A 122900-nucleotide genomic window follows, 5' to 3' on the forward strand; every position below is an offset into this window, starting at 1 on the left:
ATATCTTTACTGCAAAATTTTTTCTTGAATCCTGCTTTTCATTTCCATTTTCCACATTCACTGCTGCTACTTTGGTCTAAATTCTCACCTGTAAAGTACTATAATTCTCAAACAAGCATAAGCTCAACAAATGTTAGTTGAAAAAAATGAGTAAGTGAATAACCTGTCTAAATCCAGACAGACAATTGTTAGGATAAATGAGATACTTTATGGAAAGCATACTTAGCACAATGATCAGCACCTAGTAGGCGCTTAGTAGATATGAGTAATTATATGTAGGAAACACTTGAAAGCATGGACTATGAACCCAGGCTGCTTGAGTTCAAATCCCAGTTCCATTTCTTTTGTATATGACCTATGTCTCCATTTTCTCATTTGTAAAATGTGGATGATTGTAATAAGGGTGTTTTGAGGATTGAATGATTTAATTTACATAAAGCTTTTAGTGAGCGCGCGTGCGCGCGCGCACACACACACACACACACAGCTTTTAGAACAGTGTCCAGCCTATGATAAAGCCCAATATGTTAGTTGTTACTATTTTTATTTTTATTAATTTCCTGCCTTTTGTCTTTCACAGGTCAACATGTTGGGCTTTATTAAAGGAAACATGCATTATATGTTGCCTCATGTATGGTACCCTAAAATTACATAGAAGAAAAATCATCACCTCATTTTCTCCTAGTTAAAAATCATATCTATCTGCTATGAAATTCATAAATGTTGACTCGCAGTCTTTTGTAGCATTTTATTATGTCTCTTTAGGGAAACCCACAATCCTGGTTGGCCTGGGACTGAGGGGCTCTGAGGATGGGGGACTTTTTAGTAGGGTGAACTAGGGCAGTTGGCCATGATGGTCTTTGTTTCGAATTGAGTTCCTTTTCTGCAGATCAGCTTCCAAACATGATTCCCCAGGTATATATCAGAAGTGAAAACAAAATGCATAAATCAAGGCGACAGATCTGAATGTAAGGTTGGGAATATGACCGGGAAGCCCTCACATGCCATCTTCTCTTCTTATTCATCCAAATGTGCACAGCCTGGGCATTTCCAGGACATGAAGGTCCCTTCTTACTGGAGAGAAGGATGTATTCTGATTTCTGGCTTTGTTCTTAAACATTGCAGCTGTCTTCAGCTTAGGCCCTGTAAAGAGGATCAAACCAAAATCCTGTTCTCATCCCCCAAGCCTTCTCCTCTCCAGAAGGACTTAGAGGCCAGGAGGCCCTGGTGGAAGCTGACCAGATCTGAGCACAGCCATTGCACTAACTCCTGGTTTGCAGAGAAGTAAAAGGGGCTGTTACTCTCCACACGTTTTTTTTTTTTCTGGCCAAAAGTATCACCTTTGTTTGATGTGTTGCTATTTTGCTCTTATTCATTCACTCCTTTACTCTGTCAAACACATATGTGTTAGATACCAACTATAAAAAAGTACTAATACATATACCTATAGCCACTCTTTTCTTAGATTATTTTCACATATAGGCCATTAGGGAGTATTGAGTAGAGTTCCCTGTTCTATACAGTAGATCCTTATTAATTATCTATTTTATATATCAGTTCAGCTCAGTCACTTAGTCGTGTCTGACTCTTTGTGACCCCATGAATTGCAGCACACCAGGCCTCCCTGTCCATCACCAACTCCCAGAGTTCACTCAAACTCACATCCATCGAGTCAGTGATGCCATCCAGCCATCTCATCCTCTGTCGTCCCCTTCTCCTCCTGCCCCCAATCCCTCCCAGCATCAGTCTTTTCCAGTGAGGTGGCCAAAGTACTGGAATTTCAGCTTTAGCATCAGTCCTTCCAAAGAATACCCAGGACTGATCTTCTTTAGAATGGACTGGTTGGATCTCCTTGCAGTCCAAGGGACTCTCAGGAGTCTTCTCCAACACCACAGTTCAAAAGCATCAGTTCTTTGGTGCTCAGCTTTCTTCACAGTCCAACTCTCACATCCATACATGACCACTGGAAAAACCATAGCCTTGACTAGACGAACCTTTGTTGGCAAAGTAATGTCTCTGCTTTTGAATATTTTATATATAGTAGTGTGTATATGTCAATTCCAATATGTATGCATATAGCAGATTTACCTTGGTGTACACCTGAAGCCAACACAACATTGTAAATCAATCACACTCCAGTAAAATGTAAAGAAAAGATGTTTTGGGAAGACTATGGAAGAGGCAGTTTTAATGTGGATGTTGAATGCAGAGATATAGAGGAAAATAATATAATGGGAAAGACTAGAGATCTCTTTAAGAAAATTAGAGATACCAAGGGAGTATATCATGCAAAGATAGACACAAGAAAGAACGGAAATGGTATGGACCTAACAGAAGCAGAGGATATTAAGAATAGGTGGCAAGAATACATAGAAGACCTATACAGATAAGATATTAATGACCTGGATAACCGTGATGATATGATCACTCACCTAGAGGCAGACATACTGGAGTGTAAAGTCAAATGGGCCTTAGGAATCATCACTATGAACAAAGATAGTGGAGGTGATGGAATTCCAGCTGAGCTATTTCGAATCCTAAAAGATGATGCTGTTAAAGTGCTGCACTCAATATGCCAGCAAATTGGGAAAACTCAGCAGTGGCCACAGGACTGGAAAAGATCAGTTTTCATTCCAATCACAAAGAAAGGCAATCCCAAAGAAATTTCAAATTACCACACAATTGCATTCATTTCACATGCTGGCAAGGTCATGCTCAAAATCCTCCAAGCTAGGCTTCAATAGTACATGAATCAAGAACTTCCAGATGTACAAGCTGATTTATAAAAGGCAAAGGAACCAGAGATCAAATTGCCAAAAACATCCGTTGGATCTTAGAAAAAGCAAGAAAATTGCAGAAAAACAACTACTTCTGCTTCATTGGCTATACCAAAGCCTTTGACTGTGTGGATCACAACAAACTGGAAAATTCTTCAAGAGATGGGAATACCAGACCATCTTACCTGCCTCCTGAGAAATCCGTATGCAGGTCGAGAATCAACAAAACTGGACAGGGAACAACAGACTGGTTCAACATTGGGAAAGGAGTGTGTCTAAGTTGTATATTATCACCATGTTTATTTAACTTCTCTGCAGAGTACATCATGTGAAATGCCAGGCTGGATGAAGCACAAGCTGGAATGAAGATTGCTGGGAGAAACAGCAATAGCCTCAGGTATGCAGATAACACCACCCTTATGGCAGAAAAAGAAGAGGAACTGAAGAGCCTCTTGATGAAAGTGAAAGAGGAGAGTGAAAAGGCTGGCTTGAAGCTCAACATTCAAAAAACTAAGATCATGCCATCCAATCCCATCACTTCATGGCATATAAATGGGGAAATAATGGAAACAGTGAAAGATTTTATTTTCTAGGGCTCCAAAATCACTGCTGAGGGTGACCACAGCCATAAAAATCAAAAGACGCTTGCCCCTTGAAAGAAAATCTATGACAAACCTAGGCAGTGTGTTAAAAAGTGGAGACATCACTTTGCCAACAAAGGTCTGTATAGTCAAAGTGAAAGTGAAAGTCCCTCAGTCATGTCTGACTCTTTGTGACCCCATGGACTATTCAGTCCATGGAATTTTCTAGGCCAGAATACTGGAGTGGGTAGCCTTTCCCTTCTCCAGGGGATCTTCCCAACCCAACTCAGGTCTCCCGCATTTCAGGCAGATTCTTTACCAGCTGAGGCACAAGGGAAGCCCTACCTGTGGTCAAAGCTATGGCTTTACCAGTAGTCTTATATGCATGTGAGTTGGACCATAAAAAAGGCTGAGTGCTGAAGAATTGATGCTTTTTAACTATGGTGTTGGAGAAGACTCTTGTGAGTCCCTTGGACTGCAAGGAGATCAAACCAGTCAATTCTAAAGAAAATCAACTCAGTGCTCATTGGAAGGACTGATATTGAAGCTCCAATACTTTGGCCACCTAACGTGAAGAACCAACTCAGTGGAAAAGACCCTGATGCTGGGAAGGATAGAAGGCAGAAGGAGAAGGGGATAACTGAGGAAGAGTTGGTTGAATGGCATCACCGACTCAATGGAGATGAGTTTGACCTAGCTCCGATAGTGAAGGACAAGGATGCCTGGCATGCTGCAGTCCATGGAAACACAGAGTTGAACTCAACAGAGCAACTGAATAACAAAAAAATTTTAAGATATACTAATGATGGGTGCCAACAGTAAGATGTGTGATGAAGTTACAGCCTTCACCCATGTGAATTTCTTCTCATTCATCCTCACCAAGGCCTCATTGCAAGATGGGAACCATTTGCAGGAATCACAAGATGTGGGTTGTATGTGTTAGAGATTATGGGATCCATGCAGGCTGCAGTATTGGGAAAATGTGTTCCTGGCTCTTGAACCCATCATATTTACTTTGTGGCCTCTACCCTGCTGAAAATAGCAAGGAGTTAAAGACTAAGAAGTGGACCTTAGGAAGTCAGAAACCTATTTTAAACAGCTCAAGTTCCCCTTTAAGAGGGGAAGATAACAACTGTGAACTCCAGCTGTGTCCCCATTAAATTGTGAATGGCTTTTCCCTGCTCCACTCCTTAGGCCCTTCCTCCTATGTCTTTAAACTTCAGTCTGTCTCTTCCTCTATTGGCACCAGATGTATCTTCATAAAGAATAAATTCATATTATCTCCCACCCAAGCCGGTTGGTTCTGAGGTCTGTAAGAGCAGCTCCAAATCCTTGGCTCGCTCTTCTAGGTCTTGCAGTCTGGCCCCCAGCTACTCTCCAGCCCCTTCTCCTCACACTTCCTCGGTGACCTCTGCTTCAGTCATCCGGCACTCACCACCATTTCTCCAGACCACCATGCCTTTTGGATTAGTCTTCATGAGCTGCTGTAATAAAATACCATAGGCTTGGAAGTCCAAGATCAAGGTGCAAGTATTCATTTCTTGGTGAGAGCTCTCTTCCTGGATTGCAGGTGTCTGCCTCCTCCTTGTATCTCTGATATCTCTTCCTCTTCTTAGAAGGGCACTAATTCCATGGTGGGGGAGGGGGGCTCTGCCCTCATGATCACAACTAAGCCTGTAAGAGACTGCCTCCTCTTGGAAACCTTCTTTGGCTCCCCTCTGGGTGCTTTTGTCTAGGCCTAAAGAAGTTGGCACTTTGTATGAGAACGCAGTCACATGTCATCTCTCCCGGAGTCTTGAGGGACTGGGCTTCGGGTGTCTTCTTTGAAGTCACTGTGTCTGGTACAGGTGCAGTGTAGTCTATTGAGTGACTGAATAACAGCAGCAACGAAGTCACAGCTACTGCAAGCACAAATCAACATTTACCCTTGATTGAAGTGTTTATTCTGTGCTGAGATGCTCTCCTAAATGCTCCACAGGCCTCATCAATCTTCATTCTCATCTCAGTCCTTTCAGGAAAGTGAATTTACTATCCCCGTTTTGCAAGGAATATAAGTGTTAATTTGGTCAAGAACTGGAGTTCTTTACTCTGTCTAGGCAGCAAGAGCTTATGAGGCTCAGGCATATCATCAACTGGATGTTTTTATTTAAAGCTTTAAAATACTTACGTATAACCTTTATCAATCTATTCTAACGTGTTGGAAACTCTCATGCATTAAGAATGAATATGCTGACCACAAGTTCAGTGTAACCCCTAAGGCAACCTCCAAAAAAAAACTATTACATAACATTTTCTTAACCCGATGTCCTTTCTTGTTTGTATCAAAGTTGTAAAACTTTCACCAGATTCTCAGCTAGGTTGTTTAACAGAGCCACTCGGTCTTACCCAGTAAGTATGACCCAGGCTGAAGTGCCATTCAAAGCTCTGTCTCCTACTTGTTTCCCAGGCAATTTCCATGCTCGCTTTAGCAGGCACTGCTTTGTGGCGCATGCGTGCTTTGGTGTACCATTTGAAACGCGAAAATCTCTTTAGTGAAAAATTAAGCCAGCCCAGAAAATCAGGCTCTGAGGAAACTTCTATTGGAGGGACAGATTAGATGATGGTTGCATCTTTCTAGATAACTATAATGATAATAAAAAGAACTATAGTTTCTCAAGTAAAAAGTTGCTCAGTCATGTCCGACTCTTTGCGACCCTAATAAAAAGAACTATAGTTTCTCAAGTAAAGTAAAGTAAAGCTGCTCAGTCGTGTCCGACTCTTTGCGACCCTATGGACTGTAGCCTATCAGGCTCCTCTGTCGATGGGATTTTCCAGGCAAGAGTACTGGAATGGGTTGTCATTTCCTTCTCCAGGGGATCTTCCCAACCCAGGGATCGAACCCGGGTCTCCAGCATTGCAGACAGACGCTTTATTGTCTGAGCCACCAGGGAAGCCCCAATAGTTTCTCAAGACCCTCCTATATTTCAGCATAGTCTATAAGGTTGGTGGACCTTCCACATCTTACAGAGGAAGAAACTGAGAATCAGAAAGTTGTGTAACTTGCTTAATGAGAGGGCAGAGGACTCAGGAGCTGAACCAAGGTTAGTCTGAGATCCCAGGTGAGCTACAAAGTGGGGCAGTACGCCGTCTGCAGGCGTCCGACGTTTTAATCTGGTTTGTAAAATCATCAGCTCACGCTCCCCTAATGTGACCTAGTGCTCATTCCTGGCCTCCGTATTTCTAGCGGGGGTTTCACATCCTGTGTTACCAGGGTCGACCTGTCCCAGAAGTCTTCTCACTCTTCTGTAGGGTTGGAGATTCCTTTGGACATTTTCCCTGAGCAGAAGAAGGGTGCAGCCAGGGTAATGCCGTAGTGGGTGACAGCTGGCATAGTACTGAATAGCTTGATAGCAGGAACACTGACTGCCTTGCTTAGTGGGACATATTTAAACCTGTCCCTGACCTTTCCCCAGGCTCTCTGCCTCCATCTTATCTTGTTTCTACTTCCGGTGTGAAGGGTCTAGACCAATTTAATGATGAATAATGATAAAAGGCAAGAAATGTTCTTATTAGGTCGACTTTTTATCTTGAAAATGGGAATTATGTGGGCAGGTAAAAACTCCAGGTGAATCCCATGTAAAGACCCAGGTGGCCTTTCTTGCTCTTTCACACACAGAGAATCTTGGTGGAGATTGCAGCTTTACAAAGCTGGAGCGATTTGAAAATACATAATTCTCTAGGCTGTAAAATTTACTCCACTAGACTCAATCTAATCTCTTGAGCCAAAGATCAAACTCTTTGCCAGATGTGGTTTTCCATTGTCATTTCAGCCTTCAGGTGGGAAAGCAATTGTTTATAGGTTTTAATATTGAGAAGCCATGTCTCTATAAGCCAAAAGGAGGTGCAGGTCAGAGCAATTAACTGGGCAGTTCAGTCTGCAAACTTGGAACTTCACTGCCCGGAGTAGTCTAGACAAAGCTACGTTGATCCTGGTTTTAATTTTGTAGTTTATCAGTGTCCAGAAATTTGCTTTATTTCAGAGATTTATTTAACTACTTGCTTTTTGAAACTGGCCTTGAATTAGTGCTTCCTTCACTTCTTTTTCTCTCTCTTTGGTATGTTCGCCACAGCTGGAACCAGGGGCTGGAGAGTGTTGAAATGAGATGCCAGAGCCATCCATTGCAGGCTTCCAGGATGGCTCTGGCCGTGGGAGTCCAGTGACCCTGGGAGGCTGAGATGGACTCAGTTCTTCTGACTTCATGTGGCTGGAGGAGCCCCAACTCTGGAATTTTATCGTGATCTTTCATGCTAGGGGTTCAGCCAGCCCATGGGAAACTGGACTTGGGCGGGGCCACCTGGCAACAAATCCAAACTGAAATAGGAGTCTGCTCTTTAAGGCCGACTGTGAAAATGTACGTGGGCCCACAGCCCAGCCCAGATGCCTAAAGGACATTGGGAAGGGAGGAAGCGGGATCAAAAAAACTTTTAGCCGCACACTGAAAACACCGCTTATTCAACTGGCATTTCTTTATGCACTAAGCCTGGAATATGGGAAGGGCCACTGAATGTCTTTTCAGGCCCATGAACAATGACAGGGGCACAGTATTCCAGGAGCCTGTTGTAAAAGATGTTGTAGATTTTTTTTTCTTGACAGTCCTAACTACTTTTATTTTTTTCAAACTTTTTCTCATATTGGAGTATAGCCAATTAACAATGCTGTCATAGTTTCAGGCGGACAGCAAAGGGACTCAGCCATATACATATACACGTATCCATTCTCCCCCAAAGTGCCCTCCCATCCAGGCTGCCACATAACATTGAGCAGAGTTCCCTGAGTTATATTCATTTTTCAAAAAAGGAATGGTGACCCTTTGATGAGGCAAAGTAGCTAGCATTGAGTACTCTTGTGGGATATATTGTAAGAGACATGGGTTCAATCTCTGGGTGAGGAAGATCCCCTGGAAGAGGCATGGTAACCCACTCCAGTATTCTTGCTTAGAGAATCCCACGGACAGAGAAGCCTGGTGGGCTACAGTCCATAGGGTTGCAAAGAGTCCGATACAATGGTAACAACTTACCATATGCACACATGGGATATATTGGTCATTGATTATTTACCTTTTCTAATAGCTCAGGCACTCCTGGAAGTGAGGCCCCTTAAGCCCAAGTGAAGGCTGAAACTAGAAAGGAATCATTGGGATCATCCATTGCAGCGGTCCTTAACATGATCCCACACTGGAATCACGTGAGGATATTGTAAACCTACTGGAGTCTGGGTCCCATTTCAGACCAATGAAATCAGAATGTCTAGGGGAACCCTTCCTGACATAGGTATGTTTTAACACCTCCGTAAGCATTCTGCTGTGCAGCTGAGGTTGAGAAACACCAAGCTAGATGAATTTTACATATGAACTCGAGGCTCAGGGAGATGGAATATCTTGCCCGAATCATGTAGCTAGTTATTGTCAAAACCAGATTTTTATCTAACCCTCTTATGTCACATTAAGTTGCTTCTCTTTATTGTGGTTTCATGATAAATTAAAAGCACACTTCAAAATGTAAGTTTCTAAAGTAACTTTAAGAAATGGATTTCCCTTTAAGGCAAACAACCATTGACTCACCAGTGCACTCCTGCTTTGCTATGTGATGATCCCTTGACAGATGTGACTGTTCATTGTATTTGGGGCCAGTGAGTCAAATATTGGCTCCTTGACTGCTTCTCCATTGCAGGCTCAGCACTCTGGCACTCTGTTTCTTCTCTGGAACTCTTGCAACTCCTTTGATTCCCTTTGTTAATAGAAAACACTCTCCATGAACCTCTAGCTGGTGATACGGATATACCAAGGAAACATTTTTCCACAGAACTCACTTCATTTGGGGACCATGTGTTCAGAAGAGCTAATATTTCTGGCTAAGGCACCATTAGCACATGTGCCACTGCTATTCTATGAGACATCTGGTTACCAACTAAATGACTGAATTGGATGTCAGCAGCCAGCCCTGGAAACGTACTAATTTTTGTCCAGCCCACCATATTTGCCCATTGAAATGAAAATTCATAACCAGGCTTACCAATGATACCATTTAATTTCATTTTATAGCTAAGACTTCAAGGTGTTCTGGTCTCTACACAAAACATTTGAATTTCTTCTTGTGTCAAAAAATGGAAAAACTGATGATGTAAATTTCAAGGCATTTAGAGAAATTGCCTTATGTAGACTAACAGTCTTCAATCCTGGCTACATCAGACTCATGTGGGGCTTTAAAAATATAACATTGTTTGGGCCCCACCCCTGAAATAGTTAGTCTGCGGTGGGACCAAAGCATGAACATTTTCAAATGCTCCTCAGCTGAGTCTCATGTACATCTTGGGTTGAGAACCACTGTACCTGGTTATTAAAGAGGGCTCTGAGCTCTGAATTTTCATTCTGGCCTTAGTGCTATAGGAATCACATCTCATTTTATTTATTCAACAAATTTACGTTCAAGAGGGAAAGTAATTTTGCACTACTTTCCATAAGTATCTTTTTCTCCAAAAATCCTTATACTTTTTTTTCACCTTTGCAGCCTCCTTATGGCTAAAGCAGAGATTGATCACCCCTGGGAAGGAGAAGGTAGGTGCTGCCAAGAATGGTGGTTTGCAAACCGAGATGTCCTTTAGAACCTCCTGGGAAGCTTTAAAAAATTGCCAGTGCCTGGCCACTCCAGACTAATTAAATCAGAGTTTGGGGGAATGGGCCCAGGGAATACTATAAACGTACCCCAGGCATAGTAGTTTTTTGTTACACAAAGTTGAGACCTATGGCTCTAGTAAGAAATGGATGACATGTCAACATGAAATGAGGTTCTTGTTTCTTAAGATCTTGCATATTTTATTTTATTTTTTTAATTTTATTTTATTTTTAAACTTTACAATATTGTATTAGTTTTGCCAAATATCGAAATGAATCCGCCACAGGTATACCCGTGCTCCCCATCCTGAACCCTCCTCCCACCTCCCTCCCCCCTCCCCATACCCTCCCTCTAGGTCGTCCCAGTGCACCAGCCCCAAGCACCCAGTATCGTGCATCGAACCTGGACTGGCGACTCGTTTCATACATGATATTATACACGTTTCAATGCTATTCTCCCAAATCTCCCCACCCTCTCCCTCTCCCACAGAGTCCATAAGACTGATCTATACATCAGTGTCTCTTTTGCTGTCTCGTACACAGGGTTATTGTTACCATCTTTCTAAATTCCATATATGCATTAGTATACTGTATTGGTGTTTTTCTTTCTGGCTTACTTCACTCTGTATAATAGGTTGCAGTTTCATCCATCTCATTAGAACTGATTCAAATGTATTCTTTTTAATGGCTGAGTAATACTCCATTGTGTATATGTACCACAGCTTTCTTATCCATTCATCTTCTGATGCACATCTAGGTTGCTTCCATGTCCTGGCTATTATAAACAGTGCTGCGATGAACAATGGGGTACACGTGTCTCTTTCCCTTCTGGTTTCCTCAGTGTGTATGCCCAGCAGTGGGATTGCTGGATCATAAGGCAGTTCTATTTCCAGTTTTTTAAGGAATCTCCACACTGTTCTCCATAGTGGCTGTACTAGTTTGCATTCCCACCAACAGTGTAAGAGAGTTCCCTTTTCTCCACACCCTCTCCAGCATTTATTGCTTGTAGACTAATGGATCACAGCCATTCTGACTGGCATGAAATGGTACCTCATAGTGGTTTTGATTTGCATTTCTCTGATAATGAGTGATGTTGAGCATCTTTTCATGTGTTTGTTAGCCATCTGCATGTCTTCTTTGGAGAAATGTCTATTTAGTTCTTTGGCCCACTTTTTGATTGGGTCATTTATTTTTCTGGAGTTGAGCTGTAGGAGTTGCTTGTATATTTTTGAGATTAGTTGTTTGTCCGTTGCTTCATTTGCTATTATTTTCTCCCATTCTGAAGGCTGCCTTTTCACCTTGCTAATAGTTTCCTTTGTTGTGCAGAAGCTTTTAAGTTTAATTAGGTCCCATTTGTTTATTTTTGCTTTTATTTCCAATATTCTGGGAGGTGGGTCATAGAGGATCCTGCTGTGATGTATGTCGGAGAGTGTTTTGCCTATGTTCTCCTCTAGGAGTTTTATAGTTTCTGGTCTTACGTTTAGATCTTTAATCCATTTTGAGTTTATTTTTGTGTATGGTGTTAGAAAGTGTTCTAGTTTCATTCTTTTACAAGTGGTTGACCAGTTTTCCCAGCACCACTTGTTAAAGTGATTGTCTTTAATCCATGGATCTTGCATATTTTAATGCAAGCTTTTGAAATTCAAGGGAAAGTGTCTACTTATCTATAATTGGAAGTAATGGAGGTTAGTTTTATTATTGACAATATGATTTATGATTTAACAAATAAATATTTATTGAGCAGTTACTCTGTGTAAGGAAACTGTGATTATAACCCACCACCCAAAACAGTGGAAACAGTGGCTGACTTTATTTTTCTGGGCTCCAAAATCACTGCAGATGGTGACTGCAGCCATGAAATTAAAAGACGCTTACTCCTTGGAAGGAAAGTTATGACCAACCTAGATAGCATATTCAAAAGCAGAGACCTTTGCCAACAAGGGTCCGTCTAGTCAAGGCTCTGGTTTTTCCTGTGGTCATGTATGGATGTGAGAGTTGGACTGTGAAGAAGGCTGAGTGCTGAAGAATTGATGCTTTGAACTGTGGTGTTGGAGAAGACTCTTGAGAGTCCCTTGGACTGCAAGGAGATCCAACCAGTCCATCCTAAAGGAGATCAGTTCTGGGTGTTCATTGAAAGGACTGATGTTGAAGCTGAAACTCCAATACTTTGGCCGCCTGATGTGAAGAGCTGACTCTTTTGGAAAGACCCTGATGCTGGGAAAGATTGAGGGCAGGAGGAGAAGGGGACGACAGAGGATGAGATTGGACAGCATCACTGACTCAATGGACATGGGTTTGGGTGGACTCTGGGAGCTGGTGATGGACAGGGAGGCCTGATGGGCTGCAGTTCATGGGGTTGAAAAGAGTCGGACACGACTGAGCAACTGAACTGAACTGAACCCCCCAGGAACTTTTTGTTACTTTGAATCAGAAAGGAGTTGAGGGTGGACTATGTGTCTGGGTCCCAGAAGGAGAGAGATGACACATTCAACTGGATAACTGAGTAGGATTTAATAAAGGGAATGTTTATCATGTTATGGGCAGGGTTTGTGCATGTGTGCCTTTTAAGTCGCTTCAGTTATGTCCAACTCTCTGCAACCCTATGGGCTGTAGCCCACCAGGCTCCTCTGTCCATGGGATTCTCCAGGCAGGAATACTGGAGTGGGTTGCCATACCCTCCTTGAGGGGATCTTCCCGACCCAGGGATCAAACCTGCGTCTCTTACGTGTCTCCTGCGTTAGCGGGCAGGTTCTTTACACTCGTGCCACCTGGGAAGCCCATGGGCACGGTTTAGGGAAAGCAGCCAGGAAAGGCATAGACTCCTCGGGCTGGCTGCTAGCAGTGGAAGCCGTCATCCTCCCAGGGCTGCAGGGGTTGGTCAGACTAGCTGTACCTAGAGGGCTGCCTGGCAAAGGAGTAAACTTTTCAAGAAGGAAACTGCAAGTCTCGTAGAGACCCTTTCCATATGAGATAATTCTAGCTGAATTCCTGTCTCATGGGGCCAAGAGTTCTAAGTAATACAGAAACTGTTACTGGGAGTAAGGAGACACACAGCATTTTGAGACTGGATCCATGGAGTGGAGAGTGATGAGGTGCCCCTACTTCTGCCTGGGAAAGCTGGCAGCATAACAGCGAGTGCCTCAGTCTCTTGGGACTCAGCCTATAAGGCTCACCAGGGCTGGAGCTTCTAGAAACAACATAGAAGATGTCAAAACATCTCCATTCATCCATATATACATTTATTCATTTTGTTAAATCAACAAATACTAAGTGGCTATCAAGTGCCAGGTACTGTTCCAGGGTATTAGAGACTGACTGCTTGCAACGGGGTCTAGATCAGCCACGAAGAAGCAGCAAAGGATCCACGTTTGAGTCAGCTGGCCCCAAACACAGTAGCCATTCACACCTGCCGGGGGGTCAAAGAGAGGAGCATCAGTGCATCTGTGATTAGATAAGCGCTTTGAGTCCATTTCATAAAGATACTTTGTAAACTTACATTTTGAATACTGCTTTTCATTTATGGTAAAGCCACAATAAAGAGAAGCAGCTTCGTGTGGGAAAACGACACTGAATAAGAATCTGGCTTTGACATGAACTAGGCACAGAGCTTCCCAGGTGGCACTAGTGGTAAAGAACCCGTCTACCAATGCAGGAGACATAAGAGATGTGGGTTTGATTCCTGGGTCGGGAAGATCCCCTGGAAGAGGGCATGGCAACCCACACTAGTATTTTTGCCTGGAGGATCCTATGGACAGAGGAGCCTGGTGGGCAATGGTTGAAAAGAGTTAGATACAACTGAAGTGACTTAGCATGCACAGCCGCAGAGCCCCTAATGTTATTTTAGAAATTTCTGTTATTTTAAATTAATTTTTATTGGAGTATAATTGCTTTATAATGTTGCATTAGTTTTTGCAGTACTAAATCAGCAGATTTAGTGACTCAGCACACATCCCCTCTTCCTTGGATTTCCTTCCCATTTAGGTCACCATAGAGCCCTGAGTAGAGTTCCCTGTGCTTTACAGCAGGTTCTCATTAATTATCTACTTTATACATATATGTATCAATCCCAATGTATACGTGTTAATCCCAATCTTTCAATTCATCTCACTCCCTCCTCCTCCCTTGGTATCCATCTGTTTGTTCTCCACATCTGTGCCTCTGTAGAAATTTCAGTTTTTATTTCCCTAGGTGTAGAGATGTGACTTGGGCACTGTTGGAAGAAAGATGCCACTGAAGAAATTCAGGAGAAGGAAAGAGGCCTTTCCTAGCAGCCAGGGATGGTCTCCAGAATAAGGAGATCTTCATTCATTCACATATCCTTTTATTGTATGCCCATCTTGTGCAGACACAGGTGGCAGGGGTCCCCAAATAATGACTGAATCCTTGCCTTCACAGAGACCGGGGTGTCATGGAGATTCAAGTGAGCTCAGACAGGTAACTAAACAGTGATACCATCTACCTGGAGGTTGTGGAGTTATTCTTTTGGAATCCCTTGAATGTGGTTCAGTTATTTTAAAGAAAAGGCATTGACCACCTGCCAAGTTCTAGCCTGAGTGTTTGTGACTGTGTGCTCTTTGTGCATTTGTGCACATCCGTGCATGCCTGCACACACATTCTTCATATAGAAAGAATTCTCTCCCGAGATTAAAGGGGGAGGAAGGAGGAGAGCTGATAGCTTTCCCTAATGTTTCCTAGTGAAACATAAGCAAAAATCAAAGACAGCTCACAGTCTGTAAGGGAAGGAAAATTCATCAGGTCTAAACTATCTACTCTCTTCTGGCTTAAAGCTAAGTGATGCCAACAAGATGTAAGGTTTCAGGATGAGTCCTAGAGTCCACTGAGATGAATTAAACTTCATGACTTCTTGGAACATGGGCCTGTTTTCATGCGAGTCCCCCTGCATCGTTTGAGGGAACCTGGCAACAAATGGGTTTAGCATCTGGGGTTTCTTGTTAGATTGACCTCGCTTTACTAACATCCAGGACTTTTGCTGAAATCTTTGAAGGCCAAAAGCTAATGGAAAGCCCAGGAGGAGGCAAGTGTTTTCTACATTCGGAAGCCTAAGAGGTTAATATGCTCCTCTCTTTCTCTGTCATAACTTACATGCTTTTAGTCCTGACTTTTGCTAAGTGACCTTTAGCTGAGATGTCAGGGTCTGTCGTTCTTATATTTGGCAGCCATGGAAATTCATTCTGAACAGAGCAACAGTTACAGGTGCAAGGGGCAGGTTAGTTGGCTAAAGCTAGTTTTTATAAGGTGAGAACAGTATCATGGGGAGTAGATGCCCCAGCAGTAACTGTCTTCTTATTCAGTCTCATTGGGAACCAGAGACTGACTGAGCTGGGTCCCAGAGGGAGGAACAGGGGAGAGGGACTGAGGTGGTTGCTGACTTTTGTTTAGGGCCATTGCAGAGTTGCTTTTTGAGGAGATATTTGAAAGACATTGGGAAGGAGTAGGGACAGACCCCTTTACAACCTGGGGGTTTGCTATTAGGTCATTTTCTATATACACATGGGTATCTCATAACTGTGGGTGGATACCCCCTAAATATCGCAAGCTTTCTTTCTGAGTGTACCCAGGGTGACTCTGGGGTGTTACAGTGGCCCCACAGGCAATGGGAGATGAACAGTGACCACCCCTTCCAAGGTCCTCCTAGCATCTCTGACCCTCCTGGTGTCAAGCTTATGACTTTGTTCTGCTTCTGATATATATCCTGAACTTCAGGTGACCTATATTTAGATTATGTAAAAAAGTTAAAAAGCAAAGGCCTTTTTGCACTGAGGTCAGAGTTTGGTCCTGCTTGATAACACTGCTTTGATCTCTGGGACCCTGCCTGTCAAGATCTATGGTGTCTGTCAACTAACTTTGTCCTGCACTTGACCTTTTGCTTGCCCGGACCTGTGGTTACCGCCAAGATTCTGATTCCTCAAGCATGTCACCTCTGGCAAAAAAAAAAAAAAAAAAAATCCCTAAATTCTGAGATTCGATGTCCCAGATTTTTCTCTGGCCACTTACAAAGGTGTTTAAAAAGAAGGCCTTAAAAACACACACACACAACCAGAAGGCAAAGAAGTGCATTTGAGAGGAAATTTCAAACAAATTATAGGATCATTGATGCAGGACTCAGTAATAGCAGTTTGTTTGGCCAGAGTCTTACAGAAGGCACTGGAATCACAACCAAATTCTAGTTGAGGAGGGTGAAACAGAGAGATTATTTGCTGCAGCTCCCTGTTTTGGGGCAGATAACCCTCCAGTGATCAAAGCCAGATGCTTGTCTCCTGTCCTCTTGAGAATTTCTGAGTGTGCTTTCCTTTCCTTTGATTTGCTCATTTTTATATTTTATCACACTGGCAGCAAAAAAAGTCCTTCCTCATGTCCAGCTGGAATCTTTGCTACTTAATTTAAAAGCCTATTTTCCATTCCCTGTCCATTCCAGTTATTTTTAATGGATCCTTTCCAGATGTGCACATGGTTTTCACAATGTGGTAAAAACCAACTTGGACACAAGACTCTCCTAAGGGTCTGACTCTCCCCGGGGTGTTGGAGCCACTGAACTAGGAATCAGGGAAACCCTAGTCCCCTGCCTGCCAAGAACCCATGGTTTGACCTTGGACAAGTCATTTTCCCTGACTAGACAAACTGTTTCTCATTTCTAAAGTGAGGGGATCAGACCACACAATCTCTAAAATTTCTTCCAGCTCTGGACAATTGTGTTCAATAATTTTGCTGAAAAACACCATGTCTCAAGCAATGAATCTGTGCTTAGCATGTAATAGATACACAATAAATATTTGTCAAACAGTATTAAATCATAGGGATTTCCACTGAAGGTTTCTCTTAGCAGTCAGTAAACCTTTTAATCACCTGGATGTCCTGTCTCTCTGTGGAAGGATCTGTCTCTCTTGTAAAAGTAAGAACCGGAGCAGATGTCTTCATAAAGTATTTCAAGGGCCTGGCATAGGAACAGTCAGGATTCTCAGGCTCCATAGACAACCAGGCCCAACCTGTTTCTAGTCACTTCTTTGCTGTCACAGCCAATCTATTAAGATGCCTCTGTGATTCCAGAAAGAAAGCAAGTGCCCATGAGGAAGAGGTGATACATGTATCCAATTATAAATATATCCCATTAAAAATAGATATCAACAAGGAGCCTCAGCCAGAGTTGTGCTCAGTAAGCTGAGCTGGGATGGAGGGTAGAAAGTAGTGTATTATCTGGAAAGCAACCATTCTTTCTTAGATGATTCCTTAGTAATATCTTTGGGGTTGCATAAGGCTCTTAATTTGGAAAAGGCGATGGCACCCCACTCCAGTACTCTTGCCTAGAAAATCCCATGGACAGAGGAGCCTGGTAGGCTGCAGTCCATGGGGTCGCTAAGAGTCGGACACGACTGATCGACTTCACTTTCACTTTTCACTTTCATGCACTGGAGAAGGAAATGTCAACCCACTCCAGTGTTCTTGCCTGGAGAATCTCAGGGATGGGGGAGCCTGGTGGGCTGCTGTCTCTGGGGTCGCACAGAGTCAGACACGACTGAAGCAACTTAGCAGCAGCAGCAGGAGCAAAACTCTTAATTAGCTACTACATAATGTACAGTGGTCAGGGAAGTATTCAGGTTGAAAAGTTCAGTAAAAATAGAATTAAAAGACTTAATAAATATTTTTCTTCTCTAAGTCATAGGACTTATACAGAAACCCAAGTGAAGGGTTAGGAGTGACTGTTTCTGGGAGGACCAGGCTGCCTTTTGAAAGAGAGAATGGGGTGCAATCCCTAACATTGTTGGTCTTTAAAAGCTCTAAGGGAGCCCTTTGTGTGTGGGACAGAGGGAACTCTGGACCTGACATCAGAAACATTGGACCTTGGCTTCTCACCTGGGCCCAGCATGTCCCAACTGGGTGACCTTGGGGAAACCAATGAACTTCTGAGGCTCAGGTTTGCATTAACATTTAAGTGAGGCAGGGCTTTCCAGGTGGCTCAGTGGTAAAGAATCCACTTGCCAATGCAGAAGACATGGGTTTGATCCCTGATCTGGGAAGATCCCACATGCTGTGGAGCAACTAAATCCATATACTGCCACTGTTGAGCCCACGTGCCACAACTACTGAACTCTGCACGCCGTCCAGCCCACATTCTGCAAGAGAAGTCGCTGCAATGAGAAGTTTGCCTACCATAACTAGAGTAGCCCCTGTCTCCACCACTAGAGAAAAGCAACAAAGACCTAGCATGGTCAACAATCAACAAATAAAATTATTAAAGAAATAATTAAGTGAGGTAATAGATGAGAAAGCGTCTTATATGTGGGAAAAACTCCAAGGTCTGTTTCTTGTAATGGCATCTGTGGTCAGAGCTGACAGCAACAAAGCAGTAGGGACTCAGGGCAGCTACAGCTGAGAACCTCCTGTGCTGTGCTTAGTCGCTCAGTCACATCTGACTCTTTGCAACTCAGTAGACTGTAGCCCACCAGACTTCTTGTCCATGGGGGTTTTCCAGGCAATAATACTGGAGTGGGTTGCCATGCCCTCCTTCAGGGAATCTTCCCAATCCAGGGATCGAACCCAGGTCTCCTGCATTGCAGGTGGATTCTTTACCATCTGAGCCACCAGGAAAGCCCAACAATACTGAAGTGGGTAGCCTATCCCTTCTCCAGGGCATTTCCCCAACCCAGGAATCAAACTGGGATCTCCTGCATTGCAGGTGGATTCTTTATCAACTGAGCTACTAAGTCATCTCATTTGGACCCTGTGATGAGTGTCTTTCCTCTCTGTATTAGTTTGTTGGGGCTGCCGTGACAAAACATCACAGATTGAGTGGCCCAAACAGCAGAAACCTATTTTCTCATGGTTCTGGAGGCTCAAAGCCCAAGATCACAGTGCTGGCAGGGTAGGTCTGAGGCCTCTCCACTTGACTTGCACATGGCTCCCCTCTTGCTGCTGCTTCTCCTGGCCATCTCCCTATGCACATGTACCCTGGTGTGTCCTAATCTCTTCCTCTTAGAAGGACATGGTCAGATTGGATTAACTAAGTCATTTCCTTAAAGACCCCATCTCCACAGTCACTCTCTGGGGTATTGGGGTTAGGACTTCAACCTAGACAGAGTTCAGTCCACGACTCCCAGAAACTCACTGAGCCTGCAGGAGGAGTGCACATCACAGGGCCATGCGGGGCTTTGCAGTCTAGCTCTGCAATGAGGTTTTATGCTTAAGATCAATCTTCCCTCCTCTTCTCCCTCCCTCCCTTCTTATTGGAAGGAAAACTCAAGCTAGCACCTCTGTTCTGAAAAGTGAATACTTCTCCTTTGCAGAGATTCTTCATCTGTGGTTGCTCAGGTTCATAAGCAAGGACACCAAAGTCCCTGGTTCTTGGGTGAGTCCCTGGGGATTTGGTTGGGGATAGGGGAAGTCTTAAAACTACCCCATGAAGTGGCCTCTTTAGCACAAAAGGCCATGCTGTCAGCTGGCCTGTGTGAGTCCATGAGACAATGCTAGAGCCACACCCCTGGGAGTGCAGGGGGCTCCCTTCCTCTGTGCATTCTCTCTTCTTCCCTTGGTGCTCCTTCTACATTATGAGTCATTCCATACTCAGTACACCCGGCCAGTTGTTTGGAGCACAAAAAATAACCACAGCCAGAGGCATCTTGGTCCAAAACTCTCCTCTCCTTTCTCTCTCTTTCTTGCACTCTTTCTCCATTTTATTGCTCATTCCCCAAGTAATCTCCCCCAACACTCCATATTCTCAATCTTATCCCTTCCAAGGCTTAGTTTGGGAATCTGGTTTGAAGACAATGAGTCTTTATCAGTGAATGTCTGACCTATCAAAAAATGAGTATTTACCAAACTAACAGTTATATCAAAGTGCTTAAGCCTAATCACATTCCTCTTTCTTGTAATTCTTGCCTAGATTATTAACTTCTCATGAATGGGGACCATATTGTACTGTCCATAACCCTTAGTACAATTCTTTACACATAGGAATACTCCAAATACTTTGGAAGAAAGCAATAAACATTTTAAGCCTAATATTATCCTCTAAGAGGTTTAGGCCTACAGCATCTTTAAAGAAAATTGTTAAGCTCCTCAGTGGGCTTTCTAAACCATGAGTGGGGTGTTAGCTACTTCAGTGATGCAATTTAAATGACTGAACTTAGCCAAAGGTGTTGTTTATTTAAAAAAACAGACAACCAAACAGTAATTATAACTTCTTTTGATACAAACATATAAAACAGACCATCATAAAGAGTAGTTTTCATAGATGTGAATGCCTAGGTAAAAATGCAATAGCTTATTGACAAGATATAATTTTGCTGTGTTTTTGCATAAGAAAATTTCCCTCCTCTTTTGGCTTCAAAGTTAGAAATTCTTTCTTATGTGCTTGCTCTGATTTTAAAGTCTGTGAAGTTTTGTTGAAGTTAATACCTTCAAACCTTCCTAAACAAATGGTGCAGTGGTCTCTGATCCTTGTCCTAATCTTACTTGTTCTTTTTCCTCCCTTTCTTTGCCATCAGAGGAAGAAGAGAGTAATGACAAGATCAGATGTATAACAGTCTCCCATATCTGACCTTTTCTATGCTTCTCCTACTAGTAGAAATAAGAAAAATTGGGCATAAGTCCTAAATGTGTACTCATTCATTCATCCATTCATTCAACAAATATTAAACACCTACTATGTGCCAGACATTTTCCCAGGTGCAGGAACTACAGAGATGTTGTTGTTCAGTTGCTCAGTTGTGTCTGACTCTTGTGACCCAATGGACTGCAGCACACTAGGTTTCCTTGTCCTTCACAATCTCCCGGAGCTTGCTCAGACTCATGTCCATTGAGTCAGTGATGCCATCCAACCATCTTGTCCTCTGTCACCCCCTTCTCCTCCTGCCTTCTGTCTTTCCCAGAATCAGAGTCTTTTCCAATGATTTGGGTCTTCACATCAGGTGGCCCAAGTGTTGGAGCTTCAGTCTTTAAAATGAATATTCAGGGTTGATTTCCTTTAGGATTGACTGGTTTGATCTCCTTGCAGTCCAAGGGACTCTCAAGAGTCTTCTCCAACACCACAGTTAGAAAGCATCAATTCTTCAGTGCTCAGCCATTTTTATGGTCCAACTTTCATATCCACACATGATTACTGGAAAAACCATAGCTTTGACTATATGGACCTTTGTCAGCAGAGTAATGTCTCCGCTTTTTAATAGCTGTCTAAGTTTGTCATAGCTTTTCTTCCAAGGAGCAAGTGTCTTTTAATTTCATGGCTGTAGTCACCCTCAGCAGTGATTTTGGAGCCCCCCAAAATAAAGTCTCTCACTGTTTCCACTGTTTCCCCATCTATTTGCCATGAAGTGATGGGATTGGATGCCATGATCTTAGTCTTTTGAATGTTGAGTTTTAAACCAGCTTTTTGGCTCTCCTCTTTCACCTTCATCAAGAGGCTCTTAGCTCCTCTTCTTGTTCTGCCATAAGGGTGGTGTCATCTGCATTTCTGAGGTTATTGATATTTCTCCCCGCCATCTTGATTCCAGCTTGTGATTCATCCAGCCCAAATTTTGCATGATGTACTCTGCATAGAAGTTAAATAAACAGGGTAGCAATAAACAGCCTTGATGCATTCCATTCCCAGTTTTGAGCCAGTCTGTTTTCCATGTCTGGTTCTAACTGTTGCTTCTTGACCTGCATACAGGTTTCTCAGAAGACAGGTAAGGTGGTCTGGTATTCCTATCTCTTTAAGAAGTTTCCACAGTTTGTTGTGATCCACACAGTCAAAGGCTTTAGTGTAGTCAGTGAAGCAGAACTAGATGTTTTTCTGGAATTCTCTTGCTTTTTCTGTGCTTCAACAGATGTTGGCAGTTTGATCTCTGGTTCTTCTGACTTTTCTAAATCCAGTTTGTACATCTGGAAGTTCTTGGCTCATGTATTGTTGAATTCTAGCTTGGAGGATTTTGAGCATGACCTTGCTAGCATGTGAAATGAGTGCATTGTGTGGTAGTTTGAACATTGTTTGGCATTGCCATTCTTCGTGATTGGAATGAAAACTGACCTTTTCTGGTCCTGTGGCCACTGCTGAGTTTTCCAAATTTGCTGGCATATTGAGTGCAGCACTTTAACAGCATCATCTTTGAGGATTTGAAATAGCTCAGCCGGAATTCCATCACCTCCACTAGCTTTGTAGTGACGCTTCCTAAGGCCCACTTGACTTTGCATTCCAAGATGTCTGGCTCTAGGTGTGTGATCACACCATGGTGGTTATCCAGGTCATTAATATCTTTTTTATATAGATCCTCTGTGTATTCTAGATAAGGAAATGGCAATCCACTCCACTCTTCTTGCCTGAAGAATCCCATGGACAGAGGAGCATGGAAGGCTACAGTCCATGGGGTCACAAAGAGTCAGACACAACTGAGTGACTCACAACAACAACAACAAAATCTGTGTATTCTTGCCACCTCTTCTTAATATCTTCTGCTTCTGTTAGGTCCATACCATATCTGTCCTTTATTGTGCCCATCTTTGTATGAAATATTCCCTTGGTATCTTTAATTTTCTCGAAGAGATTGCTCGTCTTTCCCATTCGATTGTTTTCCTCTATTTCTTTGAATTGATTGCTGAAGAAGGCTTTTTTATCTCCCCTTGCTATTCTTTGGAACTCTGCATTCAGATGGGTATATCTTTCCTTTTCTCCTTTGCCTCTTCCTTCTCTTCTTTTCTGATTTATTTGTAAGGCCTCCTTAGACAACCATTTTGCCTTTCTTTTTCTTGGGGATGGTTTTGATCACTGCCTCCTGTACACTGTTAGGAACCTCTGTCCATAGTTGTTCAGGCACTCTGTCTATCAGATCTAATCCCTGAATCTATTTCTCACTTCTACTGTATAATTGTAAGGGATTTGATTTAGGTCATACCTGAGTTGCCTAGTGGTTTTGCCTACTTTCCTCAGTATAAGTCTGAATTTTGCAATAAGAAGTTCATGATGTGAGCCACAGTCAACTCTCAGTCTTGTTTTTGCTGACTATATAGAGCTTCTCCATCTTTGGCTGCAAAAAATATAATCAATCTGATTTCAGTATTGACCATTTGGTGATGGCCATGTGTAGAGTCATCTCTTGTGTTGTTGGAAGATGGTGTTTGCTATGACCCTCTCGGCAAAACTCTGTTAGAATCTGCCCTGCTTCATTCTGTACTCCAAGCCCAAACTTGCCTCTTATTTCGGGTATCTCTTGATTTCCTACTTTTGCATTCCAGTCCCCTATGATGAAAAGGACATCTTTTTTGGTGTTAGTTCTAGAAGGTCTTATAGGTCTTCATAGAACCATTCAACTTCAGCTTCTTCAGCATGACTGGTTTGCCTTGGAAACAAACCAAGATCATTCTGTCATTTTTGAGATTGCTCCCAAGTACTGTATTTTGGACTCTTTTGTTGACTATGAGGGCTACTCCATTTCTTCTAAGGTATTATTGCCCACAGTAGTAGATATAATGGTCGTCTGAATTACAGAGATGAGAAAGTCACAATCCCATTCTACAAGAAGCTCACAGTCTATTAGGGACTAGAAATACAACCACATTGTTCCTGTATACTGAGATATTAGAAATAAGTATAAAGGACTGTGAGAGAACTGAGGAGAGGTCTATTTCTTATCATGAAGAGAAGGAAGGTTAGAGACATGGGCACTAGTCCTTTAAGGGTTAAGGGAGGAGTGGCGAACATCATCTTGAACTATGGGATCCAAAATGGTAGCCACCAGCCTCATGTGGCTATTTACATTAATTAAAATAAAATGAAAAACTAAGTTTATTAGTTATGCCACATTTTAAGTCCTCAGAAGCCAGCTATGGCTAGTGGCTACTACCCTGAACAGTGCAGATACAGGATATTTCCATCACTGCAGAAAGAGGGGAAAAAGTGCATGTCAAAATGACACAGGAGCCAACCTGAAAGAGCTCCAATGGCTAGATCTAGAAAAACTTAAGCAAAAAAAAAAAAAAAAAGATAAAATAAAACAATAGTAACTTTGTGGAGAAATCTTGCAGACACCAAGTGAGGAGAGTTAACATCATTAGTGATGGGTATCGCATGCCTTTGGTATGATAATGAGAAGGCACCACTCCTCTGTAGTATTATTTCCAATTCCCCAAATCCCAGTCTAGGCATGAAAACCCATCAGACAGACCCACAATAGAGGATATTCTATGAAGTATCTGACCAGTACTCCTTGAAAGTGTCAAGGTCACAAAGAATAATGAAAGACTGAGAAACTGTCAGAGATGGGTGGGACTAAGGGGGCATGATGACTAAATACAGTGTGATATCCTGGGTTGGATCCTGGGCTAGAAAGGAATCATAAATGGAAAAGCTGGTAAAATCCCAATAAAATTGAAGTGTGATAATAGTGTTGTATCAATACTAATTTCTTGGTTTTGATAAATGCACTAGGTTATATAAGATGTTAATATTGGGAGAGGCCAAGTGAAGGGTATACAGGAACTCTCTGTTCTACTATTGTGATAATAGTCTAAATAATAATAATAAGTCTAATAATAATAAGAAAGTCTAAAATTATTCAGATTAAAAATGTATGGAAAAATAAAGATAGCTTGGTGAAAGTGTGTGGTGTTAAGTGAGTGAAGTTGCTCAGTCGTGTCTGACTCTTTGCGACCCCATGGAGTGTAGCCTACCAAGCTCCTCTGTCCATTGAATTTTCCAGGCAATAGTACTAGAGTGGATTGCCATTTCCTTCTCCAGAAGATCTTCCCGACTGAGGGATCGAACCCAGGTCTCCTGCATTGTAGACAGACGCTTTACCATCTGAGCCACCAGGGAAGTTACGTCCCCCAAATTAAGGCCCAGTATTATGTGTTACCTTGACATCAGGTGAAACTGGTAGAGTCTTAAATGGCCTAACTGCAAGTTCCCCTCCCCACTCTGCTCCCACAGATAAGGTCTCATAACCAAACCACCCTCCTTATCCAATAAACAAGGTACACTTCCTGCTTCCCCCTGAGTTCCCAAGTGCAACTCCCGTGTGGTCCTTTGTGGTATGTGGTGTCCTTCCTTCCAGGACTGTGCGTGTATGTGATTAATAAGCTGTCTGCCCAGTATCAGTTGTCATATGTTCAGTCATCCCTGTAACCCAGGGTGGACTCCCCGCCTTACCAACGGGGCAAATAAGAGGAGATTATAACAAGATGTCTAACCTCTCACCCTGTATCCAGGTGTGCTGCAGGGTTCTGTCTCCTCAGAGCTGCCCTCTGGATTGGGGTTTATCTCCTCCTCTTGCTCAGGATTTGGGGACCTGGGCGGGGAAAGGACAATGGGATGATAATCAGAGATGAGGAGGAAGGATACAGTGATGAGGAGACAAAAGAAGAGAAGCCAGGGAAAGTCAAAGAAAGAGACAACATACTTCTAAGATTCCACCCAAGGCTGGGGTATGCCCCAGGAACTTTAGGACAAAAGTGACCACCTGGACTTGCAATGGGCATTGAGTTGAGTGTCACAAGCTTGGAACCTGCTTCCCATCCCACCATCCAGCTGTATGGCCTTGGACAAGTTCTCCAACTTCTCTGACTCTAGATATTCTTAACCATAAATGAGACTAGTAGTACTTGAGTGTCTAATACCTGGTGGCTTAGTGGTAAGGAATCCCTCTGCCAATGCAGGAGACTTGGGTTTGATCCCTATGTTAAGAAGGTCCCCTGGAAAAGGAAACGGCAACCCACTCCAGTATTCTTACCTGGGAAATCCCATGGACAGAGGAGCCTGGCATACTGCAGTCCATGGGGTTGAAAGAGTTGGATACGACTTAGTGACTAAACAAACTGTATGAGAGTCAAATGTAATATTCTATGTAAGAGTGTATAAAAAGTGTGAAATCATATACATTTTATAGGAATAAGGATGGAAAGATATGGCTTCTGCTCTCAAGAAAGTTGTGACCCAGCAGGAAGTTGCAGTACATGCAGTGGTAACAGCGGTTCCCATGCTCATAGTTTCCATGGAGGAGATGTAAACAAAATGCTAGCGCGGGGACAATTCGACTGGAGAGTTGGAGAGATTCCATGGAAGAGGTATGATTTGCCCTTGGCCTTGAAACACAAGTCGTCAGAAAATATTACATGCAGTGATGGCGATGGGTTTGGAACACTAGTATTTAGTGTCTACACTTCGTAGTTCTATGACTGTGGGCACGTTTAAAGCGTTCTCAGCCTTAGTTGCCTTGTCTTCAAAACGGGGATAATATCTACAGCTGTGATAGAATCAAATGGAGAATATAAGGGAAAGTGCTCCACAGAGTGCCCATCATGTAGTGGCTACTCAATCAGTGTTGGCGGAGTCTGAAGCAGTAATTGTCTTAAGGCTGGGACCTGGTTTTGCTGGGCAGCAGTTGGATCCAAGGAGTACATAGGAACCTGACCAGCCCTTGGTGATTTACAAGGCACCAATAGCCTCAGTTTGAAAATGCTTCCCTGAGGCTGCTTTTTGTGTGTGAGCCTTGCAGCCTTCAGTCATATTGTAGACAGAATGGGACATGGGGCAGGGCCTAGGCAGCTGGGTACCCAGTGACTGTAGCAGGAGGCTGCTGGGTAGCCCCTCCTCCTGGGTCATCTACTCCAGGGGCTGGGTAATGAGAGTGGCACTGTTTCTGTGGCCTGGCAGGCATTGACAAGGATACCCCAGCTGGCTTGGGTGGCTTGCTACCTCAACATCTCCACCTGGACATGTAACAAACCTCTAAACTCGGTACATTCAAACCTGAGCTCTTGAACTCCACACCCACCAGCTCCACCTTCAGGCTATGGCATCTCCATTCTTCCAGTTGCTCAAGCCCAAATCTTGCAAGTTGCCTTGACTCCTCTCTTCTTCTCTCAGCTCCTATTCTGCCATCCAACTTCTCAGAAGATCCTATTGCCTCTACCTTTAGAATGCAGCCAGTATCAACCACTTGTTACCACCTCCACTACTGACCCTAGTTGGGGAATTCCGCTTTTCACCTGAATTACTGCCATAGCCTCTCTGGTCTCTCAGCTTCTGCTCCTGCCACTCCCTCCCACCCCATACAGTCTGTCCCCAGTAGGGCATAATGCTAAAAGTTAGATCATTTCAGTCTTCACTTACAATTCTTCAAATGCCCCCATTTCTCTCAGAGTAAAGTTCAGGGTCCCTCAAATGTCCTACAAGACTGTTTGTGAGCCCAGGACCGGGCTTCTGTTTCCTCTCTGACTTCGTCTCCTCTTACCCTTCTTGCCCTCTGCTCCAGCCACTTGGGCCTCCCCCTGTTCCCTAGAGCCTTTCCTCTGGCTGGAAAGCGTTTCCTCCAGATAGCACTATGTTAACTCCCTCATTCCTTCAAATCTTTGCTCAAACGTCAACTTCTCAACAAAGCTTGTGACAATCCTATATTTAAAATAGGAACCGCACACCTCCCTGTCTTCGCCCACCGTGCTCTGTCCCCGATACCCTGCAATACTCTTTTCACACTCATCACCCACCCTATCTCTTCATTTATTTCTTATTTTAAAAAATATTATCTTTATTTATTCTTTTGGCTGTGCCATATAGCCTGCGAGATCTTAGTTCCTGGACCAGGGATTGGACCTGTGTCCCCTGCGGTGAAAGCACAGTGTCTTAACCACTGGACCACCAGGGAAGTCCCTACTCCTTGATTATGTCCACTTTTGCTTTTCTGTCTTCCTTGACTAGAAATATAAGCCAGAAGAAAGCAAGTGACTCTCTCAGTTGTGTTCATGAGGAATCCAGGTGCCCAGAACACTTCTTGGTTGCAGATAAGTATTCGTTTGCTCTTCTCACCCTCTGCCCCTCTCTGTTGCTGGATGGCACAGCAGAGAAGATCTGCTGACGGAGGAGCCCATCGGTGGTCTGGGTTGCAGCCCCCTGCTTCCTTTGAGGTAGGTTCCAGGAGTGAACTGACTTCCCCAAATTCTCAAGCTGAAGTTGAAGGCTCAGCTCAATATGGACCTCAGGTGAGCTGATGCCAAATGAACCTTTCTCTTTTCTGAGGCCCCCAGGTTGAAAGAGGGCTGGTGGGAAAAGTGGTTGGAACAGTGGAAGGGCTCCTGGGTGGGTTGGTGGTTTAGGGACCCCTGCTTGCCCTGAGTTCATCACATCTGTAGGATGTGCCCAGGGTAGCTCTCTCTTTTCAAAGCCCAGCCCCCATCCATGCCCACTAGTTGCATGAGTCTCTGGGGGGCATCCCTGACGATTCAGTGGCTGAGCAGGGTGGGGGAGGATTTAAAACATCAGAGCTGAGCTTGTCCGAGGGTGGGTCTGGGCTCTGAATGGAGCAAAGAGGAAAGGCGGGAGAGCTCTGGGGCCCTTCAACCCCACTTCTAAGCCATGGATTTTCCATCTGTTCAAAGGGAACAGTAAAGCCTGCCTGTCTCCCTTTCAGCATCTGAGGATCAAGTGAAATAATGTATATGAAAATGTTCCAAAAAGAATAAAGAGCTTTGCCAGGATACAAAATTGTTTTATTCCAAATGATAAGTCAAGAGTGAGATTTCTAATAAGTCATTTGTGTGGGCTGTTATTTTAAGTTCTGTTTATTTATTTATTTTTTTTAATAAAAAACACTCCACATCGCCCTGTCAATGAAGGGTGGAAGTGTGCTGCACAGCTTCAGGCCATCACTAGTCTCTCTGCAACTCGGCCCTTCTCTTCTGAAGCAGCTTGCTCGCAGGTGGGACATGCTGTTTGGCAGAGCACCCTCCAGCTGGCATGACCCCTTGCATGGCTGTGATGGGGATCCACACCCCTTGGTCATGAGGTTGAAATCACTTGCCTCCAGAGCTTCACTGGCCCCACTAGGAGACAGAGGGATGTTGGGTCAATAACTTGATTTGTTCAGGATCTGAGTGGGCAGCAGTAGAAAAGAGGAAGGAAACTCATATTGGTAAGACTTCTCTTTAGGCCTTCATTACTTTGGACCATCATTACTTTAGGCCCCATGACTTACTTGTATCTCTCTAAGGTATGTTATTCTTATTTTAGAAAGGGGAAAACTGAGGTTCAGAGAAGTTAATAACCTGTTCCAGGCCACACAGCTTACTAGTAACTGGTGGAACCAGCATTGGAACTCAGATCTACCCAGTTTAAAAAGCCATGCCCTTTCCATGACATGACAGAGCAGTGGATGGGGCTCTAGCTTTAGCTCCTTGCCTTAGATGTATGCTCTTAGGCAAGTCATTTAAACCTCTCCTGTCTGTTTTCTCAGCCACAGAAGGCAATGATGACTCTATCCCTCATTGGAAGTTGTGAGATTCAAGTGAAATAATATATGTGGAGTGATCTGAGTATTGCCGGTTGTTCCATGCAAGCGAGGAATTACTGACAGTTTAGAAGGTATTGTCTTCCTCCTGTGACTCCCTTGGTCAAGAACTTTCAGTGAGTTACTCGTCCCTGACCCAAATGAAGACTCTGGCCTCCCAAGATCCATCTTTTGTGTTATCTGTTATTACTGCCCTCTCCAGCTAGCCTTGTTTTTGATCTTGTAAATGGCACATTCATTATCTGAAATGTCCTCCCTGCCACCTCTCTGCCAATCTGGCTCTTTTCCCACCTTTAAAGTGTGTTTTGCCTCCTCCAGGAAACTCTCCTTTGCAGCCTCACCTGGCCATGCCATGTGGATTCCAACATGCTGCTGGCTGCTGGGTGTAAGTGCTCTTCAGTCATTTCATAAGCTCAAGTACTTCTCTTCAAGGAGGTTTTGGAGTCTTACAGGCAGAGATCATGGTTCTGTGTTCTTTGTCCTCACAGTGCCTTATGCAGGACTCAGGACCCACGAGTGCTACACTCAGAAAATGTTGACTGATGGACTGATCCAGGGCACTGGACCCATGCCTCTATTTTCTCTTGTTGTGACAGGTCATGGGAAGGTCTGGCAGCTCTTCCAGTCATCCTCCTGCAGCTCCCAGCTGTTTTCCGGGAGCGCTCACACCATGCTTGCCTGGAGCTGTCACCACCCCACTTCTGTCTGGCCAGACCACTCTGTTCTTGCAGGGCCAACCCCCAGCAGAGCTCCTTACCCAAGGACTCTGTCCAAGTCATCTGCCCTACTCTGCACTCCTTTCCAGGCCATATCTGAGCACTGGGTTATGTTTTGGCTTATCTTCCAAACACCTGAGCAGCCGTGATCATCCATGGGCATGTAGTAGCTGCTTATTATACTTTACCAGGACTGAATATTGATCTCAAAGAAGAAGAGTTAGTTGAAATCTTCACACCTAGATTCCAGAGTTTCCCAGGTGCCTTTTATTATTCAGAATGAAGGCACAAGTATCCCAAAAGAGGGGCGGCAACAGAGAAAGTATGGCTCTGGTGTCAAACACGCCACTGGGTATGCTCTTAGAGCCTTGATTTCTTAATCAAGAAATATTGTGTATATTGTGGATGACAATAACCCAGACATTCCTAGGTTGTAGTAAGCATGGCTTTAAATTCCATCTTGAGTTCTCTCTTCAATGCCATTGTTCGGGGCTCTGCTTCAATGACCCCTTCTTAGAGAGAGTTTCCCTATACCCCAAAGAAAGCTCTGGTCTTGTCATAAACCATGGCACCCTGTTAATTACCTTCCTAGACCGTCTTCCATCTACAGTGATTTTATTTGTGTACATGCACAGATAGTGTCTGCTTCCCTGGTAGAACGTAAGCCCCATGAGGGCAGTGTCAGTCTCATTCACCATTGTGTCCCTAACTCATAGGTAAACGCCTGGCACTCAGTAGATGTTTAGTCAATTCTGGTTTCTTTTCTTTCCCTTTCTCAGTAAATAGCATGTTGTCGGTCTCCGAGTCAGGAAGATAAAGGCTCTTTTTAACCTCTAAGAAAGCTCCTGCGATGACAGGAAGGTCCAAACAGGCACATATCAAGAAGAGGCTCCTACACTATAAAACCCTTCCTGCAGAAAGAGGAGGATCAGTGGATGCTGGGGAGGGGCAGGTGCTGGTGACCTGTTCATCTGAAGCAGCAGAACAAATGCCCCACTTGCATCTAACGAATTGGTTTGTGGTTATCCTCTGCCTCAGCAGCTGGTCACTTGGGATCTCCAGGTCATAGGCCAAGTCTGGACTGTACCCACCTGGCAACAGGAGAGTGGCATTTCTAGGGACAGGAGCCTGGTCTTGCCCTCCCCCCCCTCCCCCCGCCCCATGCCCACCTCTGTCTTCCCACTGCCTAGTGAGTGCCAGACTTCACCCTTCCTGGGTCTGTCTTGGTCACGGTCAGCACAGTGGGCCCAGAGGAAACCATGAAAGCTGTGACCGTTCTTGCCCAGTGTAGGCACAAGAAGTATGGATATGGGTGTGAGAATGAGTGTGGGAGAGAGTGTTCATTAAAAATTTTTTTTGAGACAAAGAAAGTTGGAGAAGACAGAACAGAAAGGTGAGGGAAAGGCAAAACCACAGGGAGGACAAAAGGGGAAGGCAAGGAAGGAAGAGAGAAATGTGGGCACAGAGGACTTTTTGGTTTTATTAGATCTGAGTAGGGTTTGAACTGGTAGAGAGGGAGAGTTTGAAAAGACAGAAACACAGGCAAAAAAAAAGACTACTAACTAGAGCAGAGTCCAGGCTGATCCCAACCCCAATTTGTCCAGGATGAAGGGGTGTCCTGGGCTGTGGGAAGAAGCAAACAGGGACTTCTTCCAGGATGTCCAGCAGGGCTGGCCAGGCAGTGGCCAAGAGTGGCTTTGTTGCAGACTAAGAACAGGTTACTAAGAGCCCAACAGGATGTGAACCCAGACCACACCCCGTGTCAGCTCCACCCCAACAAACGCGCATTCTCCACACTGGAGGTGTGAGGTTGGAAGTGACCTGACCATGCTCATTTTCCTCATATGAGTTGGTTGGTGGGTTGGATGATGTGTGAGGGGCTCTGTAGCCCACTGAGCACTGTGAGACAATGGTATAGTTGCTTCTGCTGGGTTGAGTGGCCTGGCTGAGGTCTGCTGGCAAGAGAAAGCATCAGGGACTCCAGGGGAAAATCTTCAGGCAGAGCTGCTCTGGCTGTCAGTGGAAGCCTCTTCCTATCCTGCTGTGGAGGACAGGGCTTGGGGACAGCGATCCACACGTGAGTGTAAATGGACCAGCAAGTGGGCGCGTACAGGCTTGTCTTCCTCAGGAAACCCTGCCGCCTCCGTGCGGTCTGGGCTAGCCCAGCGCTGGCACAGCAGCGTCCATCTGTGCTGCGTGATTTCATCACAGCACCATGTGGCAGGGGCTTGAAGTGACAGCAGCAGGAAATGAGGTGGGGAGGGGGCTGGGGAACTGATCAGGTTTCTCAATTACTCCTTTACACTAACCAGTTCGGGCTTAGTGAGCACCTGGGCTCTTTAGTTTGGATGGGGGAGGGGGTCCCAAGAGAGATGCTATTGGCCTTCCTTCAATTTGGGCAGGTGGGGACCTCAGCGATGTATGTGCAGATAGGAACCAGATGTAACTTTATTTTCCAAGCTGGTGGTACAGGTCATGCCAAATGCATGAGGTTTTAAAAGGAAGCAAAGAGAAAACAAATAAGACGCATGGGTCTGTGGTAGTGTTCGTGTGTGTCGTATGTTGGAGGAGGTGACTGAAATCCCCAATCAATAAGGTAACTGAGTTATTTCTGTCAAGTGTTTAAGGCTATTACTTTGAGTGGACACAGGGCCGTTGGTTGTGTTTGCTGTAATCAGCTGTGGACTCATTGGGCATATTGATCATCCAGCACTATCTGGTGTTCTTAAAACATCGGCAAAACTCTCCCCCTCCACCTCTCCTCCACCCTTCTCTCCCTCCCAAGGCTTCTTAAAAGCAAAAGCACGCTTCTCTCTGCTGGCTGGGCTGCAAGTTTTCCACTCCACATCATCATCATTTGTTCTAAAAGCAAAATGCAATTTTCTGAGAGTCTTTACACTTCTGTGCACACACACATACACATGCACACACAGCCTCTGTAGTCAACAATGTGCTTTTTAGTCTAGAAAAGTAGCAGAGACAACAGGTCCACTATAGTCCTGCAATATCCCAGGGCAGGGGAACCATTCCCAGTGCAGCCACAGACATTGTCCCCATTGAGGCGCCTCTCCAGCTCTGGGCGGCTCACAATCCCAACCTTTGTGACCACCAGAGAATCGTGGCCTGTACCCGTCCCCTTGGACTCCACCCTGCTGGCCTCCAAAGGTCACTGACAGTGATGTCACGGAAAAGCATGTGGCCAAGAGAGTCTGTCTTCGGAAGGAGTGCTGGAAACTGTTGGGCGATCCCTATCTGCCCAACCCCCAGCCCCGGGCCCTGGAGAACTTCTGCAGCTTGGAGGCAGTGCCCCAGGGACACACTCCCGGGGTGGCTGGAGTGGGATAGTCCACTGAGGGGCCTGCTGCTCTGCCATCTTCTCCACTCCCCGCGTATGCCTGCCCAGGTCTGTGGAATGGAGGACCGAGCAAGCTGGACCCCAGTGCCCTCTCCTGGGACCTCCAGCCTCTTAGCTGCGTTGTTAGCTCTCTTCTTGCACAGCTGGCTTGGGCACCACTGCTTTGTGTTTGTTGCCTTTTTTATTCTCTTTCCCTTGTATCACCAGCAGGACAGACATACACAGATTCACCTGCACACACACACACACACACACACACACACACACACACACACACACTCTGATCACCCTGTAAGCCCACTCTGTGTCAGTCTCTTCTAACCCAGTCCAGAGAGTGCACTTCTGGGGGTGCTCCACACAGCTTCAGGTTAACTGGAGTTGTGCACATCTCCCTGGAAGTCTGGGAACACAGGACTTGCGAGTGCTCTGGGGGAATTTTAGAGAGGACCCCCAAAGAAAACAGCAAAACGTATATTGAAATTGCATTTACTGGGCTCTGTGTGTCCTAAGTATCTCACATACATCATTTTCTATGACCTTCTTAGCCATGCCAGGAAGGAGGTACATTGGTTGTATTTTCGTGCTGAAGAGGCTGGGACACTGGGGTGACCTCCTATGATAGCCTGTGTCCCAATTTGTGACATTTTCCCTAATCTCCATCACCCTGTCTTCCCAGAACACTTTGCACATCTAACTTTTGCATTCTAAGCATGACCAGAGCTGCATTTTAGAACAGTCACTGAATTGGTGGCATAGAGATGGGTTGGATGAGAGACGAAAGCCTCAGAGAACATTAGGAGTCGCTTTAACCATTCTAGAGAGAAACTAAGGTGGTGATGCAAAGAAGGATTCTGGCTGGTCTTGGGGACAGGGTCTGGGGGTCAAGACCGCCAGATGTGCAGCTGAGTTTGATGCCAGGGTCTAATTAGGGGAGGTCAGCAGCAAGGTCGGAGAAGGCAGTGGCAACCCATTCCAGTACTCTTGCTTGGAAAATCCCATGGACAGAGGAGCCTGTTAGGCTGCAGTCCACAGAGTCGCTAAGAGTAGACTTCACTTTCACTTTTCACTTTCACGCATTGGAGAAGGAAATGGCAACCCACTCCAGTGTTCTTGCCTGGAGAATCCCAGGGGCGGGGGAGCCTGGTGGGCTGCCATCTATGGGGTCGCACAGAGTTGGACACGACTGAAGCGACTTAGCAGCAGCAGCAGCAGCAAGGTATGATTAAGGAAAGTTTTGCCTCCCGGCAGGGGACTTCCCTAAAAGACCTTTAGAAGACCCTTTCAACCCTTTAACCGATTCGGTTATGCTGCAGGCATTCTTCGGGTTGCTCAGAAGGCAGAAGCTCTAAAATTAGAAAGCCTTATTATTACTGATTAAATTTCTTTCCACCTACAGAATTTTCTGAAAGTAATAAGAAGAGGAAGCCTGAGTCTGTGCTGAAGGGTTCAGGGAGCAGAGATGTATTGAGAGGTGATGAGAGAAGAGGGATGGCGGGGAGAAGGTGAGGCCAGGCAGGTAAGGAGAAGGTGAAGCTAAAAGACATCCCTGAGTGAACACACTGATGGCTGAAGGGAGCTTCCGTTGTGTATCAGTGTTCAGGGGAGGTGCACACGGGGAAATAAAACATTAGGGTTTCTACTGAGGCCACCGCCTTGCTGCAGGAGGACAGAGGCCAAGGGAGTCAGGGCTCTGAGCTCGTCTCTGCTTCAGGGTGAGGCATGAGTGTCCCCCTGCCCTGACAGGCATGCAGTTTCGACCCCCTTTATTCTTCTGCCTCCTGACGCATGTCATGCTCATAAAAATTCTGAGGAGGGCACCCATGGTGATCAGGCATCTATAAAGTCATATGCAGAGATGAGTTCGAAGGAAAGAAATGGAAAATACTATATTTGTACATTTAATTATTTATTTTTGTCATTTTTTCCCAGCTGGAGCAAATGAAACACAGCGAATGAGATCAACATGCCAGTTCACGGCCCATGAGGGGATCACTCAAGCCCAGTTCTGTTCCTGCTGAGGTAGATTCTAAGTACAGAACAGTAAGCATGTTGATGGGAGTTGGAAAACAGAAAAAAAGTATAGTGTGGTTTCTATAATGTCCTTGAATATCTGAATCACTTAATAAATGAATCTTTTTGTTTATATTAAAAAATAAAAAGATGGTTCCCTCAACTGAATCAGCATCAGGTCCTGCAAACATGGATCTCTGCCTTAGAATAATTTAGAATGCTGTTAATGCCTCAAGGAAATGGCACCCCACTCCAGTACTTTTGCCTGGAAAATTCCATGGACGGAGGAGCCTGGTGGGCTACAGTCCATGGGGTCGCAAAGAGTCGGACACAACTGAGCGACTTCAATGTCAATGTCAAAGTCAATGACGTGAACAGTCCGAGTCCATGTATTTCCTATATTTTCTCCTGTATAACTTGGTTCATTGCCCTGAGTGCTCTCCTCCGTCATCCCTCAAGAAGTATTCTTATCAGCTTGGAAGACATCAGGACTTCAAAGTCAGCCTAGAAAGCTGGCTCTTCTCATAGCTGGCTTGGGCTACTGACCTCTTAAATGGAATTATCCTAAATTGCCCTTGACTCATAGGTAAAAAGTGATGGGATACCAGCATTTTCACACGATTTGACATAACAAGTCCTCTGAGTTTCTTCTCCACAATGGAGATGATGAAGGAATTGTTGTTTAGTGAGTGTAGGGTTTCAATTTTACAAAATGAGAAGAGTTCCAGAGATTAGTTGCCTGACAATGTGAATGTACTGTTTTTTTTTTTAATTTTATTTAACTTTGCAATATTGTATTGGTTTTGCCATATATCAAAATGAATCTGCCACAGATATACATGTGTTCCCCATCCTGAACCCTCCTCCCTCCCCATACCATCCCTCTGGGTCGTCCCAGTGCACCAGCCCCAAGCATCCAGTATTGTACATCAAACCTGGACTGGCGACTCGTTTCATACATGATATTACACATGTTTCAATGCCATTCTCCCAAATCATCCCACCCTCTCCCTCTCCCACAGAGTCCAAAAGACTGTTCTATACATCAGTGTCTCTTTTGCTGTCTCATATACAGGGTTATTGTTACCATCTTTCTAAATTCCTGTTAGACAAACTTCAACAGAGTAAGTTTTAAAGATCTTATTGGCTTTATTCAGTGATTCATGAATCAGGCAGCATCCAGTTTAGCAGACAGAAAGGAGCTCTGAGCTGCTGTACAAGGTGAAAGACTTTATAGGTGGAAGGGGACAGGAGTGAGAAAGTTATATTAGGCAGAAAGCAGACTGATTATGGTGAGGTTACTTTCCCTACAGGGGGTGGCAGGATTTCATAAGGCAGATTACCTACTTAATGCTAATCGGGTTGGATGGGTTAAGATTCCATTTCTGGGAGAGTGGGAACTGTAACCGAATAAAGTCTGGGTTTGGTGGACACGAGGCTTAGCATTAGCAACTTCATTTAAGGCCTGTTGTCTTGTTTTTAACACTGCACAACACGGCCAGGCTGTACACTTGAAGTGGTGTATTTTGTTAATGTGTATTTTACTGCCAAAAAAAAAAAAAAAAAATCCAGAAACATCCCACTAGCTATCTATTTTACATACGATGACCTGTGCTCTGTAACAACCTAGAGGGATGGGTGGGGTGGGGGTGGGGAGTGGGAGGGAGGTTCAAGAGGGAGGGGACATATGTATACTTATGGCTGATTTATGTTGTATGGCGGAAACCAACTCAACATTGTAAAGCAATTATCTTCCAATTAAAAATAAATAAAAAAAAACAGATAATAAAGTCTGCCTCACCTGATGGTGGTGAAGATGGACCAAGATGATGTGTATAAAGTGCTTTCCTGGCACAGAGTATACACTCAGCTCGATAAATGTTAGCTTTTATTAGTACTAACAGTTTGTCATTCCCAAGATTGGCATTCTCTTTTCCTAGGCTAAAATCAAGTTGTCCCTGTAGTAGTTTGGGAGGGAAAAAGCTATAGGGAATCATTACCTAAGAGAATCACCAAAATATTCATTATCAACATAAGGGTTTCCCTTAAGCTAGAATCTGCATCTCTTTATAATAGTAGCAGCTAACACTCATTTTAAGCTGAATGAGCCCATTTTAGCCACACAAAACTGTAGGGAATGGATATAATTATTTTCATCACTTGTGTGAAGTCACACAGCTAGTAAGCGACAGTCCAGATAAGGGTGTCTCTAATTTTTTTTTCTTATTTAAAAATTTTTTTTGGAGTATAGTTCATTTGGCATTTTTTTTTTCTTATTTAAAAATTTTTTTGGAGTATAGTTCATTTGGCAGGCTTCCCAGATAGTTCAGATGGTAAAGAATTTGCCTGCAGTGCGAGAGACCCAGGTTTGATCCTTGGTTCGGGAAGATCCCCTGAAGAAGAAAATGCCAACCCACTCCAGTATTCTTGCCTAGAGAATTCCGTGGACAGAGGAGCCTGGTGGCTTAGAGCTCATGAGGTCGAAAAGAGTCAGACATGACTGAGCAACTAACACATACACACACATAGTTGATTTATAATGTTGTTAATTCCTGTTACACAGTAAAGTGATCCAGTTATATATATATATTTAATATTTTTCCCATTATGGTTTATCATAGGATATGTTTTTAATTGGAGGATAATCGCTTCCCAACATTGTGACCACTAAATCACATGGGCTACACCCAGCCTGCCACTGCTTTAGAGTCTTCAGCTTAGAGCCACTTTTCACGATTGGTTCCTCTTTATCTGTGGCTGGCTAAAATCATTAGGCCTTATTCTCCCGCAATGCCAAATTTGCAAGACGTTTGTATTTCAGATGTAAGAAGGGCACAGCTGGAGGGGTGCTCATACTGGGAGGAGCCTAAAGGTGCTCCCTAGGTGGCTCATTACTCATAAGACTGCTCTATTCAATATGCCTTCCCCCAGAAGTCCTATTTGTTTAGTTTTGCACATTCTTCACCCACTAATACACATGCAGAGAAATAAACACTCGAGCAATCTAGAACACCTGAAAACGAAGAGTGAACGTGTTCCTCCCCCCTCCCTCACTTATGCCTACACTTAATTATTTGTGTCTAGTTCTTCTCGTGACTATTTCCAAACTTTAAATGCTTTTTATGTCTTTTCTTGTTTTCTTTTTCAGCTTGAAATGATATTTACTGATTTTTCACTATGATAGAGGAAAAACACAACTCATTTGTAGTAACTGTATCTCTCTTCCAAATTTTGCTTTTTTGTTGTTCTTATGTAATTTGAAATAATTTAAGTTTATGTTTTTAAAAGATTATGATTCAGTATATCTCAATTTCAGACCAACTTCAGTGCCCGCCACATTCTAACTTCTGTGTTTTATTACTTTTACATTGCTGACATGAAATATTTACATTGTTCTGTAACTACCATTAGGGCCTCTGTGTTATGTTTATATGTTGATTTCATAAATTAAAATCAACTAATATTTCCATGGTAATTTGCATGGGTGCTCAGTTCTGTCTGACTCTTTGTGACTCCATGGACTGTGTAGCCCACCAGGCTCCACATTCCATGGAATTTTTCAGGCAGGAATACTGGATCGAGTTGCCATTTCCTTCTCCAGGGGATCTTCCCAACCCACAGACAGAACCTCATCTCTTACATCTCCTGCATTGGCAGGCAGATTCTTTACCACTAAGCCACCTGGGAAGCTCATTCCATGATGATTATGTAATTATTATTTTCTTCAGAATCAGTTATTTGTGATTGGATCCATAGAAAAGATACAGTTCTATCTATTGTTGAAGTAATTGAACAAAGAGGCATTTGACTGAGGTGACCTTAATGCTTTGGCAGCCTACTAAACAAACCAAGATTAAGCTAGAGTCAACCCCTGTAAGTGTGCTTATATCTGAGAAAGTGAAAGTCAAGGACAATAATCACAGTTAACTAGGCTTTCCCAAATAAGTCAACCATTCAAGCCTTAGCCAGTTAAATCATTTCCTTGCTTCTGTGTCTGCCCTATAAAAGCCTTTCCCATAGTTCCTGTCGGCCCTGCACCCCGGACCATTCTCAGTTTATCTCTGCCTGATTCAAATTTATATTTGCTCAAATAAACTCTTCAAAAATTTACCGTGCCTCAGTTCATCTTTTTAACACTGTGTTATTGAAACTCCTCCATTCAAAAGTGACTGATCCCAGAATCAGTCAGATGCGTTCTGTTTTCATACATTCTTTTTTAAAAAGTTAATTTTTTATTTAAAGACCCACCTGTGATGCATGAGATCAGGGTTCAATCCCTGGGTCGGGCAGATCCCTAGAGAAGGGAGTGGCTACCCACTCCAGTATTCTTTCCTGGAGAATCTCGTGACAGAGGAGCCTGGTGTGCTACAGTCCATGGAATCACAGAGAGTCGGGCACTAACTGAGCAATTAAGCACACATACATATGTGGGTGTGCCAGGCCTTAGTTGCAGCATGTGGGATCTTTTTTAGTGGTGGTATGTAAGCACTCCGTTGCAGCTTGTGAGGTCTAGTTCCCCAATCAGGGATCAAACCCAGCCTCCCTGCATTGGGAGCCCAGAGTCCCAGTCACTGGACCACCAGAGAAGTTCCTGTTTTCATACGTTCTATCCGTGCTCAGAATCATAACATCTTCATTTTTGTATATTTGGATTGTGACTTTCTTAGACAGCTCTTTTTGCTAATTTTATTTTTTCTGGCATTTCTACTTACTTTTCTTATTGTTCAGTGATATTCTCTTACCTTCTCAATAAGATCATCCAGCTTCTAATGCCAATGACTTGTTATAGGACATTTCTTTGATTCTTTAAGGTATTTCCAAAGCTCTGTCCTTCTTTTCTGATGTGCTTCATTACTTTCTAGATCCTCTGAAGAACTGTCAGTCTAGGGTTTCATTTCATTTCCCATTTTATGTCCACTCTTTCTGGGTCCCACGTTCACCACTCTTATATGTCCGTTCTGCTTGGCTGAAGTATGCTTTCAAATGATTGTTACAGAAAGCTGCACCGGATGCCAGCTTTCTGAGTCTCTGTTTGTCCCACCACCGCCACCCCCAGTCCCTAATTTGTTTGGCTAGAGTTCTAGGTTTAAGATGATTTTTCTCTCTGCTTTAACCTCTAGTACACAATTTTAGTGATGACAAGCTGTTACGTGTTGTTCTATAGATAACCGATTTTATTTTTTCCTAACCTATTAGGATCTTTTTTGTCCTTGGAATTTCTAAATTTTGACTGGGACATATCTGGGTGGTGGATCTAGTTTGTGGTTTTTGAAAGTTTCAGGCATTTGTCCTCTTTTCTTTCTTTTACTATTTTTTCCGTTCTATTTTCTCTGTATTCATTTTCTGGAGTGCTCACCAAATGGATGGTTTTCTTACTGGATTGAGTGACAAAGTCCCTTGATTTTTCTCTGATATCTTCCATCTCTGTCTTTTTAAATCTATGGCCTACAGGATTTCTTTGAATTTGTCTTCCACCTACTCTATTGACCTTTTCTCTTTAGCAATTGTCTTTAATTTCCAATAACTATCTCTTGCTCTGTGAAGGTTTTATTTTTATAGGAACTGTTTTTGCTTTATGAATAATATCTTCCTGAGTCTCTCTAAACACACTAGCTAGAATTGTTTTACAAGTTTCTATTTTGTTTCCTCTGGGGTTTTTAATTTATCAAGATTCTTTTGTGATACTGATTTTTTCAAATATCTAGTGATCCTTGGAAGTCTACTCATATTTTTTGAATGAAAGAATACATTTAATTTCTGAAGCCAGTATGAATTTCCTTGGTGAATGTAGGATCCTGTTTTCTTATCAGGGCTCTTTCTTAAACAGAGAACAATTAAGGCCAGAGACCAAGTGCTGCCCTCATGTTAGTTGTCACCTTAGGGATTAGTGAAGTCGCTCAGTGGTGTCTGACTCTTTGCGACCCCATGGAGTGTAGCCTACCAGGCTCCTCCGTCCATGGGATTCTCCAGGCAAGAGTGCTGGAGTGGATTGCCATTTCCTTCTCCAGGGGATCTTCCCGACTCAGGAATCAAACCCAGGTCTCCTGCATTGCAAGCAGACGCTTTACCGTCTGAGCCACCAGGGAAGGGATTATATATCATCATATACATAATGAGATAAGTCAATATAACTTTTTTATAATATTTGATGAGAATAACAGGGTGAAGGAGCATAGCTGGCAGATCTAATTTAGGTTGGAAAAGTTTTAGGGAAGGCTTTTTTGAGGAGGTAACATCCATACTGGGCTCTGAAATGTGAATTGGAGTTTTAGCCAGGCAGAGTGGATATAAGAGCCTTCCAAGCAGAGGAAACAGCATGTTTAAAGGCCCTGGGAACAGGAACAGATATGGCATATTTTAAGCATTGAAAGGAGAGCTGTATATCTATGACACACACAGTGATCAATGGCAGGAATCCATTATTTTAGGGTAAAGAAGTAGCCAGAGGCTTGGTCATGGGACCTTGAAGATCAAGTTATAGTGGGAGGTTATTTTTCAGTGCAATGATAAATCACTGAATGAGTTTAGGCATGGTAGTAATATGATCAGACTCATGTTAAAAACATCCTGGCTGTTGTGTGGCTAATGGAATAGAGGGGCTAACAGTGGAAACAGGGGAAGAATAAGGACATTTTTGTAGTGGTCCAGGCAGAAGGAGATGGTAGACCAGCATGGGTACTTTAGAGATAAGGAGGAAAAACTGACAGGGTTAGATGGTGAAAGAGCAATAAGGAGCAAGGAGGGAAGCAGTCGTGGATGACTGGTGGACTTCTGGCATTAGCAAAGTGGTACATAGAGATGCTGTGTGGGAAGGAAGACCCTGGGAGAGAGGCACATTTGGAGAGAAGATCATGAGTTTAGTTGGGTTATGTCAGGTGTGAGATGGTTGTGAGATATCCAAGTGTAGATGTCCAGTAGGCTTCTGAATACTTGAATCTGGAGAAAACAGTACCATGGAGGCCCAAAGAGCATGCTTCAAGAAGGGAAGAGAAAGGTCCGCACATAGAGTGCTTTCGTGCTCACCAAGAAACAGCTGAGACATGCTAGTTCAAGCTTGAAACAGAGATTTTTGATGACCTTAGAAAGAGTGATCTTGTTAGAGGGGTGGCCAGACTCATGTGGATTGAGAAGCAAGTGAAGGAGAGCAGACAGACAAGGGTAGGAGTGAAGGACAGATGCTTAGACAACCCCTTGGAGGAGACTGGCTGTGATGGGTAAGAGAGGACAACAGCTAAAGGGATGCGGTGTAATACGTGTTTCCGCATCAGTAGACTGTGAACTCTAGAAGGGCAGGGGAAGTTTCTTCTTATACTTCTTTCTCTCCTCTCTCCCAATAGTGGAACATGGTAGTTATCAAACCAAGTCTATCAAATCTACTAGAATATACAAAGACTTTATAAGAAGAACCACTCTGAAACAACCTAGCTGTCCATCAACAGATGAATGAAGAAGATGTGGTACTTACATACAACGGAATACTACTCAGCCATAAAAAAGAAACAACATTTTGCCATTTGCAGCAACACGGATGGACTCGGAGGGCACTATGTTGATGAAATGTCAGACAGAGAAAGGTAAATACTTTATGATATTGCTTATATGGGCAACCTAAAAAATACAATGAACTAGTGAATATAACAGAAGCAGACTCACAGATAAAGAGAACAAATGAGTGGTTACCAGTGGGCAGGGGAGGAGGAATACATGGGTAGGGGAGTGAGAGGCACAAGTTGGGTATAAGATAAGCTTAAGGATGTATTGTACAACACGGGGAATATAGCCACTATTTTATAGTAATTGTAAATGGAAAGTAACTTTTTAAAATTGAATAAAAATTTAAAAAGTAAAAAAGAGAGCCATTCTACTATTTCATGGAAGGCAGAACTGGCTCAGTGCTTAGCCCCCAGTACTGTTGCTGAGACTGACCCCAGGTCCACGTAAAGCAGACCGTTGATAGCTATGACTTGTGTAAATTGTCTTTGTCAGCCTGGTCTCTTGGGGATTAAGCTGCTGAAGCTTCTATTAATACTTGGAAAAGATGAAAAAAATCTGGCGGGCCTGCTGGGTAACCCCAGGCACTGGATTTGGAGTTGAATGGTCCTCTCAGGATAAGAACAGGGCCCCGTCATTGGTACTGAGTGCCTGCTACATGACGGTTACTGTGCCCTGTGTTCTCATAAGTCCTCTCATCATTTCATGACTCTCTTATTCTCACAACTATCCTTTACCTTTCATGGATAAGAACAGGAAGACTCAGACAGAGTAAGTGTATTTTCTAAGATCATACAGCAGATTTAGGATTTGAACCTAGGTCTTCTGATTTCCTAAGACACACACCTTATAAAGGCATATGGAAAATCAGCAGGATAGAAAAGGAATGAGATGGGTTTTAATCGTCCATGAATCTTGCTGGTGTATCTTTTAGTTGACTTTCGAGGGACATGAAAAACAGATGGTAATTAAATAATCATGGATGGGGGGAGAGTGGAAGAGAGAAGGGGGAGGGGCAACTGAAGAGATTGATTCATTAATGGGATGAGATAGTCTAATGTAATTCAGGTGAGGGGACCCTGAGAGGCTGTGCCAAGGGGATGCTCATAAAATGTTGCTTTTTGTCTCCAACCTTGTGGCTTTTTTAGGAAGGTAAGGCTTTCAGGCTCCTTTTGTTTATTTGTTCTGTTGTTTCTTAGCTATTTGCCTTATGAAATCAAATGTAAGGAAGAAAGAGGCTGTGATTTGTTACATACCAATGGCAAAAGCAAGCAATTCTGAAGACTGGAGAATATTTTTGTTCAAAATGTTAAATATTTTAATTATTTTTCTCATTGTAGATATAATAGGTAATAGGCAAGGTTAATAGGTTTGTGGAAGAAAATAGAAGTCATCTCAAAATTCCATGATCCAAAGCTAATCATTGTTCAAATTCTGCTCTATTTCAGGCTAAAGAATATTTTTGTAAAAATCCAAAGCTCTTTTAAATTCATATAAAATCTTTAAAGAAACCAGTAGGCAGTTCCTTCTTTTTCCTGCAGGCACATTTGATCTTATACTACTGCAGGACAGGAAGCCTAGTTTTTCTTAAAAATTCATAGAAAAGAATGTTCTTAGCCAGCCATGCTACTGGGGCCCTGGTACCATTCCTGTGGACCCCACATTCTACATCCCAGTAGCCAGGGAGCTCTTTCAGGTTCCCAATCTAAATCTCTCCTCTTTCTCCTACCCATCTCCTTTAGTCCTGGCAACAATACAAACATCTATGTAAACACAAAAATAGCAACACTCAGTTTACCATTGAGGCGGCTAATATTTCAGCCATAAGATGAGATAAAATCAAGAAGGGACTAAGCTCTCTTCACCATCGTGACTGTCTCAGGATCTCAGTTATAAGTGAGGAACTAGCAAGAGGTAAGGAGAAAGCAAAGGTTAAATCGCAGACATTTAGGGACCACCGGAAGAGGAAGCTCATTTAATAACGAGATCATAAAAGTGTCCGTGAGCAGATGTTCTTCTCTTTGAGAAAACCCAACGATCTCACAGCTGGCTAGTGCCAAGCTGGGCCCAGAACCCGAGATATCAGACTCCCTGGCGGAAGCTAGTGCAGATAAAGTATCCTGTCCAGTGCCTGCAGCATAGACGACTCATTAGGCATGAATCTCCTTCCTTGCCCATCTAATATGCTCTCCATTGCGCTGGCAGCCTTCCATGCTGTGCAGAGTCCTGATGGACAGGGTAATTAAGTTTGATGATTTGGACTTCAGCATTGCAATTGACCTATTAACAGTGTACAAGCTTTCTAGCCCCCCAAGTTGCTAGGACTCATGGAGAACATCAACAACCAAGAGGTCATGCCAAACAGAGTTATAAGAAAACTTCTTAAAGCCATCTGTTGGTGAATTAAAAACAACCCAAAACAAAAAACTCATGTTTCTATTTTTTGGTAAAAATCACCAAAAGTCTGATTTTATTTGCACTTATGCATGTATTTATATCTTTTTAAAAAATGTTGGGGCTACCAGCTTAAGTACATGGGGAGATCCTAAACTGCAATATGAGCAGAAAATCTGGAGATGCTCAAGATACTCTTCAGCTAGCAGGGCCCAGACAGGAAAAGCTGCCTGAGAGGCAGGAACCCCAACACAGTTTGTTCCTTCCCTTTGGTGCCTACTCTGTGTCTGTCTACATTTGCATTTACCTCCACCCCCATACTGTGTGCATCCCCCCGCACCCTGGTTCGCAACTGCAGGCTCCCTATTCTTATCAAAAGCTATTCCACTTCTCCAGATCATGTAATGCCCGTTACCATAGCACCCAGTACCTCACATTATTAAAACAATCTCTTTATTAGTAAGCCTGCTCCTCCCTGGAAGCCGGGCACCTTGGAGCCCATTTGACAAGATGATGGACCTGTGTCTCAGGAGACTTAAGGGTTTGTCAGGGGGCAGGACAGAGGGGCCCAGAGAGCTCAGACCTCACGCCCTTCTCTTGGCTTGTACTCTGCTGTCTAGAGATGCTCCCAGCCAAGTCTCATTTCGTTGCCTTTTCCTTTTCATCATGCACTTATAATAATTATACATGTTATCACATGTCACATTTTACAAAAGGCTTTCAAACACATCCCTTCTTTCAATCTTCACAATATCTCTGTGAGCTAAGAATTTTGTGTTCATTTTTAAAGGCTGTGCGTGGATGCTCAGTTGCTAAATCATGTCTGACTCTTTGCCACCCGATGGACTGTAGCCTACCAGGCTCCTCTGTCCATGGGATTTCCCAGGCAAGAATACAGGAGTGGGTTGCCATTTCCTTCTCCAGGGGATCTTCCCAACCCAGGGACTGAACCCACATCTCCTGCATTGGCAGGCAGATTCTTTACCACTGAGCCACCTGGGAAGTCTTTTGAAGGCTGAGGGTACTGGAAACTGACATTTCAGGGCAGTCTGACTGATGCAGTTTGTACAGACTCTCAGGGGAAAGCGAGGACTCAAAACCTGATTCTTTGCTGTCTCTACAACGACTTCTCTTCTAGGGGATCAGCAGATAGACAAATATTCTAAGCCTTTTTGCAGAAAGGATGCTTAGCAATTATTTGTTGATTTTTTGACTAATGTGTTTGCTTTTGATTCAAATGTGATGTTACTGACCCACCATCAGTAACATCCCCTTTAGCTTCCTCTCCTTTCCTTTCCTCTCCTCCTCTCCCTTCCCTTCCATTCCTTCCTTTCCCCTCCCATCTTTATCCCTTTCCCTTCCTTTTTTTGGCACATTCTATGAACAAGGCACTGGTGAAAGTGTTGGGGAAGGACAAACAGTGTCCTTCATCTCCTTATTCTTAGACAGTGAAGAGGAGATGAGAAGTGTTGTCATCCAGCATAGCTTGTAATAAATGCCATTCATCCATTCACCAGCTATTTTTTGACTACCAACTTTGTCCTAGAGTTCACTGGTGAGAAAACAAAAACAGTCTTATGGACTCTGTTGGAGAGGGAGAGGGTGGGAAGATTTGGGAGAATGGCATTGAAACATGTATAATATCATGTATGAAACGAGTTGCCAGTCCAGGTTCGATGCACGATACTGGATGCTTGGGGCTTGTGCACTGGGATGACCCAGAGGGATGGTATGGGGAGGGAGGAGGGAGGAGGGTTCAGGATGGGGAACACATGTATACCTGTGGCGATTCATTTTGATATTTGGCAAAACCAATACAATATTGTAAAGTTTAAAAATAAAATAAAATTAAAAAAAAACAGATGTGGGCCTTGCCTTCTTGGAGCTTCTGTCTGTGAAGAGAGCAGGTGTTAAACAAACATTTATGCAATTATTTAATGATGATCGTGATATGTGCTGGAGAGGAAGACTGGGTGCACAATAAGAGCATAGAAATGAGGCTCTGACTTGGCTGGGTGGAAGAACTGGGGGTTGCCACATGGGAAACTTCCTCAGGAAAAGAATTCGACCCAAAGAGGTGGGATGTTATGCCTCGCCCCTGCCCCATCTCTGCCCTGAAAGAAAAGTGAGATCCTGGTCTCATCAAAATTAGGCTGAGTCCGTGGTGGAGGCTCAGGAGACAGCGTGAACTAAAAAGGTGAAAGCAAAGGGCAGGAGGGATGGGTTTTTAGTAGCAGCAAGTTCCATGATATCAGTTGGTAGGAATGCCTCACACCAAGAAGATTCAGAGGTCACATGACTGAGCTGGTTATGGATCAGAACCGAGAAATCCAAAAGGCTGGGAGGTGGTGGGGGGAGGTGGACGTTTCAAGGGCAGGGAGAGAGAGAAAGAGCTACAGAGAGCCACAGAGAAGAGGGGGAGAGACCACGAGCTGGGGAGGATCAGCAAGAGGCAGCATTTAGGATAAGCTAGGATTCAGCTAAAGGGGATAGGCAGTAGAGACGATGTTATCCCAGAGAGTGAAGCAGCCTCACCAAAAGTCTGGGGGCAAAGGAGCATGCAAGGTGTGTTTGAGGAAAGAGTTCGCTGTGTGTATTTCCAGAGTCTGGCATGTGCTCAGGCAAGAGGAGGCTGGAGGTGCTGGGGAGGTGGGATCGGACTCAGTGTAGATACCTTTGTGGGCAACATGGAGCTGTTTAGAGTGTTCGGTCTGAGGAGTCACCTTGGCACTGTGCATTAGGATGATTAATCTGCCAGGAGAGCACAGGATGGATGGACGGGGGTCGGGGGGTGGGGTGGGAGCTTCCTCTCCACCTCACTCACAGTGTCTTCCTGGTCTACCCTGGCAAACTGATCAATAAATGGAAGTTTTAAAGCAGTCCTCTGCCTACCCTCCAATGGGAAAAGGGTGATTCATTTTTAGCACTCATCATGATTGCTTTTCTTAATTGCCAGGCATGACAGATCCCTCCCTGAAGTACTGAGAGGGTATATCATTGGCCTTCAAACAGCTGGGGAAATAATGGATGTTCAAGAACTACTTGTTGGATTTATTGAGTTTCCTCCTTTTTTGATTTTGCTTTTTCTGGCTTGAAGTCCTTGGGAGTTATTTTTACCTGCCAGGATGTCAAGGGGAAGTCCTCTCTGCTGCAGCTGCCTTCTCTGTCTCTGATTTCACAGTCCGTCCAGTCTTGGCTGGCGGAGGCCAGCAAAGGGCTAGATAGACCCAGTGCATCACCCCAGGCCAAAGGGGGAAGGGACGATAGCAGCTCACACATAGGTCTTGACTTGGCATCAGAAAGGCTCCAGTCCCTAAATATCTGTGCCCCAGGCTGCTGATGGTGCTGAAATTCCACCTTGGGAGTCATTGATGTTTGGGTGATTTCAGAAATAGCGTTGCATCCTTAACAGCTGCTCATGGACGAAGTCATAGGCAGCCAGCATAGCCTTCCACTTTGCATGCCATTGCATCAGCAAACTGCTTCTCTATCTGTCCCCAGTCCCTGCCAACCCTTCAGTTCTCTAAGTCTCTTTAACTGGAGATCTTTGGGGACTGCTCTCTGTATAATAAATGCTTCAAAATATTTCTTGTCTCTTGGGCTTATTTCTCCCAACCAAGTTTTTCTAAGACCTGTAGCTGCAGGCCAGCACCACCTCACTCCCACACGCAACCTATTTTTCAGAACCTTTCTCTGACCAGAGGCTGGACTTCCTGCTTGCCAGGGACAGAAGTTGGGACAGTTCAAGAGTTGCATCCAAAGGTGAAGTGAAGCATAGGGGGAACATGCACAGAATTTAGAATCAAAAGAATTGGTTCTCGAGTTTGATTCCAGTATTTAAAGACTGTGTCTTTAGGAAATCAGTTAGGTTGTGAAAAGGCAATCATGCTGGCCTATGAAGTAACCAGGAGGGGTGCATGAATAATCTCTAATGCTAAAAGGTGGCACACACACCCAGTCCAGATTCACCCTTCTTCAACACCGTTCTGTAAGGCTGTGATTCTCAAATTTCACTGCTCATAGGACTCACTTGTGAATCTTGTTAAAGAGACATGTGTCCAGGTCTTCCCTAGCAGTCCAACAGATAAGACTCTGTGCTTCCACTGCAGGAGGCATGGGTTTGATCCCTGGTCAGGAAACTAGGATCCTGCATGCTGCATGGCCAAAAAGAGAATAAATAAATACATAGATAAATAAACAAATCAGTCCAGTTCAGTTGCTCAGTCATGTCTGACTCTTTGCGACCCCATGAACCGCAGCACGCCAGGCCTCCCTGTCCATCACCAACTCCTGGAGTCCACCCAAACCCATGTCCATTGAGTTGGTGATGCCATCCAACCATCTCATCCTCTGTTGTCCCCTTTTCCTCCTGCCCTCAATCTTTCCCAGCATCAGGGTCTTTTCAAATGAGTCAGCTCTTTGCATCAGGTGGTTAAAGTATTGGAATTTCAGCTTCAACATCAGTCCTTCCAATGAACACCCAGGACTGATCTCCTTTAGGATGGACTGGTTGGATCTCCTTGCAGTCCAAGGGACTCTCAAGAGTCTTCTCCAACACCACAGTTCCAAAGCATCAATTCTTCGGTGCTCAGCTTTCTTTATAGTCCAACTCTCACATTCATACATGACCACTGGAGAAACCATAGCCTTGACTAGATGGACCTTTGTTGGCAAAGTAATGTCTCTGCTTTCTAATATGCTGTCTAGGTTGGTCATAACTTTCCTTCCAAGGAGTAAGCATCTTTTAATTTCATGGCTGTAATCACCATCTGCAGTGATTTTCGAGCCCAGAAAAATAAAGTCTGACACTGTTTCCACTGTTTTCCCATCTATTTGCCATGAAGTGATGGGACCAGATGCCATGATCTTAGTTTTCTGAATGTTGAGTTTTAAGCCAACTTTTTCACTCTCTTCTTTCACTTTCATCAAGAGGCTCTTTAGTTCTTCTTCACTTTCTGCCATAAGGGTGGTGTCATCTGCATATCTGAGGTTATTGATATTTCTCCTGGCAATCTTGATTCCAGCTTGTGCTTCTTCCAGCCCAGTGTTTCTCATGATGTACTCTGCATATAAGTTAATTAAGCAGGGTGACAATATACAGACTTGATGTACTCCTTTTCCTATAAATAAATAAATACAAAAAGAGAATTAAAAAATACATAGTATTTTTTTTTAAAAGAGAGACACATGTCCAGGTCCCAAAGATTCTAATTCAGAGAGCCCAAGCAGGGCTCAGAAGTCTCTGTATTCAACAGACTGCCTTCCTGCCACCCCATATGAATCCGATGCAGATGTGCCTGGACCCTCTGAGCAACCCTGCAACAGCTTCTTCTCTCCTGGGAGTTCCATGGTTGATACTAGCGAAACTGGCACAACAGTCTCCTATAAGGCTAATGTGTGTGTGTACTGAGTTGCTCAGTCATGTCTGACTCTTTGCGACCCCATGAACTGTAGCTTGCCAGGCTCTTCTGTTCATGGGGATTCTCCAGACAAGAATACTGGAGTAGGTTGCCATGCTGTCCTCCAGAGGATCTTCCCAACTCAGGGATCGAACCCAGGTCTTTCACACTGCAGGCAGATTTTCTACCATCTGAGCCACCAGGGAAGCCCGTAAGGCTAACATGATACACTAAATACAGCAATTACTCAAATTCCGTCTGATATTGCTAAACACTCTGATTTTAAGACCTTCCTTGTGCCACAACCCAGGACCCTCCCTGCTCCCAACCCCAGTCAAACATCTTTCTGTCTTTAGCTGTTTCTATTCATTTTTGCTACTGAACAGAGTTACCTGAATGCTGGGGGTTAATGCAGTTCTCATACAATTCCTTCTGAAACTAAATTCTTTCTGGCTTTTTGGGAACAGCTGCCTGGAAATAAAGGTGGTTACAGTGTGTTTGGCTTTTGGCAGGAAGAGGACTACTTCTCAGCTGACCACTAACTCAGAAGACCTTCCCCACTCTGGAGAAAATCATTACAGCAAGATGCATTCTCATGTTTTAATATCCAACATTCTTTCTGACTGCAGTTCCCTTGGATTTTGCTTTTAATAATATTTTGTGCTTGTTTTTAAATAAGCTATAAAAACACATTATAGAGTATGAGGTGTTATACCCATGGGAAATTTCATTACTACTGTCTATATAATTGTAAGACCCTCCTATGATATGAATGCCTGAACAGAACAGGGTCAGTTTCACCTAAACCCTCCTTTGCTGCATCTTATACGTTTTGTTCAGTGGATCTTGGAGAGGGCAAAATAGAGATTTTTACTGCCATACCAAACCTATGCCTACTTCTGCTGCTAAGTCGCTTCAGTTGTGTCCGACTCTGTGTGACCCCATAGATGGCAGCCCACCAGGCTCCCCCGTCCTTGGGATTCTCCAGGCAAGAATACTGGAGTGAGTTGCCATTTCCTTCTCCAATGCATGAAAGTGAAAAGGGAAAGTGAAGTCACACAGTCATGTCCGACTCTTAGCGACCCCATGGACTGCAGCCTACCAGGCTCCTCCACTCATGGGATTTTCCAGGCAGGAGTACTGGAGTGGGGTGCCATTGCCTTCTCCAAATCTATGCCTAGGCACTCCTAAATGAAAACCCAGTCAAATATAACAGGCACTTGCCCTTCTGTAAATATAGCTCTACAAGTGGTGGGGCCTTTGGGCTGTGCCAAGGTTAATGGTGAGCTTCCTAACGTCCCTGTCTGCCCCGCCCTGCTCAGCTGCTAGCAGTGATCGTCTGCCTCCAGCAGTCACTGGACGGTATATTTAGAGCCTCTTCCCCGAGAGTAAGTGTGATCTGAAAATAGATTGCTTGGCTTGTGTGTGATAGGGTTGCAGCCTCCAGCTCTATACCTGAATAAGCGTAGGTGGTAGCCAGCTCAAACCACATGGGTTCAATAGAATCCAAGAGACAGTGGCCTGGTCTTGGGGGTTGGGCTCTGGGTGAGTATTTTTCCTCCCTGAAAGGGACTTAAACAGGCCTTTCTGAGGTCTGAGGCTGACGTCCACCTCTTTGGCTGGGACTCCTTGGATCTGGACCCAGTCTGGATTAGAGTGTCCCATATTTGCATGGCTGGCCTCACTCTGCTAGGGACCAGATGTTTCCCTCTGGTCTCAGCCCTATTCTTCTCTCAGCAGGATCACAGTTGTTCTGTATCCTGAGAGCTCCCATGTGCTTTGCAGCTGTGGTTGAGTTGTTTATGACAGGGAGGGTTTTATGATCATCATTTGACTGGGAACCAAGAGATGGAGGCATATCCATAAATGTGCCTTCTACCTTGAAATTTTTATGACAATGTTATTTAGTTTGGAGTTAAGGGCCATTATAAGTTACCCTTAAACTCTCAGCTCATAGCTCCATGCAAGCAGGGAGAGAGCCTGTTATGTTCACGGTTATAATCTCAGCATCCATTCAATAAGCATTTATCAAACCCTTACTGTGTACAAAGTAAAATGCTAGATTCTTTGATAATATAAAGATGAATAAGAGGTTCTCCCTACACTCAGGAAGAAGATTCCAGTTTAACGAGTTATGATATGAAAGGAAATTCAACTAGTGCTGTAATAAATATTTAAGCAAGTTTTTTTGGAAAGCAGTGGCAGTACTATTTGCAAAGGAAGATTGACAGAGAAAACGGCCTTTAGATAGTGCCTTTAACAAGTAAGATTTTGACAGCAGACAGGGTGGGGTGTGAGCATGTCATGCTGAGAACACAGTGCCAGCAAACCTCAAGTCAGTATATGCAAGTCTACACAGCAGATGGCCTCAGCCACCACATCTCCTGCTAAGCAAGCGCTCCTTGGGTTCATAAGCCCCAATGGTATGTACTAGCAGATGGGCAAAGTGGATCTTATCGGTTCCTGGGAACTATCTTGGGAAGTGGTTTCTCATTTTCTGCTGATGGGTCCTTCCTCTCATCGTGGAACGGTTCTCTTTCCTTAAGTCAGTAGTTCCCAAGCTCGTCTGCGTGTTAGAATCTCCTGGCATCCTTTTAATAGTTCTAAAGCACAGACCATAACCCCAGACCAACTAAATAATCTCTGGAGGTAGATTCTCTAAGTATCTAATTTTCGAATTTTTCAAGCTTCCTGGGTGAGTCCAATGTACAGACAAGTTTGGGAATACCTCCCTTAAGGCACACTTAATTCAGTCAGCTGGTTTTATCAATGATTCGAGCAGTTAGCTACAATATAACGTGGCTGGTTGCAGAGCCATGGGTGACATCTTGTAAACAGAATGTGTACTATTGGACACATTTCAGGCCTTATGGCCCAGTTTTTTATGATAACTGATATAGTTCTAATTTAAAGCTAATCATCACTCTTTCTGAATTAGATACCTCATTTCTCTCCTCAAAGAATCTCAGTCATCAGGACTGATGTCCTGTACTATGCCATTATGGAGCCTGTCCACACAAGAGCCTGTGATTCCAGAAAAGGGAACTCATGAAAATGAAATGTGGGCTGTAAAGACTGTTGGGGTAGGAACACTGGCCCCCTTTTGTCCAATGCCCTGGAGATCTCAGCGTAATCAGTGAACTTAATTATTCACTAGTCTCACATGTACTAGATTTCTATTATGTGTTAGACTCTGTTGTAAAGGCTTATGGGGCTTCAAGAATGACTCAGACCAAGTTGACAGTTATTTAAGCTTTGCTTCTAGTAGGACAGGTTTTCAGCTGCATTCATGATTAAAATAACATGAGGAGTTAATAACAATGTCTGGTGACACAAGAGTGGTCCCAACCCAACCATAGACTACAGGAGTCTAGGACAGAGAGAGGTTCAACCAAAGAGCACCCAAAAGGCGCCATGAAAATGGCCTGGGGGAATGGGTGGTATTTGGATGGAGAACAGAAAGAGGGGAAGGCTGTTCTGCGCAGAGAAGCAGAACAAAGATGGATTACTGGGGTGGTGCCTTGGGAAAACGGCAAGTCATCTGAATTTGACCAGCATGTGGAGGAGAGAAAAGAAGGGAGGCTGTCAGTGGCACACAGCTGACATGGCGTGTCCAACATCGGATTGTGGTAGGACAATGGGATGATGGAAATCTTGACGGCTAGGTCATCTAAAGGTGAGACCTGAACGTTCTCATTTCTTAGCTTCTCGAATGCACCAAGCTCACTCCCTTGTCAGGGCTCTTAGAGTCTCTTAGGCTCTTAGAGTCTGTCTGGTACACCCTCCCCACCCACTGTTTTTTTTTTTTCACCTTGGCTGAATCCTACTCATCCTTCAGGTCTGAGTATAACTGTCATTTTCTCAAAGAAGTCTGCCCTGACCTTTCAACTGAAATTAGATTCCTCTGCTATAGTCTCTCATCTCATCCAATTATTTTCCTTCCTTGTACTTATCACAGATTATAATGATATATTTATGTCTGTGACCATTTGTTTGGCATCCACCTCTCCCATCAGCTGGCATAAGCTCCATGAGGTCAGGGACTTTATCTATCTTGTCCCTTAGTATATCCCCAGTGAGTGACAGGCAAAAAGGTCTCGATAAGTGTTGGCTAAATGATAAGCAAATGAATGAGGGACAACAAAGAGAAAAAAACAATATATATGGAAATCCCCTTACACACACAGAAAGACACATAAAATAGAAACATATCATTAATAAGAGAAAGATTATGGTCTGCTGCAAGATACATTGGCTACGAGTGAGAGTTGGGGCCCAGTATTTACACTCATTTCTGTCACTACCTAACTGTGAGACCACATCCAAAATCCAATTTGTTAGAGTAGCTATTTTTCCTTCTCTGCTGTCACAGCCTTAGTCTCAAATTCCTCATTTATAGAACTGGAATAATACCACCTGCCCTATTTATCTTCAGTATTGAGGAAAATAACTGAAACAATATACAGTCATGTAGGTAAAGTACTACACAAATATAAAAATATTAATCCATAACCTCAGTGTGGAGATATTTGTGGCTAAATCTTATATTTAATGCCGGCAATTGGCAAATAAGTAACTTTGGCTTTTCATTTGTGTTCACTGCAAATTATTATTTCTATCACCATTTACTCAAAAGCAAAAAAAAAAAAAAAAAAGAAAGACCAATGTTAAATCTATATCCTTTCATTACCAGAGTGAATATAAGATGTTAAATTGAGTCTGTGTTGAACATACTAGTGAAAACACATGCCCTTTTCATTTATCCAAAGGCACAAATGGCTTTCATAAAAGCAGAACATATTGTTTAAGGAGAAAAATTATTAGCCTTAACAAGAAGTAAGCTCAGAATTCTCATGAATGGATTTGGTGATTCCCAGTATGGACACTGAGTGTTTGGTTTTTAGTTTGACATCCTAGTGAAAATTCAGGACCAGCTGGAGACACTGGAGTGAGTGAGACACAGGGTTATCTGAGAAGGGCTTAGCTCAGGATAAAGTTGTTATATCAATAACGATCTTAAACAAGGCACAGTGGTGCCAAGCAAAAAATGTGGATTAGAAAGAAAAGCTACATTCATATTTTTTGTGCTTTAGGCTTAGTACGTTATGGCTTGTTATGGAATGTTAAACCAGATGGAGGGTAACCCATAAGGACAGCAGGCTGGGATATTTGGGGTCTAATCATGTGACTGCAGCCATGAAATTAAAAGACGCTTACTCCTTGGAAGGAAAGTTATGACCAACCTAGATAGCATATTCAAAAGCAGAGACATTACTTTGCCAACAAAGGTTCGTCTAGTCAAGGCTATGGTTTTTCCTGTGGTCATGTATGAATGTGAGAGTTGGACTGTGAAGAAGGCTGAGCGCTGAAGAATTGATGCTTTTGAACTGTGGTGTTGGAAAAGACTCTTGAGAGCCCCTTGGACTGCAAGGAGATCCAACCAGTCCATTGTGAAGGAGATTAGCCCTGGGATTTCTTTGGAAGGAATGATGCTAAAGCTGAAACTCCAGGACTTTGGCCACCTCATGCGAAGAGTTGACTCATTGGAAAAGACTCTGATGCTGGGAGGGATTGGGGGCAGGAGGAGAAGGGGACGACAGAGGATGAGATGGCTGGATGGCATCACTGACTCGATGGACGTCTCAGTGAACTCCAGGAGTTGGTGATGGACAGGGAGGCCTGGTGTGCTGCGATTCATGGGGTCGCAAAGAGTCGGACACGACTGAGCGACTGATCTGATCTGATCTGATCATGTCAAGCATTTTTTAATGCAAAAATAGTTATTGAGCACCTATTGTGTGTTTTAGTGTTTATGTGGAAAAATTTTGTTGGGAGAGGGTAACTGGGTATGAACAATGAACTAGAAGTTGGAATGAGCATATTGGGCTCCCACAGTGAGTAAGCAAGTTAGCCAGAGCAGAAGGGACCATCAGAGAAAGGGAAGAAAGAAAAGCAAGAAAATATGACTTCCTTGTTTGCATAGAACTTCTTAGTATAAAACAAACAGACAAAACCCCAAACTAAACCAAAATGCATGCACAGCTCTCATCACATTTGATCCATAAAACAAAACCAAACCCAGAAACCTCAGTGAGGTTGGCAGTGTGGGTGTTTTCCCAGAGAATAAATGAGCTTGCCCAAGACCACACAGCTGGACAGTGGGGGCCTCACATAACTGAACCAGCACACTTTCCCTCTGTAAGGCTCAAAAGGTAGGATGAGATGGCATGGTAGGCCTTTCCATGCCAGACTAAGGAATCTGGTCTTCATTCTGGGAGGAAAGGAAATAGACAGTTCACCTAATTTAGCACAAGGGGAAGAAAGCGGAGTCCACCACAAACTGCCAACAGATCATCTTGACACTGACCTTGGACAAGGCTCTACAGCGAGCTTGCTAAAGGATGGCTTTATAGGACTTGGAAGAACCCTTGCCAGCACCTGTTCACCAAAAAGCCGATTATGTTGGAGCAACTCATTTTCTTCTCTGACAGAAGTACCATAGAAAATGTTGTTGGTACTTCAGCGAGATGCTTCCTTCAGATACCTCTCGGGAGAAAATGGACAATAATGGATGGGTAGTGAATTAATTTGCATTGGATTTTTCTACTTTATTTTACAAATTTTATTAGATTTATTATTTTTTTATTGAAGTATAGTTGAATTACAATATTGTTGCTGCTGCCGCTAAGTCACTTCAGTTGTGTCTGACTCTTGTGGGACCCCATAGATGGCAGCCCGCCAGGCTCCCCCATCCCTGGGATTCTCCAGGCAAGAACCCTGGAGTGGGTTGCCATTTCCTTCTCCAATGCAGGAAAGTGAAAAGTGAAAATTGAAAGTGAAGTCACTCAGTCGTGTCCGACTCAGCAACCCCATGGACTGCAGCCCAACAGGCTCCTCCATCCATGGGATTTTCCAGGCAAGAGTATTGGAGTGGGGTGCCATTGCCTTCTCCATACAATGTTGTATTAGGTTCAGATGTACCATAAAGTAAGTCAGTTATACACACACACACACACACACACACACACACACACATATTATTTTCAGATTATTCTCTACTATGGTTTATTAAAAGGTATTGAGTGTAGTTCCCTGTGTTATACGATAGATCCTTGTTGGTTATCTATTTTAAATATAGTGGTGTGTATATATTATAGTTTGTATTGAATTTTAAAGTTGAAGGAAATTTTAAAACATATCTAACCCTGCTCCATTATTTTACAGATGAGAAAAGGGAAACAAGGGGTTAATCGACTTGCTTTGAGCTATAGCATCATCATAATCATCATTATCATTATCATCATCAAAATAGTTTACACACATAGCTTGCACATTTACTATGTTTCTGGCATATTCTAAGTGTTTAATACGTATTGGCTTGACAGATGGCTCAGTGGTAAAGAATCCACCTGCAAAGCAGGAGACATGGGTTCGATTCCTGGGTCTGGAAGATCCCCTGGAGGAGGAAATGGCAACTCACTCCAGTATTCTTGACTGGAGAATCCCATGGACAGAGGAGCCTGGAGGGCTACAGTCCATAGGGTTGCAAAGAGTCAGACATGACTGGGTGACTGAGCACGCATACATGGCTGGTTTAACCCTCACAACAAACCTATGTGGTAATGGAGGCTCAGGGAGATTTAGTAACTTGCCAATATCTTGAGGTTATAAGCAATGGACTTGGGATTTATACCCAGCAAGACTGGCTCCTGAATTGGTACTTTCTTTTTAGGCATGGCTTCTCCAGGCCATAAAACTAGCAAGTGACAGAACAAAGGGTCAATGATACTAATGATTGGACTTTCTAGTGGTAGGCTGTAAGATGTCCTTGTTATATCCTTTTCAATATTGTTATCCATGAGTTGTATAAAATATGGAAAGCAGTTCATCAGATCTTCAGAAGTCATTATATGGGGAGAGGATTAAAAAATACACTGGACAAAGGAAGCAGGATCTCAAAAATTCTGGGATGACGAATTTAAACATTTTCATTTCAGAGGAACATAGGAAGATACTGCTTATTGATTCTCAAACCAATTGCCCAAGAATGGAATGGGGGATGTGCATAAAATACAACTTGGGGGGAGGGATTTATCAATTCCTACATGAATAAGCATGTGAGGCTGCCCAGAGCTAATGCAATTTAGCAAATGATATTCCATGTATGTTTCTCACTGGTCACGTCCATGTGGGTCTCAGCTGATGTTCTGAGACCAGAGGCCTGTTAGGGGAGCTCTGGGCAACAAGACTCTTCACAGTGCTGGCCTGATCTTTCTTCCTCCTTTCTGACCTGCTTTTGCTCTGACCCTCCCTCTTGGCCTCCTCCCCTCTTGCCATCACGATTCTGTTCCTGCCTCTAGCCTTTTATTCTTAGCTTTTGTTCTGGGCTCTCCTACCATGTGAACCTTGCTTTTTATTTCCCCACCATGGGACTCTGATTTGACTGCCTCTGTGGCTGTCTATGTGCAGTGCTGCATCTGAAGAAAACCCTCAGAGCTCAGATTATGACCCTGACCTCTGGTGGGTGTGCTGAGAGCACCCCCATTGCCCTCCCAATACATGCACCACGAGGAGAAGATTTGGACCATATATGGAGTATTGCATCCAAGTCTGGCTGACCCCTTTCCCTACCATAAGGGTATCTATGTAAATTGAAGTACATTCATAGAAGAAGGATAGATTGTGAATAGACTTGAACAGTTGGTGATATGTGAAATGAATAAAAGACAAGAATGCCTAGAGAATGTAGATTATGGCCTTGGGAGATTTATCTCTGAATTTGCAGATGATCCTATTGTGGAAGACCCCACAGGCTTCTCCTGTGTGGCCCCAGGGAGTAGCCTAGAACCTGTGGGCAGAAGCAGTGGGGAGGAGACAGATTTTATTCTTTTTTTTTATTTTTTATTTTTTTCTACTTCTGCATGATAAAGTAAGATTTTATTTGACTCAGCCATCCTGGATACCATAAGAAAAATTACAGAAAATAGACCATAAAAATTATCCATCTGAGTGAAAAAAGTGATTGAAAAAAATGCAAAATTTCAGGGATATGTGGGGGGGACATTTATAAATGGTTTCAGTTCAGTTCAGTTCAGTCGCTCAGTCATGTCCGACTCTTTGCAACCCCATGAATCGCAGCATGCTAGGCCTCCCTGTCCATCACCATCTCCTGGAGTTCACTCAAACTCACGTCCATCGAGTCGGTGATGCCATCCAGCCATCTCATCCTCTGTCGTCCCCTTCTCCTCCTGCCCCCAATCCCTCCCAGCATCAGAGTCTTTTCCAATGAGTCAACTCTTTGTACAAGGTGGCCAAAGTACTGGAGTTTCAGCTTTAGCATCATTCCTTCCAAAGAATACCTAGGGCTGATCTCCTTTAGAATGGACTGGTTGGATCTCCTTGCAGTCCAAGGGACTCTCAAGAGTCTTCTCCAACACCACAGTTCAAAAGCATCAATTCTTCAGCCCTCAGCTTTCTTCACAGTTCAACTCTCACATCTATACATGACCAATGGAAAAACCATAGCCTTGACTAGACGGACCTTTGTTGGCAAAGTAATGTCTCTGCTTTTGAATATGCTATCTAGGTTGGTCATAACTTTCCTTCCAAGGAGTAAGTATCTTTTAATTTCATGGCTGCAATCACCATCTGCAGTGATTTTGGAGCCCCCAAAAATAAAGTCTGCCACTGTTTCCACTGTTTCCCCATCTATTTGCCATGAAGTGATGGGACCAGATGCCATGATCTTCGTTTTCTTTTTTTTTTAATTTTATTTTATTTTTAAACTTTACAATATTGTATTAGTTTTGCCAAATATCGAAATGAATCTGCCACAGGTATACCTGTGTTCCCCATCCTGAAGGAGACAGATTTTAGCTCAGTGAAAACTTTCTCGTGAGCTGTTCAGAAATGGAATGGAATGAAATGATAGTGAGCTTCCCATTACTGGAGGTGTTCAAATATAGGTGGAGCAGTGGCTTGTCAGGAAAACCATATAGCAGATCCAAACATCAAAGGGATGCATAGACTCTATGATCTGTGGGTCGGTTCCACCAAAGAAGCTCTGTGTCAGCGAGGACTCAATGGCACTTTTTGAACAGGCAGCCTGATGACAGTGGTATATAAGGTGAATGCTTCCCTTCAGTGACATACCAGAGCACCACCTGCCTGTCTTCCCTACCTGTACTGTGTTCTGTGTGAGTGAGCTCTGGCTCCTAACTGCCCTTCTCAAGCTTCGACCATTTGAGCACAGACTAATGCTTCCAGCTACCAGAGCAGGGGGTGCTTACTCCAAGTCTAAGGGCCAATCTGGATTAGTTTTTCCCAAGTTGGGGAAGACCTCTCACTCTTGGCCAATCTTGGGTTTATGAAGGGGTCTGTTCCCTCTTCGCCCCATCCCCACCTCCTTTCCCAGGTCAAACACCAAGTGCATTGGATAGCTAGAAGCCATAGGGAAGAAACCCATTTTAATAAAACCCCATTGATTTGGGGGGGGGGTGCAAGTCAAAGAAAAGACATCTAAAGAGTCCCTCCCCACTTCCCCCTCCTCTGTCCTGACCTACTCTGGGTCAGTCACACATCGATTGGCTTCCTAGATAACAGATCGTGCCACCGGTGGGGACCTCTGGGGACCAGCCGGGAGCTGTAAGAGTCGCACGCAGCAGCCCTGCCCCGACTTAATCAAACTAGCAACAGGATCTGCCTCCCGCGGCAGCGCGGCGGTGGCAGTGTGGCAGCGGCGGCGGCGGCATTATGCGTGATTACTGACAGGCACCAGCTGCTGCCGCCACCGCCGGCTCGACGCACGATGTGGACGCTCAGATCGAGAGGCAGATTCCTGACTAATCCCAGAGGGCTGGCCCAGCCCGAGCTGCCCGGGCTGCTAGGAAGCGATGACCACTCTTGTTAGCCCAAGTTGAAGGGAGCCCGGCTGCGCCTGGGAGCAGGGAGAGGCCGAGCCACTGAGCAGACGCGCCCGGGAGGACTATGAACTGAAGAGTCAACATGTATGGAAATTATTCTCACTTCATGAAGTTTCCCACAGGCTTTGGAGGTGAGTGTTTCACACGGCTTCAACGCCGGGACCGTCTGGAGAGATCGAGCGGAGATGGGGAGATCCGGATAACTGGATTAGGATTGAATTGGGAAGGAGGGCATGTGTGTTTATCGGCGTCTATAGTGTGTTTCCGTGTGAGTGTGTGTGTGAGCGCGCGGGCAGGAGTGAGGGGCACGGATGGGGAGAGGGAGGGAGGGAGAGTGGGAGAGAACGGTCCGTAGGTGAGAATCTGTTTGCACATTCGAATGAGTGAACAGATGGGAGGGTATGGGGATATTCTAAGGAGAGCCTGAACCAACATGCTTGGGAGTATGTCTGAGACAAAGGTAGACAGAGAGCATTGTTCTAACTCAGTGGGTTTGTGGGGGTGTGAAGAATGGAAGAGGGAAGAGGAAATTACTGGGATGAACCTAATACCCAGCTTGCCGTGAGAAAAAAAAAAAAAATGACGGAAAAGGTTTTGTCAATATTAAGGGTACCTGAGATACTTCATAACAACAGACTGATTGTTTCATTTAAAAGCAGATTTCCCTAGAATTGCATTTTTTAAAAAGAAAACGTAGTGCTTTAATTTGCTACCGTGTTTTCCTTCCTCTGTTTTCTCCCCTTTTGATTTGCTAATAGCCTCTTGTCCCCTCCCCTGCTGCTGTCCCCAATTCCACTTCCAGGGTCACTGCCACCACCTCCACTCTGAGGGTCTAGAGATCTGGGCGTGGTGGGAGGGGGATCTGGGCTCTCATAGCAGAGAACAGGCAGCTGGAGCTCCAGGTTGCCAAGCCAGGCAGGGCAGCCAGGTGGCACTTCCCAGGAGCCGCCCTCACACCCAGGCACTTTGGTCCCAAGGCTCCTTTGACTCAGTGACAGAAGCAGCACAGTAGCCCAGCTTTGGGTAAATGGGCCCAACAGCTGACCAACTGCCTCTGACTTGTCAGCTGGTGGCAGGAGGTTTGGGTTCTTAGGAGCCAAAGGGGAGAGCAGACACTGGCAGGCACGACAAAGCAGAAATTCTTGTTAGGTCTTGAGGACTGAAAAGTCCCTGCCCTCCCCACCTCCTGTGAGGACAGATAGGCAATTCATCTGAAGGGTTGGGAGCAAAGTTTGCCTATTCCACTGGGCATGCCCCTCCATAAAGTGTGGTGGGACACTGGAAGCGGATGGGGTCCCTGTCCTGGAGACATTAAGCCAGGGGGTTTGCTTATTTATTCGGGATGCGTTGGGCAGTTTTTATGGGCCAAGCATGAAGTTAGGTGCTCGTAACACAGACGTTCATGAGATAGAGTCTGTACTATTTGTACTGGGCAAGCTTGTCATTGCGCAGACACATTGTAATACGGCATGGTGTGTGCACCATTGCATGCAGAAGGAGGTTGCTGCTTGGATCCGATGGGTGAGGGACCCTGGCCACACGTTCTGGGGGAGACAATGTTGAAGTTACTGGGGCCAGTCTTGTGATGTGACCCAGCGAGTGTGGTGGCCAAGGCTGTGAAGTGGACCTCTGATCTTCAGTGTACAGTTGGGCGCTGTGAAAAGCCTTCCTGACTCCCATCTTGGTCCCATTCTCAGCTGAGAGGCGCTTTTTCCTTTTCCTTCTGAGTTCAGTTGTCTGAAGAACATGCCTATCCATGAGATTCTTGGGACCCTCGAGGTCTGTGAGGTTATGGCTTCTTAACTGCCAAGGAGACCCTCTGAGATGGTTGGGGTGAATAAAAGGATTGAAGGTGGACAGGTGTAGGAAGAGACAGTCTGAGGAAAGAAGGTCTAGTCCAAAATTCTCTGGGAGCTGCTGTCTGGAATCTTGGGATAGTAATATCCTGAGGCCTCAAAGAGTGCCTTAGTCCTCTCCTAATATAGATGGGTAAACTGAGGCCTCAAGGAAGGCAGTAGCAGGCTAAGGTTATATGGGGTTGAGGAGGACAGCCCTTCTAGAAAAGCCCCTGAGTCAAACTTCTAATAGCATTCCCTCTATCTGATGCAGTGGAAAGAGCATGAAAGATATCTATCTTTATCTATCTCTCTATCTATCTATATATAGAGAGAGAACTGAGTTTGGTTCCCAGGTTTTTACTTACTAGCTGTGTGACCTTAGGCAAGATATTGAACCTCTCTGAGCCTCATCTCTAAATTGTAGTTTAAAATCCCATCTCAGACCATGTTGTGAGTATTAAACGTGCAAATGCTTGAAAAAGCAGATATAGAGTGTTGTCTATATGTTTGGTGTTTAATAAAAGTTAATATTTTTGTCCCCTCTATTCTGCCCAAGTACTAACATGCAAATTAATTTAAAAATCAAGAATTACTGTAGAATAATGAATTAGGAATCTGGGGAAATAAAATTAAATTCGTAAAGACCCACATACGTTGCTGGTTTAAATTTTCATAATTGTGGGGGCTCTGGTATTTAGTGTAATTAGGTTTCAGATAAAAGGAAACACAATGGCTGGGCCATGCAAGAGTAGGCTGATATAACCATGGGGGGAAGGGGAAGGATTAGGCTGTTGAAACGTCTGCCCTGATGCTCCTTTTCCTCCCCATTCCTGAGGGAGGAGAACAATTATTTGGTTTAGTTGTACTGAGGTTTTCCATTGTGTTTGTATTTGCCAGCTAAGAGGCAGAAACATTGAGCAGAGGTAAGGGCCCCATCTGTAGGAAGGTCTGCCTGAGAACTTGCAGAGGTGAGGGGGGAGGTGGGAGGGAGAAGGACATCCCTGCAGGTGCTGGGGAGACCTGAAGTCTGAAGCAGATGTAGCCTACAGTCTCTCACTCCTTCTGCCTCAATGAGGCAAGTTGCACCACACATATTAAATTATTTAGTGTATAACCTCTGCCCTCTTATGTATTAGCAAGCGGAACCGCAGAGGGCTCCCTTGATTTCTGAGAATCTCTAGGGCAGCAATGTCACCCTTGGGAAATAACACCTGGGATTTGTGTCTGGGCTGTGCTTACCAGATATCAGACCATCCTCCCATCAGTGAACGAGACACTGGGCAAACTGGCCGCAGGGTGGGGACTAGCTGGGTTGCAGTGGCCCCACCAAGGTGCCCACTTGCCTAGCTCTAGCGTCTCCCATGTGATGAGGTAAGAACCTTTCTGTTCTTTTTTTCTGCCAGCTGCCCAGTAAGAGATTTGTTTGCCTGGATGAGACAGTTGCAGCCTCTAAGAAGATGGCAGAACAAATCCTGTAATCCCCCTTCCAATTGTGCAGTAATCCTCAGGGTGAAAAGGAGATCAGGGGAGAGGGGACTTGTCTCATTTCATTTAACAAGCCCACAGTAGCACTTACTAAGTGCCCACTACCATTGTAAGCACTTCACCATTATCATCTTATTTAATCCTCATGACAACTCCTTGAGTGGGTATTATTACCATCATTATTACACTCCTTTTACAGACGAGGAAACTGAGGCATGGTAAGCTTCAATAACTCATTTTAAGGTCCCAGAGTTGGAAAATGGCACAGCCAAGGCTTTGAACCCAGGCAGTCTGGTCCTGAGTCCAAGCGGTGCTGAGCTGCCTCTCACAACTTCTGTGGGCCACAGAGTTGCCACAGGAAGCTAAGCAGCAGGACATCCCTTGAAGGGATGAGGAACCCCAAGCCAGTCACGCCACTGCCTAGCAGCTGTAGACATAGGAGCCTGGCCTTGAGTACACGGTAACTTAGCAGTCACTCAGGTGCAATGGTGGCCTCTGGAGAATTAGTTGCTGGCTTATTCTGGGGACCTGGGTCTTCCCTGGTGGCTCAGATGGTAAAGAATATGGCTGAAATGCAAGAGATCTTCCCTGGGTCAGGAAGACCCCCTGGAGAAGGGCATGGTTATCCACTACAGTATTTTTGCCTGGAGAATCCCATGGACAGAGGAGCCTGGTGGGCTACAGTCCAAGGGGTTGCAAAGAGTTGGACTCAACTGAGCAACTAACACTTTCACTTTTTCCCTGGGGGTCTAATGATTTGTAAGAGCCATACTCTACTGAGTCTGACCACTTGTGTAGAATAGTCCCCTTCTTATGTAAGAATAGCCATAGAGGAGGGGTTGAGTTGGAGGTGTGTGTGTGTATGTGTGTATGTGTGTGTCTGTGTGTGGAGGGCAATATGAGGATGTGGGAGGAGGGTGTGTGTGTGTGTTTATGTGTATGACAGAACATATTTTTCCCCTCCACAAATGTGTGGGTGGCTAATAGGGACTTACCATGGAGGTAAGTGGTTAGGGTTTATGTAGGAAGGAATAAATGTTTATGAGATTTAGGAAGGAGTATATTTAGTATAAACTATTTTCTGAAACATTTACAATCTTACCAAGAGATAGAGAGCTGAATAGCAACTGGGGGAAGAAATTATGCAAAGAGTAATCAAAATTCTCCACCTCTTCCTTCCCTTCATTATGTAGCTTCTGTATCTGCAGAGAACTTAGCCACCAGAGTTGGGTGGCTGGGGTGCCAGGGGCTCCCGGAGGAAGCTGCTATTTTTTTCTTATTGGAAAGTAGAAAACACAGAGGCCCAGGGAATCTAAGATGCGACTGTTCTAGAAGGCCCGGGTTTGGGTGGCTTTCTTGAGACTGACCCAGGTCTTGGTTCAGTAGCTGGTTATGGCCTCTGTCACAACTGCTCAGCTCTTCTGTTGTGATGGGGAAGTGGCTGTGGTCAAATGTATAAGCTAATGCATGGGGATGTGCTGTGTTGAATATGTTGGCCTACTCCTAGGGGATCATTCCAGAGAAGTTTTGGTACTATTTTGATTGTGTCCCAGTTAGCAGTGAAGAACAACACTAGCTCTGAAGCTCTGCACAGCTCTTCACCCTTCCTCTACCCCCTACTCCCACCCCAGCTTCCCTGCAAAAGCTGAATCTTTAAAGCCAGAAAAAGACTTGTAGCTCATCTGAACGGACCCATCAGTTACAGATGAGGACACCAGGGAATGCAGGTGGGGCTTGCCTGGGACCTGTGGCTACTTATGCTCTACAAACTGGGTTCTCCTGAGTGCCCTTGGGGGCCACCTGGGGTGGCAGAAAGAAATGTGGAGGGAGGCTAAGCCATAGAAAGCCCTCCTCTCATGTCTTGGTGAAATAACAATACTACCAACTATACAGGGTCAACGGTTAACATTCCACAGTGTAGGGATTCAATAAAACAAAGGCTGGAAAATTGTAAACACACAATAAAAGTTTGTTTCTCTTTCCTACTTCAGAAAACTTGGAGACTATGGTAGTATATTCAGCTTAAATTTTGTATGTAGGTTTTTCTTAGAGGAGGCATGCCTGTTCTTAAAGTGTCAGACTGTGCACTATGAGAGGCTGAAGTGAAGTTAATAAGGCATCGATTCTGGGCCAGTTACAGAAAATTATATTTTAGCAAATCATTCCAGGACAGACACTTATGAGATCTGGCAGAAAGAGGGCAGTGACCTGGGACCTCCCATCCCTATAATCTTTAGGATACCCTCACCCCAGGCCAGTGTCCTTAGTGAGTCATATTCCCCTGAGTTTCCTCAACTTCAAATTGCACAGCCTGGGCCTGCTGGCTCCTTTTATCAGATACTGCAACTGAGAAAGGAGCGAGGGAGAGGGCAAGAGTCTGCAGGTTCAAGACCAAGCTCAAATTTCTATTGGGATTTTAGAATTCAGCATCTGAGCTTAAAAAATGGAAAAGCTTGTGATCTTTTACTCAAAATACATTTACAAGAAGTCAGAGGAGCAGTAAAGAAAGTGCTTGATAAATATGTTGGGATGTTCCTTCTAGGCTGGTTGCCTGGGTTGCATTTCTGTGACTCAGCATCTCTTTTGTCTCTCCTTTGGCTGGTCCCTAATGTCATGGGGAAGCAATCTTGGAAAGCTTGGGGCTCATGATACCTGTGTTTTCTCAGTCCCAGTGACACAGGGAACAGAGCAAAAGTTAGAGATCACCAGGAGGGAAAGAATATTTCAGACTGCTCCAGGAGGGCCTGTCAATCTTTCAGGTAGCACACCTTGGCTCAGCGTCTGGTTTATGCAAGGGTTGTGTAGGACACCAAGAATTAAGACTCATCCTCTGTTCTGAAGGAGTATATAAACCAGTTACAAGTTCTGAAGTCTGTAGGACAGTTGGAGATGATTTATTCCTGGAGATGTTTTTTGGGGCTGAGGTTGAGAATGGTCCAAGGAATTTAGATATTTAGGACCTGAGAACAAATAATACCATGTCCATTACCCAGTGGTAATGTTGCACCAAGGATATGGTTCTCTGTATTTTTAAATTAATTTTTATTGGAGTACAGTTGCTTTATAATGCTGTGTTAGTTTCTGCTGTACAACAAAGTGAAGCAGCTATCCATAAACATATATCCCTTCTTTTTGGATTTCCTTCCCATTTAGGTCCCCACAGTGCATTGAGTCGAGTTCCCTGTGCCAGGCAGTATGTTCTCATTGGTTTTCTGTTTTATACACAGTATCAATAGTTTATGTAAATCAATCCCAACCTCCCAATTCTTCCCACCCCACCCATTTCCCCTTGATACCCATACATTTGTTTTCTGTGTCTATGTCTCTATTTCTGCTCTATGGTTCACCACATTTTAAAATAACTACAATCTTTAGAAGACAGTTTATATCGAGAGGCTAGGGAGAGCATGGGCTTTACAATGGCCAAGTGGTTAAGGAATCTGCCTGCAATGCAGGAGACACAGGAGATGCGGGTTAGATCCCTGGGTCAGGAGGATACCCTGGAGGAGGAAATCGCAACCTACTCTAATATTCCTGCCTGAAAAATCCCATGGACAGAGGAGCCTGGCAGGATACAGTCCAAAGGGTCACAAAAAGTTGGACATGAATGAGCAACTAAGCATGCTCTAATGACACACTGAACTGATGATTTGTTTGAGACTTCCCTCTTGGCTCAGACAGTAAAGAATCTGCCTGCAATGCAGGAGACCAGGGTTTGATCCCTGGGTAAGGAAGATCCCCTCAGAATGTGAACAAGAAGCCTACAGAGACAGAGAAAGATTGAAGTCATGGATTCAAGAGGTGGGTGTGGGCAGAATTGGTGTTCAAGGACTTCAGGAACAAGGGGTTAGAGGGGGCACTGTAAGTCAATGCCTGGAGCACTTCCTGACCTTTGTCTTCATGGGCTGGTACATGGAGTACCAGTGCATAGATTTGGTTTAAAGGGACAGACAGCTGGTCCTGTTTGGTGGAGCCCCTACTCTCCAGTAACCCCTTGTGCTTCCAATATGTTGGGGATGGCACAATATCCATCTGTACCAGCAAGGTTCAAATTTGGTCCTGGGTGGGAAGGGTGGTATGTAAGCAAAATGCCATTAATTATGTGCAGAGAGGCTGACAGAAATTGTGCCAGACTAAACTCAGATTCTAGGTCTTTAATAATTCACAACAACTACTTGAAAGGGTCCCATTATCATTCTAAACCTCAGTTTTCTAATCTGTCTAATGAGGATAATTTCTTCCCTTCCAAGTACTCTGAGTCAGTCTGAAGCTTGGATGGAACAGACAGTGGCCTCCAAGGACCTGCTATATCTGTAGCACCTAGCAGGGAGGACGAGATGGTGGGATGGCATCATTGACTCAATGGACATGAGTTTGAGCAAACTCTGGGACATGGTGAAGGACAGGGAAGCCTGGCGTGCTGCAGTCCGTGGGGTCGCAAAGAGCTGGACACGACTGAGTGACTGAACAACAGCAGCAGGGAGCCTGGTACGCAGTTAGGAGCCCTCAACAAGCATTTTTTGACTGACAGAACCAATAATTGATACGGGAATACACAGCAGACAATTATAAAGAGTTTTACGAATGCAAGGCAGTATGTACTGAATGGAATAAGCTTGGACGTGGGAGCAGAAGGCCCAGGGTTTTTGCCCTGACTGCACGACCAAGTCATGCAACTTCTCTAGAAAATGAAGTGGTTCCTCGAGTCCTGAAAGTCTGATTTCTACCCTAAAACAACATGGCTGTACTAATTTGTGATATTATTAATTTGGAATGGTGATTAAATTGATCATGGCAGGAACTAGTCTGTATTTGCACACTCATGAAAAATAACAACAAAAAAAGATTTGTTAAGCAAGTAAGACTGTGGAAGTCTTGAGCCTCTTTAAGTTTCATTGGTTTCTAAGCAATTTAAAAAGAAAGCATAGTAGAAATCTCATTAGCATATTAATGGGGTGTTAATTACAAAAGAATCTTTTAAAGCAGATTTTATAAAATCCCCACTTAATAACCATTAGCTTGTGGTACTTGAAACACAAACTCTTCACGTGTGTTACTTAGAAGTAATAAAATTGTAATTTAAAAGTAATCTGACAACTTGTCACGAATTTAGACTGATTTTTCTCTCAATTGATCCAAATGAGTGAGGTTTTGCTATAATTATATATAATGCTGGTAATAATGAGGCTGATTATCAATCTTTGCTGCTTTTCACTACTTCCATCATTGCAGGTTTTAGGGAAAGGGGTGGGGATGGAGGGAGAAGGAGGGATGGAGGGGAGAGTGGAGGCAGAGAGGAAGGAGGGGCCGCCAATTTCTCCCTCCCCCTCATCCAAGCACTGGAAGAAGCAAGCCCCCGCCCCCAGCCCGAACAGCCCGCCAGCCCTCCTGTGGGGCCTGCAGGAGTCAGGCTGTGTGGGCTCAGGCTGGCGGGCTGGTTGGAGCTGCACGCAGCTCATCAGCTGCTGCATCCTGTGTCCTCATATTCCTGCTGAGAGGCCAAGGAGGCTGAGCCACACGGGCCGAGGGAGTGTCTCTTCTCCCACATGCTCCCACCTCCATCATGTGTCTTCATTTTCCCCATTGAGAAAGTCAGAAAGGACGTTGGTAGCAGAAAAGGCTTCCCATTAAAAAATGCAGTTTCTACTTGTGCTTCTCGCTCAGTAAGAATTCAGCTAATAATGTGATGTCCACATCTGTTAAAAAGTGGAGTTCAGTGCCTATAAAATACTTTCCCGTCCAGTCTCAGAGTGGTGGTACAGCTCAGACGAGTATGTGAAAGTGCTTTTGAAAATGCCACAGCAGTGTAAATATAAGAAATGTATATCAGCCAATCCTGGGCATCTGAGTGACCCTTCTGTGGAAGAAAGAGAGGAAAAAGCTGAGTTGAACTGAGGTCTGGGTTTCCTACCTGATGAAGGAAACCAGGGCTTGGGTTTGATATGAGGGGCTAGAATCAGAAGGGATAGATCTTAGTCAGAAAGTACCAGGTCATGTACACACTACTATATATAAAATAGGTAACTAATAAGGACCTACTGTATAGTATAGGATACTCTACTCAGTACTCTGTAATGGCCTACATGGGGAAAGAATCTAAAAAAGAGTGAATATATGTATAGTTGAATCACTTTGCTATACAATTGAAACTAAGCATTGTAAATCTACTATACTCTAATAAAAATCTAAAGCAGAGAATACCAAGCCAGAATCCTGAGAGAGGCCACAGTTGGGTTAGGAAGGGCAGAGCTGGGGACAAAAATTGGGCCCGGGAAAGCTAGAGGAAGGAGCACTCCTGAGTAACTGCTGCAAGGAGCCACGCAGCCAGTATAGCATATGGTGCTGCTGGGGTTAAAATCCAGGTCTGCTGCCTTTGCCCTAGAATCAGATGCTACTTGTATAATATACTAGCCATGTTCTCTCGGGCAAGTTATTTAATTTCCCTGTCCCCCAGTTTTTCATTTGTACAATAGGGATGAAAGTTGGTAACCTTAACGGGGTTTGTAGGGATGAATTAAGTCAGTATATGTAAAGTGTTTGGATCTATGTCTGGCTCATGGCAATTGCTTAATAAATATTATCTGTTGTTTTTACTTAGCGGGGGAGATGACATTTAAGTGTCACTCGAGTGTCTTCATATTGCAGGCCTCCCTACCTCCCGTGCAGCCTGTCTGTATATTATGAGCCAAGTGGGGAAAAGACGTGTGAACAAGTTTCCCTTTGACTAGGAAGAACAAGCCAGGTTTCTGAATATTCTACGATTGTTAGGCTTATGTAACACATCCCTCCATTAGCGAAAAGGAGGCAAGTTGGTTGTGAGATTGTGTCCACCATGACAGAAAGTAGATTGGGATACGGCCCCGTGACGTTCCCTTGGTTTCTAATGGAGAGTCCAGACTCTTAGAAATAGCAAGTTATTTTTTTTTTTAACCTCCGTCCCCTTCCCTGTGGCTGGGTGTTACCATTATTGATGATTCATCCTAAATTTCCATTCCATCCTGAGGATGGGACAGTGAACTCTCTACTCAGGCACAGGAGTTTAAGGGGAGGAAATGCCAAGCCATTTGTTCCCTTGTCTGGCCAATCAGAAAGACTCATGCTTGACATTTTATGTTTACTGGCTGAGGATGAGGTTGCTAAGCAACTTCCTTGCCTTGGTTGAATTGTGTAGTTCTAAGTACCTGGGCTTTTCTTTCTCAATAAGTGTCCCCTCAACACACAGATGCAATTTGTTATCTAGAGATTTCAGAGATTTTCATTTTGGTAAACATAAGGAACATAGATTTCTCATGCAAATTATGTCTACTGATGAACTCCCTATATGGTTGTATCAGTTAACAAAAGAACTATTCCATTCATTGAAAGTGTTTAATCTCTCAGTAGTGTCCCACTCTTTGACCCCATGAACTATAGCTCGCTAGGCTCCTCTGTCCATGGGATTCTCCAGGCAAGAATACTGGAGTGGGTTGCCATTCCCTTCTCCAGGGGATATTCCCAACCTAGGGATCGAATCTATGTCTGCCACATTGTAGGCAGATTCTTCACTATCTGAGCCACTAGGGAAGCACATTCATTGATCAGTCAACAAATATTTTTTGAGCATCTACTGTGTTCCAGGCACAGTGCTAGACACCACAATGATAATTGTGGTGAAATTTAAAATATGTGATAGCCAGTAGGGCACCAGGCATTCAGAATGGAAGTTAGCATGGAGGAAATCTCCATGTTGTGATGGATAATGGGGAGATCTGGAGGATCCAAGGGGAAGGATTGAGGTTGCTGCGATGATGGAGGGGCACTCTGGGCTCAGAGGAGTGGTTAATATTATAAACAACTGGTATGTTCGGACTAGTGGCTGATGGCAGCTGTTCTTAATAGAACATTTACTCTTGGTGTGGCTTGGGTTAAACTCTATTTACATAATCTTCTACAACGGTATTCAAGCCAGACATAGGTCTCTCTCACCACCTTTATAGTGCGGTAAGTAATTGTAACTGCTACCCCTGGGTTAGTGGTCTCAAATGGTTTTAGCACCTCTGAGCTAGATATGGATACCTCCATTTATGGCTGAGGAAGCTAGATCAGAGAGGTCAAGTTCCTGGCCCAGGTTTACATGACTGGAAAGTGATGCAACCTCCATCCAACCTAGGACATTTGGGCAGCTTCAGAGTCTTGTATTCCACACAGATGTCACTCCAGATGCCCATACAAGGTACACATGGACTTCAAAAATCAAACACTTTGCAGATTCCATCACCTCTTCGGTTCCTGGTGACATTGTCAGCATCTCAAACTGCAATCTGGAATCCCGAACAGCCTGAAGGGTTAACACGGTCCAGCTGATGATGACAGGGGCCCCTTGGCAAGTGGCCTATGCTTGACCATTCCAGACCACCACCACCTGCACGTCCTTCTTTTAGATGCCAGTGAGCTATGTCCTACCCACCTCAGTGTTCATGGAACAGCATTGGGAGGGATCTTAGAACCCACTAGGTGCTGCCTTCTTATTGGGGGGAGTGAGCCCTGGAAGATGAAAGGCATTTCTTTGGTATGTTGCCAGGAGAGAAGAGAAGGTCCAGAGAAAGTCAACTATCCCTCTCCCATCAGATGAATTAATTTCTATAAAAATTATTGCTGTGCAAAGAGAATGAACATCTGAGAGTGGGCACAATATGAGGGACTGATGAGGATCTAGAGGGCATGTGGTCAGGGAGCAAACAAAGCTGATAGGCTGTGGAGGCTGGGAAAATTGGGCTCCCAGCCTCTGCACAGGAGCCAAATAGAAGCATTAGAGAAAACCTTGACTTTGGATTTGGACTAGAAACCAAACTTCTGGAAAACGTGTACTAGCTGTAGTTCCCACATGGCCATGGGGAAAAAAAAAAGAAGTGAGAGCTGAAGAAACTGATAAAAAATGTCCTAGATAGGAATGTTTTAGTGTCTATTTGGGAGAATGGATTCATTTTCCATTGAACAACACTTTCATCTTTATTTTCCACCTTTTCTAAAAGCAAAGCTATTTATTTCTAAGCAACAGTGGTCATTCGTTGTGAGAGGCAAAGAATAAAAATTTGTGAAGATGTGTTTTTCTTTTTGAATTTTTCTTATAAAAATATGGTTATAACATAGCCCATCTCTTCTAGGCCATTGACTCAGCAGACATTTTAAAGGCCATGGTAAACCTGACTTTAACTGGTTGTTGCATTCTGTCTCAATGTACCATTGCCATCACTGAGTAATCAAGGAATATTCTGATTGTCTTAATTTGTATTATTATTAAATAAAATAAAAATAATGTAGTTTAAATTTCAAATCTCTCTCACATCCTCTCATTTTATTCTGTAAACAATTTGTGAGTTTCCCCAAGTCCATATTTTCATATTTTTTGTACAGCTCATGTTGTTTTTTTTTTTTTTAAAGTAAATGATCAAGCTAGTCAATACTTTATTTTTATATGTGGAATAAAAGCTAAATTCCATATCTGTCTATATGTATTAGATGTTACAAATAACTACATATAATAATAGCTGCAAAACATTAAATCAGTGTCTATACATAACTGAGTCACTTTGCTGTACATCTGAAACAAACACAACATTATAAATCAACTATACTTCAATATAAAATAAAATTTAAAAAGAGTAAACTTAATTCATGAACACAAAACAAAACAGAACTGGAAATTTTGTGTTATCCTCCATTTCTCCCTCCTTATCTACAGCAAATTACAGTTCATGTTTCTTAAACATCATTCCTTTGCATACTGTTTTCATGATATTCAACATATCACATGTTCTTGTACATAGAAATTTTCTGAGGTCAGTTTACTTTTTTTTGAAAACTTAAATAGTGATTTTTAGGAAGATAGTTTTATATAAAAGATGGAAGCAGAGTCACTTGCTATAAACAGAAGGAGACAGTAAAAATGAATATAAAACAATTAATATATTTTAAACGTTTGCATATCACTTAAAACACCACTTTAGATGTTCCATATCACCAGTGTTACAGGCTGCATACCTTGGTAACTCTCAGATTGATGACTGTGTGAAGGAAAATCTTGTTCCCTTCTGTCCCATAGCTCTGGGCTGGTGTGAAGCACTGGACATCAGCCTGGGGACGTAGAAATGAAAAGCACAGTCCCTGAGGTCCATTTCAAGTAGAATATGCAGGGTCCTTGGGTCAGTTTTGGAAAGCCCACACAGGGAAGGAAAAGTCGGTTTCCCTCAGATGGCTTGGGAAAGACAGCTGTCATTCCAGCCAAGTTCACGGCTCCTCGCCCATCAAGTTGGGCTGGCTCCTAACTCACCTGTCACATGTTATCTTAGTGGCAGGCTCAAGGTACACATTGGCTTCTTTAACTGTCACAGTCTTCCAGGGCTGCTGAAGAGTCTAAAATTCTTCTTTCTGATCAGTGACCGTCTGGGAAGATTTTTGGTTTTTCTGGCTTGAGCTCTTGGAAGTTGCCCCCTTCTCTCTCCTTCAGATGAACTTTCAGCTCAAGATCACTTCATCATTGAGTCAACTTGTACTTTGTGATGTGGTGGCTCTCCAAATCTTCTCTGCTGTCCTTGACAGAGCACACAGGAGACAGCATGGGCTTCAGATTGACAGTTTGAATCTAGGATCTGGCACTCGCTACCTGGCTAGTGCCGGGAAACGTGCTAGTGGTGAGGATACAAAAACAGACACCATTCTCCCTCTCAGTTTAATGGCAAATACAAGGAAATAAACAACAGAAAAGGGCATCAAACCAGATTAAGAATACCAGGGAAGACTTCCTGGAGGAGGTGATACTTGAGTTAGACCTTGAAGGAGAAATAAAAACTTCTTCTAGACAAAGGAGGTGGGAGCAAGTCATCCCAGAACTTGGAGCAGCCTGGGGGTGAGGCTAAGCCTAAATTGTCATTCATCTGTAAAAGGCTGAGATGATCTTCACAGCCCTATTGTCAAGATATAATGAGCTAAAGTATGGAAATTGGTAGAATAAGTTAATGTATGGAAAATGCCTGATGCTATTTAGGACACACAAGAAGTATCTCACCTGTCCCTTCGAACCCTTTGGCCACTTCTCTGTGGACCCACAGCATGTGGTTCACCTCAGTTGTGGTAATTAGAACATGGCAATTGGAATTCATCTGTCTATGAGACAAGTGTCCCTGATAGACTGAAACTCCTGGACGGTTCCGGCCTCCTCAGACACAGGAGTGACTGTTCTCTCTACAAGTAGACCTTAACTAAGCTAGGAGAGTGGGCTTCCCTGATGGCTCAGCAGGTAAAGCATCTGCCTTCCAAGGCAGGATGCACGGGTTTGATCCCTGGGTCAGGAAGATCCCCTGGAGAAGGAAATGGCAACCCACTCCAGTATTCTTGCCTGGTAAATCCCATGGACAGAGGAGCCTGGCGGGCTACAGTCCATGGGGTCTTGAGAGTTGGACACCACTTGGAAATGAAACAGCAATAAAGCTAGGAGAAGCTCCAAGGGAAACTCCAGGTTGACATTTTTCTAGTGAGATAAATATGTTTAAGAATTGCTGCACAGTTACACCTCCGATGATCCATGTTCCCCTCCAGAATGTGAAGAGAGTACCCCCTTTCTGCATCCTAGTCCTAGTACTATGTAAGTACCACAAAAGTCTCTGAAAGGCTTAAGACTCCCCTGTAGTTTGGCTCCAGGAGAAAGTGGAGAGTTGGATGACTTCTCCGGCAGGCCAGGCTTACTGACCACCTCTCCCCATAACCCTCTCATGTCCCATCCATGAGGACAGCATGGGTGCCGTGCTGAAGCCTAGCACCTGCTCATTCCGCATCTGTTCTTGCATGCCAGCCACACAGGGAGCTGGCACTGTGAGTCCTGGTGGGCTGCTCTGCTGTTCTCCGAGTCTCTGCCCTGCTGCTGTGGACTCTAAAGTTCACAGCTCCTCTCTTCTGGAGAGAGTGCTCCATGCTGGGCTTCTGAGATGGAAGTTGGGTATGCTTCTTTTCTTTTATCTTGAGTTGCATCTAGGAGGGAACTTGGGATCAACTTTTCTAGGAAAAAGGTACCAGATGTCATCTGACCAGAGCCCATTTCACAGACACTTGTGGCCAAAGCTTCCTATCCCCAGAGAAGAAACAGTCTCGGCAGGCCTGGTCGCACTTGCCTTCCTGGGCCTCTGTGGCTGCTGAGCCATGCCCAGTCATCCTGAGTCTTCTTCCCTAAGCAGTGATTAACCCTACGCTCTAGAGATTGGATAAGAACCTTATGGGACTAAAACTGCAAAAGCTACAGACAGTGAAAGGCATGATAATAGCCTCTGCCTTCCCCATGATCATAATGGAATGTGTTCCTGACAGCAGGCACAGTGTTCCCTTCAATTCTGCTGCTGCTGCTGCTGCTAAGTCATTTCAGTCGTGTCTGACTCTGTGCGACCCAAGGGACGGCAGCCCACCAGGCTCCCCCATCCCTGGGATTCTCCAGGCAAGAACACTGGAGTGGATTGCCATTTCCTTCTCCAATGCATGAAAGTGAAAAGTGAAAGTGAAGTCGCTCAGTCATATCCGACTCTTTGCGACCCCATGGATTGCAGCCTACCAGGCTCCTCTGTCCATGGGATTTGCCAGGCAAGAGTACTGGAGTGGGGTGCCATTGCCTTCTCTGTTCAATTCTGAATTGCTAGCATCTGATGTAGTCGCTAGCATCTGATGTGATACCTGCACCATAATAGATGGTGCATATGAATTCATGATTACATATGAATGAATGAATTTCTCCTGACTATAGAGCTTCAGCCCTACCCTTGTTCTCATAGCAAAATGAGTTTGAACAGGGGATTCTGGGAGCAGCCCAGACACCTGCCCACTCCATCCCCAACCTAGGAGTTTGGTATGGACTTACTGTCCCTGTCTGACTGGCTCAGGTCACAGTCCCCCCGGCCTGGGGACTTATGGATTATGTCCCCATGGCCCCGATTGTTGTTCTGATACAATTCAAGGCACATTCCATGTGGCGCACCAGAGAACCTGTCCTATAACAAGTCCTTTCTCCTTCCTGGTCTTTGCTGGCCTTTATTCTACCAGCTGTGAGAGTTCACAGGTGTGCAGGTATGGCTGGAAGAAGGGGAATGATACAGGAGACAAAAGGAGGGGACTCTCTCCTCATACACCATCCCTGTGCTCCCCTGGCCTCCCATCACCTTTGATTTCTTTTCTCCTTACAGGTTCTCCCGGCCATACTGGCTCCACGTCCATGAGTCCATCGGCAGCCTTGTCCACAGGGAAGCCCATGGACAGCCACCCCAGCTACACCGACACCCCAGTGAGTGCCCCGCGAACTCTGAGTGCAGTGGGGACCCCCCTCAATGCCCTGGGCTCTCCATATCGAGTCATCACTTCTGCCATGGGCCCACCCTCGGGAGCACTGGCAGCCCCTCCAGGAATCAATCTGGTTGCCCCGCCTAGCTCTCAGGTAGGTGTGCATCCATTTTCTTCAATGTCTTTCCAGACATCTTTAATAGTTTCATCCTGGTGCTGAGCCAGCACTCAGTAGGTGCTTAATGCATGCTGGTGAAAGAATTGGGTTGTCTGTGTAGGCTTCCCTCCTGCAAGACCTTCATTGAGTGTATCCTCAGGCAGCTGCAGAGAACTGACAATGCCTCATGGTCCAGGAGTTTTGATGGTTCAGTCTTGGCTGTAATTTCAACAGCTCTTAGGCCTGTTTGTCTTCCATGGGATGGACCCCCTTGATCCTTCTCAACTCAATACTACGTATTTTTCAAGTCAGTGAACTACCTGGTCCTTTGGTCTTTGTGGTCTTTGCTCCCCATTGAGAAGCAGATGTTGCACATGGATAAATCTAAAACAAGGCAGACTGTGTTGCATACATGTTATCTCTGAGATAGAGGCAAAGATTGCAAAAACTCAGGGGGATAAAACCCTCACTTTAGTTCCTAGTGCCTTTTGCTGCAACAGAGGCAAGGATGTGTATGCATGGTAGACATTGCTTTGCTGCTATAGGAAAACTACAGTTTGGCCAGATGCTGTTTATTTCCTTCTAGCAATGTTACACTGAGATCATTAACCTTCACTTCTTGTAGTGCTCAGCTATTGCTTCAATGATGCTGCATAACAGACAATCCCCAAATTGCCATGGTTTACAAAAACATACAATTATTTTCTTACAAGTTTATGTGTTGTCTAGGAAAGTTCTAGATCCCCTGGTGGCTCAGGTAAATAGTCTGCCTGCAATGCAGGAGGCCTGGGTTCAGTCCCTGGGTCAGAAAGACACCCTGGAGAAGGAAATGGCAATCCACTCCAGTATTCTTGCCTGGAAAATCCTATGGATGGAGAAGCCTGGCAGGCTACAGTCCATAGAGTCACAAAGAGTTGGGCATGACTGAGCTGCTTCATTTTCTTTTTGGGCTTCCTGTGTGGATCAACTGGTAAGGAATCTGCCTGCAAAACAGGAGACCTGGATTTGATCCCTGGGTTGGGAAGATTCCCCTGGAGAAGGGAACGGCTACCCTCTCCAGGATTCTGGTCTGTAGAACTCCATGGATTGTATAGTCTATGGGAGTGAAAACCACAATCATAGAAAACTAATCAAACTGATCACATGGACCACAGTCTTGTCTAATTCAATGAAACCATGAGCCATGCTGAGTAGGGCCACCCAGATGGACAGGTCATGGTGGAAAGTTCTGACCAAACGTGGTCCACTGGAGAAGGGAATGGCAAAACAATTCAGTATTCTTGCCTTGAGAACCCCATGAACAGTATGAAAAGGCAAAAAGATAGGACACTGAAAGATGAATTCCCCAGGTTGATAGGTGCCCAATATGCTACTGAAGAACAGTGGAGAAATAACTCCAGAAAGAATGAAGAGACAGAGCCAAAGTAAAAACAACACCCAGTTGTGGATGTGACTGGTCATGGAAGTAAAGTCCTATGCTGTAAAGAACGATATTACATAGGAACCTAGAATGTTAGGTACATGAATCAAGGTAAATTAGAAGTGGTAAAACAGGAGATGGAAAGAGTGAACATCGACATTTTAGGAATCAGTGAACTAAAATGGAGTGGAATGGATGAATTTAACTCAGATGACACTTATATCTACTACTGTGGGCAAGAATCCCTTAGAAGAAATGGAGTAGCTATCATGGTCAACAAAAGAGTCCAAAATGCAGTACTTGGGTGCAATCTTAAAAATGACAAAATGATCTCTGTTCATTTCTAAGGCAAACCATTCAATATTACAGTAATCCAAGTCTTTGCCCCAACCAGTAATGCTTCTTCACTGAAGTTGAATGGTTGTGTGAAGACCTACAAGATCTTCTAGAACTAACACCCAAAAAAGATGTCCTTTTCATTACAGGGGACTGGAGTGCAAAAGTAGGAAGTTAAGAGATATTTGGAATAACAAGCAAATTGGCCTTGGAGTACAGAATGAAGCAGGGCAAAGGCTAACAGAATTGGCCTTTGAGAACTGCCAAGAGAATGCACTGGTCATAGCAAACATCCTCTTCCAACAAAACAAGAGAAAACTCTATACATGGATATCAATAGATGATCAATACCAAAATCAGATTGATTATTTGCTTTGCAGCCAAAGATGGAGAAGCTCTATATAGTCAGCAAAAACCAGACTGGGAGCTGACTGTGGCTCAGATCATGAACTCCTTATTACCAAATTCAGACTTAAATTTAAGAAAGTAGGGAAAACCACTAGACCATTCAGGTATGACCTAAATCAAATGCCTTAGGATTATACAGTGGAAGTGACAAATAGATTCAAGGGATTAGATCTGATAGACAGAGTGCCTGAAGAACTATGGACAGAGGTTTTGTACAGGAGATATTGTACAGGAGGCCATGATCAAGACCATCCCCCAAAAAAGAAATGCAAAATGGTTGTCTGAGGAGGCCTTACAAAGCTGAGAAAAGAGAAGCTAAAGGCAAAGGAGAAAGGAAAGGTATACCCTTTGAATGCAGAGTTCCAAAGAATAGCAAGGAGAGATAAGAGAGCCTTCCTCAGTGATTAATGCAAAGAAATAGAGGAAAACAATTAATGGGAAAGACTAGAGATCTCCTCAATAAAATTAGAGATACCAAGGGACCATTTCATGCAAAAAATGAGTTCAATAAAGGACAGAAATGGTATGGACCTAACAGAAGCAGAAGATATTAAAAAGAGGTGGCAAGAATACACAGGAAAACTATACAAAAAAGATCTTCATGACCGAGGTAACACTACAATGGTGTGATCAGTTACCTAGAACCAGACATCCTGGAATATGAAGCTAAGTGGGGCTTAGGAAGCATCACTATGAACAAAGCTAGTAGAGGTGTCAGAATTCCAGTTGAGCTATTTCAAATTCTAAAAGATGATGCTGTGAAAGTGCTGCACTCAATATGCAAGCAAAGTTGGAAAAGTCAACAGTGGCCACAGGACTGGAAAAGGTCAATTTTCATTGCAATCCCAAAGAAAGGCAATGCCAAAGAATGTTCAAACTACTGCACAATTTCACTCATCTCACACACTAGCAAAATAATGCTCAAAATTCTCCAAGCCAGGCTTCAACAATACATGAACTGTGAACTTCCAGATGTTTAAGCTGGATTTAGAAAAGGTAGAGGAACCAGAGATCAAATTTCCAGCATCTGTTGGATCATTGAAAAAGCAAGAGAACTCCAGAAAAACATCTACTTCTGTTTTATTGACTACACCAAATCCTTTGACTGTGTGGATCACAAAAAACTGTGGAAAATTCTTCAAGAGATGGGAATACCAGACCACCTGACATGCCTCCTGAGAAATCTGTATACAGGTCAAGAAGCCACAGTTAGAACTGGACATGGTACAGCAGACTGGTTCCTAATTGGGAAAGGAGTACATCAAGGCTGTGTATTGGCACCCTGCTTATTTAGCTTATATGCAGAATACATCATTCGAAATGCCCAGCTGGATGACGCACAAGCTGGAATCAAGATTGCTGGGAGAAATATCAATAACTTCAGATATGCAGATGATACCACCCTTATGGGAGAAAGCAAGAACTAAAGAGCCTCTTGATGAAAGTGAAAGAGGAGGGGGGCGGTTCTAAGATGGCGGAGGAATAGGACGGGGAGACCACTTTCTCCCCCACAAATTCATCAAAAGAACATTTAGACGCTGAGTAAATTCCACAAAACAACTTCTGAATGCTGGCAGAGGACATCAGGCACCCAGAAAAGCAGCCCATTGTCTTCGAAAGGAGGTAGGAAAAAATATAAAAGACAAAAAAAGAGACAAAAGAGGTAGGGACAGAGTAGGGAGGGAGCTCTGTCCTGGGAAGGGAGTCTTAAAAAGAGAGAAGTTTCCGAACGCCAGGAAACACTCTCACTTCCGAGTCTGTGGTGAGCCTTGGAAGCACAGAGGGCAACATAACGAAGGAAAAATAAGTACATAATTAAAACCCACAGATTACAAGCCCAACGGTAACTCCCCCAGTGGAGAAGCAGCACAGACGCCTGCACCCGCCACTAGCAAGCAGGGGCTGGGCAGGGAAGCGCAGGCTGCATTGCTTAGAGTAAGGGCCAGGCCTGAATGCCCCAAGGGCAATCTGAACGAACTAACTTGGGCTAGCAAACCAGCCTGAGGGATAGCTACCACGTGAAAAGCCCTAACCTAAGACACCGCCAGGCCCGCGCACAGAACAAAGGACTGAGCAGAGCTAGCCAGCTGCAGATCATCCTCCTCCGGTGACAGGCAGCCAGAGCCGGAAGGGGGCAATCGCAGCCCCAGAGAGACATTATCTACCAAACTGCAAGGAGGCTTCTTTGCTAACTAAGACTTCTTGGGGTTCTGGACGGTCAACATCCACCTGAGAAGGTGCGCCAGTTGTACACCCAGAAAACCGAACAGCAGGGACGAGGGAGGCAATAAGTCGCAGTGACTGCGCTCACCAAACACCTGGTCACCAGAGCTGCTCGGACCTGGGAAGGGCACAAAATGCAGGCCCAACCTTGTCTGCACCAATGAGGACTACCCAAGTGCCTGAACCTGAGCGGCTTAGACCTGGGAGGTGCACGCAGCCCAGGGCCAGCCTTGGACGGTTCCTGGCGGAGCAGCCTAGATCCTGAGCAGTGTGGGCAGGGAGGGCACACGTGCCGTGAGCCCAGTGTGGCTGAGACACTGCGAGCACACGCCAGTGTTATTTGTTTGCAGCGTCCCTCCCTCCCCACAGCGAGACTGAACAAGTGAGCCTAAAAAAGTGTCCACCACCACCCCCTTGTGTCAGGGCAGAAATCAGACACTGAAGAGACCAGCAAACAGAAGAAGCTAAAACAGAGGGAACCGCCTTGGAAGTGACAGGTGCAATAGATTAAAACCCTGTAGTTAGTACCAACTACATGGAAAGGGCCTATAGATCTTGAGAATATAAGCCGGACCAAGGAACTATCCAAAAATGAACTGACCCCATACTGCCCACAACAACACCAGAGAAAGTCCTAGATTTATTTTTACTATTTTTACGATATTCTTTTTTTTTTTTTAATTTTTAAGTCCTCTATTACTCCTTTAATTTTCATTTTATAACCTACTATTACTTTAGTAATATTACTATTACTTGCAAAAAAAGACCCTTTTTTAAAGCAAACTTCATATATATATATTTTATAATTTTTGTAACTTTTTTTTCTTCTTTTCTTTAATATTGTATTTTTGAAAATCCAACCTCTACTCTAGATTTTTAATCTTTGCTTTTTGGTATTTGTTATCAATTTTGTACCTTTAAGAACCCAATCTTCAGTATACATTTTTACTTGGGAGTGAGATTACTGGCTTGACTGCTCTCTCCCCCTTTGGACTCTCATTTTTCTCCACCAGGTCTCCTCTGTCTCCTCCCTCCCCCTTCTCTTCTCTACCTAACTCTCTGAATCTCTTTGTGTGTTCTGGGCTGTGGAGTACACTTAGGGAACTGATTACTGGCTGGATCTGTCTCGCTCCTTTTGATTCCCCCCTTTTATCCTCCTGGCCACCTGTCTCCTTCCTCCCTCTTCTCTTTTCTGTATAACTCCGTGAGCATCTCTAAATGGTCCAGACTGTGGAGTGCACATAAGGAAGTGATTATTGGCTAGCTTGCTCTCTCCTCTTTTGATTCCACCTCATCTAATTCAGGTCACCTCTAACTCCCTCCTCCCTCTTCTCTTCTCCATGTAACTCTGTCAACCTCTCTGGGTGTCCCTCACTGTGGAGAAACTTTTCATCTTTAACATAGATGTTTTATCAATGGTGCTGTATAGAAGGAGAAGTCTTGAGACTACTGTAAAAATAAGACTGAAAACAGAAGCAGGAGGCTTAAGTACAAATCCTGAGAACACCAGAGAACTCCTGACTCCAAGGAACATTAATCGACAGGAGCTCATCAAACGTCTTCATACCTACACTGAAGGGCTAGCACCACCCAAGGGCTAATAAGTTCCAGAGCAAGACATGCCACAAAAATTCTCTAGCAACACATGAACACAGCTCTGAGCTTCAATACACAGGCTGCCCAAAGTTACTCCAAACCCACTGACATCTCATAACTCATTACTGGACACTTCATTGCACTCCAGAGAGAAGAAATCCAGCTCCACCCACCAGAACACCGACACAAGCTTCCCTAACCAGGAAACTTGACAAGCCACTCATACAACCTCACCCACAGTGAGGAAACTCCACAATAAAGAGAACTCCACAAATTTCCAGAATACAGAAAGGCCACTCCAAACTCAGCAATATAAACAAGATGAAGAGACAGAGGAATACCCAGCAGGTAAAGGAACAGGATAAATGCCCTCCAAATCAAACAAAAGAGGAAGAGATACGGAATCTACCTGATAAATAATTCTGAATAATGATAGTGAAATGATGATTTCAATTGATCCAAAATCTTGAAATCAAAATGGAATCACAGATAAATAGCCTGGAGACAAGGATTGAGAAGATGCAATAGATGTTTAACAAGGACCTAGAAGAAATAAAAAAGAGTCAATATACAGTGAATAATGCAATAAATGAGATCAAAAACACTCTGGAGGCAACAAATAGTAGAATAACAGAGGCAGAAGGCAGGATTAGTGAAGTAGAAGATAGAATGGTAGAAATAAATGAATCAGAGAGGGAAAAAAAATGAATTAAAAGAAATGAGGACAATCTCAGAGACCTCCAGGACAATATTAAACACCCCAACATTCGAATCATAGGAGTCCCAGAAGAAGAAGACAAAAAGAAAGACCATGAGAAAATACTTAAGGAAATAATAGCTGAAAAGTTCCCTAAAATGGGGAAGGAAATAATCACTCAAGTCCAAGAAACCCAGAGAGTCCCAAACAGGATAAACCCAAGGCGAAACACCCCAAGACACATATTAATCAAATTAACAAAGATCAAACACAAAGCACAAATATTAAAAGCAGCAAGGGAAAAACAACAAATAACACACAAGGGGATTCCCATAAGGATAACAGCTGATCTTTCAATAGAAACTCTTCAGGCCAGGAGGGAATGGCAAGACATACTTAAAGTGATGAAAGTAAATAACCTACAGCCCAGATCACTGTACCCAGCAGGATCTCATTCAAATATCAAGGAGAAATCAAAAGCTTTACAGACAAGCAAAAACTGAGAGAATTCAGCACCACCAAACCAGCTCTCCAACTAATACTAAAGGATATTCTCTAGACAGGAGACACAAAAAGGGTGTATAAACTCGAACTCAAAACAATAAAGTAAATGGCAATGGGATCATACTTACCTTAAACATAAATGCGTTGAATGCCCCAACCAAAAGACAAAGACTGGCTGAACGGATACAAAAACAAGACCCCTATATATGTTGTCTACAAGAGACCCACCTCAAAACAAAGGACACATACAGACTGAAAGTAAAGGGCTGGAAAAAGATATTCCATGCAAATAGAGACCAAAAGAAAGCAGGGGTAGCAATACTCATATCAGATAAAATAGACTTTAAAACAAAGGTTGAGAAAAGAGACAAAGAAGGACACTACATAATGATCAAAGTATCAATCCAAGAAGAAGATGTAACAATTATAAATATATATGCACTCAACATAGGAGCACCACATTATGTAAGACAAATGCTAGCAAGTATGAAAGGGGATGGAGAAGGCAATGGCAACCCACTCCAGTACTCTTGCCTGGAAAATCCCATGGACAGAGGAGCCTGGTAGGCTGCAGTCCCTGGGGTCTCGAAGAGTCGGACACGACTGAGCAACTTCACTTTCACTTTTCACTTTCATGCATTGGAGAAGGAAATGGCAACCTACTCCAGTGTTCTTGCCTGGAGAATCCCAGGGACAGTGGATCCTGGTGGGCTGCCATCTGTGGGGTTGCACAGAGTCAGACACAACTGAAGCGACTTAGTAGTAGTAGTATTAAAGGGGAAATTAACAATAACACAATAATAGTGGGAGACTTTAATACCCCACTCACACCTATGGATAGATCAACTAAACAGAAAATTAACAAGGAAACACAAACTTTAAATGATACAATAGACCAGTTAGACCTAATTGATATCTATAGGACATTTCACCCCAAAACAATGAATTTCACCTTTTTCTCAAGTGCACACGGAACCTTCTCCAGGATAGATCACATCCTGGGCCATAAATCTAGCCTTGGTAAATTCAAAAAAATTGAAGTCATTCCAAGCATCTTTTCTGACCACAATTCAGTAAGATTAGATCTCAGTTACAGGAGAAAAACTATTAAAAATTCCAACATATGGAGGCTGAACAACATGCTGCTGAATAACCAACAAATCACAGAAGAAATCAAAAAAGAAATCAAAATATGCATAAAAACTAATGAAAATGAAAACACAACAACCCAAAACCTGTGGGACACTGTAAAAGCAGTGCTAAGGGGAAAGTTCATAGCAATACAGGCATACCTCAAGAAACAAGAAAAAAGTCAAATAAATAACCTAACTTTACACCTAAAGCAACTAGAAAAGGAAGAAATGAAGAACCCCAGGGTTAGTAGAAGGAAAGAAATATTAAAAATTAGGGCAGAAATAAATGCAAAAGAAACTAAAGAGACCATAGCAAAAATCAACAAAGCCAAAAGCTGATTCTTTGAAAGGATAAATAAAATTGACAAACCATTAGCCAGACTCATCAAGAAACAAAGGGAGAAAAATCAAATCAATAAAATTAGAAATGAAAATGGAGAGATCACAACAGACAACACAGAAATACAAAGGATCAAAAGAGACTATCAGCAATTATATGCCAATAAAATGGACAACGTGAAAGAAATGGACAAATTCTTAGAAAAGTGCAACTTTCCAAAACTGGACCAGGAAGAAATAGAAAATCTTAACAGACCCATCACAAGCACGGAAGTTGAAACTGTAATCAGAAATCTTCCAGCAAACAAAAGCCCAGGTCCAGATGGCTTCACAGCTGAATTCTACCAAAAATTTAGAGAAAAGCTAACACTGATCTTACTCAAACTCTTCCAGAAAATTGCAGAGGAAGGTAAACTTCCAAACTCATTCTGAGGCCACCATCACCCTAATACCAAAACCTGACAAAGATGCCACAAAAAAAGAAAACTACAGGCCAATATCACTGATGAACATAAATGCAAAAGTCCTTAACAAAATTCTGGCAATCAGAAATCAACAACACATTAAAAAGATCATACACCATGACCAAGTGGGTTTTATCCCAGGGATGCAAGGATTCTTCCATATCCACAAATCAATCAATGTAATATACCACATTAACAAATTGAAAAATGAAAGCCATATGATTATCTCAATAGATGCAGAGAAAACCTTTGACAAAATTCAACATCCGTTTAACTCTCCAGAAAGCAGGAATAGAAGGAACATACCTCAACATAATAAAAGCTATATATGACAAACCCACAGCAAACATTATCCTCAAAGGTGAAAAATTGAAAGCATTTCCCCTAAAGTCAGGAACAAGACAAGGATGTCCACTTTCACCACTACTATTCAACATAGTTTTGGAAGTTTTGGCCACAGCAATCAGAGCAGAAAAAGAAATAAAAGGAATCCAAATTGGAAAAGAAGAAGTAAAACTCTCACTGTTTGCAGATGACATAATCCTCTACATAGAAAACCCTAAAGACTCCACCAGAAAATTACTAGAGCTAATCAGTGAAAATAGTAAAGCTTCAGGATATAAAATCAACACACAGAAATCCCTTGCATTCCTATACACTAATAATGAGAAAATAGAAAGAGAAATTAAGGAAACAATTCCATTCACCATTGCAATGAAAAGAATAAAATACTTAGGAATATATCTACCTAAAGCAACTAAAGACCTATATATAGAAAACTATAAAACACTGGTGAAAGAAATCAAAGAGGACACTAATAGATGGAGAAATATGCCATGTTCATGGATCGGAAGAATCAATATAGTGAAAATGAGTATACTACCCAAAGCAATCTATAGATTCAATGTAATCCCTATCAAGCTACCAATGGTATTTTTCACAGAGCTAGAACAAATAATTTCACAATTTATATGGAAATACAAAAAATCTCAAATAGCCAAAGCAATCTTGAAAAAGAAGAATGGAACTGAAGGAATCAACTTGCCTGACTTTAGGCTCTACTACAAAGCCACAGTCATCAAGACAGTATGGTACTGGCACAAAGACAGAAATACAGATCAATGGAACAAAATAGAAAGCCCAGAGATAAATCCACACATCTATGGACAACTTATTTTTGACAAAGTAGGCAAGAATATACAATGGATTAAAAACAATCTCTTTAACAAGTTGTGCTGGGAAAACTGGTCAACCGCTTGTAAAAGAATGAAACTAGAACACTTTCTAACACCATACACAAAAATAAATTAAAAATGGATTAAAGATCTAAACATAAGACCAGAAACTATAAAACTCCTAGAGGAGAACATAGGCAAAACACTCTCCGACATACGTACACTCTCCGACATACGTCACAGCAGGATCCTCTATGACCCACCTCCCAGAATGTTGGAAATAAAAGCAAAAATAAACAAATGGGACCTAATTAAACTTAGAAGCTTCTGCACAACAAAGGAAATGATAAGCAAGGTGAAAAGACAGCCTTCAGAATGGGAGAAAATAATAGCAAATGAAGCAACTGACAAACAGCTAATCTCAAAAATATACAAGCAACTCCTGCAGCTCAATTCCAGAAAAATAAACGACACAATCAAAAATGGGCCAAAGAACTAAATAGACATTTCTCCAAAGAAGACATACAGAGGGCTAACAAACACATGAAAAGATGCTCAACATCACTCATTATCAGAGAAATGCAAATCAAAACCACAGTGAGGTACCATTTCACGCCAGTCAGAATGGCTGTGATCCAAAAGTCTACAAGCAATAAATGCTGGAGAGGGTGTGGAGAAAAGGGAACCCTCTTACACTGTTGGTGGGAATGCAAACTAGTACAGCCACTATGGAGAACAGTGTGGAGATTCCTTTAAAAAACTGGAAATAGAACTGCCTTATGACCCAGAAATCCCACTGCTGGGCATACACACTGAGGAAACCAGAATTGAAAGAGACACGTGTACCCCAATGTTCATCGCAGCACTGTTTATAATAGCCAGGACATGGAAGCAACCTAGATGTCCATCAGCAGATGAATGGATAAGAAAGCTGTGGTACATATACACAATGGAGTATTATTCAGCCGTTAAAAAGAATATATTTGAATCAGTTCTAATGAGGTGGATGAAACTGGAGCCTACTATAGAGTGAAGTAAGCCAGAAAGAAAAACACCAGTACAGTATACTAATGCATGTATAAGGAATTTAGAAAGATGGTAATGATAACCCTGTATGTGAGACAGCAAAAGAGACACAGATGTATAGAACAGTCTTATGGACTCTGTGGGAGAGGGCAAGGGTGGGATGATTTGGGAGAATGGCATTGAAGTATATATAATATCATATAAGAAATGAATCGCCAGTCCAGGTTTGATGCAGGATACAGGATGCTTGGGGCTGGTGCACTGGGATGACCCAGAGGGATGGTTCGGGAGGGAGGTGGGAGGGGGCTTCAGGATGGGGAACACGTGTACACCCATGGCAGATTCATGTTGATGTGTGGCAAAACCAATACAATATTGTAAAGTAATTAGCCTCCAATTAAAATAAATAAATTTAAATTAAAAAAAAAAGAAAGTGAAAGAGGAGAGTGAAAAAGTTTGCTTAAAACTCAACAATCAGAAAACTAAGATCATGGCATCTGGTCCTATCACTTCATGGCAAATAGATGGGGAAACAATGGAAACAGTGACAGACTTTATTTTTGGGGCTCCAAAATCACTGCAGATGGTGACTGCAGCCATGAAATTAAAAGGCACTTGCTCCTTGGAAGAAAAGCTATGACCAACCTAGACAGCATATTAAAAAGCAGAGACATTACTTTGCCAACAAAGGTCTGTCTAGTCAAAGCTATATTTTCTCCAGTAGTCATGTATGGATGTGAGAGTTGGACCATAAAGAAAACTGAGCGCCAAAGAATTGATGCTTTTGAACTGTGGTGTTGGAGAAGACTCTTGAGAGTCCTTTGGACTGAAAGGAGATCAAATCAGTCAGTCTTAAAGGAAATCAGTCCTGAATATTCATTGGAAGGACTGATGCTGAAGCTGAAGCTCCAATGCTTTGGTCACCTGTTGTGAAGAACTGACTCATCAGAAAAGACCCTGATGTTGGAAAAGATTGAAGGCAGGAGGAAAAGGGGATGACAGAGGATGAGATGGTTGGATGGCATCACCAACTCAATGGACATGAGTTTGAATAAGCTCCGGGAGTTGGTGGTGGACAGGGAAGACTGGCGTGTTGCAGTCCATGGGGTCACAAGGAGTTGGACATGACTGAGTGACTGAACTGAACTGAGGAAGGTTCTGTTTCAAATGGTGGGGGAGTTGGTCTAGGCTGCAGCCTGGGTGCAAGTCAGCTCTTCATGTCCCGACTACAGGAGCAGCTACCTTCTTTTCTCGAGGTATCCCTCAAGACTGTGAAAATCTAAACCAAATCAAGAAAATACAGTGACGTCTCTGCTCACATCATGTCCATTGATATCCCATTGGTCTAAGGAAACTGTATGACTGACTCCAACACTGGTGGGACAGGGGAATAATTTGTGCCTGTTTTAGTGTAAGGAACTACAAAGACATGCTGCAAAGGTTGTGAAGAATTAGGAAGAGTGAAGCATTAGGAATAATAACCCTGTCTACCGCACTCTCACTGTGCTGGTACCTCACGACTAGGGTCAGGGTCCCTCTCGTCCCAACTACCAGCACGTCTAGCAGTAGAATTCGTAGGTCTTATAGTCTCTTTTGAATTTATAGTTTGAAGAAGAGACAAAGCCCCCATTGGTTTAGCATTTCTTACTGCTACAAAGAGAATTGCAGAGACTCTCGCTAGACAGAGAGTGTGTGCTCAGAGTCTAAAAGCAAAGCCATGTGGAGTCATAGAATTTTATAGCCAGTAAGGACATCAGAAAGTTTTTCATATGTGGATTAAAGAAACTGGAGAAGACCTTATCAGTTCTCTAGTGTAGGGATTATAGGAGCCAGGGGCCAGACAGGTAACACAGGGGGGCGAATCAGATGGGTGAGGGTTGTAGAGAGCTGCCCTGCCCACTTGAAGCCATTCAAATTCAGAGACTTGAAGTATTTCATGGCCAAGGAGAGTACTTCTGTGGGTCCCATTTGGCCAGTCCCTTTAACCCTAATTTGTAAACTAATGGCCCTCACCTGTAGGATCTTTCTCAGTATACACATTTCTCCCTCATCCCATATTTTGGCCTTTGTGTGAGTTGTAAAAGCCCCACAGAGGATTCTAACTGCCCCATCCCTGCCCAGCTGAGAACCACTAATTCTGTCCAGGCTTCTCATCCGATATAGGCTCAGTGGGCTCAGGTGATGTGTCCAGCTTCACACAGCTAGTCACAGCGGAGCCAGGGTTAGACCCCAAGTCTCCACACCCCACTCAATCTCCACGATGCTGCATTTACTCACACCTATGGTGTCTTCTATCTTAAACAGTGACCCCAGGATCTTCCTGTTGGCTGCCAAGGATTAAAAGATGAATAATCAGTGATCCCAAGGAGTCCTGTGGGGCATGTGGCACATCACGCAGATAAATTGCAACATTGTGTAGGTGTAGGGACAGAACCGAAGGGAGCATAAAAAAGGGACCTGAGAACTTCCAGTCTTACTTTCCATGAGAGTGTCAACCACTCAGAGGAGTGGAGACCAGATGGCAGTGGGAAGGGACGTGGATTTATGCCACTCTCTCCCACTGTCATCAGCAGAGCTGGTGATCCTCTACCCTTTAGAACGTGGGATCTTGAAGAGATTTGTTTATTCATTTTCATTCATGTGAATGGATTTCAGGAGGGCAGGTCAAAGTCAATAGATTAGAGACAGAGAGGGAGATTGAAGTTCTGGAAGTAAAATTTTGCAAAGGACTCTCACATTTATTCAAATAACTATTTGGCAGGACCTAATCTGTGTCACTATTTGACACTGTCCTAGGTTCTAGGGATAAGCACTGAATAAGTCTTTACTTTCATGGCAATTATACTGCAGCAGGCAAGACAGACAAAAACCAAATGAATGAACCAGATAGTTTCAAATGACCATGACTATATTCATGAAGATATAAAACAGGGTAAGGTTATGACCGGTGACAGGATTTGTGGGTGGGGAGGGGGCAAGCCACCCGCCCTCCAAGCCTGCTTTTGGACACACTCCAGTCTCAGTGAGCCAAATCTGGCCAATAAATTCAGCTCCACAGCCGTGTGAGTGGCAGGGCTGCTATTCCCGGACCATATGTCTGTACAGAGGGATTGGGGTTGAAAGGTCAGCTGGAAGCTCTGGTCCTGGCCAACTGGGTTGTGTGCAGAGGCCAAAGCCAAGTTTGGCTAAGAGAGCTGCATTAAGCTTGCCAAGCACTGGAAGCTCAGCAGCCCCAGACACAGGGCGGCATTTGGGGCTTGGTTTCTGGAGCCACGGGGCAGTGACATTTTGCCCAATTAACTAGGTGACACGGGACACCCAGTGCCTTCAGAGTTAGCCACCGTGGGCCGGGCTCTGAACGTCCCAGACAGACGGTTCCTATGCAGCCTGCCTTTCTTGCCCAGGACTGAGGCTGAGTGGAGTTCATGTGGGAACATGTGTGTTCTGTGACCTGAGTCTCGGGTGAGTGTGATTTAGGGGTGAGGGGAGAAATGAGGTGCTCGGGGTGAGAGCAGGCGGGGTGTCCTGTTCTGCGCTCTGCCTTTCTGGTGTTTGAGCTTCTCTTTTTGCTCTTGTTGGATTTTCAGTCTTGAGAAGTAAAGAGAAGTGAACTGATTACTCCGGAGGCAAGGACCATGTAACCTTTTGCAAAAACATCACTTTGAACTTATATTTATCTCAGTTTCTTTTTCTCTATTGTGGGATAACACACTTTGCCCTGATTATCCGACAGAGATTTTTTGTATGTATCAAACAAGATGTGGACTTAAGAAATCCCTTCTTAAGTACTTATGATGCTCTATGGCCATAACGTGGTATTATTTTTACTATTATTATTATTATACCCAGGTGGCATATCAGGCACCAAGGTGATGAATATTATATACCTACGTGATCATTAGTCCAAGTGTGTGTTCTTTGTTGTTGAAAGGTTCCAGAGAAGTTCATTTCAACAAGCATTCATTACACTAAGAACTGGAGATTTTAAAAATGTATAAGACTCAGTCCCTGGCCTGGGGAGGATCTAAGTGGAGTGAACTGTTTCCCCAAACAACATGTATATAATTGAGGAGATATTTATGCAGCTTTCTGACAGATGATCTAGATTACATTTTCCAGTGTGTGTGTGTGTGTGTGTGTATAATGCTGTATTTTTGTAAGTTTGATGTCTGTTGACTGGACTCTGAAGCAGGACCTGCAAGCCTTTGGAAGGCTCCCACCTGATTTGCCTGTCCCAACCCTGCTGCCTGATCTGGGTTCTGTCACTGACAATTCCTGCCCAGGTAGTGACTGATAACTGAATTGTTGCCCTTTCAGATGTTTGCATTTTTACAGAGATTACTTTGATCATAAAAGTTGCAAATGTGAGACTTCCCCAGTGGTCTAGTGGTTAAGACTCTGCACTCCCACTGCAGGGAACACATGTTTGATCCCTGATTGGGAAAATAAAATCTCACAGCTGTGTGGCGTGACCAAAAATTAAAAAATAATAAAAATATAAATAAAGATTTAAAAATGTTGGAGCTAGAACAGATCTTGAATACCATCTTGTTTAATGATCTTTAAAAAGCCATAAAGTCTTCAAGTGAAAGCATGTTTGGAAGTCATTGCACATTAAGTAAAAACAGGTCTGGTGAACTCGAGGTAGGAGATATGAAAACTTCTTACTCAACCTCCCCACCCCCTGCCACACATATTCTCAGCTTGAAAACCACTGCTTTAGTCTGTGCATAAGTTAGTGGAGTCTCTGAGTGAAGTCATCCTGTCAAGATCACACAGCAATGAAGTGGCAAGTCCAGGCTCTGTACTTTTCACAGTGAAGACCCTCACTCCACTAAAGATATGCCACTCTAAGGACTCCACCCACTGGAAGAGGAGTGCCTGCCTGAATCCTGCCTGGCTGGCAACATATCTGCCTTGAATGGAATAATTTGGGCTGAAAGCAGCTCAGAAATGTGGGACCTGATGTTTGGTGATGGCTCCAGGGCATCTAGGATGCATTCAGTCCTTGGCTGAGAGTCTGCAAATGGAAGACAGGTCAGCCAAGTGTGTTTCTCTCCTTTTTCTCAGGAGCAGCCAGCCGCCTGGTAAATTCCAGCTCTGAAGTGCTCACTTCAGCAGAGCTGCTTCTAATGGAACAAGACAGCTGGAGCTGTGGGACTGGGACCAGGCAGCTAATGGGTTTGAGCTCTGGTGGCTGCCTTCAATCTCATCTACCAATGCTCTTAGCCCCCACAAACCCCAAGCCAGCAAAAAGACAGACAGAGGAGAGGGTATCAACCCATCTGTCCCCACCACCGCCTCCCACCACCATCCAACCCAGGAAGAGGAAGGGTTTTGGAGAGGGGCTGCCAGGAGACAGTGACCCAGTCTACTCCTCTGGGGGCTCATTGCCTATAAGGTGGGGGCTGGAAACATCCAGGGCAGGGGCGGTCTGGGGGCTCCTGCCACACAAGACAGACAAGGTGGGGAAGGAAGAATGATAAGCTGGGATCCAGAAGCCCGGGTTCCAGCCCCAACATGTTAGATCTGGGAAGGTGCCTAACCTGCTGCATGGGCAGCTGCCATAGCCTCAGCTGTCTCTCTTCTCTTCCTTGTGCTGCTGCCTCATCCTTTAAGGGCTTTTTTCCTTTGCTGGAAACCTCATGGCTCCTCATGGCCTCTCAGATTAAATCCATTCACTTTCCCTGAGTAATCAAGCCTCAGCTTGGTTACAGCCCACCTCTCAATCTTATTTCCCACCCATCCACACAAATAGTTGGGTTTCTCTCCAGGTCTTTGTTGTCAAAACCTTTCACCCACTGGCTCATTCAAATACCATTCTTTTTTTAAAATTGTCAAGTCCCAGATCAAATGCTCCTTCCTTCAAGACATCTTCCCTAATCTCGCTTGTGATCTTTCTTTCCTAAATTATCCCAACCAGCTTTTTATCTCAATGTCCAGTTTCCTGAGGCAGTGCCTGCATCTTCTCTTTTGTATCCCAGTAGGACCTGTGAATGAATGAATAAATGAACCACTTTATGGCTCAGTTTCCTCAGCTGAAAAATAGGAAAACCTCATAGGGTTGTTGTGAGGATTAAAATAGTTAATTGGCTCTGAGCAAACTTTCCTTGGATGGTAGCACTGAGTAGCAAGAACAATAATTACTGTTCTGTGATCACTGCAGACTGGAGAAGGTGGAGCTGGTCCTACTGGAGATGGGAGTGGGAAGGGAAGATGGGTGAGGGTCTCCTGAGCCCCAGGTGATACTGTCTTCCTCCTTATTCCCATGATATTTCTTATTCATTTCAGGATTTGCAGACAAAGGTCAGTTAGGGAGTTCTCTAAAATATTTCTTTTTCGTGGGATGGATCTAACTTTCCATGAGATGCTCAGAATTCCTAGCACATAGCAGAATGTTGGTTCATAATAAACATTCAAAATCTGAATTAACTGGATTTTATTGGGATGATAGGAGCTGCAAATTATGGAACATCTACTGTGTACCAGGCATTGTGACAGGCATTTTACATTATCATCTCATCTAATCCTCCCAGTGACTCTGTAAATTAGGTATTACTATGTTCATTTTACAGACAAGGAGACAGAAGGTTAAGGAAGATAAATAAGGAGTAATGTTGACCTGGGATCCAGGACTGCTTTGAAGTCATGCAGCTAATAAGGGTAGACGGGGAGTCAATCCCAGGGCCGTGTGATTTCAAAGCAAGTTTTCTCCTCTACATCAGTGTTTCAGACCCCTGGACTGCCATTAGCATTATCTGATCAACTTAAAGAAATGCCAGCACCAATGACCCTCAGACCATTTCTTGGTGTGGGACTTTGGAATTAAATTTTTTTCCAAAGCTCCCAGGAGTACATTCAGCAATGAGAACCACGGTATTATACCAAAAGAGAAAAAAATGCTAAACATAAATTCTAAATAAATTCAGTTCAGTTCAGTTCAGTCGCTCAGTCGTGTCTGACTCTTTGCAACCCCATGAATCACAGCACGCCAGGCCTCCCTGTCCATCACCATCTCCCAGAGTTCACTCAAACTCACGTCCATCGAGTCGGTGATGCCATCCAGCCATCTCATCCTCTGTCGTCCCCTTCTCCTCCTGCCCCCAATCCCTCCCAGCATCAGAGTCTTTTCCAATGAGTCAACTCTTCGCATGAGGTGGCCAACGTACTGGAGTTTCAGCTTTAGCATCATTCCTTCCAAAGAAATCCCAGGGCTGATCTCCTTTAGAATGGACTGGTAGCCTTGTACAAAAAGGAGGGAGGAGAAGGAAGAGGAGGGAGAATTCTCTCATTGTATATGTGTTTTCATTTCTCACACAAATTAATTTTTAAAAATTCCTGGTGACTTTGATTTCAAAGCAAGGCCCTGAATGCTATCTTTTCTTTTTCGCATCCCTTACAGCATTTAATCCAGAACCTTTGCCCATCTCCTGCTCAATAAATATTTGTTTAGTGAATTGAAAAGATAGTAAATTTTGAAGGAATCTAACTCAGGCTCTGTTATATTTTATGTTTTATTGATCATTTCTCGTGTTTCAAAGGCCTTCAATAGAGAAGACAATCCTACCTTTGGTTCAGTTTGGGAGTTGCAGTCATTTCGGTTGGGCAATGTGACTCAGAATTCATATAGACCATGCAGAAGTCAGTGGGCCCTCCCTAAAGCCCCCAGGCATTCCCCGGGTGCTGCCGCTGGGCCCCTGAGCACATGCGCACTCAGCATCAGCTTTGTTTGCATTTACTCAGAAGTCTTCTTAGTGTTTGTGTGTGTTCTGACTCCTCACTGAGATTGTGACCATTTTTGAGGAGTGAGAGACAGATCTAGATTTTATATCTCCCTTCACAGTGTCTGGAATGTTGACCTGTACCCATGGTACAGAAATGCGGCTGACTGGATGACGGACTTATGTTTATTTAACTTTTCTTTGATGAATAGAAAACAGGTAGCAGTGGCTTGTCGGTCATCTCCATTAGAGCGCCAAGAGACGTGGAGCTGGTGGTGGTGAGGAGCTAATGTTAACTTGTGCTAAGCGGTGAGGAACGGCATCTCACAATGTTCCTTTTTTGAGCCATTCAGCTCTACCAATTCCCTACTGATCCCAGAGAGACAGCGGGGAGCGATCCTGCAAAGAGATCTTAGCTCCCTGCCCAGGAATTGAACCCGGTCACCTCAATGAAAACCAGGAATCCTAGCTAACCAGGGACTAGAGGCTAGAAGCAAAGTGGCCCTGGCTCTTTCCCCTGTTGAAAAGCAAGAATGTTTCATGGAGGCAAAAGCTGTAAAAATAGTTACAAAGTTTATTAGAGACACAGCCTAACGTGTATGGGAGAGCACACAGAAAAACAGTTTATTTAAGACAAAAGTAAGGAAGAAATACACACCCAGAAAGAAAGAGTATGAGCGTCCTCTCTAGTGAGGAGGAGCACAGGAAGTCTGAAGCTAGGCAGAAACACACACCCGGAGAGGAGTGTGGGCGTCCTGAATGAGGAGGAGAGCAGGAAAGAGGTGATTTAAATCACTTATGCAGGACTGTCCTTCTGGGTCTTTGATGCTCGGTCATGTCTGACTCTTTGCGACCCCCTGGACTGTAGCTAGCTAGGCTCCTCTGTTCAAGTGATTCTTCTAGCAAGAATACTGGAGTGAGGTGCCATTTCCTCCTCCAGGGGATCTTCCCGTCCCAGGGATTGAACCGATGTCTCTCCTGTCTCCTGCATTGGCAGGATGATTGTTTACCACTAGCGCCACCTGGGAAGCTTGTCTTTGTTTACACTGGCCAATTATCTTACTTTCTTCATATCTGACTGCTCCTAGGACACCCCCCCCGCCCCCCTCCCCACGCTCACCCCCCCCGCCCAGCCCCCCGCGCTCCTCCCCCCCGCCTAAGATGTGTTTGCAAGTTTTTGCTACGATGGATCCCATTGCAGAGGGCTGTTGGGTGCATGTTCACATTTTTATGGCATGGGGCCCATGGAGCCCCTCCCTTTTTGACCCCAAGGAGCCTTCCTGCACATGTGCAGACAGGGAAGTCTTCCTTGATCTCGAGAGTGAGCACCTTACCTCTCTACTTGAGCAGAGTTCAGCTGTTGCCATAACTTTGTCCTTGAAGCCTGGGTGAGAACAATGCTTGATTTCTACCCCCCTTGACAAACACCAGCTCTCCAGCCTGGAGGCCCATCTTTCTCCTACCGCACTACCGCTGGGTTGATGACAGGTACTGGAAAGTGCTGGTCTTTGGTGCTAAAGATTTTATATTTCCATGGAGGTTATTTTTTTCCTTATAGATAAGTTCAAAAGTATGATCAGGGGCTTTTAAGCTAATTTTTAGTGCTACTTCAATGATTTGGGCATTTGGCTTAGTGTCTTAAGTAGGTTCACTGAGATGACCACCACACATTATCTCCTCTTCCATTTTACTGCAAACATCTTAAGTGTGCATTTTGTTTACCTTTGGACTACAGAGCCTGGCTTGGTGCCTGACATAATGAGTGCTTGTGAATGTCTGTTGATTCACTAAACAAATGGATTTGCATATTTTGCTTGGTTCTCTCAGAGTCTCAGTCTTTTGCCTGAGGGCCATATCTCCTCTTGGAGCACTGCTGAATAGGCAAGAGGTAGTTAATAAAAAATTTAGAAATACACAGACTTGTCCTAAGTGTGCTGTTCAGTGCGGATTTCTAGCTCAAATAATACATGAGTAAAATGAGTTAAAGTTGAGAGCTCTGATGTAGATGTGTTGTGATTTTCAGTTTAGGTTTTGGCATTTAGAAATGACTTAGTTCCTCTATGTTATTCTTTTTCTCCCTTAAATTCACATCCTTCATAGGCAATTTTAGACACTGTACTTGGAAACTACTTCTTGAAATAGAACCTACTTTTTTTCCTCAAGGAAGGCCTTGTTAGTTTCTGCCTTGGGGTTTGGGTTTACTCTGGTTCTGTGTTTTATTGTATCTTTATTATTATTTGTTTTTTTTATGAAGCTAAATGTGGTCAACAGTGTCAGCATTTCAGAGGACATCAAGCCCTTACCAGGGCTTCCTGGCATTGGAAACATGAACTACCCATCCACCAGCCCGGGATCTCTGGTTAAGCACATCTGTGCCATCTGTGGGGACAGATCCTCAGGTATGTACAGAGGCAGACACCCCTCCCCAGTGCCCCATGCAATGGGGATCCCAGAGAAGACACCTGTTCTACTTCCCACTGGGCTCCTTTGTACCCAATAAGAAAAAAAGGAGTCCTTTAGGATGATCCAAGCTGGGTCCCAGACTGTAAACTTCTGTCACCACAGTCCTGATGAATTTAAAGCATGATTTCACTTTAGGCTGTTAGATTTATAGGAAACATTTCAGGAAGCTTCTTTGGAGTTACTGTGTTGCATGTGTATCTGGGATAAAGAAATGGTTGTGATGAGCAAGTATTTCAATCTAGAGTCTCTCTAATTTAAAAAAATTATTTTTATAATTCTAAAAATAATATCTTAATGTACGAAATATGGGAGAACTAGAAAGTTATCAGTGAAAACTAAAAAAGTTATCTATAATGTTCCCAACAAAGAGAAATCCTTTGATATTTTAGCAAATTTCCTTCTACAACCTTCTAGGCTTTTAACATGTTTCCCTGGGTGGGAATTATTGTTTTCCCTGATTTCATTCTCTTTATTTTCTTCCACTTTTGCCCAAATTATTTCTTTCATGACTTCTTTCCCTACCTCTCCAAAATTCTTGCCCCTCTATTCCCCATCTCAACAATTTTGATGATAATTGAATCTCTGATTTGATGAAAGAGAAGATGAGGAAGATTTCTATGATGGCTGACAATATTTTCTCTGCTTTTTATTGCCACTAAAGTCACTGCAAAATGTCACTCCACTGAAAGTTCCCAGTGGCTGGAACTTAGCTACATGGCGAGTGTTTGCTTGTTCTCAAACAGTTGTTCCCAAATTGTGCAGATTTGGCATTGCCATAGCAACAGAATTCCAGCCACACCCTGATAGAGAGTTTTTTTCTGCTATGGTTTAATTGAAGTTGGGCAGTTCATTCATATATGGGAGAACCATGGAGATGATAAGTTGGTCCCATGTTTCTTAATGACAAATACTTCAGAGCTGAGAGCACTATTTGCTATTCTGTGAGTTCGGTATGCTTCATCAAGCAGGCTGTCTCCAGCCACCATTGCACCTTAAAGTGGCTTCCTCTGAAATATAAGCTCCTGGGATCCAGATATTAACATTGGTTAGCTCTCAGGGACTTCAGCTCACCAGATTAGAAAGTCATATCAGCTCTATAGCTAAACTGCATCTCATGTCACACTCAAGAATCAGACATAAATTTGTTTTGCATAATTTGTCTCATCATATTGTTCAAGTCTCACAATTTCAACCAATTGAGCACAGCTGCCTGGTGTGTAGTATTGGGAAGACGTCTACCTAGAAAGACTCCTTTTTAAAAATATTTATTTCTTTGGTTGTGCGGGGCCTTAATTGGGCACGTGGGATCCTTTTAGTTGTGGTATGCAGTATCTTTTTTAGTTCCAGCGTGTGCGATCTAGCTCCCTGACCAGATATTGAACCCGAGCCCCTTGCTTTCGGAGTAGAGTCGTAGGCCACTGGACCATCCAGGAAGTCAGTGGTGACTGATTCTTGATGCCTGTGTGGTCCTGTATGAGGTGGCTCTCCTGACACAAATTAGCCGTCCTTGGCTGGGGTCACGGAAAACTGGATGTGTGGAACAGGTAATAAGGGCAATGAAAGAGGTAACAGATTATCCTGGATCAAGTAAAACCACCTTCCATCAGATCTTTACATCACATCTCAAGACTACACGTCATGTTATGCCGTAAAGATCGTATAACAGTTTATTCCTCTGATAGGCAATAATATTTGAAAAATTTATAAGTTAGTTTCTTGTACGTAGTTTATGATAAAGGATAATAGTTCGAAGTGAGATTCTTAAGTCCTTGGACTTCAGTTATGGAGAAATACGAGTGAAACTGAGGTTGTTTCCCTGCTAGATAATAAACAACAATCCTAGATATTTTAATTTTTTTTATGTACACTAATGTCTTGAATGAACGCAGAACATTTTGCTTAACTAAAAATAAGAATTTCCCTGTTAAATAAATGGAAGCGAAGTCTTAGGTTAGGACTTTTTAAATAACATTCTCTGGAATTAGTGATTCCAGAGAATTGCTTCTAGAGGGTAGACACAGGAAAGGGCATATTTACTCTGGGCTTGGTTTGGTTCCTGTCATCGAGCTTGCATTCTCCACTACTTCTTTGCTTTTGTTCCCATCGCCAAGGTGATGTGCTAGTTTTTCTGGAGAGAGCCAAGAGATTCTTTTGAATGAAAGATCCAGATAAACACAAGAACTACTTATGGAATGTCCTTCTCTTTGGCCAGGAAAGCACTACGGTGTGTACAGTTGTGAAGGCTGCAAAGGGTTCTTCAAGAGAACCATAAGGAAAGACCTCATCTACACTTGTCGGGATAACAAAGACTGCCTCATTGACAAGCGCCAGCGCAACCGCTGTCAGTACTGCCGCTATCAGAAGTGCCTGGTCATGGGCATGAAGAGGGAAGGTAAGGCTTCCTGCTACCCTGCTCTCTACTCAGGGGAGAGAGCAGTTTGCACATACATAATGGAAGCAAGTGCAGGACATCGGAAAGAGTCCTGCTAGGCTGGACTATGTGAACAAGTTTGAGGCAGAGGAGGGAATGACTTTGGGTGCCATGATTTCGCAAGTGCTGCAATTGAATGCCTCCTGCCCTGGTAAGTGTGTATCCTTAAGCAAAGCGAGCAGGAACATCTTCCTTCACCATTCTCACCTGTCCTGGACCTCAGAAGATGGTCCAAATGGGACCCACTCTCTTCCTCTTCCAATATCCAGGCAGTGTTAGAGCTGAGGTCTCAGGGTGCTGGCCCACCATGGAGCATCAGACTGACCTTCTGGGCAGAGCTGACTCTCCCCTCTAATCCTCACCCTGGGGAAGCCTGCTGGTTTGATTAATCTCTCTGGGCTTTTATAACCTTGGTCTGCTATAAATCCTCTGAGATTGGTGTATTCCAAAGTCTTTGGGGATTATTGGCATTACCAATAATCAGACAGCCTTCTCATTCAGAGAGATCGTCATTGTGTACTTTTAAAATGTTTCAAATTTACAGGGTAGGTTAGCTGGGTTGTCGTAGGGAAAAAAATCTGAACATGCTTTCTGTTTATTTACAAGATCAAAAAGTCTTTCCATTAAGTAACACAAATAAATCAAATCAACAAGTTAATTAGCTACTGAACTCAAGAGGTACAGGGTGTAAATGGTAAATCTTAATAGATTCAAGAGTCAAGAGCCTCTCAGAAATGGAAACAAGGCATGTTTTTGTCTCTCCCAAGTGACTCTCTATTCTTAAAAAACTTCTCTTCTATGGGGAGGGGGGAGGCTGGCTAAAAGATCCAGTGAAAAAAGGGTTTGGACCCCTTATAGGAAAGAATCCTACCAGCAAGGAAAAAATGGCACTCTTACAATGTTTGGGATGGAGGTGGCCCTTAAGAATAACTTAATAACCCTAACCATTCTGAAAGTGAAAGTGTTAGTCACTGACTTGTATCCAACTCTTGGTGACCCTATGGACTGTAGCCCACCAGGCTCTTCTGTCCATGAAATTCTCCAGGCAAGAATACTGGTGTGGGTAGCCATTCCCTTCTCCAGGGGATCTTCCCAACACAGGGATTGGACCTGGGTCTGCTGCACTGAAGGCAGCTTCTTTACCTAACCATTCTGTAGCTGAGGAAATAGACTTGGATTGATGGAGTGAGTTTCCCAAGGTCCCAAGGACAGGTGATAAACAGAGACTGGAACTTCTTACTTCCAGGTCAGAGCTCATCTCACATCTCTTCTCCTACCAGGGCAAGAAGGCACTATGGAACGAAGGAGGGAATCTCACTCTGATATCTGTCAAGAATCTCAAATTGACAGATCCACACCTGCCCTCTCAGCCTGTTCATCATGTGGTTCTCCCCATTTTAGGAAATAGCCATTTTTCAGCTACTCAGATCAAAAGCCATTGAACACCTCTTTTTTTTTTTTTCATGCACCACATCCAATGGGTGAGGAAATCTTGTCTCTTTCTCAAAATATGTTAAGAACCTTTCCGTGTCTCACCATTTTTACTGTTATTGCCAAGCCACTGTTTTTTGTTTGTTTGTTTGTTTGTTTTGTAATAATACAAATAGCCTCCTAAGAAGTTTGCCTGCTTCCATCTTCATCTTCCTTCAGTCTCTCCTTATCAAAGCAACCAGAGCGAGTCTTTGAACAAGTGGATCAGGTGAAGCCTTTCTTTCGCCAAAACGCTCTAGTGCCTTCACTTCTTACTTAGAAAAAAGGCAGAATCCTGGTTATGACGTCAAGTCTGTACATGGTCTGGCTACCCACTGTCTTTCTGCTCCAGCCTCAGGGCTTTACACTTACTATTCTGTCTGCTCAGACTGCCCTCTCCCAGGTGTCTTTTTGGCTCACTTCTCCTTCATATCTTTACTTGTCAACTTCTTAAAGTTTTGCCTGACTACAATGACTCAAATCACATCAACCACCCCTAATACTTCCCAGTTTATTTCCTACAGCATTTATTACTATCTGACAGGAATACACAGAAGAACTGTACAAAAAAGATCTTCACAACCAAGATAATCACAATGGTGTGATCACTCACCTAGAGCCAGACACCCTGGAATATGAAGTCAAGTGGGCCTTAGAAAGCATCACTATGAACAAAGCTAGTGGAGGTGATGGAATTCCAGTTGAGCTAGTTCAAATCCTGAAAGATGATGCTGTGAAAGTGCTGCACTCAATATGCCAGCAAATTTGGAAAACTCAGCAGTGGCCACAGGACTGGAAAATGTCCGTTTTCACTCCAATCCCAAAGAAAGGCAATGCCAAAGAATGCTCAAACTACAGCACAATTGCACTCATCTCACACACTAGTAAAGTAATGCTCAAAATTCTCCAAGCCAGGCTTCAGCAATACGTGAACTGTGAACTTCCAGATGTTCAAGCTAGTTTTAGAAAAGGCAGAGGAACCAGAGATGAAATTGCCAACATCCGCTGGATCATGGAAAAAGCAAGAGAGTTCCAGAAAAAAACATCTATTTCTGCTTTATTGACTATGCCAAAGCCTTTGACTGTGTGGATCACAATAAGCTGTGGAAAATTCTGAAAGGGATGGGAATACCAGACCACCTGACCTGCCTCTTGAGAAACCTATATGCAGGTCAGGAAGCAACAGTTAGAAATGGACATGGAACAACAGACTGGTTCCAAATAGGAAAAGGATTATGTCAAGGCTGTATATTGTCACCCTGCTTATTTAACTTATATGCAGAGTACATCATGAGAAACGCTGGACTGGAAGAAGCACAAGCTAGAATCAAGATTTCCGGGAGAAATATCAATAACCTCAGATATGCAGATGACACCACCCTTATGGCAGAAAGTGAAAAGGAACTAAAAAGCCTCTTGATGAAAGTGAAAGTGGAGAGTGAAAAAGTTGGCTTAAAGCTCAACATTCAGAAAACGAAGATCATGGCATCTGGTCCCATCACTTTATGGGAAACAGATAGGTAAACAGTGAAAACAGTGTCAGACTTTATTTTTTGGGGCTCCAAAATCACTGCAGATGGTGACTGCAGCCATGAAATTAAAAGACGCTTACTCCTTGGAAGAAAAGTTATGACCAACCTAGATAGCATATTGAAAAGCAGAAAAAAAAAAAAAAAGAAAGAAAGAAAAGCAGAGACATTACTTTGCCAACAAAGGTCCGTCTAGTCAAGGCTATGGTTTTTCCTGTGGTCATGTATGGATGTGAGAGTTGGACTGTGAAGAAAGCCGAGCACCAAAGAATTGATGCTTTTGAACTGTGGTGTTGGAGAAAACTCTTGAGAGTCCCTTGGACTGCAAGGAGATCCCACCAGTCCATTCTAAAGGAGATCAGCCCTGGGATTTCTTTGGAAGGAATGATGCTAAAGCTGAAACTCCAGTACTTTGGCCACCTCATGCAAAGAGTTGATTCATTGGAAAAGACTCTGATGCTGGGAGGCATTGGGGGCAGAAGAAGGGGATGACAGATGATAAGATGGCTGGATGGCATCACTGACTTGATGGACGTGAGTCTGAGTGAACTCCGGGAGTTTTTGATGGACAGGGAGGCCTGGTGTGCTGCGATTCATGGGGTCACAAAGAGTTGGACACGACTGAGTGACTGAACTGAACTGAACCGATCACATATTTAAATTTTGTCTACTACCTGTCTCCAAAAAGGCAGGGGTATTTTTCCTGCCTCCCTACCCCCCACTGCTGTATCATCAGTGACTAGCACATAGTAGATATTTAGGTAATATTTGTTGAGAGAATCAATGAGTGGTTTAAACCAAATATTGGAGTCAGATGTTTTAGTAATTCAGATGCTTCTGTATGATTCATTTGCTCATTCATTCATTCATCATGTATTAACTGGGTGTCTACTTTATGTTTGTGTCATATTTGCTGTAGAGGGGTCAACAGTTTTCTAGACTGGAACATGTGATGTGAAAAATCAGATGGTAGAGACTGTCTTCTCTTCACCAGCATAGAATTGATACTCACTTTTTGTAGCTCCCACCACTGTGATAGTCAAAACGTTAAATTAATGACCCCAAGGTGTGTCTCGCATAAGCGTAGAGTGTGATTGCTACTGACTGAGAATCACCTATATTCGATTCTATTGCTTCACAGTCTAATTCTGTCTCTCAAAACTCAACCTAAATATTTCCGGCTCAATTAGGGTCAGAGTGGTTCACGGAGAAAACGATGGGAAATGTGATTCATTTTTTTAAAAAAGTAAGTCAAACAAGGACGTGTGGATTATAACAGCCTGGGCTGTCATTTTTCTACAAAAATTATTTATTTTAATTGGAGGATATTTACTTTCCAATATTTTGATGGTTTTTGCCATACATCAGCATGAATTGGCCATATGTATACATGTGTCCTCCCGATCCTGAACCCTCCTCCCACCTCCTCCCCCCCCCCGCCCCGCCTCCACCCTACCCCTCTATGTTATCCCAGAGCACTGACTTTGGATGCCCTGTTTCATGCATCAAACTTGCACTGATCATCTGTTTTTCGCATGGTTTCAATGCTATTCTCTCAACACATTCCACGCTCTTCCCCCACTGAGTCCAAAAGTCTGTTCTTTATGTCTGTGTCTCCTTTGCTGCCCTGCATACAGGATCGTTGGTACCATCTTTCTAGATTCCATATATGTGTGTTAATATATGGTATTTGTCCTTTTCTTTCTGACTTACTCCGTATAATAGGCTCTAGATTCTTTTAAACCTAGTATTCTGATTCATTATCAGAAAGCTGGGTCCAGTTTTGGTTCCTGAATTAAAAAAAAAATAATGTGGGTCTTTAGTTTCTTTAGGTAGATATATTCCTAAGTATTTTATTCTTTCCATTGCAATGGTGAGTGGAATTGTTTTCTTAATTTCTCTTTCTGTTTTCTCATTATTAGTGTATAGGAATGCAAGGGATTTCTGTGTGTTGATTTTATATCCTGCAACTTTACTATAGTCATTGATTAGTTCTAGTAATTTTCTGGTGGAGTCTTTAGGGTTTTCTATGTAGAGGAGGCAACCAGAAGGGAAAGAGACACGTGTACCCCAATGTTCATCGCAGCACTGTTTATAATAGCCAAGACATGGAAGCAACCTAGATGTCCATCAGCAGATGAATGGATAAGAAAGCAGTGGTACATATACACAATGGAGTATTACTCAGCCATTAAAAAGAAAACATTTGAATCAGTTCTAATGAGGTGGATGAAACTGGAGCCTATTATACAGAGTGAAGTAAGCCAGAAGGAAAAACACCAATACAGTATAGTAACGCATATATATGGAATTTAGAAAGATGGTAACAATAACCCTATGTAATAGACAGCAAAAGAGACACTGATGTATAGAACAGTCTTATGGACTCTGTGGGAGAGGGAGAGGGAGAGGGTGGGAAGATTTGGGAGAATGGCATTGAAACATGTGAAATATCATGTATGAAACGAGATGCCAGTCCAGGTTCGATGCACGATACTGGATGCTTGGGGCTAGTGCACTGGGACGACCCAGAGGGATGGTATGGGGAGGGAGGAGGGAGGAGGGTTCAGGATGGGGAACACATGTATACTTGTAGTGGATTCATTTTGATATTTGGCAAAACTAATACAATTATGTAAAGTTTAAAAATAAAATAAAATTAAAAAAAAATAATGTGGTGAAACAAGAGTGATGATAAGCTGAATCATTAACAATTAGGAGTGGAAAAGGGCTGTTCGGGAAATTCATACTATTTACCCTGACAAAGAGAAGGTGAAGAAATGAATCAATTCCTTATCTCACTATATGAAATGTCACTTTAAAAAAGTGACTGGACAGCTTTCCCTTTGCCACTATAATTTCTGGTCTTTATTTGCAAAATTTAGGGCTTAGTTCATACACCTTCTTGTGGACAAGAATAATGAAATTCTGGAGCAGATAACTGAGTGATACTATGGAATTTATATTACTAGAGAGTTGGACAGATAGAAAGAGATAAAACTGGGGTGGGCTCAGAACTCACCTGTCTGGGATCAGGGTACATATTGGGGTGAAGCTGAAATGGACATTTGCTGTTGTCTGATGTAACACATTTATTTTCTGAAAGAAGAAGAAGTTCTGAGAGTCTAGAGTCTTGCCTAAGCTTACATAGCAAGCTAATGTCAGAGCTGCTATAGGATTAAGACCCTCTGGCATCCAGGCCACCAAACAATCCTCAGAGTTCTGGGGTAGTCTGTTTCCACAATTTTGGGTCATATAATGTGGTTTGGGTAGTAAGATAATGGATTATTTTGAGGCAATTTAGGCAGCATTTGATATCCCTGTGGATTTATTAATCCAACCAGCCTACAGCCTTGGAGGTAGTAAAGAGGGGTTAGAGGTAGGCTCAGCCAGCCAGCCTCGGTCTACCTACAATGCTGACTTCATCATTTTCTAGCTCTGTGACCTTAGGCAGGTCACCTAACTTCTCTGTGGTTGATAGCTCTTCAGAGGGTTAAATGACATATAATCTATGAAAAATGTTGAGCACAATTCTAACACAGAGAAAGAGCTTGAGAAATTTTGGCTATTTTAGTACATCCCAATAGATATATGTTGGACTAAAGAATAATCCTGTTTTAGATCCCTCTGTCCTCTAAATGTAGCCTGATGTATGGAGTAGCAGTAGCTCAAAATGTCTGTCCACAGAGAATTTCCTCCAACCAGAGATACTGGACTCCTACTGACGACAGGAAGATTCATGGCACACACACAAAAAGAAGTGACTAGAAAAGGATCACTCAATTAATGACAGAATTGGGATTAGGATCTAATTCCCTGAAGCCAAGGTTATTTTCTGTGAAGCTTGAAAGTTATTTTCCTTGAGTGTTACAAATCTATAGAAGAAATCAATTGAGGATCACAAAAGGAACTTATATTGCTTTCCCATCTTTTCAAATTAAGACAAATAGAAGCCCATTAACCTATCTTAAAAAATTAATACAAGAAGCATTCAACTTTAACCAGCAAATCCAACTGAATATAAAAACACATATGAGAGTTTCTGTATGTTGTCAGTGAATGAGGGCTCACAGAATGGACAGAAAGAAAGGATGAGGGGAAAAGAGAAACAAGGAGAGAGAGGATGAGGTCTAAAGAGGGGATGGAGAGAGGACCAGAGCAGAGTCCAAGAGTGTAAAAAGAAACCAAGGGGAGGAAAAATGCTACTTTTTTAACTTTTAAATTATTACTTCATTTAATCTACAGAAAACAATCTAGGTTAAGTACTACAAGCCCCACCTTACATATAGCGAGGCTGAGGCTTTGTAGGCTGAGTAGCATGTCTGATGCTACTAGCTAGGAAATGGTCAGGCCCATTCTGAAAAAGATTTGACTCCAAGTACATGATTTTTTGCTCTTCTGCTATTTTCTCATCTTTGTTCTCTTTCTCTCCTGTTTCTTCTTTTTCTTAATCCCTTGCTTTAATCTCTTTTCTTCCTTTACTCCTTCCTTCCTACCCTCATTCCCTGTCAACCCCTGAGTAGTATTCTCATCTTGAGGCTTCTTGGTGCGTCTCTATTTGAGACTGTGATGTATCAGCTGTGTCTGTGAGGCAGACCCTTTTCTGACCTACTTTGACAGATCGATAATATCCCTTGCGTGACAAACTAAATGTCCAGCATCCAGTCCCAGTTCATTCTGCAGTCTCTGCAGCTCCCTCTGCCCTCAGAGAGTAGGAGGTGCCTGGGAAAGTGCATGATGGGGAGGGAAGGAGAGGGGATGAGACATAGAAGTCTCTGATGCAGTAGTTATCACTGAGGTCCCGCTTAGCCACTGTTTAGAGTATACTTTTCTTGATTCTTGGGATTTAAAAAGATGTGTGCTAATATTGAATTCTGTTTATTGCTACTAGGAATAAGATGAAAACTAAAGCTTTTGGGAGAATTGAAACTAACCTCACAGAGACTGTCCTCCCAATGAAGAGGACAGAATTGGGGAAGGGGTCTGGCTGACATTCTCATGCACAGACCCAGTAGGTTCTAGATGAAAACCCTAAGTTTTGGCAATCTGAGAAAATTCCAGCCTCCCCCTCTGCCTGTGTACCCTTCCTCACCCCCTAAATCATCTACTGATTCTGAAATGTCATCTAGGTGACATTCCTCCAGCCTCCTGCTTACTAAATGCCCGCGTGGCTCCCTAAAGATCTTCCCTGACAAGTCAGATCAGGTGATGTTGTGTTCAGGCTGGTGCACTAGGGGCAGACCTAATGGGACGTGAATGCCAAGGATGATGCACAGGATCTGACAGAGGGAGTTTTTAGAGTAATGTGCTTGTTACTTAACTATTGCGTGCTCATAGTTTATTAGAGGTAGCCGGTGGAGAAAGGACATGGCATACAGCATGCAAGGAGATGGTGGTTCATTTAAAGAAAGGGCAGAATTGGAGGTAATTAAAGCTTAAAGTGCATACTTCTTAGAGAGGTCACCATTATGAACTGGAAAACATATGGACTGAAAAATCCACACTTCTGCACAGGCATAAGCAAACACTCTGCTTTCTTGGTTTCATCTGTTAAAAGGACAATGTCCTGATTCACTGCCATGATGGTGCCCATTTTATAGATGAGGAAATGGAGGCTTAGGGAGGTAACTAAATTTCCCACTGTTGTCCTGGGCACATGGTAACACCTGCACTTCCTTGTCCCTGCCAGCTGTGCAGGAAGAAAGGCAGAGAAGCCGGGAGCGGGCTGAAAGTGAGGCAGAGTGTGCCAACAGTGGCCATGAAGATATGCCCGTGGAGAGGATTCTGGAAGCTGAACTTGCTGTTGAACCAAAGACAGAATCCTATGGTGACATGAACACGGAGAATTCGGTAGGTGGTCTTAGATCTCCATCCAGCTGCCATATCTTAGATGGGGCCAGACATGGGCAAGGGACGTGTTTGAGTCTTCGAATCTGTCCCTTCAGATTACTTTGTTCCTTTTTTAGACTAATGACCCTGTCACCAATATATGCCACGCTGCTGATAAGCAGCTTTTTACTCTCGTTGAATGGGCCAAGCGTATTCCCCACTTTTCTGACCTCACCTTGGAGGACCAAGTCATTCTGCTCCGGGCAGGTAAGTGATACCAAAGATCCTTTCTTCTTGGGACAAGCACTTGGGTTGCCATTTTGCTCCTGGGGTCCTAAAACAAGTGACCTGGTGGAGTTGAACCCATCCAAGCTGGTGCATCTTGTTGAGACAGGATAATACTATGTGAGATTGTTCTTTTTTATATTACTTACAATCTCTTAAATTTAGATGGCCCTCTCCCAAACTTTTCATTCCCAAACAAAACAGTTTGTTAATGGAGGAATAAGACTTTTTCTTTTTTGATATTAAAAAATTTTTTACACAGTGAAATTCGTATTAGTTTCTACATGCATTTTATTATCAGAGAAAAATAACTTTTAAACACACACATAAAAATTCAAAAAGAGGAAAGTTAGTAAGAAGCAGAGACTTTTCTGTCTATTGGGTTTCTTAAACTGCTTCCTAGAATCCTTATAGTAACCAGGAAAGAACTATTTTTCCATGCAAATTGTACATAGCCTTTATAATTTGCATTTAATTTTCGAAGAGAGTTAAATAGTTTTTACTGAAGACAGTCCGAAGCTCTGCCTCATTATTATTATGAAATTGGAAAATAGAGATATTCCCATTTCACAGATGAACTGAGGGAAGCCAAAGATTTTTGCTCAGACTGGTACTAGATGGATTCCAGGGTCCCTTCCTATTTTAATATTCTATGTGCTGTAATCTCTCTCACCTCCCATTTCTGGGACACTGCAGTTGACATATGCCAAAGCTCCTCTTTGTCACGGAGCCAACAGAGAAATTTCATGAAGATTGGCTGAGCCTTGGAAGCCAGCGCACTCATTTCATTCCTATCAAATAATGAGTGTTCCCTGAGTGTCGATGGAAAGCTTCATGCCATGCTGGGTGATACTAGACAACGCCAAAGAAATAAAACTGGGTTGTCAGGTCCTGGGGGCAGAGACTGCAAGGTATGCTTGCTTTATCCACCACGGCAGCTAACATAGTGACTATTACCCATTAAGTGTTCAATCCATATCTGTTGATGGACTGGGGGATAAAGAGTCCTTGTTCTCAAGCTACCATTCTAGGCAGCATGGGGGAAACTGGGGGATGGGCATAGCCCCAAGTCAGGACACCCCAGTCTTATGGTTTGTTTCTTCACTAATTAGCAGTATTGTCTGGAACTGGATTTCTGATTCTACTTTTATTCCAAAGGATAATAATACATGCCTTGGGTGACTGTCCATGAAGCGAGAGTGCGGTCAGGTTTCCCTCAAGGCCACCTCTTTATCCTTGCAGGGTGGAATGAGCTGCTGATCGCCTCCTTTTCCCATCGCTCGGTTTCTGTGCAGGATGGCATCCTTCTGGCCACGGGATTACACGTCCACCGAAGCAGTGCCCACAGCGCTGGGGTTGGCTCCATCTTTGACAGGTGTTTCTCTTCTGCTTCCAGCATGTGTGTGTGTGTGTGTGTGTGCATCTGTGTGTTTAGAATGGATAGCTCAAGCAGCTGTACATATATGGTTGGAAGCAGAGACCATTAAGCACATGAAAGCATAAACCTGGGGAATGAGAAAGTGATTAAAAGAAATGTTGATTCGAGGAGACAGAGCTGGTCAGAGGCCAACAGAGTTACTGGCAGATGAAAACCCGTGGGTTTCCAAGGAAGAGACGGTGTTACTAACATTACCTAGTAAGACTGGGCTTCCTTCATGGCTCAGTCGGTAAAGAATCTGCCTGCAATGCAGGAGATCTGAGTTCTATTCCTGGCTCAGGAAGATCCCCTGGAGAAGGAAATGGCAACCCACTCCAGTAGTCTTGCCTGGAGAATCCCATGGACACAGGAGCCTGGCGGGCTACCATCTCTGGAGTTGGACATGACTGAATGATTAGGGGTGGGGAGTTTGAACTGCTTATCTTAGAGGGCTGGGACAGGAATGAAGGCTTAGAATCTGACTTTAGGAGTCCAGGAAAGATGAGCTAGGGTTTTTGCTGGACTCTGCATCTCTCTGGGGCAAGCCTGCTGAGGGAGCAATGGCCTCAGTCTGGGATTCTGTGCCCTCAGGGAAATTAAGCCAGGTGACTTAAGGAAATGAGAAATGGGTAGAGATGAATGACTTGGGGTGACAGGATGGAGATGCACTAGGAAAGGGAAGGGTGAGCTTGAAGATAGTCTCTACCCAGTGCTGGGGACCTGTGGTCCCTTTCCAACCCCTAAATGGTCTTCCAGGGCCATATGCATGTCGATCTGAGACGTCTCTACTCCTTCCCTGCCTTTTCCCACAGTAGTTCCACACGTGGTCTTCAGTGCACTTAGTCCTCTTGATGGTGCCTGGAGATTTCTACTGTGTCAGTGAACACCAGAAAAGCAGTGCCCTCGCCCTGCTTTGCCTGTTGCATTTCTACCAATTTCCAAAACCTCTAGGCTGCTTTTCCAGCCCCCTCTCTGAGTTCCCTGCCTCCTCCTGGGACTTTGATTATGTCAGTCAGTGGCTTGGTGTTGCTGCTCTGTGCTGTTTCTGTGTCTGTTGCTTTGATTAAACTGTGAGCTCCTTGAGATCAGGGACTGTGTCTGATTCATCTCTGTGCCCCTAGTACCTGGCACATTGACTGGAAAATGTGGGGGGGCGGTGTGGGTACATAATAAATATTGATTGCATTCATTTTATCAGCCTTTGGTCTGGTGCTCATGATTTTCTCATTACCTGTCATTGTTTCCTGTGAACAGAGTTCTGACTGAGCTGGTCTCCAAAATGAAGGACATGCAGATGGATAAGTCAGAGCTGGGGTGCCTGCGAGCCATCGTGCTGTTTAACCCAGGTGACAGCGTCTTGCTTAGCCCTCCTCCCTGGTCAGCCCCCAGTGCGCTGATGTTCTTTGGCCCTCTAGCTCAGCTGAGACAGAGAGGGGAGAAGGCAGGGCCAGGAGACCTGTCAGTGGGGAGGACAGAGTCACCTCTGCATGGCCTCTGCTCCTTGAGCCATCTTGAAAAGTGTTTCAAACGGGCATGAAGTGTACATGTTGGGGGTCAGCGGGGAAGGTGGGAGATCACAGAGGCCTAGGATAGTAAAGGAAGTGGTAAAATGTGGTCAGGTTCTCCAGGGGTGACAGAAACTAGTGAGTAAATAAGTGCTTCCATCTTCCTTCCCTAGGTGGACAATTCTGCAGTACATTCCACATACCTCCTTAGAGGGTCCCTGTGAGAATGAGTCCCAGCTGCCCATGGCCATGATCAGTCTGATCATGTACTCTTGTGTTGGCTTTTCTTCTTTCCCTGCTTTTTCTTTTTTTAGTCCCTCCCTCCTCTTCCCTGGGTCACTGCCTCAAGTTAACTACTTCCATGAAAAAAAAAAAATAGTAGTTAGTTTCTGCATATATTTTTTGGCAGAACTTATGGGATTTTGCTGATGGATTGTACATAGGATATGGAAAAGAGGCATTAAATATTTTTGTTTCCTGAACAACTGGAAAATAATTTTCATTGACTGAAATGGAAGTTCTAAGGGTGGGTGGCTAGGAAGCAGGTCTTTGGACGTGAAACTCTGAGATGGATGTAGATGTCCAAGAGTGGCTGACCAGGAAGCAATTATTCACGTGATTCTGGAGTTCAGAGGAGAGGCAGGACCAGAGATGTACATTTGAGAGCTGTCAGCCTATACCTAGCACGGAAAGTTCTGAGGCTGGCGTGAACTCATCCAGGGAGTAAGCAGAGGCAGAGCAGAGGGCTGAGGACTGAGTCCTGGGGCATGGCCGCATTTAGAATTTGTGGACGAAAGGAAGAAACAGCAAAGGTGCCTGCGAGGGAGCAGTGGGTGAGACAGGGAAGAACCGGAGAATGATGTCCTGGGGGCTCAAGGAGGAAAAGCATTGCAAGGAGGAGCAAGACTCAGCTTTCACCAGAGGCTGCCACGGGTCAGGAAAGATGAGTATTCAGAATTACATAGTAACTGATGCATGCACTTCATCTCTTGAATTAGGTGATCAGTTAGTTGAAGCAGGACATAGGTATGTCTGGTTTTTGTTCCCTGTCTTTTCATTCAGCCCACACTTAGTCAATAAATGTGTAAAGGTTGTATATGTACAATGGCCCAGATAGAAGGAAACTCTCCTCCTTGGAGTCAGCGGTGGGTACCTTTGCTTCAAGAGTTTATTGGGTAGATTGGTAGACACAAAGCACCAGCTCTGTGTATTTCACAGTGTCCCTTATCCACTGTGTCTCTAGTAACTCTACTGGAGGTGGCCTATATGAATGGGGACAGCCTCTGTAACAGGGTGTTCCACAGAGGTGTGTAACCAGAGGTTTAACCAGCTGTCTTTTTCAGATGCCAAGGGTCTCTCCAACCCGTCTGAGGTAGAGACTCTACGAGAGAAGGTCTATGCCACCCTTGAGGCCTACACCAAGCAAAAGTATCCAGAACAACCAGGCAGGTGAGGGAGTCCTGAAAGAATGTTAACAACATAGCTGTTGATGGATGGTGATGGTCAGCAGGCTCTATCTAGATTTTTTCACAACCAGCGCAAAGCTACTCAAACATTAGCTTCATGAAACTGGAGGTCTTGTCTCTCTTGTGTATCCACCATTCACCACTCTGGCATCACTCTAGCACTCTGGAGCCTATCACCATTCTTGGCAAGTAATACTCATCTTTAAATGTTGAGTGAACGTGCAAATGAGTGAATAATTGTGGAAGTCTTTATCTCTAATTTCTAAAGAGGTCTCAAGGCTCAGAAAGCATGAGGAACTTGCCCGGGATCACAGAGCTGGGGCCTGGTGTAGTGAGATGTGAACACAAGCGTGTTTGATTTCAAAGAGCCTGTGTTTTCCAAAGTGACTGCACGGCTTTCCACTTCGCCCCAATGGGAGCCCTACTGCAGTAGAAGGTACAGGCTTTGGCAGCCAAGAGGGGTGACCGCTGGCCCTGAGGGCGCCATCTGTAGGCTCTGGCAAGGTGCTGGGCCTGAACTTCTTGTCTGAAAAGGAGAACATGGGTCAGAAGATCTCAGACCATCTGCCAGTATTCCTGAGTCGTTGAATACCTTTCCCAAACATTTCCCCCCAAGTACAACTGAATAAAAGTTTCCTTACTCTGCTAACTCTAGTTAAAAAGAGAGAAAAAGATCCACAAATCTCACAGAAAACTGAAAACGAAACCTAAATAAACTCCTTTAAAGGCATTAGTTTGTTTTTAGGAATAATTATATGTGTTCCCAGTTCCCACTGATGACTTTTATTCCCCTATGAAATCTAATTTCCATTAGCCCATTTGTCCTGGATCATAAGCCCCTATCAGTTTTCTAGAAGAGGCTGAGCTCTGCTTTTTTGTCAGAGGAAATGAATGCATCTGAGTGAGTGGGATCCAGCCCGTTGGCACAATAAATGTGCAGGCCTCGTGTGTTAGGGAGAGTACATTGTGACAACAGGTTTCCCAATGTCTGTAGTTGAACACAAATGTGTTTCCTCCTCACAAACCAGTCCTGGCTGGATAATCAGTCTAGAGCACTGACTGTTTTCCACGCCATCACTCGGGAACCCAGGTTTCCTCCTTTTCGGGGCTCCATGGTCCCCTGGTCACGTTGTGTTTGTATGCTGATGGTTGAGGGGCAGAGGAGGAGGGCACAGGGGTGAGACTCTATGAGCAACACCTTGACCTGGAAAGGGCCCATCTCCCTTCACTCACTTCCATTGGCTAAAACTCGGTCACGCGGCTCATCTGGAGAATGTACGCAGCTGGATGCCAAGGAAGAAGGGGAGAGTGGATTTTGGTGGGTGCCTGGCAGTCTCTTCTATACCTGAAGTGGGTAAGATTGAAAAAACTCTACCCAGCAAGTAGGGCCTGGCTGCCAACATCAGCTCAGCCTCCAGCCCTTAGGAGCTGACTGAAAACTCACCAGAATGCTGGTGCCACTCACGGGGTCTCCCAGCTGTGAGGCAGCATCACACATGGTTTTCTGTGTGTGCACATGTTGTGAGCCAGGCATTAGAACTAGGACAGCTCATACTCATCCTTTTCCTCTTTAAAAAACAAAACTCTTTTTTTTGTCTTATTATAAAAGCCAAGCATGCTTTTTTGAATAAGGAATGTATCTAAAATGTATTTTTAAATGTATTTATTTTTATTATTAAAAATGAATGTATCTAAAAAATACATTAACTCTATTAACAATGAATGTATTTAAAATATTAAGTGGATAATATTGATTGTAAATTTGAGAGGTATAGTTCTAGTAGCTTCGTTTATACATATATGTATACTTAGAAATGTATAGTTACAGATCTGAAATCATTTGGTTCAGTGTACTATTTTCTTCCCTTAGCACAAAATTCTGGCTTTCAATGATTTTGTAATATTTCAGAGGATAGATGGACCCTAATGTGTCTAGTCATTGCCCTGTGGTTGACATATTGTTGTTTCTGATGAATGTCACTTTGAAAACTTTGGAACTTGCCTGTTTTCCCAGGAAAGGGACTGCCAGGGGCTTGAGTTGCCTCCAGGCATGAGTGAGAACACTTGTTGCCTGGCCTGAAGCAGGGCCTGGGGGCTCAGGAAGTGGGTGCAGAGGGTACCTCTGGTATGTCCGGTACAGCCTGGACAGACAGTGACCACCCAGAGACCGAGTAGGTCCATCAGGATGTTACTTGGCTCAGTCAGGTAGGAAGTGTGTCAAAGGCTGCTTACCTCTGGTTTGTGAAATGGCAGACGGTGTTCCTGGCACGCAGGGCCTGTCACGGCCATTTTCTCGGTGGTGGAGGGCTGCCCCTCCGTGGAGACTTTTCAGAAGTACACCTTGCAGGGCCGAGTTCTGCTTGCTCTAGCCAGAAAGCAGAGACCAAAACTCAGGAAAGGGCAGAGCTTGCAGGAACATTCTCTCTCTCACACAGCAGGGACCCTCAAAGGCCTTGCTGCCAAACTTGTCAGAGAGAAATGCGACTGCCACCCGGTGGCTCTATTAGTGAGCGTGCTTATTTCTCCAGGCTTGATTTCAGCTTCTAAACCTGGGGCAGAAGGCAGAGACAGCCGTGTTCCAGCATGGTTAGCATTTTAAAAAATGTGTTTTATTGATAATGCTGTGTTAATTCTGCGTACAGCACAGTGATTTTAGTTATACACGTTTGTATATATATATTCTTTTTCATTATGGTTTATCAGAAGATATTGAATATAGTTACCTGTGCTAATCAGTAGGTTGCTTATCCATTCTGTGTATAATAGTTTGCATCTAAAATGCTTAGTATTTTACATATTGTGAAACTTTGGCCTTTTTAGAGTAAAAAAAAAATACATTTTCAGAAATAATCGGTCTAATTTTACACTTTATAAAGAAGTGTAAAGCCTTTTCCTTTGCTTAATTCCATAAAACTTCCATTCGGAGCCACAACCAGGGGCTCAGCCTCCTTGTTCTTTATCTGATGGCCTCTTCACACCCTGGCGATACCATTCAGATGCACTCAGAAGCTTCCTAATCAAACATTTTGAAGGTGTGTGCTGGCCTTGATATAGACCTTTAATTTTTCCATATAGAAAGGTAATTCTTACCTCTTAAGATGGTGCTACTTTATTTTTCTTATATTGCCACATTTCTTTAAAACTTCTTTTGGCACAAATATAGACCTATATGCATTTTCAAGGAGTATCAAAATTCCAGTTTGAAAATTTCTCATGAAATAATGTTGTGACTGCCAGGGAAGACCCAGCCCAACCAGAAGTTGCTGATTTAAAGCTGTAGTGGCTAACATGATTTTGGTTCCTGTACTTTTTATTGAAAGTTGTGAGTAAAGTTATTTAATTTCTGGTCATTATCATAAATAACATTACAATAACATTACAAATAAACATTACAATAACATTACAAATAAGCTTCATTGGCTAAAAGGACTTTGAGAGATGAAGAAGGGCCACAGAAGCAGGTTGGAAATGTGGCTTGATTGAGGGACGTGTCGGAATGAGGCTAATTCTTCACACACTAGTCTCTCTCCCTTTGTTGAGCCCTGCAACTAAAGGTCTTTAATTATAGAAAAGTGTGAGTGTGTCTACACATGTCTGTGTGCCTGAGTGTTTGTACAGTGTGTGAATGCAGATGAGAATGGAGGAGAATATGTGTGTGTGCAAGCTTCTGTGTGCAAGGGTGGGTTAGAGTGTGAGTGAGTGTGTGTGTACGCATCTGTGAGAATGATGAGGGTGTGTGTGTGCACATGTGACGGAGGCATGTGTGAGTAAGTGTGTGGGTGTACATGTGTGTATTGTCTCCCCTAACAGACTGTGGGCCCCCAAGGGGCAGAGACCACTATTACCTATCTCCCTCTCTTCCTAATTAGTAAGCACGTCCATGCTGATGCACATGGCATTATTTCCTTCTTTTTATGGCTGAGTAATATCCCATTGTAAATAGGTACCACATCTTCTTTATCCATTCCTCCGCTGATGGACATTTATGTTGTCTTGGCTATTGTATATAGTTCTGCTATGAACACTGGGGTGCATGTATCTCTTTGAATTATGGTTTTCTCTGGATATATGCCCATGAGTGGGATTGCTGGATCATATGGTAACTCTATCCTTAGTGTTTTAAGGAACCTCTGTGGTGTTCTCTACGGTGGCTGGAGATTATCATGCTAAGTGAAGTAAGTCAGACAGAGAATGGCAAATATCGTATGATACTGCTTATATGTAGAATCTAAAAAAGTGATACCAATGAACTTATAGAAGAGAAATAGACGCACAGACGTAGAAAACAAACTTATGGTTGTCAAAGGGGAAAGGGGAGGAGGGATAAATTAGGAGTTTGGGACTAACAGATATGCACTACTGCACATAAAATAGATAACCAACAAGGACCTACTGTGTAGCACAGGAAACTATATTAAATACCTTGTAATAATCTATAACAGAAAATAAGCTAAAGAATATACATGTATATATACATATGCATAACTGTGTAATTTTGCTGCACACACCTGAAACTAACACAACATTGTACATCAACTATATTTTAATAAATTTTTTTTAATTTAAAAAAGAAAGCCACATTTCTTAGGCAAAAAATAAAACAAAGGTAAGCAATAGACTAAGAAGCTGATGTACAAAGTGGTTATAAAGTGGTAACAAAAATGTAACTGAGGCACACTGAGGTCACATTGCTTAAGGTAAGTGTGTCGTGAAGAAATGCATAGTCTGGTGAGGCGATCAGAACTGTTGGTCCTGAGAGCAGGGGCTCACGCTGGATCCCAGAGCCAACTGCAGTGCCTGATGCGTGGTTTACCAAGCTGTGGCTGCACCTCCCAGCCCCGCGCTCCAATGGCTTGAATGCCTGGAGCACCTTCCCCGATGGTGACAACCCCTGTGGATTCAGCACATCTGTGTGCTGTGTTCTAAGTGTTTGGGCAGATCTTCCCAGGAACCTCTGAACACAAAGAACGTAAGGAACATCTCGTGGGTAGGATTGGTGCCGTGAGTCATCGCAAGTAGACTAGCTCTCACTTGGCATGAATGGGGGCGCTGAGGGCAATTCTGGGATGTGACCACAGAAGTCAAGAGTTCCTCAAGAGGTCACAGGATCCAACCTCCATCTAAAGAAGCTAAATGAGACCTCAAGCCTGTTTCTGAAGCTCCCCCAGATTAGAGATTCTCCGGCTGTGTTCGATTCCTCTCTCAGGCTCTTTCTTCTAACCATAGATTGGTCAAGAAGACCAAACAAGAGGCCTCATGCCAGCAGCTAACCCCCAGTTCTTAAGGTCTCCTCGCTTCCCTGCAGGTTTGCCAAGCTGCTGCTGCGCCTCCCAGCCCTGCGTTCTATCGGCTTGAAGTGCCTGGAGCACCTTTTCTTCTTCAAGCTCATCGGGGACACACCCATTGACACCTTCCTCATGGAGATGTTGGAGACCCCACTGCAGACCACCTGAGCCCCACCAGCCCCCAGCCCCCCTGCACAGGACTAGCCCGGGCAGGTGTGTGCGGACCCCACCCTGCACATGCTCCTCCGCCTCCCACCCTGATCCCTGCCCATTCCCCAGACGTGATGCTTATAATAAAGAAACCTTTCTACACATGCGACTTTTATAGGTGGAGTTTTGTATAGATGTTAAACGTAACCCTTCTTTGCTATCTAAGGGGATGGGGATCTTTCTGGAAGTTACTGGGAAAACTAACCAAGCCTCTGTACATAATTGGTTTAAATTATTTTTTCACTTGCCTTGGAAAGCCAATGAATGCGTAATAAAGTAACGTATGTGATGTTGGCACTGCTTGGAGCATAAGGTGAATTATTATGCTGCAGGGAAGTTATCTTAGATGCAGGAGGAAAGGTATTGGAGGTTATGAATAGGGGTTGAGGCAGGGGTCCTGAGACCGTAAATCTCACAGTTCGATGCCCCAAGTCTAAGCTGGGCACAACCAGCTTTGCCCTGGGGTAGCCTCTGGAGAGATTGGGAAGAAACATTGTCTTTCAGAGTCAGCCTGGTTTTTTTTGTATTTTTGCTTTTTCACTCCTAAGAATAATGAGTACTAATAGCCTTGTCCTGACTGGGGGCAATGGAGCATAAGGACAAGAGAAGATGTTCTTTTTTTATTTCCAACTTATATTTTGTATTGGAGCATAGTTGTTTTAACAATGTTATGTTAGTTTTAGGTATACAGCAAAGTGATTCAGTTATACATACATATATTCTTCAAATTCTTTTCCTATTTAGGTCAGAGAAGATGTTCTTTTGATGGGGGAAGATACTTGGGTCGTGGGAGTCCGTGGGAGGTGGTAATGGTAAAAGAATGGAATTTTTGTCATTAACTAGCAATAATAATGGGCTTCCCTGGTGGCTCAGATGGTAAAGAATCCACCTGCAATACAGGGGACCTGGGTTCAATCCCTGCTCATGGCTACCCACTCCAGTATTCTTGCCTAGAGAATCCCCATGGACAGAGGAGCCTGACGGGCTGTGGTCCATGGGGTCGTAGAGTCAGACACGACTGAACAACTGAGCACACACACACTAAGCGCACACACACAGCAATAATCATAAGGAGACCAGAGTGCACCAAAGTTGTTTTCCATCATTATCTAACTCTACATATGTAGCCTGTTCTTAAAAGGGAAAAAGTGAGAGGCTCTTCCAGCTTCTAGCCTGTGATCTCCTAGTGTCTTACAGCCCTCTGTCTGCTGGATGGTGATCTCCTTGAGGGCAGAAACTGTGTCTAACTGACATCACAGCCAGCATGTCTTCTTCAAGTCACCTTCCAGCATCTGCAGGAACAGAACTTAATAGATACACAATTCTGTATCCCTTAGGGTTATAGAATGGTACAACCTGAACAGCTGCCCATGGCGTGCCTCCTTACCTTCTTCATACCACCAGAACCTGACTCAGGATCTGGCATGCAGTATGCACGAATAGGGGCTTCCCCAGTAGCTCAGTGGCAAAGAATCTGCCTGTGATGCAGGAGCCACAGGAGGCGCAGTTTCGATCCCTGGGTCAGGAAGCTTCCCCAAAGGAGGGCATGGCAACCCACCCCAGCATTCTTGCCTGGAGAATCCCATGGACAAAGGAGCATGGTTACAGTCTCTAGGGTCACAGAGAATCAACTGA

At 43.7% G+C, this 122900-nt stretch overlaps 1 protein-coding gene across 2 annotated transcripts; it reads left to right on the forward strand.

Annotated features, from left to right (window-relative positions):
• Positions 1–61264: 61264 nt before the first annotated feature.
• On the forward strand, positions 61265–121367 carry RXRG (retinoid X receptor gamma). 2 transcript variants are annotated; one of them, XM_019986703.2, is made up of 10 exons: positions 61265–61691; positions 78083–78330; positions 99630–99774; positions 102051–102230; positions 110958–111118; positions 111235–111364; positions 112625–112757; positions 114054–114145; positions 115648–115753; positions 121076–121367. In XM_019986703.2, the coding sequence occupies exons 1-10, from the start codon at positions 61643–61645 to the stop codon at positions 121221–121223; spliced, it is 1392 nt and encodes a 463-aa protein (XP_019842262.1). In that variant the 5' UTR covers positions 61265–61642; the 3' UTR covers positions 121224–121367. The 2 variants fall into 2 exon arrangements, with proteins under 2 accessions (XP_019842262.1, XP_019842270.1); XM_019986711.2 differs by lacking the exons at positions 61265–61691; positions 78083–78330 and adding an exon at positions 92948–93116.
• Positions 121368–122900: the final 1533 nt, after the last annotated feature.

The sequence above is a fragment of the Bos indicus genome, chromosome 3, assembly GCF_029378745.1.
Source record: "Bos indicus isolate NIAB-ARS_2022 breed Sahiwal x Tharparkar chromosome 3, NIAB-ARS_B.indTharparkar_mat_pri_1.0, whole genome shotgun sequence".
Lineage (NCBI taxonomy): Eukaryota > Metazoa > Chordata > Mammalia > Artiodactyla > Bovidae > Bos > Bos indicus.

Coding starts and splice junctions, on each gene's coding strand:
- RXRG (XM_019986703.2), top strand. CDS start 61,643: ATGTATGGAAATTATTCTCACTTCATGAAGTTTCCCACAGGCTTTGGA. Junction 61,692..78,082: donor GTTTCCCACAGGCTTTGGAG/GTGAGTGTTTCA, acceptor TTCTCCTTACAG/GTTCTCCCGGCCATACTGGC. Junction 99,775..102,050: donor CTGTGGGGACAGATCCTCAG/GTATGTACAGAG, acceptor CTCTTTGGCCAG/GAAAGCACTACGGTGTGTAC.